This window comes from Silurus aristotelis, assembly GCF_946808225.1.
Source record: "Silurus aristotelis genome assembly, chromosome: 19".
NCBI lineage: Eukaryota > Metazoa > Chordata > Actinopteri > Siluriformes > Siluridae > Silurus > Silurus aristotelis.
This window is the reverse complement of record NC_139592.1, coordinates 5,025,119-5,153,954: the sequence shown is the minus strand read 5'-3', so window position 1 is coordinate 5,153,954 and position 128,836 is coordinate 5,025,119. Positions and strand designations below refer to the sequence as shown.

Genomic DNA, 128,836 nt, shown 5'->3' with positions numbered 1-128,836 from the left:
ACACACACACACACACACACACACACACACACACACACACACACACACAAAATGTCATAGATCACTCCTATACTCTTCTATTATGCAGCTGCTGCTTGTTTAATAGTATATTATTTATTTCTTTTGATTTACAGTTGCAATAAACTCAAATGAACCCACTAACTGTATATCACACTTTTGCTAACACTCACATAAAGAACATAAAGTTTTACACATGCCATGCACACGATTCAAAATCTTATTCTAAGCCTGCAATAATGGTCAATAAAAATCAATAAAAAATCAATTAAATGAATGAAGTTAATGCAAAACGGTGATATGGATTTTTTATATATTACGACTGGGTTATTACCATGTGATCAATCACAGGCTTCTGTGATTTAATACCTTAGTAATATAGAGACTGTCATTTTTTTTTGCATTTTGAATGAAGCTTTTATGTACGTTTTATGACCAAAAGTTTGTGGACAGCTGACCATAACATTTGCATGTGTTTTTTGAACATTGTTTCCCACATTCAGTTCCCATTTGCTGCTATAATAATAATCTCTACTCTTCTGTGAAGATGTTCCACTGGATTTTTAGAGTTTGCTTGTGGAGATTTGTGCCGTTTTAATTCATCCCCAAGGTCTTCAGTAGGTTTCAGGTCAGAGCTCTTTAGCAGGCCACTCAAAATGTTTCACTCCCATGTAAAGCATATCATCATGAAGCTGGTTTTGTGGTTTTGGTGTGTGGGCGAATGAATGTAAACCGCAGTTGCTCTGCACAGGAAACAGAAAGGAATGACTCGAAGCAGAAGACTAGGCAGGTGCAATAATCACTTCCTGTACAGAGCTGTTGTAGTTTTGAGATAAAAATTTTTTACAAATCGTATGCCTCCACATCGAAGTATAGAGAAGGACAGAAGGAATTGCATTGTGTATTTGTGGGTTTAGAGAAAGCGTACGACAGGGTGCCGAGAGAGGAGTTGTGGTATTGTATGAGGAAGTCAGGTGTGTCAGAGAAGTATGTGAGGGTGGTGCAGGACATGTACGAGGACAGTGTGACGGCAGTGAAGTGTGCAGTAGGTACGACAGACTGGTTCAGGGTGAAGGTTGGTCTGCATCAAGGATCGGCCCTGAGCCCTTTCCTGTTTGCAGTGGTGATGGACAGGTTGACGGATGAGGTCAGACAGGAGTCTCCCTGGACTATGATGTTTGCGGATGATATTGTGATTTGTGGTGAGAGTAGGGAGCAGGTTGAGAAGAGCCTGAAAAGGTGGAGATATGTGCTGGAGAAAAGGGGAATGAAAGTCAGTAGGAGTAAGACAGAGTACATGTGTGTAAATGAAAGGGAGGGCAGTGGAGTGGTGCGGTTGCAAGGAAAAGAGGTGGAGAAGGTGGAGGAGTTCAGGTACCTGGGGTCAACAGTGCAAAGTAATGGAGAGTGTGTTAGAGAAGTAAAGAAAAGAGTGCAGGCAGGGTGGAGTGGGTGAAGAGTGACAGGAGTGATTTGTGATAGTAGGGTATCTGCAAGAATGAAAGGGAAAGTTTATAGGACTGTGGTGAGACCTGCGATGTTGTATGGATTAGAAGAATGCTGAGGATGGAGCCACCAGGTAAGAGGAAAAGAGGAAGGCCAAGGAGGAGGTTCATGGATGTGGTGAGGGAAGACATGCAGGTAGTTGGTGTAAAAGAGGCAGATGTAGAGTACAGGGTGGTATGGAGATGGATGATCCGCTGTGGCGACCCCTAATGGGAGCAGCCGAAAGAAGAAGAAGAAGTATGCATCCACATCCAACACAAAATGAACACTCTGATTCGTATTGGTTTCTCATCATTTGTTCTGCATATTAAATGTTTATCCTTCTTTGGACCAACGTGTGTAAATGTGCTGAAAGTGTTGGATTATTTCAAATGGAACACTTGAATTTTATTCTGATCAAATGAACAAAATACCTGGAAGATTTATTCATTTTCAGTGGTGCAAAGTATTTGAGTGAATGTTCTTCTTCCTCAGACAATATATGGTCAAAAGTATTGGGACAGCCGACATTTCCGAGCTATGTGTTTTTCTTCCCCAAACTGTTACCACAAAGTTGGTGGCAGAAGAGGATTAAGGGCCCAGCAGTGGCAGCTTGTTGGTGGTGGGATTCAAACTTGTAAGCTTCTGATCCAAGTCAAATGCCCTAACCACTGAGCTACCACCTCACTTATTCGCACCAAAAACGAGCCTGGTACCAAAATCAGCCCTGGTATGTCGACTGGTCAGGTGAAAATTCTCACCCTAGGGAAAAGATTAAACTAGACATTACCATGTGCCATCTAAAAACTCTTATAAGATTTTTTGGATGTCTTTGAGCTTTGAGTCTGTGAGCAACTGTAGCCTCATTTTCAGTCCAAATAGAGCTCGAATACATTCCAAAAACCTCAAGAACCTGCTTTTGTTCAATTTTAATAATAATATTGCCCCTTTCTGAGACTGAGAGGCGCATCAATCACAGTCAGCTCTGAAAATTTGGTTTTAACTTAATATAAATCATACTTTAATTAGATTTTTCCATTGAATACTAATCCTTCTTCTATTTTGTAACATGATTGTAATTTCTTTATTAATCAAAGAGTCCTTTTTTGAAAGATTGCTTTACTACTTGTCTTTTTTTGACCGACTTGTTTGTTGCCGTTGTATTGATGGTCGTGTTGAGGTGTACAGATCGTTTTGTATTTTAGGAAATAAAACCTAACAAATCAAATGTTATTGGCGTTTCACTAACATGTGTCTTAGTGTTGAGGACTCTTGCGTCTTTGTGCCTACATTCAATATTATTCAAATACTCAAGTACTGTTTAAATCAAATACTCAAGACTTTTACTTGTCATAATCAAATTTGTGAGTTGTAATGGAGTATGGTTTGCAGTAACGTATATATCTATATCTATATCTATATCTATATCTATATCTATATCTAGTATCTATACTGTTACTCAAAGATAATTTTCAGGTACTCTTTTCCCCTCTGTTCATTTTGTTGAACGAGATACAAAGATCGGAGTCGGTAAAAGAATCTGTTCTTCCTGTCGTTATATTGAAGCCACTAGGGGGCAGCAGAGGCATGGATACCACTGCACCATACGGTGGCATGCATGAAACGTTTCCATACTGTCTAGACAGTTATAAAGAGCACAGCCTGAGGGTCAGCCTGATAGGCCTGCAGCACAGCCATGGTTGACCTGCTGAGGCATAAGCGTTTCCCACCAGCACCGAGGTAGTTTGAGGGGACTTGGTGGGGATCTTTAAGGATGAAGCGGCACCCGGGGAGAGATAGCCAGCCAGCGTCTCTACAACCAGGTGGATCGTCCCAAAAACACAGATTTTTTTTCTAAGGGCCGAATAAGGCTTCACCCAAGACCTGGACACCTCAGTGAGGTTCCAAAAAAGAAGAAGGAGCAGATCCCGCCGTGGAGGCAGTGATGCGGTTTGCAGAAATCGCTGACTGGCTGGCTATTTACTTCTTTATTTATTTTTATATTATTACATTGTTTTTATTTTTGTTATCTATCTCAAGCATGGCTCGGCATGGGTCACTACCTCTAATAGCTGCTCGAAGTGGACTGGGTGGGAGGTTGTCCCCATCCCGCCCCCTCCTCAGAGGAAGAGAGGTGGAGCTGAGTGCTCATAGCAAGGGGAAGAATCCGTCAAAAGGCGTGCTTCCGAACCTTGTGACAGAATTCTGGACCGGCTGCGAGCCCCAGGTCTTAACGAAAGCGAGGCCAGAACCACGAAGAGTGGAGCACTCTCCTCAAGGAGTGAAAATTACCATGTGGCATCTAAAAACTCTTAAAAGGCCCTACGTCCATGTAGGCTCACATGCTTTCACAGCCTCTTGGAGGCGCTGTAGGACAAATCATTCTCACTCTCATACATCAAGCACTGTTGGACTTCTAATACTTGGATTTATTGGTATAAAATTACACTATATAATTAAATATAGCCCCAGATTATACAAAATACTGCAAAAAGCTGTATTTACTTACCTTATTTTTTCACGACATAAAAATAAAAATTCTATTTTATTTGTATAGTGCTTTTAACAATGGACATTGTTACCAATAAACATAAATGACAGTGTGGAAGAAAATTAGTTAGTACAGTTTGGTATGAATAAAAAAATATCCAATGTTCTAGAAATAAGCATGCACAGTAGTGATGGATGAGATAAGATTCACCGATTCGCGCCTGTGCATCGGCATAAAAGTTAACGATGTGATGCATCGATTTCAAAACGTGTTGGCATTTGTATCAAGGTGCATCTTTTTAAGATTTGAAGGATTTATTTATACATAACTATTAGTAGACACGCTAGACTTTAATTATTTAGAAAGTGAATTTGTGAGCAATTTTTTTCCATGTAGATGCACGTTCTCTCAGCCCCACTGCTGCTACGTAAATATGACGTATCACAACATGAGACCGAGGCGTGTTCTCAGAATCACATAGAATACAGATTAACATGGCAGAGGTAGAGCTCCATCTTCCTGCAGACACAACTGGAAAAAAAGAACTTCTGGTTTTATTTAATTCTTCTTTTTTTCACTACAAATATCTGAGAGTGTTTACTAGTGATGGGTGAAAGAATTATTCAATTTGAATGAATACCAATTGACTAAGGACAAAAGTTGGTGCACAACTGACTATAAGACTAATATGCAACATCCTGTTCCACATTTAGTTGTTTAGAATAAGTTTCACTCTTTCTGAAGATGTTCCACTTAATTTTGGACTGTGCTTATGGAGATTTGTGAGATTTCATTCAGGAACAAGGGTGTTAGTGAAGTCAGGTACTGATGTAGGTGAGGTGAGGAGGCCTGGGGTGCAGTCAGTGTTCACATTCATCCCAAAGGTGTTTAAAAGGGGTTGAGGTCAGAGCTCTATAGCAGAAGCTCTGACTTTATAGTGGAGCTTTGTGCACAGTGGCATTGTAATGCTAGAACAGGTTAAAGAATGACATCTATACATCTATAGAATGACATCTATATAATTCTGTTTGTCCGGGTTTTGGCAAAAGTGTATTTCCAGGTCAGACAAATATACAGAAAAGACTTATATATATATACAGTAAAGTTTAATTACAGTGGACTAAATAATTAACATAAAAAAAAACTGTTCATGTCTGGGTTTTGCAAATATATGCGTCTTGTTTCCCCAGATGATCCACCCGGAGTGTTTTCATCAGTGAGAGATTAAAGGCGCCAATTTATCACGGTTATTTATTGCTGTGTAAAGCCCTCGTCCTGTTGCAGCTCAGCCTGAGTAATTTAGAGCCGATGGCAAGAGAAAATAGCATCAAACAGAAGCGCTTCTCCTTCGTTTTTCCTTTTTTTCTTTCCCTTACCAGCCCTGCAGGCTCTGGCACGCGCACATGTACGCTCGCATTAATCTGCATTAAAAAATTTTTCTTAGAAAGACACAGTAAACTCAACAAGTCTTACTGAAAATAACTTCACGCACAATCAAAAGCTGAGAATGTTTCTATAATTTAATAAAAACTAATACAAATAAATGGCCTCATTGTCTTGGAAAAAGACTTCTGTTTGTTTGTGTGATGAATATGCATTACATGATAAAAATTAGGTGCTTTAGAGAATAAATTCTGACCAAATCTTGAATTTTACGGCTAATTCCAGCACAGGTGTGATCACATTCATCCTTTCTGTAAGTTCGGAAACTAGCTGAACCGAGTCTCACCGTGACTGGGTTGTACTGCGGTACTGCACTCTGGGACTTTGCACAATTGCTGAACAAACAACCCAATAACTACCAAATGACTATTCCAATGTAGTAAAATGTTTAACAATATAGGATGAATAAAAGTTTTCTGGACACCTGACCATAAGATTTATATGTAGTTTTTTTGAACATCACATTCTAAAATTCTCAACGACTTGAAACTTGAGTGTATGATGAAAAGCAAGAGAACTGAGAACACCAGCACACATGGCTACCAAAGCTTGCAGATGATGAAGGCTGACTACATAGAAGCAGAAAATTTCAACAAAAGTGTAAAAATGTAGTGATAAAAATCTATCTACCTATCTCCCTGATGTGCTACGTTACTACAAAATAGTTAAAATGATTTGATATTTGGCAAATTAAATGAAAATAACAATTACATCATTTAATCAATTGACTAGTTGTCATGAGTCATTGCTTAAAAGACTAGCGGTTGCAGCACGGGGGTGAAGGTAAATGAACTTATGACCTTCTGATCTACAGCATTTAGCAGACGCCCTTAAACAGATTGAGACACTATAAATGAATAAATCAACACTGGTTCACCAGGTTGCAAACTTGGGATACCATCAGCCTAAAATTCTGTTGCGAGCAATTACAGCACACTTTTTTTTTACAGAAAGACAAAAGAAACAGGAAAAAAAAACTGATCAGGCATAACTTTATGACACCTGCCTAATATTGTGTTGGTTCCCCCTTTTGCTGCCAAAACATTCCTGAGCATTAACAGCATTAACTTCTTCAGCAGTTTGAGCTACCAGAGCTCGTCTGTTGGATCAGACCACATGCCAAACACACATCCTACAAGAGCTGCAATTTTGGAGATGCTCGGACCCAGTCGTCCAGCCATTGCAATTCAGCTCTTGTCAAACTCACTCAAATCCTTGTGCTTAAATATACTGTATTTCCTGCTTTTAACACATCAACTTTGAGGACAAAATGTTCACTTGCTACCTAATAAATATATTCAACCACTAACAGGTTGCTGTTTTCATGCTAAAGAGATAATCAGTGTTATTCACTAACCAGTTCTAATGGTATAATGAAATAATGTTGTGCCTGATCGTTGCTAGTTTAAGTGTTTCAGAAAGAGGTACGTCTTTTAAAGATAGGCAGTGTCTCAGTTGTTCGGGGAAGTTAATTCCACTACCACAGTGCCAGAACAGAAAAAAATCTTTTACCCTGAGTGATGGTGTGACCAGTCGAACAGTGCTAAAAGATCTGAGGAAGCATGGTGCAGTGCAAGTAGTGATAATAGCTTTATTTTAATCATATTAATAAGAAACTCAGCATAGAAGTCGGTGCAAATGGTGATGAGACAGTGAGATCATTTTATCAACTCGGACATTTGAATCTCAACATTCAAAATTAAACTTTCTTTTCGGCTTCTCCCGTTAGGGGTCGCCACAGCGGATCCTCCGCACGTTTGATTTGGCACATGTTTTACGCTGGATGCCCTTCCTAACGCAACCCTCCCCAATTTATCCGGGCTTGGGACCGGCACTAAGAGTGGCTGGGGATGGTTCTCAACATTCAAAATTATTTAATTTAATCTAATTGTTTATGAATGAACAGTCATTAGTGCCAGTCCCAGGATGCAGTGGTGAAAAGAATATGAAAATCATTCAGTTTAATAAATAAATCATTTCATATTATTTATAATTTGTCCTCAGCTGTATTATTATTTTTGCCTTCTTTGGAATACAGTAATCCCCCGCTTTACCGCGGTTCGAATCTCGTGCCCCCGTTTATCATGGAATTGCATTTGCCACATAACTAATTTGTTTTGCTTATTTTCCCAGTTTCTCGCGGATAAGCACGATAGACCAAAACACTTCTAAGGAATGTTTTTTTTTCTAGAGTTTTATGTTAAAATAAAGAAATGTATTAATAAAAATATAATTATTAATTATAAAATGAAGTAAAATGTTAATACAGTACAGTACTGTATACATAAAATAGCATTATTAAGGTAGCTTCTGTTTATCGAGGATTTTCCTTTATCGGAGGCGGTTTTGAAACATAACCACCGCCATAAACAGGAGATTACTTTGTAATTAAACGTGCATTTGGCTATCGAAAACAGAACATTTGAATTCGATTCAGCCTAAATTAACAAAATAACTTTTGTAAAAAAAAAAGTTTAACTTTTTTACATTTAAAAAGTTAAAATTCAAAGGTCTGAGCTGGTAAAATGATCCACTGAGATCAACCTCTATGTTACACAGTTTTCTCTTTAATATGATCAAAATAATCACAGCTAATTAACAAAGTAAGCAAAAAGAAGACCTTATGTTTCAAATCATTGAAACAGCATTGCAACTAAGCTAGCGATGTTGTTGTGTGCCCTCAGCACATGACTCAACCTTGATTTTCTGACAGAGAGAATATAAATATAGCACCAATTGACATATTAGTACCACAATCACTTATCATACTGTATACAATATCATAGCATAAACATATTCAGTGTGCTCCATGGTTTTCCTTTGAGACTGAGTAAGGGTCTTATTAGCTTTGACAAGCCCTGTAGCTCCTTGAATTTAGCCTTGTAGGTTCCTCATGTTGATATTTTAGCAAACATGTGAGGCGGATTGTGTTACAAAAGTGAAAATGATCTTAATCATCAAAGTTTATTCAGTTCGCTGCAGTTCTTTCATTGGATTTCCTTCTTTCACTAAACTTCCTGCTCGAGAGAGCGTGAATAGCCCAAGGTGAATGCAGGCAGGTGAGCCACTTCTCTTTTGTGTCTTAAAAGACTCCCAGCGCTTCGAGGGAGCTTGAAGTGTTTGCCTTGTTTATATGTGTGTGTGTATGTGTGTGTGTCTACAGGTTTCTACGTCACCTTCCCCAGCAGGTGGCTGAAGGTATGAACTGTTTGCAGAGCTGTGTTTGTTGACAGCAGACTTTAACTTTCGAGACGCATTGTTCGCAAATCCTCGCTTTTCTGAGCGACGCCGCTTTTTCCTTTTTCCTCGCTTCGCTTTTTTTCAGGCTTCATCTTCAATCGCAAAGCCATGACCTAACACTTGGAAATGTTTACTATGTAGTAATCTCGAAGAACACAATTTTGAACATGTGGGTTCGATCACGAGAAGATTGTTAAATTTTAAACACAAATTGTTTTCACGTTAAAAATGTGTGTGATGTAGAGAATAGTGGCAGACTGCGCTAAGTGCTACCTGATGTTCGGATGCTAGGTTAAGCCTGGTTTTTATGCCGTGCAGTTCAGTCTTTTAGGATTATGACTTGTTTACTGCGTAAGACGTGATCCCAAATAAAAGTTTGGCTCAATTCTATAAAAGCCGATATCATTGGTTCTTTAAATCAGAAGATTCCTGATCGATAGGAAGATAGACCTCTAATTGATAGATTTTGTTCAGATCTTTGTCATGGCTATGATAAATACATCCCATTATGTGTTCCCAGACCACTAAGCTCAACACACAGCTTACCATTTTTTTTTTTTTTTACAGAGTACATTTTTTGTCTCTGTATGCCAAAGTAAAAACGACTAGAAATACTAGAAAACCATTTACTAATGCTAGCTAGCTTGAATTGAAGTGCTGTCACTGAGCTATGCTAGCGAAACATTACATTAATAGCTAGCTAGCTCTACCTACTATTAATATTATTATCATTACTTGGTTGCATACAGAATAAAGAACATTATAGCATAGATTTTATAGCCATGTCCCAGACTGAATTTGATTGACAAATATGTAAGTGCTAATCCACAGCTAGATTAGCATTATATAATTTCAATGCACAGCATGGGGGTGAATAATGGCCCAGTGTGTATTATAATGGTGTAATGCCTTAAATCTATTATACCATGTCTATCATTGATGTTTACACTGCAAAACTGACCAAAGGATAAAAAATAACTTTATTTTATATACACATTTGAAATCTGGTGGCTCATACATAGAGATCAATTAGTTTCATATAGTTACATTTATCTAAATACATTTTAATAACCAGTTCAATTCAAGTGTAACACAGAGAGGGCAATAGGATACAAATAACATAAGTATCTCCACGTTTGTACTCATAATGAGAGTGTTAACTCCTGTTGCTGTTTTTCATTATATTTCTCATTCGAACATTTTTTTTAAGCCCTGACCCAGATATTAAAATCAACATATTTCATGAAAATATCCTGTATTTATCTTCTTAAGATCATAAGGAAATGTTTATATATACTGTATATATTTGTTACTTTAATCAATTCAAAATATTTTATCAATTTATCAACACTTGCTCACTCACACAATTCAGGGATTTTGTAGAATCAGAGCCAGGTGTGTGAATAACCAATTCTAATAATCAATTTCATATGTAGGTTAAAACCCAGTCATTACATGAAACAGAAACAGCTGTGTAGGAGCTTCAGTGGATGAGGAACAGCCAACTCTGCTATAAATGAGGTGGTGGAAGAAGCTTTCATGTCATGGTCATACACTATGGTGAGACTGAGCATAGCACCAAGACACAAGGTAGCTATGCTGTACTGCATCAGCAAGGTCTCTCGCAGACAAACATTTCAAAGACACAGTGGTCGGCCAAGGAAACTAAGTTCAGCAAATGAAAGATGCGTCCTTTTCTTTAATATCTTCCTGCAGTGCCATCAGCAAAGAAACCAGTGGGATCAGGTACATCCATTTACTCTCTGGAGATGTCTGGCCAGTAGTGGTCCTGTGGAAGATTTGCAGTCAAAAAGCCATTGCTCCAACATGAAAACAAGGAAAAGCGACTTAATAATGCATGAAAACATTGGAACTGGGTTGCAGAAAAATGGCAGCAGGTGCTATGCGGAGATATTTGGCTGTAGCAAAAAAAATTATTGTTTGCCAATGGGGTAGAGAGCAGTATAATAATGGACACAGGCTACAGTGAAGCATGGTGGAGTTAGAGATTTGGTTAAACCAAATTTATTCTTTCTATAAAAACGACCACAAACATACAGCCAAAGTCATTAAGAAATATTTTCAACCTAGAAAAAAAAGGAGTCCTGGAATTCATGGTTTTGGTCCCCCTAGAGCTCTGATCTCAACATCATGGAGACTGTCTGTGGTTACATGAAAAGACAGAAGTTTTAAGGCAGCCTGCATCCACAGAAGATCTTTGGTTAGTTCTTCAAGAAGTTTGAAACAACCTATCTGCCAAGGTTTAAAAAAAAAAAAACGTGTGTAAGTGTACCTGGAAGAATTTATGGTGTTTTGGTCACACAAAATATTGATTTGATTCGGGTTTCGCTTCTGTTCATTTACTTTCCTTTTTTTGTTAAGTAATAAAGATAAACTAATAACAAATCTAATTTTTTTTTTGTTTATACACAAATGTATAAAACGTTTGCACAGTATGGTATATATTTCAATATTATTTTATTGTTAGATCTTTTATTTTATAGTTTATATTTATTTTATTATTTTTTATAGCCAAATATTTATAGTGTAATTATCTTATTGCTATAAATTGTATTGTATTGGTAATATTTATTTGATTATTATTAATTTGTCAGTTATTTAGTTTATTATGCCTCTGTTGATTTACTTGGGAGAAAATAATTCTATTAAAATATCTTCATCCACATCAAAACGTTTACACTTCAGACACACGTACAATTACAGAGATGAAATTACACTGCTCTTAACACTGTAATTTAATAGAGAGAAAGTGTGTGTGTGTGTGTGTGTGTGTGTGTGTGTGTGTGTGTGTGGGTGTTATACGGCCTTCCTCAGGCTATGCATTTACGAGGCAGAAAGAGTGTTTGATGTCATGATGAGACTGCAGGTGCTGGCTGGGAATTGTGTGTGTGTGTGTGTGTGTGTGTGTGTGTGTATGTGTGTGTATGTGTGTGTGTGTGTGTGTGTGTGTGTGTGTGTGTGTGTGTGTGTGTGTGTGTGTGTGTGAAAGAGAGAGTGTGTTGGTGCAATGAAGTGAGTGAGTTCAAAATAACAAAATCTAAGCACAAAACATGTTAGGTTGTGGAATGCTAATTACAATTCAAGTCCTTAGTTTGAGAATAAAATAAATGAGATAGATCTCCACTCTGTGTGTGTGTGTGTGTGTGTGTGTGTGTGTGTGTGTGTGTGTGTGTGTTTGTGTATACACTCAAGAGTTCTTTAGAATTATTATTATTTTTTTTTAAAACCAGTTTTCTACAAAACTGTGTTTTGATTCGAGGATTTGACCACTCTGTGCTGTAAAGAAAATGAGTAAACACATTCTGACCAATCAGAATGAAGAATGCAATATAATACACAACTTATGTAATAATTGAAATATTGTCTATATAGTGTGTTATTGTGTGTTGTAGTGGGTTATATTGTATTGGTTATTGTGTTATAGCACATTGAAGTGTGCTGTGTAGTACGTTATAACGTGTTGTAGTGGGTTATAGTGTGTTGTAGTGGGTTTTAATGTGTTCTAAACTGTTATACTGGGTTGTATTGGGTTATAGTGTGTTGTGTAGTGGGTTATAGTTGGTCGTGTAGTGTGTCATTGGTGATAATGATTTTTTTCATTGTTTGTTGTGTTGTAATAAGTGATTGTGGGTTACAGTGTTTTGTCTAGTGTGTTATAGCATGTCGCAGTGGGTTATAGTGTGTTGTAGTGTGTTATAGTGTGTTGTGTGGTGGGTTTATAGCATGTTGTAGTCCAGGGCTTGTCTAAAGAGGGTGCAGGGGAAGGCACTGGTTCCCATGCTGTGCCCTCCATAACAGCGTAGACTGAAGAAAGTATAACATCTGTTGCGGGAGCAATTCAGGTGTCATATGCTAATCGGCAGCATAGCGCCGCTTGAAGTAGAACACAAACCTACTCACTGTCTGGTTCATTGCCAAATATTTCCTGCATATTTAAGACGCCATTGGATTAGAGTGCTGTCAATTTCATGGCTCAAGCAGGAAAAGCGCGATTTCACAGGCTGCAGAACACTTTGTTCAAGTGTTAAAGTTTAATTATAGAAAATAAACATTTCACCTATGAAGGGCTTTTACTAAAGTAAGCTAGTTAAGACTCCAAACCTCTACACTACAACCGCAACTGTGCCCCGTACATCATCTGGAGCTGTTCAGAATCAATATTTGTCTAATAACATGACAAAAACATTAAAATTACTCAACATAGATGCAGACTCATAATTTGCACAGCTCCACAGAGGCTGTAAGACAGTGGTACCGCTCGTATTCACTGATCTGGAAGTGGAGAACAAACCCTTTCTGAGACAAGCTAGCTAGCTTCAGGGTCTTCCTGTTGGTTCAAAGATGAAATGCTCACTTTCCTCGCTAAAATTGGGGTTTTAATATTGTTAGCATTCTGACACTTGGAATTTTAAGATGTAGAAAAGTAAATACCAGTTTGTATTAAATAACATATGTGTGGTAGTAATGCAATGTTGTAGTGGGTTATAGTGTGTTGTGTTGTGTAGTGTGTTATAGAATGTTGTAGTGGGGTATAATGTGTTGTAGTCAGAGGCTGGAAGTAACGAAGTACAAATACTTTGTTACTGTACTTAAGTAGATTTTTCAGGTATCAGTACTTTACTATTTATTTTTCAGACAACTTTTTACTTTCACTTATTAAATATTTACACTGCTTACATTACTTTCTACTGCTAACATTTCCAAACCAGGTTCGTTATTTTAGTTTTAATCTATTTGGTAAAGATTTTTTTGTTCTCATTGAGCGCAATTTTCAGACCATCAGCCAATTTCCTGTCATTGCACAGCTTTTTCAATCTACCACTAGTTTATCGTTTCACACCACAGACATAGGCTAGTTTGCGAAGCTCACAATGAGCAGGACAGAAGGCAACATAAAGTCTGGGGGTAACGTGGATGAGACAGAGGGAGTCAGCAATGAAAACATGATTAAGAACAGAGACATTCCTGATCACCTGAACATACTTTTATTCACGACGTCCGTTCTTTACTCGGATATAAAATAAATAAATAAACTCTACCGAAAAATTATTTTGAATCAGAAAAACATTTGTCTTAAATCTCAAATCTCAAATGATGCTCACAATTAACCCTCTGGGGGTCGACAAACGTACCAGCGCATTTTGTGGGAGTTTTTCCTCATAATGCTGAAACAAACTGAAATTACTGAAATTCTTTTTTGATTTTACAGATAAGAGCAATACATCTTTCGAATCTGTAAAGTGTCTACTTTTATTTGCATAAGAAAAACAAAAACTTTTGTAAAATAAAGAAAACATTTACGGTGCGTCTCTGTCATCTCTCTTCACAAACACAACCTGAATCTCAGTAAATATTTGCCTCACAGACAAAATAAATATATGAATAGAAAACTCGAAAAATATATTTTAAATAAACCTATTCACATCAAAAACAAATATTCTGTCATTATGTAATCCGTATGAAAGTTAGAAGTGATACAGTTTCTCTGGTTTCACCTCATTAACCGTCCGTGTGGAAACATAACAAAAGTTCTGTTTTGGTGTCCTGATAATTTTGCGTAAATTAGAACAACCATTATTACTTTAAAACATTTACAATAATATTTTGTCTTCTTACTCTATTTAATTTGGTTTCACTAATAATAAACATACATTTTGAAAAATTTATTTATGGTACATTTAGAACAGATAATAATGTGCGATTAAGTTGCGAATAAATATTTTAATTGATTATCAGCCCTAATTTGAATATGATGTGAGGTCCAGTTACCAGAGTGACAGTTTTACCAGTCTTTTAAAACATGAGTATCTGTACTTCTACTTGAGTGGAGGATGTGTGTACTTTTGCCACCTCTAGTTGTAATGTGTTATAGTGTGTTGTGTAGTGTTATAACACATCACATTGTAGTGGGTTACGGTGTGTTGTTTAGTGTAAAATAACACATTTTAGTGTGTTATAGTGTGTTGTGTAGTCTTTTATAGCATGTTGTAGTGGATTACAGTATTTAGTGGGTTATAGTGTGTTGCATAGTGTGTTATAGTATTTTGTAGTGTGTCATTGTGTGTTATCGATTTTTGCATTGGTAGTTATGCTGTAATAAGTAAAAGTGTGTTACATTAGGTTGTGCACCGTGTTGTTCTGGGTTGTAGAGAGTGGAGGCAACTTCTCTCCCTTCTTCATCTGCCTGAAAAAGAGAAAGAGAGAGAGAGAAAGAGAGAGAGAGAGAGAGAGAGAGAGACCTGCGCTCCCTAGCAGGGGGGTGTGTGAAGGGCGGCTCCACCCATCCTCAAAGCTCCAGCCAATCAGATGACACATACACACTTCCACTACAATAGGTGAATGTCTTCTAAATGGGATGGGAGGGAGAGAGAGAGAAAAAGAGAGAGGGAGAGAGAGAGAGGCCTGCACACCCTTCTCACTCGTTCACTCGGGATTTGGATTGACAGAATAAATGTGCAGAGACTCAGAGGGGAGGCTCAGAGTTGTTCAGTTACGGCATCTGAACACACACATACACACACATATACACACATACACATACACTCATTCACACACATACACTCATTCACAGCACATATTTACATACAGCCACACACACACACACACACACACACACACACACACACACACACACACACAGTTAGTTCTAAAACCTCAACAAGACAGATAGCTATACAGTCATATAGTATTTCAGATTCACAAACTCATCAACATATATTCACACACATACGCGCACACACACACACACACGCACACACACACACTCATGTTGCGGGAGCTGCTGTTGGTGTGTGTGGTGGGCAGCGTTGGTGCAGCTGTGGGCACGAGTGTGTGTCCCTCTGTGTGCTCATGTCAACAGGAAGGAGCTCTGCTGATCACCGACTGCTCCGAACTTGGACTATCATCCGTCCCTGAGGATCTAAACCCCCTTACTTCTTACCTGTAAGTACACACACACACACACACACACACACACACACGCTTCTATCTATCTATCTATCTATCTATCTATCTATCTATCTATCTATCTATCTATCTATCTATCTATCTATCTATCTATCTATCTATCTATCTATCTATCTATCTATCTTCCCTACATCCCTTCATTCATACTTTACACTCACACAGACACACACACACATACACACACTACACCTGCTCCTTTCGAGTCTCATGTTCTCTCTTTCTCTCTTCTCCATCTCTCACTCCTCTACTCTCTTTCTGTTTCGTTCACTCTCTAAGTCTCTCCCAGCATCCCTCCTCTAGCCTTATTCACTGAACCCCCCACTCTATCTCTCATCCTTCATTTCTCTCCCCCTCTCTTTCTCCTTCTCCATTCCACCTCAATCCTTTTCTCCATCTTGTTCGACATCCACTCTCAATCCTTGTTCTCTATTTCCCTTTCTTTTTTTCCCCTTTCTCCCAATCACTACTCAACTGTTATGTAATCCCTTCATGAGCCTGTCTGATTTTCTTTCTGTCCACTGTCTTTTACTGGCATTTCCAGTACCTCTCTTTCAGTATCTCCATCACTCATCATCTTTGTCCTCACCATCTCTCGGTTTTTCTTTCTGTCTCAAGATCTGCACATTTTTGGTCAACATTTCAAAGGCTTTCAGTCTTTAATTTTTTGTTTTTCTGTGAATTCCTTTCTTTTAGTCTCGATCACTTCTATCTTTCGAAGAATCTGATGCTCCTTTTTCCTTTCTTTCAATCCTTCCTGCAAAATACATCTCAACTTTTTTTCCCCAGTCTATCGCTTTTTCTGTCATCCCACCAATCTCTCGCTCTCTTTCTTACCATCTCAAGCTGATTAATTCAACGAATCCCTATCAAACTTGAACACTCCTCCTTTCAGTCAATCTTAACTCTTTTATTACTTCTCTCTCTCTCTCTCTCTCTCTCTCTCTCTCTCTCTCTCTCTCTCTCTCTCCCTCTCTCTCCCCCCGTGTTGCAACCACGTGCTGTGTGTTGCTGTCATGTTGTAATGCCAAACAGACCTGGATTGCACTAAAGTGTGTAATAAGATTGTTATTAAAGAGTTGTTATGAAGCCTCATGTGCAGATGTGACAGTTGTGAACCGCACGCCATGTTTCATGATCTGGGAACTCACTAGATCGCTTTATGCATAGCGAAAGGAACAGAAAACAGCTGGAGCAGATCGGAGATAATCCGGTCCGCGAAGTGCTGCAGTAAGTGCGTTACGGACAGGACAGACATTCTCCATGCCTATGCATTTCATCCTACAACGCATGTGTACGTGCGTGTTTGTGCGCGAGGCCGCTATCCGATGGGAATGTGTGCGTAGAGTATTGCGGATTGAGTTTCTCCACGTCAGCTGGACATTAGCCCACGCTAAGCGCTAAGCCGCGCCAGATGGCCGGTGATAGTGAAACGATGACGCAGGACGAGTGAAATGTTCCATCATAAAAAAAATAAAATAAAAATAATCTTTCGGCTCACGTGAAAGGATAAACAAAAGGGTGAGCCGGGGTGTAAACATTTCATACCGTCGTTTACTTTCAAAATAGCAAGCCATTTTCACGAGCCAGTCATGTGACCAGCGGCACTGTGGATCAGATTGATTTGAATAGATTTCATTCAAACTTCTCATAATCAACACAATATTAAATGGAATCTTGGAAATGTGCTGATGATCAATTCTGCAATATACCGTGCTATAGCATCAAACTATACTTAAAGAAGAAGAGTTTGTGTTTCAGGGAAATTCTGTCCCAACGAGAACACACAATATGAATTGTTTGTCTTCAAAGATTATTTTTGCCATATTTTGGAAAACATCCTGGAAAATTTGTGGTCAGATTTAAAAAAAAGAAAATGTGTGAGAAATAACAAGTCGCTTCAGGTATAACATGTAGTCAGTTATTAAAGATGCAGCTTGAAATAGTTCAAGTGTATTTTGAAAGGTGCCTTTTGTTATTTTGAAAGGTGTTTTAAAGGTGCAGTTTTATGTGCAAACAATTGATTGAAAGAGGCAGCTTGTAATATTTGAATGTGTTTAAAGGGGCAGTCTGTAATTGTTTAATGTGTTTATTGGGACAGATTATAATATTTTAATGTGTTTATATGTGTAGTTATTGATGTTGAGGGTTTATTTAAAGGGGCAGTTTGTAATATTTTAATGTATTTAAAGGTGAAGTTTGCAATATCATAATGAGTTTAAAGGTGCAGGTTGTAATATTTTAATGTGTTTAAAGGGGCAGTATATATTTTTTTCAGTGTGTTTAAAGGTGGAGTTTGTAATATTTTATTGAGTTTAAAGGTGGAGTTTATAATATTTTATTGAGTTTAAAGGTGGAGTTTGTAATATTTTAATGAGTTTAAAGGTGGAGTTTGTAATATTTTAATGAGTTTAAAGGTGAAGTTTGTAATATTTAAATGTGTTTAAAGGGGCAGTTTATATTTTTTTTCAGTGTGTTTAAAGGTGCATTTGTAATATTTTATTGAGTTTAAAGGTGGAGTTTGTAATATTTTATTGTGTTTAAAGGTGCATTTGTAATATTTTAATGAGTTTAAAGGTGCAGTTTGTAATATTTTAATGTGCTTGTAGGTGCAGTTTGTAATATTAAAAGGTTATTTAAAGTAGTGGTTCAGATTAGATTAGATTAGATTCAACTTTATTGTCATTGTTCAGGGTACATGTACAGAGCCAAAGAAATGTAGTTTATAATATTTTTGTGTGTTTAAAGGTGTAGATTGTAACATTTTAATAAGTTTAAAGATGCAGTTATATCAGTTAATAATATTGAAGGATTATTTTAAGGACTAATTTGTAATATCAAAATGTGTTTAAAGGTGCAGTTAGTAATATTAATATTTGTTTAAAGCTGGAGTTTTAATGTTGAAGGGTTATTTAAAGGCACAGTTTGTAATATTGAAATGTAACTTCAACTTTAGACTTTCAGCCAACAAAGACTTTATTCGGTAACAACCTTTGTTATTTTAAAAGTTTGAATTTTTAAACACTGTCACAGTAACACTAAATGGAGAATGGTATAATTAAGTCATGTCTATTATGGTGGGCGTGGTCTCTAATGGGGAGGTGTTAGCTTAGTGGTTATCGCATTGGATTTTGGATCTGGACTTTGAATCTAAAGGTCTAGCCACACCAAACTGCCACTTCTGAACCTCTATGCAAAGCCCTTAACCACATAGCTTCTCAGATGTATGAATGGCATGGATAAGGGCGTCTGCCAAATGCCATAAATATAATGTAAATGTCTTATGGAATGACTTCACCCCCATGGAGAAGGCATGAAAATGACCTTTGCACTCAGTACATCTCGACACAGTTAACGTTATTGGAGCAATTTTGGAAGTCTTTTAGCATTTCAAGTCTTTTAGCATCACAACACCAGCTGAGGGAAAAGGCAGTGATCGTCAGTCCAGTATGTTTGGAGACTTGTAGATTAAATGCTAAGGCACATAAAGCTGTTCTAGTGGCTTAATATCTAAAACTCTTTTTTTTTATCTGTAACTTGGACGAGGGCTTATTGTAACCATATCTCTCTTCATAGCTAAGCTTAAAGGAACTGAAAGGATGTCATTCAGCAAGCTTGTATTGAAGACTGTTCTAGACAGAGCTTCACAAGATTCCAACTGTTCGTCCTTGGCTGCTGATTAAGTTACAGTCTGGTGTTGATATTGCTGAGCGATTACAGGATCTCATTGACGGGAACAGCAGTCTTTACTGTCTACAAATGTAAACATTGTGATTTGCCACCGAGAGGCAGCAGGAGATCTGAGGGGAAAAAATGGCCTTGAACTCTTGTTGGAGGAAAAATACTCAGGGCCTCTAGCAGAAAAACATACCAAGCTGTGTTATTCACACTCAATGGAAGCTCTATGCAGCTTTTCCCACTCAACATGATGAATTTCTGAGCTTTAAAGTGTCTTTATATTTAGGCTGCAAATTGGCCATTGAGCACCAACATAGAACTGGGACACCAGGGGATACCAATTCTGCCTGTGATGTTTTTGGTTTAGTCATAAAAGTGGCAAAAACAAAGCTGTAAGTTGCACTATCAAGTCTAGAGACCACAGGATAATACTTGTGTTTTTTAATGTTGATCCATTTGAAGAGCTGAATTAAAAAATATATTTTTGCTTGGTTAAAAGATATAACATATGTTATATGGACAATGGGCTTTGGATGTGATTTAATTTTCATTTAAACTAGAAGTCCCAAAAATGTTCCAGCCTGACAGTGCCCCTGTGCACAAAGCCAGCTCCATGAAGATATGCTTTACATGGTCTGGAGTGGGCTCCATTAGTACCTGACTTTACTAACACCCTTGTAGATTAAACTTTTCTCCATATAGTGTTATGCTGGGCTCACACTGTGCAATTTTTATAGTCCTTTGCGATTGTCTCTTGTCAGACTGTACAAACATGAATCCCATGTCACACTGTACTATATCAGTTACCGTACAGTAACAGACTGTACGACGTGCACACAAGAAAAAGACTTGAAGTTTTACGTCATCAATCTGTGACACATTCAGACCTGCGTTCTCTCGCTAACGGTAGCTAGCAAAAAATAAAAACAATTTGTAGCGTTTATTTTGTTCATGACATGCCCTGATAATAAAAACATCATACAAACACCAATTTTTTTCCATAACTCAATACGTTTCTCTTTTTGCTGCTTTGCCCATCTGACTCGTTTCAAAGTTTTCCTGAGGTGTTTTGATTTTGTTACGCTAATTGCTTCATCTGGTTCTGCGCTCCTATTGGTTCTTGGTTTGACGGTTGTTGTAGGAGAATCACACTGCAGAAAAGAGTCAGAAATCTTCTGAAACTGGGAGAATTTCATTGGAGGAAAAAAATCTGTAATTTTTTGTTGCTATCGGTGAACATGTCAAACCAGCTATCACAGAATACAGATTTTAGCTTAGGATTATAGAAATCATTTAGGATTTTTCCAAATTTGTCTCAGGCGACCAAATCGTGTCTACATGAAATCAAATGACGAAACTCTTATACATTTCTTTGTATAAGATGTACATAACTGTATTCAAGGAAAAAAGAGTACATAGAGTTTGTATGTTATTAAGAATAATAACATACAAACTCTATGTACTCTTTTTTCCTTGAATACAGTTATGTACATCGTAGCCACGATATCCCCATACAGTTTGCAGAAAAACAGATCTTGGTGGCTGTGGAGTATTAGACTGATTTTGAGTAAATTTGGCAACCCTATCATCACCCATTCTGTCTGCTGCTTCTCCTCTTGAGAATTGGAGCAGCAGGATTCCTGCCCCAATGAGACCAAAGGCAGCCCTAAACAGACAATGTGTGGGGGTATGTGTGAATATTTTACTGCGACAGTACAGTACATCTAGTAGTAAATGATTCCATCGGTAATATTCCCTACCCCAGCCTAAAACCTGATCTTATATGTACCCATCTGGAGAGACACACACCTGGCCCTAATGGACCTCTGTTTCTAGACCACTACATGCTCTAATACCTCTCAGAGCTAAATACACGAATAAGCATCCTGCCCCATGTAAATCAATGGGATATAGTATATACAGTGGGTACGGAAAGTATTCAGACCCCCTTAAATTTTTCACTCTTTGTTATATTGCAGCCATTTGCTTAAATCATTTAAGTTCATTCTTCTTCCTCATGAATGTACACACAGCTCCCCATATTGACAGAAAAACACAGAATTGTTGACATTGTTGCAGATTTATTAAAAAAGAAAAACTGAAATATCACATGGTCCTAAGTATTCAGACCCTTTGCTGTGACACTCATATATTTAACTCAGGTGCTTTCCATTTCTTCTGATCATCCTTGAGATGGTTCTACACCTTCATTTGAGTCCAGCTGTGTTTGATTATACTGATTGGACTTGATTAGGAAAGCCACACACCTGTCTATATAAGACCTTCCAGATCACAATTCATGTCAGAGCAAATGAGAATCATGAGGTCAAAGGAACTGCCTGAAGAGCTCAGACACAGAATTGTGGCAAGGCACAGATCTGGCCAAGGTTACAAAAAGATTTCTGCTGCACTTAAGGTTCCTAAGAGCACAGTGGCCTCGATAATCCTCAAATGGAAGACGTTTGGGACGACCAGAACCCTTCCTAGAGCTGGCCGTCCGGCCAAACTGAGCTATCGGGGGAGAAGAGCCTTGGTGAGAGAGGTAAAGAAGAACCCAAAGATCACTGTGGCTGAGCTCCAGAGATGCAGTCAGGAGATGGGAGAAAGTTGTAAAAAGTCAACCATCACTGCAGCCCTCCACCAGTCGGGGCTTTATGGCAGAGTGGCCCGACGGAAGCCTCTCCTCAGTGTAAGACACATGAAAGCCTGCATGGAGTTTGCTAAAAAACACCTGAAGGACTCCAAGATGGTGAGAAATAAGATTCTCTGGTCTGATGAGACCAAAATAGAATTTTTTGGCCTTAATTCTAAGCGGTATGTGTGGAGAAAACCAGGCACTGCTCATCACCTGTCCAATACAGTCCCAACAGTGAAGCATGGTGGTGGCAGCATCATGCTGTGGGGGTGTTTTTCAGCTGCAGGGACAGGACGACTGGTTGCAATCGAGGGAAAGATGAATGCGGCCAAGTACAGGGATATCCTTTACAAAAACCTTCTCCAGAGTGCTCTGGACCTCAGACTGGGCCGAAGGTTTACCTTCCAACAAGACAATGACCCTAAGCACACAGCTAAAATAATGAAGGAGTGGCTTCACAACGTGACTGTTCTTGAATGGCCCAGCCAGAGCCCTGACTTAAACCCAATTGAGCATCTCTGGAGAGACCTAAAAATGGCTGTCCACCAACGTTTACCATCCAACCTGACAGAACTGGAGAGGATCTGCAAGGAGGAATGGCAGAGGATCCCCAAATCCAGGTGTGAAAGACTTGTTGCATCTTTCCCAAAAAGACTCCTGGCTGTATTAGATCAAAAGGGGGCTTCTACTAAATACTGAGCAAAGGGTCTGAATACTTAGGACCATGTGATATTTCCGTTTTTCTTTTTTATTAAATCTGCAACAATGTCAACAATTCTGTGTTTTTCTGTCAGTATGGGGTGCTATGTGTACATTCATGAGGAAGAAGAATGAACCTAAATGATTTTAGCAAATGGCTGCAATATAACAAAGAGTGAAAAATGTAAGGGGGTCTGAATACTTTCCGTACCCACTGTATATATATATATATATATATATATATATATATATATATATATATATATATATATATATATATATATATATATATATATATATATATATGTGTGTGTGTGTGCCCCAATAATTTGGCACCACCCTTAACCCTAAATCCCTACACCTTAATCGCTTAGAGCCGAGTTACACAGCAAGTGTTCACAGTCGGAGTTCGGTTTGAAATGGAAATACCGTACATTTTCCGACCTTCTGACGGTAAATGAGGGTAAATATTGACTCCACTTTGATGTGTGTGTGTGTGTGTGTGTGTGTGTGTGTGTGTGTGTGTGTGTATGGGTGTGTGAGGACTTTCTTAGACTGTCTAAATGTTTTGGTGAAATCCTACCTTACCGGTAAAGCTTTTTCACATCACTTTAGATGTTGTGCCAGGACACAGGATTACACACACACACACACACACACACACACACACTCAGGGTATAAGACAGAGAAAGACGGTACTGTTCACAGGTTTACAGTGGAAATGCTATTTCCTTTTACTTCTGAATCAGCACACACTCCCTTTTTGGACAGCTTTTCCTTTAGAGAAACCTGTAGAGAGACAATCATTCATTTCAGAACTTTTGGAATATTTATGAAAATTCATTCACATGTAAACTTGTGAGGATCACAGAAAAGAATGAGGGTTAATGACACAGACAATCTCAATCCTTTAGAGTTAAAGGTTAAGGCCTTGTGTTTGTGGTTTTCACCCACGGTTTTAGAGGTGGAATGATTTGTGGGACATTTTAGGATTAAGTTCAGGGGTTTAGTTTGAGTTTAGAACTAAGATTTATATTAGTGGTTTTCACAATGTCCCTTAATGTTTGTGGGCAAATGACTGTAATATTCCTATGTGCTTCCACATTTAGGCCCTGTTTGCTCTTCTGGGAAGATGATCCATTAGATTTTGGAGTTTGCTTGTGGAGATTTGAACTCTTTCAAGCCACAATTTTGTTTTTAAAGTCAGGTAGTGATGTAGGTGAGGTGAGGTGAGGTAAGGTGAGGTGAGGTGAGGTGAGGTGAGAAGGCCTGGGGTTCCATTAATCCCAAAGGTGTTCAATAAGGTTGAGATCAAAGCTGTATAGCAGGAGATCGTCCACCCCAACCCATATCTTCAAGGAGGTTTGAGTTTTCTGAAAAATTTCATGCTACCGATTCCAAAGACATCCTATACAATTGTGTGCCCCAACTTTGTGGTAACACTTCGAGGGAGAATCACATGTGGCTGGAAAAGTCAGGTGTCCCGATACATTCGGTCTAAAGGTGTTCGATGAAACGTGATACCAGGATTCATGAACTCATGATTTCAGCAGATGAGAAATAACACTCTGTTGAATGATAATTTTTCTATAACAGTATAACAAGTGTTTATTGTACAGTGGAACCTTGGTTTATGAGCATAATTCGTTCCGGAAACGCGCTCGCAGTTTTCCCATGCGAAATAATATCAATTCAGATAATACGTTTCAGAATTTAAATTGTTCATATAAAATGATTCCTATAAAAATAAAAGTGCAGTATACAGTCATACAGTATAATAATACATTTATAAATGATGTTCTATTACTCTATACTGTAACAATAATAATCTTAAATAAAACTAAATAAACATGTTTACTTTACCTTTGAGAAGTGTCAAGGCTGGTATGAGGGAGATGAGGAGGAAAGAGGAGGAGGAGAAGGGTTATTGCTTGGAAGGGTATGATGTCAGGAAGACTTTCACCCAAATCACTGGCTTCACTTAATTTATGCTTTTTAAGTCATTTTATGAGTCACTTGAATCTCTTTCTTTTCTCTCAATATTTACAAATCTTCTCAGCACCTTTCATTTCAGGGTTCTTCTTCATGGGAGACATTGCTTCACCATTCAACTAATCACTACACTTATTAATATACTTCAAGGCTCTTCTCAGTTCTGGCACCGAGCTGGTGGAATGAACTTACCCTAGATGTCTGATAGAGTCCCTGACTATCTTTAAGCGATGGTTGAAGACCTACTTCTTCCTGAAACACTTAAATTAGCTCTTACCAAGTTTGCTTTGTAAAAATCAACAGTTGTAGTCTTAAGTTTGTCTTAAGTTTGTAATCTTGTGTACCAGTGTAGATTTATTCATTGCTAGAGACTCAAAGCACTTTTGTACGTGGCTTTGGACACAGGTGTCTACTACATGCCACAAATGTATGTCGCGTGATTGCTTTCCGTCGAAAACGTATTCGATGCTCGTATATCGGATTTTCGCTCGCAATCCAATGCAAATTTGAACAAACATTTTTTGCCCGTATTACAAAACATTTGCAAACTGAGGTTCTACTGTATACAAATATGTATATATTATACTGTAGTAATTATTATAATTTTTTATTATTACTTTTTTTTTTTAGGCATTCCTATTTCTAACATTTATTTATTGATGTCCAAAATTTTTGTAGTAATACCAACAAATCACTATATTGAATCACTTCCCAGTAGTGCCCTCGGACCTTTGGATTCGAGTGTGTGTTAAACCCTAAGTGCTGTGAAATGAATTCCCAAACAAATAGCAACACGCATTACTGCATATTTGCAGCTCTCTTGATGTCATTTTATTAACCACACACTGCGTGTACAGAGGGGAACGCACATGTTCACCCGCGGAGACGCCGATTCGACTTCAGCCTCAAACAAACACGGCTGTAATTGTTCATTTCCTCCTGTTCCCGTACCGACCAGTAAAATGAGAGCAATTATTGCCTTGTGAAGTCAGCCCAAAAATAGTCGGAGTCCATGAAGGGCAAATAAACAGCGAGACCTACCGCAGACAAGCGCATCATCATCTCTGGGCCATCTTTAAATAAATCCAGAGAGCTGAAGCTCGGCAGCGGGAAAAAAAGCATCGGCGGGTTAAGAGCTTCAGTGGTCACAATTCCACTGGACGTTCTGGTGGTTCGAGTCATAATCCATTTGAGCAAAAGGGAAATCATTTAATTAGCAAAGCTGCATGTCTTTCCGCATCGAAATATCGAATGAAGTGTTAAGCATACACTATTATAAATTTAGGTGGATATGTGGCATAGTTTATCAAAATGCTCAGAAGTTGCTTTTATTTTAAAAAAATTTCAGTGATTTAGAGTGACAGGAAGCAGAGCTAGCATCAGTATTTACTCAGTGTTTATTTGGAACCATATTAGAGCTAATTTAAACAGAAAAAACAATTACTATTGTGTACCATGTGACCCGTTTAAGATTAACACGACTCCGATCGCTTAGAATGAATAAAGACACATCCAAGGACATTGTTTAACAGCTGAGCCATTAGATATAGAGCATCTGCAGCGAGTTTGAGTCGGCGTAAAACCCCATTTAACGCTCGAGCTGCGCTCCGTGTATAAACCAATAACTTCAGCCGTCAACTTTCATCCAAACAACTGTAACACAGTGCAAACAGATCCCTTGTGTGCTATCAAGGATACGGTAAATACATCAAGCCCTAGCGCCTTTGATAGAGCTCTGGGAAGTTCGGATTATGCTGAATGACACATGGTCAGTGTTGTTCAGCTGATTTCAGACTTCACCATATGGCATCAGGACTACTATGTCTCGTCACTTACTGGGGCTCAAAAAATAACGCGGCATGAAATATCACTTCACAGTAGTCATTTCTCTTCAGGAAGGTCTCTATCCTGATCTGGACCATAGTAGATGGTTGATAAGAAGCCTATCCAGGGAAGATGAGCATGAGGCGGGAACAGATCCTTCATACACTCGTACACACCTTGAAGCAATTTAGCACAAATAGTATAAACACTTATTAGTATGGGTTTTTTAGGTCGGGTGAAATCTAAAGAACAGGAAGAACATTGGGAAAACATTTGAAACTTCACAGAGACGTTCATCTTAACAAATGTATAGTAACATACTTTAATGCTCCAGGATTATCATTAAATAATAATCAGCTACATTATATAAGTTCAGCTTTTTTTTATTTGTATTTTAAGTCCTTGGGCAAAAATTTAAAAACATGCTAATATAGTTAATTTTACACCATGAAATACAGAAACAGCAACATTATTTAGCTTGTTCGCAAACATAGACAGACAGATACCCAGACAGACATACATGTAGATAGATAGATAGATAGATAGATAGATAGATAGATAGATAGATAGATAGATAGATAGATAGATAGATAGATAGATAGATAGATAGACGTTCAAATGATACCATTTAAGGAAAAAACCTCACAGAATGTGAATTGGTTTTAATGGATGTAATGGGAATTGTATCGGTTTTGATGTAAATTCCCTCATTTGGGAATGCCTCTTTGTGGTGACATTTTAAATCCAGTGGACAATATTAAAGGCAATAAGAGGATAATAGAACATCTTCATCAAAGTTGCATGTTGGTATCTACTGGACACCAATAAACTTTCTTTCTGCTTCTCCCATTAGGGGTCGCCACAGCGGATCATCTGTATTCATGATCCACATGTTTGATTTGGCACATGTTTTTACGCTGGATGCCCTTCCTAACGCAACCCTCCCTATTTATCCAGGCTTAGGACCGGCACTAAGACTGGCTGGGGTTGGCTCCCTGAACGGGGATCCTAACCACTATACCACCAGGGAACCCATCTACTGGACACCAATAGAGATCATTAAACATTCAAATACCAAAAGGTTTTTACAATGGTGTCTTTGATATATTGATAATGATTATACACAAACACACTTAGTAATGGAAAAGATTTGTTAATGGTTAACCGCTTGTGGTTTGTAATGAAGTGCAATGTTGTTGTAGTGGAAACCATAGTGGAATTTTTCTGTGAATTTGTTTCAGCAGGGAATTGACCAAATGTTAGCTAGTTGGTGAACACCTGGCTAGGTCTAGCTAATCTTATCGAAGTTTAAGTACAGATAGATCATCATCATCATCTTGATCTGTGCATTGCTAATGTGAAATGTACAGCAGGCAAAAGAGGGATGTAGCGAGCAGAGGAAGGGTATAGGAAGTGAGGAGAGTCGTATTTGATCATATTCCATGAGCAGCAAGAACAGACTGCTTTCCTGGGCTGGAGGCAGGATCCTTTATGTTTTTAATGAGGAAAAATTCTGCATGTTCTTACTCGCTATCCTGTTCACAAACATCAAAGTCTTTTGGTGAAAATGCACCAGAGTTATGTATGTGGATCGCTTACGGCATCTCAAGAATAGATCGCCAGAAACTCCTGTTTAAATATCATTAATATTCAATAAAGGAAAAAGAAACTTGAAGAATCAGGGAGAATTTATATTGTATTTTTAAGTTCAGGTGTGACCGGAAGTTATTCAGATAAAACAATTTAATGAAAAAACTTATAATTTGTTTACATTTTCTGAAATATAAAAGATTTAGGGAAAAAAAAATCTGGACATACACCGCGCCCTTGGCGACATGCCAGAATTTATTACAACACTCATCTCTGTAGGCAACACTTTAAACCAGATACTGTACTAAATAGTGCTTTGAAAAAAAACCTGCCTTTTGATAGTTTTGTGAGTGTGGATCAGTCAATTATGGATCAAGTTTTATTTTTTTACCCACAGTAATCTGTACATGTATCATGTGAACAGATGTAGTGATTAGTGGTTGGTCATTTAAAAAGAATAATGAGCAGTAATTGGTCATTAGGAACAATGGTGCTCAGTAATTGGTCATTAGGAACAATGGTGCTCAGTGATTGGTCATTGGGAACAATGGTGCTCAGAGATTAGTCATAAGGACTAATAGTGCTAAGTGATTGGTCATTAATAACAATGGTGCTAAATGATTAGTCATTAGTAACAATGGTGCTCTGTGATTGGACATTGGGAAAAAATGGTGCGCAGCGATTGTTCGAATGCTAACAATGGTGCTCAGTTACTGGTCATTGGGAACAATGGTGCTTAGCAACTATTCCTCAGAAAACAATAGTGATCAGTGATTGGTCATTGTGGACAATTGTGCTCAGGGATTGGTCATTAATAACAATGTGCTAAGTGGTTCGTCATTGGGAGCAATGGTGTTTAGCTCAGTATTTATGACACCTGACTTAAAAATTCCAAGTGTAAAATATAGTCAGCTTCAGAATGATTGGAACCCACAACCTTTCTCATGAATGCTAACCTACAAGTCAGTTTATGAACATAATACAAATAATAGTTTTAAAAATACCATTTAGCAAAGATTTAAGAGCGTGGATCACATACCTTTTGATACCAAGGAATGTAAAGGAGGTGAAGAAAAAAACCCCTAGAGATTCCAGTTTCAAAATTATACTGTCGATGTGAACTTTTTGACCAGCGACATCAGTGTGTTATGCTGCACACAAGCAAAATCCCTCAAATCCAATGTGATATACGGCAGGGGATCAGAAATGCTTTAGGGCTGTTTTAAAGATGGTGGTCCTAGTCGATTTGAGAAGATTGATGGTATCACAAGTTCTGCTAGGATTTTCTGGCTAAAACCTTGTTGGAAGGTTAAGGTCTGTCTTAGAGACTAATATTTAATCAAGATAGAGACTAAAAACATGCATTCAGAATTTGAAAATATTCTGCATGGAGAAATCAGCATTCTCTCTATGTAATAGCTTTTAAAGCTAATATAAAGGTTAGCAGTGCTAATAATTATAAAACATGTGCTCATACAAAAATTCTAAAATATTAAAAGTTAAGCTTATGGTGATTATATCATCCAATGACTGTGCTTGTGGATTATAAAGCTCCTTATACTTTTTAAAGTGTGTTAAGATGTCTATATATATATATATATACAGCTTCATGCAAAGTGCATTTTGTGCACCTCCAGGCATTTAAAGTTTCTTGTGTGTGTTTATGTGTATTCACTTTTCAACAGCCATAGACTAAAGTGTACATTTATCACTGCTGAACAGAGTCAGATAAAACGTCTACAGTGATTTATCGGCAGTTCCAGAAGCAAAGTGTGTAAAACATTTACAATACGGCACAAAAATAAAAAACACATGTCAGATGTGTGTGTTACTCTGCGTGTGTTACTTGTGTGACTCTGTCAGGAAGCATTGAGTGTGTGTGAGTGTGCGTGTGTGTGTGTGTGTGTGTGTGTAAGAGAAAAAGAGAAAGAAAGAGAGAGAGAGAGAGAGAGAGAGAGAGAGAGAGAGAGAGAGACATAAAAAGAGAGACTCTGTCAGGAAGCAATGTGTGTGTGTGTGTGTGTGTGTGTGTGTGTGTGTGTGTGTGTGTGTGTGTGTGTGTGTGTGTGCACATGTGTATGTGTGTGTGTGTGGTAAAACTTACAATGTGCATTTACACAGCATAGACCGAAATCCATCACTGTCTATGTGAGACTGAACACTAGCTGAGGAAGGGCACAGGTGCAGTGTCACATTTAAGAATAAGGCCAGCTGGAGGCTATAAAACCTGGTTTTGTGTGTGTGTGTGTGTGTGTGTGTGTGTGTGTGTGCGTGCGTGCGTGCGTGCGTGCGTGCGTGTGTGTGTGTAGGGTGTAAGAAACACCTGGCTGTCCATCTAAGAAAGATTGCTAAGCTAAATACTAATATGTACCTTTACTTTTAAAATGCTATTGATAGCATACAGAAGCATCAATTCAACAAAATGATTTAACTTTTTTAACAGCCATATTTCCACTCTTTAATATTCCAGATTGAACCAAATGACTACCATTAAAAAAAAGTGTGTGAAACTGGGAGGGAAACTTCTAGCAAGTTCCTGACTAAAACTGCAGTCCAGCTAACTGATTAGCTGATTAAATTATTAGCATCCGTTATTTTTTTGGTGCAGTTTCCACTTAATTTTAAGTTCCGTAAATAAAAGTGATAATAAAATGGCAACATTGAGCAGAATAGGCTACAGACAAAGCAAAGGACAATAGACGAAACTATAGCGTGGAATGAGATGTATTATTACATAATGTTGAAAACTGACTAATCTGAGGCTTATTTATGTGTCACACTCATGTACATTCCTGCTTCCTTTCCTCTCTGGAGTCCCTGTTTCTCTGTTTCTGTCACTATGACCACAAACTGCTGTCGTTAATTGCAATTGAGGCAGTTCAGCGGTGATGGCTAACCAGTCTGGCCTGTGGAGGAAACCGTGACAAGCAAATTAAGAGTTTTGGGGTAATTCAGACTGCCTGTAATGTGTGTATTTGGAGACCACCCACACACTGCCGACCACGGGGCGAGAGACCATAAACAGGAGCTGCTGGAGCTGCTGAGCCTCTGTAAGCCTCCACCTTCCTCCTTAGAATGCTCTTCCTTCATTCTTAACTTCTATTCTGATTTTGAGTTGGATGTCCAACTTAAGCCAGACAGTCTTTTTAAGGCTTTTAATTTGAATAATAACAATAAAAAAATGCATATAAAATATAATATATATACTAATATATACTTTTTCACCCATATGTGGACTATTACCACACAAGTTAGAGGCACACGATTGTGTACAATGTCTGTGGATGCAATTGCATTAAATTCTCCCTTCAAAAAGGAGACCCAAACCTTTTCCAGCATGACTATGCCCCTGCACACAAAACCAGCTCCTAGCAGCTCCAGTGGAAGATCTTGAGTGACCTGCTACAGAGCTCTGACCTTAACCCTATTGATAACATTTTGGATGTATTGGAATGCTGACTGCACCCCAGGCCTCCTCACCCTACATCACTACCTGACTTTGCCAATACCCTTGTAGCTGATGAACACAGATCTCAACAAGCACACTCCAAAATCTAGTGAAACATCTTCCTAGAAGAGTGGAGGGAATTATAAAAGCAAACGGAAACTAAATGTGTAATATGGTGCTCCGAACGCACCTATTATTTTTGAATGGGTTGAAGTGGAAGATCTTGAGTGACCTGCTATAGAGCTCAACCCTCCTGAACACCTTTGCAATGAATTGAAACACTGACTGCAGTCCAAGTCTCCTTACCGTACCTACATCACTACCCAACTTTACTAGCATCCTTGTGGCTGAATGAGCACAAATTTCCACAAGCACACTCCAAAATCTAGAAAAACACATTCCCAGAAGAGTGGAGGTTATTATAACAGCAAATGCAGACTAAAAGTGGAATGGGGTGCTCAAAAACCACATATAAATCTTATGCTTTGGTGTCCACAAACCTTATTTTTTCAAAAGTAGTGTTATGATTGCACCCAAATTGTTTGATTTTCCACAAATCTGGCATGTATTAGCGGAAAAGATTATGAAGTTGTTAGCAGCCTGATGGAATACACAAACATACTGTATTGAAATGCTAATTTCCGGTTTTTTGTTCTGCTACAGACGTCTGAATGAACGCACATTCCTATTTTTCAGTACACACTCACTCAGACCAAATCTCATATATAAAGCGAAATATTAGACACACCTAGTATTCTACAAACAGACTATGTAGACCTTACTGGAAGCCCAGCTACAGAACATACAATATAAGGAGACACGACAGCATACAATAGCAGCTACATACACGTAACAGCAAGTCCAATAACACAATAAAATACGATACGTTAAATCCTGCACATTATGTAAACAAGACGTAGGAGAAATATATCTGCAGGTGCCAGGTGGTTCTACAAGCAACGACAGGCTAGGTGACAGAATGTCTTCCAAGCAAATGTATTGGCAATGTAAAGCCCTATTTAAGGTGGATTAGTTTGACCTGGGCAGCTGCAATAATTACAGACAAGATTCTGTTCAAATCAGAACTAATGAAAAACCCAGTAACAGTTGACAGCCTCTTTTTTTTACAGCCTTAGAACATGAGGTATATTCTGGTCAAACGAAGCACGGCTTGACATGGGCTCTTTATTCCCAACAAAGCCCTTCTGTAGGCCCCTTTATTTTTGTAAAGGCCTAATTAGAAGGAGAAGGAAAATAAAACACCTTCAAAGTACCTCTCATAAAGCAGTTCTACTCAGGCCCTTGTCGAGTCTTGTTGGTTGATGCGGCATTTGGAAAGTTGGGGGCTTTCACCATTTCACTGGTCGAATGTTCTTTTGTCATGAATTAAGCTTGTTATAATTGTATATTTCAGGGTGGAAAGCTTGTCATGATGGTTGAGTAACTGTATATAACTGAAGAACAGTCGGATGTATCTGTTTAACGTTTATTGGACCTGAAGAATTTAGATAATTTTGTAGTAACAAGAAGAAATGTCTTATCTCTTAACATATAGAACTATAGAACTTTACCAATTACTAGGTAAAATGATTGCTTCTGATATGGTAGAATCAAAGAAATTGACTTCGCTACAGTTTAGAAGCTTGCGTGTTTAAGAACCACACCTAACCAAACAGGCTGAAGATTTAATTGACAAAATTTAATTGACCAACTAATAGACTTTTTAGAAAGTATGCACCCATTGACAACTATAAGACTTCTTGATTTTTCCTTGTCATGTTACACTCACAATCACCGTTTGGATCTGAGGTGTCAATCTGAGCTACCTGTGGAAAGTTGGGCATGTTATACCTACACTATATGGACAAAAGTTGGTGGACACCTCATCATAAGATCAGAGGTGTTCAATAGGCTATACAAGATCTTCCACTCCAACCCATGTAAACCATATCTTTATGGAGATCGCTATATGCACAGGGGCATTGTCATGCTGGAGCAGGTTTGGGTCTCTTAGTTTAAGTGTAGAGAAAATGTAATGCTACTGCATCCAAAGACATCCAACACAATTGTGTGCCTCTACCAGTATGATAACAGTTTCGGGAAGAATCTACTTCTCTATCCTTGCATGAAAACTTTTTGGAGTGTATTGTAAGTTGAGTTTTTTATAGAGTCACCATAAGTCTGCATGGGTTTGACAGCACTGGACATGGACATGACAGATATTTTTTATTGTTTGAATTATTCAATTGTGTTCCTTAATAAGTACAAAGCAGGACTTTTGGACATTATTGGAAGTGTACTGTTTACTGCTAATCGATTTAGCTTATTAATCAGTCCTTCTGGAATGATGCCAACTCATTTTAGTTTAAGTTCATGCATGCCCACAAATGTGCAATTAGTCACCAGATAAAATCACATACTAATGCATGAACATTGTGATCACTTGGTGAAAAACCAGGCCAAGGTGATTGTTTTGATTGGTTATTAAGAACAAAGGTGCTCAGTGATTGGTTATTGGACTCAGTGGTGATTGATGACTAGTTGGTTGGAAGAATCATGATCATTCAACCAAGATGATGCTGAGTTGACTGAACTTGCTCTATATATATTCTCTATATACTGTTTATATTTTCATATAAACAGTAAGGAAAAGTTTCTGTTTTCTGCAAAAAAAAAAGAAGAAGAGCAGATTAGAAGAAGAAGAAGAGTTGGAAAGTCAGGTATATGATGGAATATTTTAGGTTGTGCAGCCTTTAAAAAATAGTTCATGCACTGCTGTTCAAATTGGTGTCCCTTGCAGAGAGTGATGTGCATGTGTTTCCTTAGGAATGTCAAAGTGAAAAAAATGTTAATCTCTTCCTGCTACACTTCCACATCACATTCCCCGGCTTGAAAACGTAAAGCTTTTTTCCCTGATCTGTCAGTGGTGCGATAGCTATCAGGCATAACCCGGGTCAGAGAGGGAGGTAAACACGGCCTTGTGAGGAGAGGACCAACGATATTATCAAACCTCTGGCTCCAGACGGTTCCCTCGCTCCCTCTGTTTTCCTCTCCCGGCCCTGAGTCATGCTGCATTCATGTCTAACTGTCTGAAAGCACCGCAATGGACGCTTGATCTCAAATGGATAATTAGAATTGTTATGGTTCTGATACTGACCGGATGAGAGTGTTCTCCATATCAAGCCACACCATTCAGGACACTAGGGAAGGGTGATGGAGTCATTCTATTGAACAAGAATTTGATAAAAAAAAAATACAGTTATAACCCACAGTTCTTATAAAGAAAAATAGGTGTGGCCTAATATTCTAATGAGCACAAGTGATTGATGGGTTAAATGACTTCAAGCCTGCTTTACAACTAAAAAGCAGAAGCAAGAATAATCTGAATTGATTTAAGATGTATACCTTTCATGCAAACTAGCTTTAGCTTGCTAGGTTAGAAATGTCTGTGCACTTTGTCCAGTAGCTTAGCATGCATTTGCAATGTTGATTAGCTTTAGGTAGGTTTTTATTGCTTGGAACTCAGAGTTTTGTTCAGAAATTTTGTCATTTTTTGACTGCATCGTTAAAATTTGAGGTGGTAAGAGCCGATATACCATCAACTCAGAGCTGGAGCTTCTATTTTTTTACACTAAAACGGATGACAAACAATAGAACATTAATTCCACATCATGTTACCCATTAGCTGCTTTCACAATTATTATTAGCAACATTAGCGCTCTGCCGAATGCCTGTATGTGTGTGTATGTGTGCGTGATGTGGAAAAAGTCACAAAGGATGACATCTCAAATGATATTTCATATTAGTGGAGACTCTGAAGTGTGTGTGTGGGCTTTTTGGTAATCAAAGTGATGGTTAATGATTCCCATCTGCAAAAGACTGCGCTGGTTTCGCCTCCTCACGCTTTCCATGCCGTAGACGACAATAAGCAGATGTCACACTGCCGTTTCTCCCCATAATAATCCAGCATAATTCCGAAAACAACAACATCGGATTGGCGCCAGGCCTCGCTCCTGCTCTGTATTTTGTTACTGAGCAGAAAGCGTAAGAGGATAAAGCGTGTAATACCTACACCACTATTTCCATGATTTATACTCTCAGGTTCCTTTAGGCAGATCCGAATTCTAATTACCTGCTTTGATATATATACCTGGATAATTCAAATAATACCTGTACAAGTGTAAAGACATCAAATCCGAACACAGACAATCAAATGTATGTTTGATGAAATATACATTTCACATGCTGTAAGTTTTTTAAAACATATTTTATTACAGTTGTCAATAAGTGCCAATATAAACCAAGTTTTTCACTCTGGCAACAAGTCACTCCTCTTATATATGGCCTAGTAACAGCCACTGTTTAAGTTGCTTGTGGGTGTGTAGTCTACTCTATAGCATTTTACTAAATAAACTATATATACCTGCTAAAGCTATCTAGATACAACAAATGAAATTATTCACAATGCAGCAGCATGGCTTTTTTTCCAACTTACCAATACCACTCTTTCACAGTGTTCCCTCCACTGGTTTTCTGTAGCAGTCTGCATCGGATTTAAAACACTGATGTTTGCCTTTAAAGCCAATAAAAATGGACCAGCACTTCTATTTCTCACGGCACTTACAGTATCTCACCCCACACTGCACTACACTTCCTTAATCCTCAAGCACTGCTCAACTGGTCCCTCAATCTCTCCAGGTACAAGCAAGGGAAACGTCAAAACTCGTCTCTGTTCTGGCACCTCAGCGGTGGAATAGACTTCCACTTGATATCCGAATTGCTGAGTCACTAGCAGTTCAGGACCAGAAATAAAGTTGTTCAACATAATTTACAGTGCCGTAATGAATAAACTATACAGTATATATATATATATATATATATATATATATATATATATATATATATATATATATATATATATATATATATATATATAATACTGATGTGCGACAAAATACGCACACCGAGACAACTGAAATCTGTCGACCGAGTAAGGCATCTCACAAGGTGGGAGATATGTACATCCTGGCAGCATCCCAGTGTATCGCACCGCATATACGCTGCTACGTTTGACTGCCACACAAAAGTTACAATATTTTGTACAATTCTGTCGTACCGCTATCGGCATCGCAAGATCGAGAAGCGAAAGTTGTACCATCGTAACTCGGTGACTACCGTAACTACCTGTAATTTAATGAGCATTTCTCAGTTGCTTTTTGATTAACGTCCCATTCTTAGATTCGTTCTAGCTTCCCTGACAAATCGACCCAATTATACTAGTGACATGCATTCACACAAAATTCCAACAATCTTGTTCCTAAGCGTAATTATTCTGGAGATGGCTTTAATGGCTGGTTAATTATGAGAGGGTAAGATGAAAACCATTAATTTTTTTTTACTTTATTTTTTTTGCATAGCAAACAGTAAATAGGAATGAACTGCAGGAACTTATGTAGAAAGTGAGTACCTGAAGAAACGTCAGACCACATGCTGGCCGGAGCAATTGTTTTAGCCAATCATTTGCATTTCTTGCGTTATATAGACATAAAATTTGCTCAAAAGTCTAATCTTTAGTTCAGTATATCTTATTATTTTTGGAACTTCTGGAAAAATCCTTTTTTCCGATTCAAACACTCTAAAAGTATTGGCACAGCCTTTAAGTTGAGCAAAAGAATTGGAATATACTGAAAAGGAAGACGGAATTATTTTAAAGAAAGAAACTGAGCTGAAAAAAGTGAGTAGCGTTCAAAGAAGAGGTAAGTAAGGCAACGTGGAAGGAGAGAAGTCAATAAATGTGCACTAAGAACACGGCCAGGACAAAAGCAGTAGAGTAAGGTTTCAACTGTAACGACAGCTTACAGACAGCTAGGAGAGAGACAAAGAGGAGGGTGACCTCATTGCTACAGCGATATTCCTGTTCCCGTTAAAGGAACAAAGGTGGCCAAGGTGTGTGTGAGTGTGTGTGTTACTTCATTGTGAGTTGATGTGCACCTCGAGCAAGTGTGATCTCATAGTTCTCATAAATAAATGGATGTTTACGAGCAAAAAATCATTACACACTGGCGTGAAACACAGCAAGAAACATTATTATTATTAGTATCATTATTAGCAGTAGTAGTAATCAGCAGTAGTTGTAATAGTAGTGCTAGTAGAAATGTATACAGTACAGTGCATCAAGAAAGCATTCACAGCACTTCACTTTTTCCACATTTTGTTGTGTCACAGCCCTAATCCAAAATGGATTATGTGAACAATGTGAAAGAATTTAGTTTGAAATCTTTGCAAAATTCATTAAAAATTTAAAATGAAAAAATAACATGTACATAAATACATGAATCCCCTGTTACAATCCAAAACAGCCCATGATAAAAGAAAAGGCTTTTTTTTTGCCTTTGCAATGACACTCAAAATTAAGATGGAAGCCACTCCACATGAAAGGTACATGGCAACTGACCTTGAGTTTGCCAAAAGGCAAAAGGCCTGAGTTTCAGACCATGAAAAACATAGATTTTACTTTTTAGCCTAAATGTCAAGTGTCGTGTCTGGAGGATATAAGGCACCGTTTATCACCTGGCCAAAACCATCCCTACAGTGAAGCATGGTGGTGGCAGCATCATGCTGTGGGGATGTTTTTTGCAGCAGGAACTGCAACTATTCAGGATCGAAGGAAAGATTAATGCAGAAATGTACAGAGACATTTTTGATAAAAAACTGCTATAGAGCGCTCTGTACCTCAGACTGGGGTGACGGTTCATCTTCCAACACAATACCTGTAATTTTAACTCTATTATTTTGTAAATCAGCTTCGAGACAATGTCCGTTGTAAAAAGGCTATAGAAATAAAGTTTAATTGATTATAGAATTTTGAGGAAAATAACGAATCTAATCCATTTTGGAATAAGGCTGTAACATAACAAAATATAGAAAAAGTGAAGAGCTGTGAATTCTTTCCAGATGCACTGTAGTAGTACCTGTTGCAATGGTAGTAGTAGTAGTAGTAGTAGTAGTAGTAATGGAAGTGGCCTCTGCTTGCCTAAACTCTATCAAATTACATACTTACATTTTAATATATTTTTGTCCATAAATATGTATTCAATTATTCTTATTAGTCTATTCTCTTTTATACCCGAGTGTCTGTAGGGCCAGTAGAGTAGGTACTGTGAACTTGTTTAGCATAAACTCATTGTTGCTTGATGCTGTTGATTTAACCATCAGATTTCGATTTGGCCCCTAGAAGGCGTCCAAACATGTTGCCATTTTCACAACCCTTGAATGTATGGTCAGGGAATGCATTAGTCAGAGCCAACAACCCACATCTTGAAGAAACTACACAAACATATATAACGCAAATATATTCGTGTAACTGTTCTTCCACAATGGTTGACCAAGGGGAAGAAACTGATTTGGTCACAGACACACTTACAAGGCCATTTACACAACCATTTAAAAAAAACATTTATACGTTTATACGCATTTTCTTTCCTGTAGAAAAAAAACACAATTTGCCTTCATTTCAAATCCTCAGGATAACTGTAATGCATAGAAAAAGTACACAGAAAACCTGTGGCCATTTTATGAGGAAAGGAAATTTGTTGAATTGTGTTTGTTGCGTTTCTTGCTTTAGTAATGGCATTCAATCTTAGTGCATGAGATACCTGTCTGTGATGCAGCCTGTTATATTGTGTTTCTGTATAATATTGTTGGCTTCTGCAGCAGTGGTGTCATTATGATGGTATTAAAAGGTGGATTGACTCTGGTATTAAACCACTGAAGGTCTGGGTGGGAAATTTACAGCCTGACACTGAATAATGATAGTAGAACTTGTACTAGTAGTAGATGTTCTAATTGCAGTAGTAGTAATAGAAGCAGAAATACTAGTAGTATTAATCAGTCAATTAAGGAAGGACTTAAATAAACTAAACTGCGTAAACTTAGTTTGACTTTGTTTAACTGCTCATTGTGTGTTATTGGGGAACACATATGGGGTTAAGTGAGTTTCTCTCTATCTCTGAATCGTTTGTACACGTGAGCGGCCTGCGACCGAATTCCTAGTCGAGCTTTAGTGCATGTTCGCATTGTACAGATTCCTCCTTGTGCATGGGACTCTGCTGAATCGTCATACCCTATTCTTTCGAAACACAAAGGGGGCTTTTATGGAATCGCTGGACTGTCCTCAAACCAATCGTGTTTGGCAAAGTGAGTCCCATTAGAGCCGAGGGATTTAAAGGAAAAGCACGACGCCACTCGATGACAAGATGATGATGTCAGGAGGAAAGAGTAGGACAGGGACAAGATATTGGGAAGGCTGTAGACCACAAGGCTGCACGATAAAGGCTAAAACAATAATCACAAACAGTCACAATCATTCCACATGTTTACATTTCAATTATTGGAAGGATTAAACAAGTATTTCTAATAAACAATTTTCAGGAAACAACCTAAATTAGCTACAGAATTGAATGGGATATTTGAAACATATTTATGATGCAATCGAGGAATCAAAAAATGGTGTAAGAAGAAATAAGAAAGAGAATTAAGCAAACTGAAAAATAGGAAACAAATTTAAAACAAAGTTTTTTTCTCAACGTGTGTATTAATGAGCAAAGCTACTGACATAAGCTGGTAGTTGGAATAAGATTTCTCAAAAATTGTTCAGGGTGTTTCGGAAATTTGAATGTTTCCTTGAAAATGTGTAGAATTAGTAGAAAAATGCAAAGTAGAAGGAAAAACAAAGGCAAAATATGTACATTTGCTAATTTTAGGCTAGCATGCAGATAATGTGCATCGGGTGTATATTCAATTTACAATTCTCTATGAATAATAACAGTGTGCACTACACAGGGAACATATTATGGTCAATAAAATTTGAACAACGTTCAGACAAACTTCAGAATTATATTAACTGAAGTTCCTCTTCAGGTTACAATGACATTAACTTGCATGATTTAAAATAGACCAGGAGGGAAAGAATTTCAAACCAGAAAACCTGATTTGAAAAAGGTTTTAAGGAGAAGAAAAAGAAGGAAAAAGACATTCCACCTGAATGAAGCCCATTCATTTCTTTTTCAGCCGGGATTTGGCAGGTGAAATAAACGGAGCTGCCGTTAATGACACTTAATGCTTCCTCAAATCCCCACAGTAGCATCAAAGATGAAGAGGGAAAAGGAGAAGCGGATTACACGGTGGTGAAAAAAAAAAACCTTTGCATGGGACATTGCAGTCAATGAGGAGAAAAGGCAGAGCTCGATGTATACACTCGATGACAAGAGAGCAGATGTGGAGGAATGTGTGGTGTATGATTGTGTGTGTGTGTGTGTGTGTGTGTGTGTGTGTGTGTGTGTGTGTGTGTGTGGGGTTAAGACCCTCTGGATGTCTCCATCAAAAAGACTAGGTGCTTCCGTTCCACCTGAAAACAAGGGAAAGAGAGTGTTTGTGAAAGAAAAAGAGAGAGAAATTAGGAGCCACAGAGTAAATATCATTAGTGCCTGAGGAGAATCAGGCTGTAACACAGCTTACCTGTCAGGAGTAATGGATCGCCTTTTAGACATTCCAGACGAAAACCGGCTGCAGCCGGATACTTAAAATGCAGCTCTTATTCTAAAGTTTGAAGTCCCTCGTACGGAGAAACAACAGGATTCCACATTTCCTTCAAATCCTACAATAAACCCTTCATAAATTAAACTGTAACTGATCTGCTCATGATCCGCATATAGTGGAAAACCCTGTTGCTACTGTAGAAACAGCTACAAAGCAGAGACCAATACTTTAGTCTCCAAAATCCCAGTTCATTTTAATATAATATTTAATTAAATATTCTAATATAATATTGACAGGGAAGAAACAGTATTATAATGGCAGCTTTTGCTAAGAATGGCACTGTGCTTTTCGATCCCCTGATGAAAAGCACTTGAATTGATTCTTTTTGGTTACGGTGTCACAAATGTTGAGAGCTGTGGTCTGATTGGTGATGCCTTAGTGGTTAAGACAACCAATGAAAAAGTTGTACACTTTAGAATAATCAAGCTGCCACTGTTGGGTCCTTTGGAAAGACCCTCAAAAAATCATGTGTTCAGTTGTATGAAATAAAAATGTGTTTGGATATCAACTTATAACAAAAAGTAGCATTGGTGAAAGAATCTGTCATTTTATTGTTTACAGAAGCATTATGGTTAATTGGTCACAGGGGATGAGACCTGTGGTCTAAATGGTGGTGGCTCAATAATTAAGACTTGGTCAAGCCTAGTGATCAGAAGGTTTTGAGTTCAAACTATAGAATCTCCAAGTTGGCACAGCTTTTTTGAGAAAGTTCCACCTAAGTTGTATAATATTTTAATTGCAAATTGCTTTGGATAAAATCATTAGCCAAATAAACAAATAAGTGGCACTGGAGGATAGTGTTGGAATTGTGATGGTAGCTGTAGTCATGAGTGGTGGTGGGAGCTGTTGTTTGATTGGTTACGGTGGGGTGGCAGCTGTGGTACACAATATTTCTGAGCATCGCATTCCATATTTAATCCCAGTTTGCGCGTATAATTTGCTCCACTCTTCTGGAAAGATGTTCCACTAGATTTTGAAATGTGTTTGCAGAGATTTGTATTTATCAGCCATAAGGGTGTAAAGTCAGATACTGATGTAGGGTGAGGAGGCCTGGGGAGCAGTCAGTGTTCCAATTTATCCAAAATGTGTTTGGTATAGTTGAGATCACAGCTCTACAACAAGCCATTCAACATATCCCTCCTCAAACCATGTCTTCTTGGAGCTGGCTTTGTGCACAGGGGCATTGCCATGCTGAAACAGGTCAACTGAAAGCTAAATTACCAACATCCAAAGGCATCTGATCCAATTGTGTGCTTCCAGCTTTGTAGTAACATTTTGAAGAACCACATATGGCAGGAAAGGTCAGGTGTCCCAATACTTTTATCCATATAGATAAAATGGTTACAGTTAAGTGGGAAATGTGGCCGAATGGTTACCATGGGGTGGGAGCTGTGGTCTGATTGGTCACAATGGAGGTGGGAGTTGTGATCTGAATTGTTACGAGTGGAAAGGATCTGTGATCTGATTGGCAGTGATTTAATGATCTGAAGCAGAGGTGGCAAAAGTACACACATGCTTCACTTGAATACAAGTACAGATACTTATGTTTTAAAATACTTGGGTAGAAGTTGAAGTACTGACTAAACTTTTTTACGTAAGTTAAAGTAAAGAAGTTTGGGCTCTGACATGTATTTAAGTAAAAAGTAGCCTTTACTACTACCAGTTTTAGTGTCAAGCTGATAACTGGACCTCACATCATATAAATATAAGGGCTGTCAAACAAATAAAATATTTAATCACGATTAATCGCATGATTGTCATGAGTTAACTCACGATTAGGTTAATACTTCTATATTTGTTTCCACACGGACTGTTAACGAGGTGATACCGGAGAAACTATACCTCTTATAACTTTCATATGGACAACATAATCAGAGAATATTTGCATTCGATGTGAATTCATTTATATAAAAATTGACTTTTCGAGTTTTCTATACATATATTTATTATGTCTGTGAGGCAAATATTCACTGAGATTTAGGTTGTTTTATTTATGTGTCTGGCAAAAGTGATGACAGAGACGGCAAAAAGCGCCCCCTGCCTGTTTGCTCTATTTAAAAAAAAAAAGCACAGCATAATGTTGTTATTATGAGTGTATACAAATAAAATTAGACTCTTTACAGATTCGAATGATGTATTGCTCTTATCTGTTCGTTCAAAAAAGACAGGGTAATTTAAGTTTGTTCCGGCGTTTTGAGAAAAAAATTCGGTCCCAGAATGTAAATTGTCAGATCGTGTGCATCATGGTGGATTACAGTGGTGATTTAAGACTTCAAAATGTAAGTTTATTTATAATTTTTTTTTTATATCCGAGTAAATAAAGGATTCCGAGAATAAACGTGTTGCGCTGAAGTCTTTATTTTCGCTTTTTTTATATTTCTTTTTTTATATATTTAATAAAAATGGTGAAACAGAAATAAGCACTGCATTAATCGTGCGTTAATAAAACCAGTGCCGTTCAAATTTATTTGCATTTATTTGACAGCCTTAATTAATTAAGCCTTAAGCGAATTAAACATTTTGTTACCTAATGAATGTTTTAGGGCAGAGAAAAGATGATGATGATCAGGTGATCAGGAATGTCTCTGTTCTCAGTCATGTTTACATCACTGACTTTCTCTGTCTCATCCACGTTACCCCCAGACTTCTTGTTGCCTTCTGCATGGCTTGTTGTTAGTTTTGTAAACTAGCCTACGCCTGTGGTGTGTGAGAGCCAGGAAATGATACACCAGTGGATTGAAATATCTACGCAATGACAGGAAATCGGTTGATGTTCTGAAAACAGAGCTCGGTGAGAAGAAAAAATATTGACATTTCACCAAATAGGTTAAAACTATCTGGTTTGAAAATGTTAGAAGTAGAATGTACAGATATTTGTGTAAAAATGTAATGAGTGAATGAAAAAGTTGTCAGAAAAATAAATAGTAATGTATAGTACTTATACCAGAAAGATATAATAAAAATAAATACAGTAATGAAGTATTTGTACTTTATTTCCCACCCCGGTCTGAAAAAAATGTGCCAATGCCAGTCGATCAGTTCTGACTAGTGCTTACTTGCTAACTACTAACAATTGATAGAGCAGAAGATCTAACAGCTTTACCAACAATCTTTCAGTTCCTCCCAAGGTGTTTTTAAATAAATACTTTTTTCACTTCTGTATTCCTTTAATAAAGAAATGCATGAAATGCAAGCCAAAGACTTTATTTAAAAAATTTTGTCAAAGCATCAAACATTACAGGCTGTACTGAGTCACTTTGAGATGGACACAGTACACATGTTTACCTAATGCACGTGGCATGATGTAAGCATGTGCGGTTAATATGTTCCTATATTTCCTGTACATTTAGCAAACAGGGAGTTCCTGATTTCTTCATGTCGCTTGCAGCAAAAACATTAGGAGCCGCAGTGACACGGAAACAGAGCTCAGAGTTACTCATCCGAGGGATCAGGCTTCACTGAAAATGATGACGAGCAATAATAAAAAGTAATTCTAGCCATGTGTGTGCGAGTGTGCGTTTCAGTTCATCCTTCCAGTGCCCCAAGGGGAGAGTGGAGTGTAAAACGCAGCTCCCATGACGTATACACAGACTAAACATCCCATTTAACCACCCAGACATCTGACTCTCTCTCTCTCTCTCTCTCTCTCTCTCTCTCTCTCTCTCTCTCTCTCTCTCTCTCTCTCTCTCTCTCTCTCTCTCTCTCTCTCTCTCTCATGTGTTCCATCTAAAGAGAAAGACAACACTGCTCTCCTTCCTCCTTCCTTGTTCTCTCCCTTTCCGGCATTTGTATGTGTGCTATGTTATAAACTCAGGTGAAAGGAGAGCAGACAAACCTGAGGAAACTTGACGATGCGTCAAATAAAGGAGAAAAGGAGGACACTACTTAAAAACAAAACAAAAGGAGGGGAAGTGTGTATTGTCTCCTTGTCCTTCCTGTGTCTGTGGAAGCACAATGCTAATGTGCACCACCTTTTCACCAGCACAGGAAGAGCAAACAAAGTCGCTTTTTTCCCCCCCCTTTCACCTACTTTTCTGCTCGTCCTCTTTTTGTCACGGTCGATCCGGTCCGTATCTCCTTTCAGACTCTTAGAGCTCATCTACCTCCGCTCCATTTATGAGGACTAAACTTATGTAACAAGCAACAAATTCTACCCTAAAGCCATTCATTGAGGAGGTATTGCATGGCCATTTATGTAACTTACCATTCAAGGTGCAAAAAGGGTTCTTAATGCTTCCATACTTGATACTTAAATGAATTAGATGACTTTTGGTGTTTTGTCAGGTTCCTTTCTTAGCAAAACAAAATTCATAGTATTTTTTTGTCCTCGAATTGTGTTTTAGCCAAGAGCAATTGCATGAAACGGGAATCCAACCTGAATGGGATCTAGTACATCACAAGGCCAACCTCCAGGGGGGCAATTCATTGTTATCAGCCCACCTCCTGGCATGCTTTTGGGTGATAGGTCAGAACCATATCACTAATACTATAGCTAATTCTAGGTTAGCATATGCCACATAGGTAGCCAGTGGGTCATTCTGGGCAATTTGGGATATAAATGTGTTTATTAAATGTTGAATTTGTTCTTGTTGAACATTTTTTCTAGACCTTTGCTCTTATGATAACCTCCAGTCTCCTGGGAAAGCTTTTCAGATTTTAGAGCATAGCATTCTCCATGGGAAGGTGGAGCAATATATTATTTCCAGATCTCTTAGACTTTAGTCCTGATCTGCTTTTTATGGACTGCTTCTGCATAACCTTCGGAAGATAACATCACATTTGACCTTTTATAAAATTACAAGTTACAATTTCTTCACTGCCAATTACTTCACCACCAATAACCTCATCTCCAATTATTTCATCACAATTACCTCACTACCAGTCACTTCACCAACAATTACTTCACCAACAGTTATTTCTCCAAGAATTAGTTCACTAACAATTACTTCTCCACCAATTACTTTATGGCAATTACCTTACTACCAATTACTTCACCAACAATTACTTCACCAACACTTACCTTACTAACAATTACTTCACTAACAATTACCTCATCAACAATTACTTCACCAACAATTACTTCTTAACCAATTACCTCACCAGCAATTGCTTGTCCACTAATTACTTGTCCACCAATTACTTCACCAACAGTTACTTCCCTACCAATTACCTCACCAACAATTACCTCACTACCAATTAATTATTTAACTATTACTTCACCACCAACTGCTTTTCCACTAATTACCTCTTTACAAAATACTTTACTACCAATTATTTCTCCAACATTTACTTCATTGCCAACTACTTTTCAACAACTTCAACACCACATACTTTTCTACCATTTTCTTTACTACTAATTACCTCTCCAACAATTACCTTACCACTAATTACTTAATTACCAAATACGTCACCACCAATAACTGTACTTCTTCATCATTTACCCTGCCACCAACTACTTTTCCACTAATAACTTCACTACCAATTACTTCAACAATTTGTTCATTACTAATTACTTTACCACCAAATAAATAACCACCAATTACTTAATAGCCATGCAGTGTGTCTGGTAAAAAGACACCATGTGAGGTGTAACAGCTTCAGCGTAGATAAAGAAAGAAAGATGAGCGAGTGATAACTGTGTTCCAGTCTCCCCATAACTATGTACAATCAACAGTCGATTTCATCATGACATCATCTTATTAATACAAACAGATCTATTTGTGGGTAAAAAAAAAAAAGGCATTAGAGTCATAGAAAGGCAGCACCCATCATTTGTGTGCATAGTGACGTTGCTTACTCAGGTGTGGTGTGTTATTAGAACCCTCATCCTGGTGCCTTTTAAAGTGTAGCTATGAATTAGCCATCTATATCTCGAGCTTTGTTCAGTCAATCCTGCCGTTCTCTCCAGGGTGGTCTCATCTAAAGCACAGAACTGTGTCTCCTGACCTGCAGGGAAGTGTGTGTGAGTCAGTATTGTGTGTGTTCATAGAAGAAAGGCGAAAAAACAGAATGCATGCCAACAATGTTCAGATTGTTCCACTAGCTATGATGAATGAAGCTCTGTCATCAGCAGGCTGAGGAAGACGAGGCGTTTCCATACCAAACCTAGTCCAACACTTGGAATGCTCTTATCAGAGACATGAATTCATAAATTTGGGCCGGGCGAGACATGGCCTTGCACTTGACACAGGAATTTATACAGTTTATTGGCTTGTTTGTTTTGGGGTCTACAAATTCCCAGCTTATGATTGATGACTGGCAACATCCTTCACACTTTGATTCACCTGAAAAGGACTCGGGGTTTCTCTTCATGGAGACTTTGGCAGCATCCTTCAAAACAGGATTGTAATCTATACTGCAATTTCCTCTTCTTTATGCATCAAATAATAGTCTTTTTTCCCCCTCATCCCCCAATCCTTTTGAAAATTAAACGTTTTCTTGTATTCTTGTTCATGGTGTGGCGGTTGTGAGTCACAGGAAAGTCACTGAGCACAAAGAAGCTTAGAATACATCGCCAGACGTTTACATGATGTCTAGATTTCCAGAATGAGGGTTTGTTTCAAATAAACATGGCTACTGAGCCCTACAGTTAACAGACATCTCTGATTGGCTCACCTTACTATGATTGACAGACAGACAATGACCATCCCACTTGAAAATAAGACGATTCTTTTTCTCTCTCCAGTATAAAAACAGCGCCACCAGAACCAATGCTTCATCATGCAAATCTGGATTCAAATGGTACATTCTAGAATAAAATGATGACCCAGGAGAAGTGCAGGGAAAGAAAGAAAGAAAGAAAGAAAGAAAGAAAGAAAGAAAGAAAGAAAGAAAGAAAGAAAGAAAGAAAGAAAGAAAGAAATTACACAAAGAAGAAAATGACAAAAAGACAAAGAAAGAAAATGTTGTTGTAATTCTTTAATTACAATTAAAGCTGAAATTGAAGTGTAATACAAATTTATCAGACTTTGAAACTGCTTCTTATGAAAGAGATTTTAATTGTCAAATTTATTTAATTTTTGTGTCAAATAAACTCTGGTCGGAATCATTAAATGTACACTTAAAATAATTGAAAAATGTAAAGAAATTAATTCTAGTCTGATTAATGTGGACTAAAGTGGGCTTAGAGTGGATGAATAATGACTCCATCTCAGGCCGCCTGGCCCAGTAGTAGTCACTCTAGTGGCCCGGTGGAGGCTGAGAAGAACTATCTGTGTATTTTGCACTGCTTGTCCACTACACATTTTTGCCCCAAACATAACTCACATTTATCATTGCACTCCTGTATATTCCACCCATATTTATTCTTTGTATACATTCATACTTGTACATAACTATATCATGTCATTTGAGTATATTATCTTCTGACATGTCTGGCTATGCATAATCTTTGCACAGTATATTGTATATTGCTATATAAAACATTTATTATTACCTACTGCACCTTCTGTACATTAATCACCCCCACCCCTGTATATACTGTATGACCTCATACGCTATTTATATTACTGCTACTTATGCAATTCTGGTTAGATGCCGACTGCATTTCATTGGCTCTATGCACAATGACAATAAAGTTGAATCTAATCTAATCTAATCTAATCTAATATAATCTAATCTAATCTAATCTAACTACACTGCTTATGTGTATCCTGATGTAAATATCTCACACCAGACTGACTCAGCAGTTTACAACACTGATGTGTTTGCAATAGCCCTATTTGGAAAACATCTCATTGGTTTTATTGCAGAGTGTGTGTACACAGAGATGAGTGTGTGATCGGAAGCGAAGATGTACGGCTCTCTAAATCCCCTCCTGCAGCATTACGGAGGCTTTCAGTGGGAGGGCTCGGTGGATTAAAGCATACCTGTGCACTTTGGAGCGAACTCTTCGAAGCTACTTCAAAGACGGCGATTTTCACTTTGTGTGTCTTGACACGATCGGCAGAGCAGTCTGGTCATGTTCTCATGTCTTATACAACACCTCTATAGCTTTCTATAGCATTCCAAAAAATGTTTTTAATGTCTTTCCGGGTGTTCAGTCCTCCGGGACATTTTAAAGCGTCTTCTGAGAACAAATGAAAGCGAAATGTGTGCATTTATGTGTTTTGGAATCCTGAACTTGTCTCTGTGAGGTTCTCCATCACTACTAGGGACGTTTAAGTGTAATAATCACTGTCTGGTTGATCAATAACTGAACGTCCTGAAGTATTTTATTCAGCCAAAGCTACGTTTAAAGGACCAACAACAGAAAGGTGTGATGCGTCAAAATGCACGTGTGCAATATGTGCATTCTTTTTCATAAAACAGCATGGCCTTGAGTCCGTCATTCCACTTATAACACAAAGATTTCAGCCTTAATGATGTCACCATTTTTAAAATGTCAGAAAGAGGAATGAATATACATTTAATATAATCATATAATTTATATTTCATATTTATTATCATTTGAAGTGTATGAGCTTTAACTATAGAAACAACAAAGTTTTGGGAGGATGTAAAGTTAGAGACCCCTGGTGTATTTAAATCTGGCAGATTTTTGTTAATGTTATATGATATGAAAGCTGTGATAGAATTTTGTATTCTCTGCAGTTCACACTGTGAGGTATCGAATATCAGTAACACATCTTCATGTGAGCAGAGTCAGGTGAAGGTCAGAGTTCACCCGACTTACTGAGCTTGCATTTCCAGCATTCACATACATACTATAGGAATGAAAGTTAATAAAATAAAAATGTAATGTGGATAGGAAGAAGAGGAAAAAAGTAAAGGAAAGAAAGGGGAAATGAAATAAATATTAAATAAAAGGATGACGAGTGAAAAGGAAAGAAAAGTAAGAAGGAAAGGAAAGGAAAGAAAAGAAAAGAAAAGGAAAGGAAAGGAAAGGAAAGGAAAGGAAAGGAAAGGAAAAAAGTGATAGGAAGACGAGGAAAATGAAAGGAAAGGAAATGGATGAAATAGAGGGAAAGGAAAGGAAAGGAAAGGAAAGGAAAGGAAAGGAAAGGAAAGGAAAGGAAAGGAAAGGAAAGGAAAAAAGAGAAAAATAGATAGGAAGAAGAGGAAAAGAGGAAGCAAATGAAAAGGAGAAAAAGGGATAAGAAGAAGAGGAAAAAAGGAGGGAAAAAAGGAAAAAGGAAAGGAGAAATTAAATAAATTGAAAGGATGAAGAGTGAAAAGGAAATGAAATGAAAGAAAAAGAATGCAAAAAAGAGAAACAGGAAAAGGAAAGGAAAGAATAAGAAAAGGAAAGAACAAGGAAAGGAAAGGAAAGGAAAGGAAAGGAAAGGAAAGGAAAGGAAAGGAAAGGAAAGGAAAGAAAAGGAAAGAAAAGGAAAAAGAACAATTAAATAAAGGAAAAGGGAAAGAAATGGAAAGGAAGAAGAGAAAAAGAAGAGGAAATGGGAAAGGAAAGCCAAAACTACTTTGCCTATTTTGCTGTTCCAATCAGATTTCCACTCAGAATTAGGAATTTAAGTGTTTACTCCATGTATACTATAGTGTATTAATGGAAAATACATTTGTAGTCTGATGTTTGCTTTTTTTGCTCACACACTCAACTTTATTTTTCGGACTCTTTTTTCTCTTATAACCTGGTTTATTTCAGACTGGTTCCGAACACACAAAACTACAAAACACGGCGGAAGATGTACAGATCGAGCTTCACTCTTATTACGCATCACTCTAGTGGGTCCTTGTCATTCAGATGCTTTGCATTGGGCATTGCTTCGAACTTGGTCCAAATAATTCCCATTTCTGGCCGCAAAAAAACAAATGTGGTTTGCATTAGGTCGTTATTATTTCAATAAAAACAGCAGCAGATGTTATGTAAGGGATAAGAGAAGGGAATATGAATTACCACCCAGTGGAATAGACTCAAATAAAACAAGCTGTCAATTGAATCCTGATGGATACGAATGACTATTTCTATGGAAAAAGGCGGTTTTGTTTTGAATGTTGTGTCAGTGTTGGGGTTTTCGAGGCTATTTTTCACCTCGGACATTTCGATTAATGCGCAGTCATTAAAATCATAAATCTGCTGGAGGATCGTAGCGCCATAATTTGTCGAAAATCTTTGTACATTGACTGCTTGGTTTTGTTGAGTTACTTCATGATTTATTTATTTTTGTAAAGAGGCTTCAGAATCCCGATATTTAGCGCGGCTTGCGGCTTCACGTCATGCTTACAGTAAGCGGACAGCATGGCCTGTGGAAAATGACTGCACCGAAATCAACGAGTAATTGCACAGTGATGTCATTTAACTGATGCAGATTGGATTAAAAACCAATGCTTAAAGAAAAAGGATTGCACTGAGAATCTTGACAAAAGAGAAAATATTAGGTTTATATTGTATTATTAAGCCTGTCATAGAATCCACATTCAGGAACAGTATTGTGGGCATGGCCTTAATGAGTATTTTTGGATGTTTAAAAGGGTTTATCTATACCAGCTGAGAGCATTGAAGGACAGAATTCTCTTTTAGAAAGTTAGAATTATTAATCATTTAAAGCATCCTGTTTACTTTAATGTGTTGAAAAATAGAGAGCATTTGTTGGGGTTCATATAAAAAACTTTATCTTGGCTTCTCCCATTAGGGGTCGCCACAGTGGATCTTCCGTATTCGTGATCCGCATGTTCGATTTGGCACATGTTTTACGCTGGATGCTCTTCCTAACGCAACCCTCGCCATTTATCTGGGTTTGGGACCGGCACTAAGAGTGCACTGACTTGTGCAACCCTAATGGCTGGGGTTCATATACAGATGACAAATACAGACAAAAGGTTTGGCTCTCTAATGCTGCAAAAGGCATATTAAAAAAATTCCAGCTGCAAAAACGAAAAATGAAAAATTTAATGTTCTTCAGAATTATAAAGCTTGTGGCCAGAAAAGTGATACAAATGATATCAGACACTCAGCATGATGGGTCAGGTGGGGCGGCGTGTTGAAGCAAGATCTATAGGTTGATCCTAAAGTCAGTAGTGGCTCAAAGGTTAAGGCTCTGGGGTACTGATCAGACGGTTGTGGGGGTTCAAGTTCTCCCAGTTCTACCACTGTTAGGCCCTTTAGCAAGACACTTAACCTTGTCTGTTCCAGAAGTGCCATATCATGGCTGACCCTGATTTCTGACCCCAACTGACCCCAAGAGGTTGGGATAGCTTTTGATTCTGAAGGTCAAGTTCTTTCTCGAGTTTTGCCTGTTCTACCATGATCTAAATGTGTTTTCAGTTTCTTCCAAAACAAAATATGTTCCTTATACAGACTGTATTCCCATCTAAGCATTCTTGGGTTTGACTCTGGATTCTTAGCAACCCTGACTGGAACAAAATGCTTAGCGACGATCTTCATGATTAAATGTAGCGTGTGGAGAGGGGATGTGAATTGGTATGAATGTAGATTCTATTTTATAGAATGTATCTGGAAACTTTTCCTTTACAAATGATATGAACGTGCTGTTTTTTCCTGTGAAGTAAACAGATTTCAATCAACTCTACACAGATGGAAACACCATCAACGCTGAAAACTATATGTTTTCCTCCAGTAACACTACACGATGTATGTATGCGATATTGTGTTTGCTCAAAAACGTCCAAATCCTCCCCGCCGTTTTACAGGTTTGTGTTGAGTGTACTCCATGCCACCGTGTCAGTATAAAGCGTCGGCGTTCCTCCTCGGCATGTGCTCCCGCGCTCCTGTTTTCCATAAGACGTTTTCCAGACGCCCTGCCGTGCAAATTAGCTTTTCACCTCGCCGTGCCTGACACTCTGACAAAAGAAATAAATAATAGAGTATCAAAGTCTCGGGCGATGAATATTTTTCAGACCACTCCGTTTATCCTCTCTTGCTTGGTGGTCTCGGGTTATGGATTCCCTTTGGGACGTAAATGAAGTAATGTTGCAGTTCGGTTCTGTTCGCAATGGTTTGCAGGCTCGCACAGACGTCTCGCGAGGGAACTGACACTCGCTGAAGGTTTCGATTTAAATCAGACGCGACACTCCGCCTGGCTGCTACATACGATGCGAGAATTTGTAATCCAATCACGGCCAGAGTGACTGCCGTTTTGAAAATAGTCATTTTTTCATAAAGGACTGAGAACGATTGCTAGAAAAATTAAGCATTGTTTCCCTCCAAATGTAGTCGCTCGACCGAACTGTGAAATTCGCTTCTATTTAGTTTTGCTAATCTAATTTATCTTTAGCATGTATCTTTATACCTTGAATAATCATTTCCAGCAGAGTTCCAAAGATTCACCTCAACGATAAGGTCCATTAGAGTTTAGTACAATGTAAAAACAAATAACTCAAACCACATGTCATTTGATGCTAAACTAGTAGATATACGCTTTGCTTATTTATAAAGCTACAAGAGCTCCATAGCGCCAGTCCAAAACTAAAGCAGCACTCTTGTAGCGAGAACATTTCAGAAAGCATGATGGGTAAGGTGTCAATTCTGAGCTGTCTGTCCCTAAAGACAGAGAGGAGTTGCCTTGATTAGACAGAAGGTAAAAAAAACACCTGGAAAACAACCCTGAGAAACCTGACCTTGTCCACACACACATAAAAAAAGAAAAAAAAATTACCAGCTGCAAAACACTGATTCACAATGGAAAGTTTCTTCCTCTCTCTCCATGTTTCTTGTTTTCTCTGATGGATGGTAAATGTGCTAGTGCACAGCATCCGTCTTTGATATCCAAGTCCACATGTTTTGTTCGGATTAGGTTTGGCTAGATTGACCGACTCGTTCTTTCTTTCCGTCCAGATCCTCTCATCGAGATGGTCCGGGTCAAGTCTTACAGGTGCGGCGTGAGTGGCTCGGGCCATTAATCAAGGCGATAAAAGGCTGAAACGCGATACGTCGACTTTCATCAGCGAACGAGCGCGCTCTCTCGAAAGTTTCTCCCCCGTCAGGAAATCCAGACCCGCATCTGCATCATGTTAATTAATAAGATGGGAAATTGGGAAAGACACGAATAATGGAAAGACAGTTCCAGATTTCAGATGCTTTAATTAGGGTCCGGATCCTTCTGGGCAATGAACTTCTCTGGCATGAAATACTAGAACAAGACGGAGCAATTACCACGCAAAAAGTAATAGATGCTCTGCAGTTTTCATCACATCATGAAAATGGATTGAAGGTGTGGAAGATGGGGAAATGAAAAAAAAAAAAAGAGAGAGAGAGAGAGAGAGAGAGAGAGAGAGAGAGAGAGAGAGAGAGAGTTATGTTAATAGTCCAGCAGCAGTTTATCATATGTGTCAGAGGCTCCACATGTAGAGATGGTGATTTGGTAAAATACAAATATTTGATCATTATTCAGTTTCTGATTCAGTTTAAATTCATACCTGTTCAAGCCGTACTCATACATACAGTATTTACTCATAGAGACGTATTTATTCCTACTATCACTTAACAAACTCATATTTGGAGCTTTTAGTTTTTGCTTTAATAGATGCCTTATTATGGATTTTTTTATATAAATCTATCAACTTGACCCCTCATCAAAAATAAAACTATGGTGAAGCAACAGTACTGCATTTATCTCCTGCTGGACTTTGCTCAACATGGTTCCAGGATGCCGTATCTGCTACAACTGGTGCACTGCTCAGAGAGGAAAGAAACAAAGAAGGCCTGGTAGAACCTGGATGACTCTGATGCATCTAGGAAGGGTTCCTCTGCAATGATGATAGTCCTTGTTATTGTTACTGTTATTGGTTTGTTATACTTCATTGCATTTTGTAGTTCCCTTTTGAACATCTAAATATATTTGCACTATTTTTTTAAATACCACTTGATCATTATCTAATATATTTTGTCATACCTTCTCTTATTCTCTTACATTTTCTAATATTTTTCTCTAATTTTAGATTTATAGTTCCTAATGCACACATTTTTAAGTGGCCGATCAGGTTTACATTTTACTGCAAGTTATATTCTGCATACTGTATAATTATGTTTGTGACAAATAAAAATCTTGAATCGTTTTTTTTTTTTACCTTTGTTTCCCAAGGAACATAAAATTATTGAAAACAATTATTATTATTATAAATACAATTTAATTATTTGAAAAAAAAAGTTGTTTTTTTTTCAAAAGATGGGAAAATTCAAAGGAAACAATAAAAAAAAAACCATTTATATTTACTCCCTAAATATGACAAAATTACTATTTTTTTCCTTATTTTTCTGTTCCAACATTTTCTTTTATCCTATAATTTTTTTCTGTTTCCTTCTTTTACTTTACTTTTATTTTCATGTTATTTTTCTATAATCCTCCTGTTGTGCATATTATCCCCACTCCAAATACATATAATTCCTTGCCTAATTTTAAATGTATTTTATAAAAAACTCTTTCAGATTGCGATCTCAATGTGCAAAGTGCTATATGATGATTAAGATGATGTTGAAAGTCCTGTACTTTATATTCATGTTTCTTAATCATCTCAGAATCATGCATTCATTATTTCTGTAAATCTCTTTTATCTATGAGGGTAATTTACTTTGAAATCTTTATAATTAGCATATGTTTACCACAACATACTTTCTGACACTCCTCCACCTCCTCCATGTGTCTTTACAGAGATCTCAGCATGAACAACATCAGCGAAATCCAAGCCAACGCTTTCCACGGCCTGCCCTTCCTCACCGAACTGTAAGTGTATGTGTGTGTGTGTGTGTGTGTGTGTGTGTGTGTGTGTGTGTGAGAGAGAGAGACCCTAATGCACTCGTGTAAACAAGTGAACAGGAAAAAGTTCAATGCTACAGCCTCATGTCAGTCAGGATCGGTTATGTGTGATTGGTTCCAGCAGGATATGATTCAGTGAGGCAGAAGATCTGCTCTCCTACAAACAAAACCATACATGTTCTGCCACGAAGAACCTCTCATTAGTGATTAAGAGTCATTACAGCCTTATTGCATGCTTTATATTTTTACAGCTTAGAAAACAGTGAGTAGGACGTAATAGTAACGATGATCAATTATCCTGATTGCTTTTGTTGTGCGACACTAAAGAGCAAACAGTCTGTCTGCAACATGGGCGTATCCTGCGACAAGATAACAACCCAATTCAGGGCAAATCAAGGCAAGTAAACAGAACCAGTTTTGCCATAAACTTCTCAGGCTCCACAACTGATTTAATAAAGGTATTGTGTTGTAATTGATATGTCAAGAATAAATAGCAAAGGGCTGCCAAGCAATCTGGAAAAATAAAAACAAATATGTCAAGAAGACTCTATGTTAGGATAGGGTTCTGAATGCAGACGTTTTCCAGTGGAGAAAATAAATGAAAAGGTGTTGTACAGATTATCAGAGGATAGGTGCAAGAGATAGGTTATATTACTTTTTAATATCTAAGCCTTCTTTTTTTTTTTTTATCAATTTTTTAGTCAACCTGATCTGACATTTTTGGTAAAATTGCCCAAACTTTCCTCACACAAATCACACACAACAACTCGAAATACCATTGTGCCACTACCACTTATATCTAAAGAACCTTAAACTAAAATCCCATATCTAACCTTTTAATTTATCTACCCCTTACCATATTTGATACCACCCTCCCAAACACCCAATTATACCTGCCCCTTTAACCTTTAACTTCCATTCAAACCACCTCTTAACTATATTTAACCACTCCCCCTCTCCACATTTTTACTTGCACCATTAAACATTGCAACAAACCCTTTAAAAACAAACTACCAATTACCCTTTATAAGTAAGTATACTATTTTACCACATAAGCCTAAAACTACACTACCCTTTAACAGCCCTTTAAGTACCACCAATGACACCACCCAACAACCGCTCAGTTATCTCAATTAAAAGGGTATCTTTTTAATATAGTAACTATCCTTTTTAAATGACCCCCAAACACAAAAAAATACCTAAGAATACTTTCCCACCCTAAGTTACTGCTGCAGATACCTAATTACCATAAACTACCATTCAAGTACGCACCCATACTACCTATCCAGCTAATCACAGCCCTAAAAATAAAAGTGAAAATTAAAGGGTGTTATACGGGTTAATAGTGAATAATAATTCAATGATAGGTGAAGGATGTAATATAACTTGTAATATCTTTGCATACTTGATCAATTTTCCATTAGTGAAATCAATCAAATCTAATGCTATACTGCTATAATTTCTCCTTATTTTTTATTTGTCTTGAGGACTTTTCTTTAGATTTCAAATTCTAGATATTTTTCTGACTCCTAAAAACATTGTTGGTGTACGTCAGCCATGGATGTACATGATTGTGTTCACTTGGAGAAACACAAACAATTGTACCGTAACAAGGATTAAATGGTGGACCGTATGCCAAACAAATGTCTACTCATGCAGTACGAAAATGAACGGGAGAAGTCCATCAAAATATTACATACAAAACAATCATGGATACTGATGAGAGTGTGTTTCTGCTGTATGCCTTCATCTCAGTGGAAAGTCATTAAGTGACAAATTAGACAGAATTGCAAATTTTGTGTGAATTCTGAACCTCATTTGCATATTCAGATATGCTAAATAAAGAGGGAAGATTTTCTGAATCTATTTGAATTGGCGATTGGTCATTGCAAACACTGTTAACCAATGACTTATCACTGGGGAAAAGGGTAATCAGTGATTGGTTGTTGCGAACAACGATAATCAGTAATTGTTTTTTATTTTTAGAACAATTATAATTATTGACTGGTTGTTGAGAACGGTCAGTGGTTGGTCACTGGGAAAAATAGTATTTAATGACTGGCTTTTGTGAACAATATTAATCAATGATTGCTAATTGGTAAAAGGAGTAATCTATGGTTGGATTTTAAAAACATTGGTTATTTGTGACCAGTTGTTGGTAATGAGAGTAATCAGTAAAAAAATGTTGAAGTGATAATTTGTGGTAACAGCAGATGATTTTACCAGCCAGTCCAAGAGCTCAATGTATTTCAGGTAATATTCCCATTGGCATAAAGTCCAAAGCCACCCACAGACCCACACATTTCTATAAAATTGTGCAATTAGCTTGACTGAGACGTATGAGACTCCCCAGAGTTTCTGGAGAAGGTTAGCATGGAGGCTGTTGGCAGTGCTTCTTCGATTCTGTATACTGACACGGACAAACTTGGCCTGAGTGAGAATCCCGGATCTGTTTAGCATTTGCAGAGTGAACGTTCTCTACACAGAACCGGAGAATGCAGCGTACTGAAGGAATCAATAAGTTCTACTTCAGAGTCACCGAAGCAGAGCGACCCCCCACCTAATTCTACCTCACACAGCTATGGAGTCCAGACGAAATCCTGCAGCTTCGAGTGTGTTTAAACAGAAACACTGCCAAATACCTCCATTAATGTGGATCAGCTTGCTTTTGTGTCTCAGCTTAACCTCTTCATTTTTTTCTTATCTTGGTAGCTCTAAATTGCGTCTTTCACACTAAGTCTAAGAGGTAACTTTAGCAGGTATACCATAACACAGGAGTCAAATTCTTTTAAATTTAAGCCCTGCCTAGTGAATGGTAATTGCCCAACTGGGAAAATCATAATTTAATTAGCAGATGACCACATATATTGAGACTATGAGACTATATATAAAATCTTTTCTTTAAGCTTTCCACTTAAAAAAAAAAAAAGTATTATATATATTTATTATATATATATATATATATATATATATATATATATATATATATATATATATATATATATATATATATATATATATATATATATATATACACCACTTTCTCTGCAACTAGAACTGGTCTACATGTGCAAGTGTTTTCAATAATATTAGAGTTCAATGTAGGGTGCAGGCTGCCCATTAATTGTGACAGGATAGCATTTTTATTTAATCTTAAACCTGCTCTGACTTCTCCAGTTACCTTCCACTATCCCTTAACTTAGCACTTTAAAAACCTCACACAAATTAACCCGAAATAACATTGTGTCTCTGCCACTTACCTCTGACCTCTGCTAATCACAAAAGCCTAACCCCTGCTAAACCCTAATCCAAAACCCTAACTCATCTACCCACTACTGATATTTGATACCACTTTTACACCCACCCTTTCACCCTTCAACTGCCATTCCAACATTTCTAACAACCCATTTACCATTTTTTACCCATTCCTCCTTTCTACAACAACTGATTATCATACTACTAATTACCCCTATAGACAAGTATACTATTTTACAACTCAAGCCTAAAACTACATTACATTCCCTTAAACAGCCCTTGAAGTACGCCTAATGACTCCATTAATGCTACTATCCCTCAATATACCGCCACCCAAAGACCCCTCATCTATCTCATTTACAACTTTTTCTTCCTTAAACCGCAACTATGTTTTTTAAATTACCCCCTGACACAAAAAATACCACCTTTTTAAATTTTTTATTAGAGACTAAAAATGCATTTTAGATCCTGGGTGTTAAAATCCGGATTTCATAGTCAAGAAAAAGGGTAGCAATCTGTTCATATCCACCCTCAATGTACGGCATGCGTGAGTGCAACTTCAGGAGAAAGTACTTACTTAATTGTGTGTGTGTGTGTGTGTGTGTGTGTGTGTGTGTGTGTGTGTGTGTGTGTGTGTGTGTGTGTGTGAGTGTGTGTTTGTGTGTGTGTGTGTGTGTGTGTGTGTGTGTGTGTGTGTGTGTGTGTGTGTGTGTGTGTGTGTAGGAATGCATGAACACCAACTCTAAGCTCAAGAGTTGACAAGAACAATATTCAAATATGTGTGTGATCAGATGGCTCAAATCCGAGCGGATCGTTCGTCTTCTGCACTGCTTGAGCTGCACAGCTGCAGATGCCTAAGCAAAAAAAAAAGAGGGATCAAAATTTTATCTCTCTCTTCCTCTCTTGTATATGTATTTTTTTTCCCTTCTGTCATTCCGTCAGTGGAGATGAAAAGCAGCAGATTGAATGAGGGAGAGTAAGACCAGCTGCTTTTTTAAGACCCCATATAGTCCCCACATACCTACCCCATACCCCTAAACTACTTCAGGCAAACCCCCCCACCCCCACCCCGGCCAGCCTGAATACACCCAATTGGTTAGTCAATCTACCTGCCAACTCCTCCAGCTATCAGTAGACTATCATTTAACTCCACAGTATCTCTACCTTCAGCACTCTCCACCTTCCAATGAGCTGTATTACTACCTGTCCAATCCCACCCCTTATTCAACTGCTTTAACTATCTTAGAAACCCCACATAGCAACTTCTTCTTTAATCCTACTCCAATTTCATCTTCCATCTGCCCAACAATCTAACAACTCCCCACTTCTAACTAACCAAACAATACATGTACTTACAATAAGATTGCAGCAATAGCAAATACCCAAAACTAATCCTTGACTTTCCTTGTTTTTTGTCTTACCACCACTACCTACTAGTTCTGACCACCCCTAAAATACCCACTTTCACCACTTACACTACCTCAAACAACCCTTCATATACTTACTACTAATACTTCACCTACCCCTTCTACCATTTATTTACCCCAATACCACAATACTTTACCTACTCCACCTATCCCCTCTCTAATCCACCTACTTCTCCTATCGCCTCTAACATTTATTTACCTCTAATACCTCAATACTCCACCTACCATGTACTCCTCCTATTCCCTCTACTATTTATTTATGCAACACTCCACTTACTTCACCTACCACCTCTCTACTCCACCTACTCCTCCTCAGAGGTTGGAAGTAACAAAGTACAAATACTTTGTTACTGTACTTAAGTAGATTTTTTGATGGTATCAGTACTTTACTTCACTATTTATTTTTTGCAGGCAATTTTTTAGTTCCCCTCATAAATTTTTTTACACAAATATCTGTACTTTCTACTTCTTACATTTTCAATCCAGGCTCTTTACTTTCGTTTTAATCTATTTCTTGACATGATCAATATTTTTTCTTCTCATATTTTTTCAGCCTATCAACCTATTTCTTGTCATTGCACGGCTTTTTCAAACTACCATGGTGTATCATTTCCTGGCACTACAGATATAGGTTAGCCAACGAATGAATCTAACAACGCGCAAGGCAGAAGGCAGCAAGAAGTATGGGGCTAATGTAGATAATCATCTTTGCTCAGTTCAGACGAAATACATTCATTAGATAACAAAAATGTGAAATTCTTTTGTATTAATAAATTAATATGATGTGAGGTCGAGTTACCAGCGTGAAACTAAGACACTTTTCTGCAGTGTGCCTTCTCCTATGACGACCGTCTAACCAAGAACCAATAGGATCGCTGCACCCGATGATGCAATTAGCGCAATTAACCAGTCAGGTGAACAGTACAGCCAGATGAGAAACTTATAGAGATATGGAGGCAAAAGGAGTGTTTGAATAACATTTTTATTATGAAGGCATGTCCTGAACAAAATTAACAATACAGATTGTTTAGGTTTGTTATTAGCGTACCATAAGTAAAGAGAACGTGGGTCTAAACATGTAACAGTTTTTGACTGTCATTGTTGACATTATGACAACTACAGTGTGACATCGGGATCATGTTTGTGTAGTCTGACACAAAACATGCAAAGAACTATTAAAAATTACTCAGTGTATTTACCTTGAAACTAATTCTTCTATTACCTGCCCACCCCAACCACTTATTCAACTGCTGTAACTTCCCTAAAATTGACACATGGCTACTTATACTTTAATCCTAATCCCATTGGATTCTTTAACTACTCATCTACTCCCTGGTCCTAGTGAAGTCTAACTACCATAAACTTCGTTCTATGCACATGTCACTCTGGGCACCCACAAGACAACCCACAAACACAAACAATGAACAGATCTTATATTTAATCAGAGATCTATATTGAAAAATTAAGCAACACACATATAAGTATTATGTCCTTTTTAATTTGCTTTGGTAAACACATTTTGGTCATTTGGAAAAACTGCTGAGGAGGACATGAGCACCATGGAGAGAGAGCGCTGTAACGACGTGTTAATTCTCCTGCGGCTGGCGATGCGGAGATGCGTGACCACAGCGTTTGAAACACAAACCCCATCTGAGCTGTGGGAGGTTTCGAACGAGCAACCAAAATCATTTATATTATTTACAGCCGAAACGATCCAAAGTTTACAAAGTTTCACAACTTTGAAATTGAACAAGCCGAAGAAGGACGGCAATGTTATTAGAAGCTGATGAGGATGGAAAGATTGTGAGCGAGCGTGTCAGCTCATCAGGGAGACGATGGGAGGTAAATGACAGCGTTTCTTAATCAGGCGAGAAACGCACAGCGCCTTCTACCTCCTGGTCCACTAAACACAACGCCGCAGCAAAACACACAAATCACGCTCCGGACGCAGTTTCGGAATTCACATCTGCTGTGCGTGTGTTTACACGTGTAATTTGTGTATTTTCACACAAAAACCGTGTTTACAGTTTCAGGCTGCAGTGAAAAATCGGAGTAACGAGAAGCATTCGGCGGCAGATAAATCATTTTCAAGTCGTCCAAGAATGCATTATTACAGGCCACCCATCGCTATTATTGTCGTTATAACTATTTTTTTGTCTTAATATATTTCACGATTTTGTAAACAGGATCAGGAGGATAATCTGGTCTATAGATGAGCAGACCAACTTGCACCATGTTTACACCAATTGTTGGACTGCTATACAGCGGAGGACATTGTCATAGACATAAGTCATATGTAATGATCTAATAACTGTGGGACAATCAGACACACAGATGTTAAAAAGCTCTAATTGTTTTACCAGTCTGTAAAATATGTAAAAGCTGAAAGGGGAGGATTAGGACTTAGTCACACAAGGGGACCAGGAGAACCCCATACAATACAAAAACTGAATGATTTTGGTATTTAAATTGCTTTTCTGCACAATAATCTGTTAGGAAGCATGCTATAATGAATGCCCCCTTTGTGCCGAGTGCCTGTGCGTATCCGTGTATGTGTGTCCCCTTAAGACGTTTGCGGGATTCAGAAAAGCAGCGCTTCACATACAGCAAAACTCAAGAATGGTGCAGAGAGAATCAGGTGTCAAAACAGAAAAACTGAAAAGCAGAAGTAGAAAAAGAGGAGAGAGCAAGATGGGAAAGACAGCTAGTCAGCCAGTTTTCAAAAAAAGAAAAAGTTATTAATGTTCCCTATTTTGTGTTGCAATTCTAAAGTTAGCCCGTATGAAGCTGTTTTAATAAACATTAATTAAAAATTCTATCAGCTACTCCAAAGATTATCCACTCCACAGTATTTCCAACTATTAATCTTTTTCCAGTTTTTTTAACATGCCAACAGATGGCAGCACAAGGCTGCATGCACATTCATAGGGAGCACCGACCTTCATAAGTCAGTGTGTCAAAAAACATTGTCCTGTGTACATTCTGTGCTATTCTGACCACATGCATAACCACGTCTGCGATTTCATCATGGACAGCAAGTTAGAACAAAGAGCAAATTCAACATGAAACTTGCTACAGAGACGTTTGATATGATTTAGAAAGTTTACAGCAATACTGCAACGAGTCGTTTGAGGTGCTTGTTGTGGCACGAGTGCTGCAAGAGTGGAATAACTTCACTGGAAAATAATGAGAGATCAGAAAAAACTTAAATAAGCTCAACCTCCGAAAAATTTGCACCCGTTCGGCAACTTCCACAATGTTGCTGCCGTTGTCGGTCTGTCAAATGGAACAGTCCAGGCGATCCTTACGTGATTTGAACATGCGCCGTGTTGCTGAAGTGTGTCAAAGTCTGTTAAGAACTCTGAATCGTGTCATAGATGAACCATCCATCATGTCGAGGATTATCATCGGTGACGAAACTTGGGTGTACAGGTATGACCATGAGACTAACCAACAGTCCACAATGGAAGAGCCAATCATCTCCACGAAAAAAAGGGAGGCAGGTCTGCAGCTCGACCAAGTGCATGCACATCATCTTTTTCGATATTGTGCATCGAAAATTCGTTCCCAGGGGCAAGACCGCCAACGGGGTGTTCTAGTACCAGATTTTAAGGCGTACGAGGGAACGATTGTTGTTACATGTAGCACCAAAGATCAGATAATTGGGGGATAGGGCACCTGGGCCCAGAAACCCTAGCGGTGCCCCTGATCGTAAATGCTGGTGCGAAATAAAGGACGCAAACTTCAAACAATACGACTTTGCTGGAACGGAAGATGAGCCGTTCTTAAGTTTAAGCGTTCCAATTAAAATGAGCTTTGATTATTTTGCTAAAAGGTCAAAGGTCACCTTCGTCTCACTGTGCTGTCGGAGGATTTTGATTGACGCATGTCAGGGCAGGTGACGGTGTGTTTGTATCTTCGTGTTTGTGTGTATGGGTGTGTAAACCTACCGCAGTGTTTTGGCTAGTTTCCCACTCTGAGTCCTGCCATAATAAACCATAACCCAGCAGCTCTGCTCATATGGAGTAAATTACACACACACACACATACACACACACACACACACGCACGCACGCCATGATAATTTGTAGCATGTCTTGTTCTGTACAGCGCCACACAGATAAATGCTGTGCATAAATGAACACACATTTATCTTACTAACCTTTTGATTACCTTTAATTGATGTTTATTTCATTAATTTATGCTATGCTAAGCCTAAATCTAACCCCAAAGTAAACCGAATGAACCGTATTTAAAGTTTTTGTTTTGTTTTGCTTAATAAAGGCAGCTTTGTTAAAAAAACAACAAAAAAAACACACTCACACAGATCAACTGAGGTTAAGAACGAGCTCAGCTAGCTCCAACCTCGGCTTTTGCTAGCTAACGTCAGTCACGTTTCAATTGAATTCAGATCAGATTTATTTGTATATTGCTGTGAACTGTATCAGAGCAGCTTAACAGAATGAAATCGATTGCGAATATACATTTTAGCACTATAAAATAATTTGCACTATAATTTAGTCTGTAATAAGCGAGCCAATTGCGACAATATCACAACATCCCTGGGATGGTATGAAGAAGAGACCTTGAGAGGAACCAGACTCTTAGGAGAACCAATCCTTATCTGGGTGACACTAAATGTCTATTCATTACAGTTCTGCTCCTTTGTTCATGATTATCTTAATATTACATCTAAATCTTTACATTTATTGCATTTGTCAGATGACCTTTTTATATTCTACGTTCTGTACACATTTTGTGCCTAACATATATAATATATAATTCTTCTTCTTCTTTCGGCTGCTCCCATTAGGGGTCGCCACAGCGGATCATCCGTCTCCATACCACCCTGTCCTCTATATCTGCCTCTTTTACACCAACTACCTGCATGTCTTCCCTCACCACATCCATGAACCTCCTCCTTGGCCCTCCTCTTTTCCTCCTACCTGGTGGCTCCATCTTCAGCATTTTTCTACCAATATAATTCATGTCCCTTCTCTGCACATGTCCAAACCATCTCAATCTCGCCTCCCTCACCTTGTCACCAAAACATCCTACATGTGCTGTCCCTCTAATAAACTCATTTCTAATCTTGTCCATCCTCGTCACTCCCAACGAAAACCTCAACATCTTTAGCTCTGCTACCTCCAGCTCCACCTCCTGTCTTTTACTCAATGCCACTGTCTCTAATCCATACAACATCGCAGGTCTCACCACAGTCCTATAAACTTTCCCTTTCATTCTTGCAGATACTCTTCTATCACAAATCACTCCTGTCACTCTTCTCCACCCACTCCACCCTGCCTGCACTCTTTTCTTTACTTCCCTAACACACTCTCCATTACTTTGCACTGTTGACCCCAGGTACCTGAACTCCTCCACCTTCTTCCCCTCTTCTCCCTGCAACCGCATCACTCCACTGCCCTCCCTCTCATTCACACACATGTACTCTGTCTTACTCCTACTGACTTTCATTCCCCTTCTCTCCAGCGCATATCTCCACCTCTCCAGGCTCTTCTCAACCTGCTCTCTACTCTCACCACAAATCACAATATCATCTGCAAACATCATAGTCCAGGGAGACTCCTGTCTGACCTCGTCCGTCAACCTGTCCATCACCACTGCAAACAGGAAAGGGCTCAGGGCCGATCCTTGATGCAGTCCAACCTTCACCCTGAACCAGTCTGTCGTACCTACTGCACACTTTACTGCCGTCACACTGTCCTCATACATGTCCTGCACCACCCTCACATACTTTTCTGACACACCTGACTTCCTCATACAATACCACAACTCCTCTCTCGGCACCCTGTCGTACGCTTTCTCTAAATCCACAAATACACAATGCAGCTCCTTCTGTCCTTCTCTATACTTCTCCATCAACATCCTCAAAGCAAATAAGGCATCTGTGGTGCTCTTCCTCGGCATGAAACCATACTGTTGCTCACAGATGGTCACCTCTTCTCTCAGCCTGGCTTCCACTACTCTTTCCCATAACTTCATGGTGTGACTGATCAACTTAATTCCCCTGTAGTTACTGCAGGTCTGCACATCTCCCTTATGCTTAAAGATCGGTACCAGCACACTCCTTAATATATATAATATATAATACAATATATATTCTTAGAGTATGTGCTCACCAGCTGCTGCATATTTTTACACTGCCTAGAGCCTTTATACAGCATTTATTTGTTGCACTTACTCAACAGCTCATGATCATCTTTCAGTGTTATAGCCTTTATATTTATTTGCTGTGCATTTATTTACTTATTTTCTAGTGTACATATATCTGCACATTTATTTGCTCTTCGCAATTTGTACATTTGCTACTATGTGCATTTCTGGTAAATGCTAATCTCCATCCATCCATCAATCCATCCATCCATCCATCCATCCATCCATCCATCCATCCATCCATCCATCCGAGGTGTAGTTTAGGGTTTTGAAGGTGAGGTGCGCAGAGTCGATCAGAGGAATATCGGAATGCTGCGGTGTAAAGTGCTAGCGTGCTAAGCATCTGTTTTGAAAACAAGCGAACATGACATTTTTATAGTTACACATACGACAAACAGCTTTCAGACAAACAGCTTTCAAAAAAACATTTCAAATCGTATTTAACCAAGGCATACAACCGGTTCTCACAGAATGTCAAACTTCACTCCCAAGTGCAGCCTGTGTTTAGATGAACACGTCTCTGATGTGAAGTGTTTTCATGTTGTTCACACTGTGGAGAGAAAACATATCAGGGGTTAGAGAGTAAAATAGAGAACAGAGCACATGGTTAGTCATGCTGAATGGCTCAGTAGTAGCGGTTTGGAGGTGACGATTGATATCATAGAGCATTTACAGTATCTCACAAAAGTGAGTACACCCCTCACATTTCAGCAATCATTCTAGTACGTCTTCCCAAGGGACAATACTATAGAATTGAAACTTGGATATATTTAAGAGTAGTAAATGTGCAGCTTGTATAGCAGTACAGATTTACTGTCTTCTGAAAATACCAACATACAGTACAACCATTACAGTCTAAATAGCTGGCAACAAAAGTGAGTACACCTTAAGTGATAACAGCTGTACGTCGCTTAACCATGCAAAGCCACATGTCCTATTCATCATGTTCATGTTTTTGTCTGCTTGACAGGATCTTACAAATTTCATATTAGAGCACTAAAATTTGGTGCTTTGAGTACAATTCTCTCATACTGACCACTGGATGTTTAACATGCACCTCATGGCAAAGGCTCTCTAAAGATTTAAGAATTAGACTCGTTGCTCTCCACAAAAATGCCGAGGCTATAAGAAGATATGTAACACCCTGGAACTGAGTTACAGCACAGTGGTCAAGGTCATACAGAGGTTTTCCAAGCAAGGTTCCACTTGGAACAGACTTTGCAAAGGTTCATCAAAGAAGTTGGGTCCTCGTGCTGTGCGTCAGGTGCAGAAGCTGCTTCAAAAAACAGACGCTTGAGTGCTGCAGCATTGCTTTAGCAGTTGCAGAGACAGAAGGTCCACTTGTCAGTGCTCAGACCAAATGGCATACATTGCATCAAGTCGGTTTGTATGGTGGTCATCCCAGAAGGAGCCTCTTCTAAAGCTGGCTTACAGTTTGCTAAAGAAAACCTGCCAAAGAGCATGAATTACTGGAACTATGTCTTGTGGTCTGATGACAAATAAAATAAACTTGTTTGGCTCAGATGGTGTCCAGCATGTGTGGTGACACCCTGGTGAGGAGTAGCAAAACATTTTGTCTTGCCTACAGTCAAGCATGGTGGTGGTAGCATCATGGTCTGAGGCTGCATGAGTGCTGCTGGTTCTGAGAAGCTGCGGTTCATTGAGGGCAACATGGATTTCAACATATAATGTGACATTCTAAAGCAGAACATAATGCCATCCCTTCAGAAACCGGGACGGACTGCAGTTTTCCAACATAATAACGACCCCAAACACATAGCCAAGATGACAACTGGGTTGCTTAGCAAGCTAAAGGTGATGGAGTGGCCAAGTATGTCTCCCGACCTAAACCCTATTGAGCACCTGTGGGGCATCCTCAAGTGGAAGGTGGAGATGCACCATGTGTCTAACATTCAGCAGCTCTGTGATGTCAAAATACAAAATATTGACTATTTTGACTATAATTTAACTATTATAGTATTGTCCCTTGAGAAGATATAATAAAATGGTTGCTGAAATGTGAGGGGTGTACTCACTTTTGTGAGATACTGTATGCGTAAACGAAAATCTCAAATTGGTTTTGCAAACACTATGCATAGCATTCTCTAAATCCATTCAGGCTGTGGGTTTTTTAAGAAAAGTAAAAAGAATGGGTTGCTCAGCTTGAGATGATTATTTCAGATGTCACAAGATGTCACACTGCATCTGAACATATTTTGTACACTTTTCTGGCCAGAAGCTTCAGAATCCTTGATGTTACAATCTAGTTGATATTTAATCAGTGTGCTGGTTTCTCAGTGGGAATACAAACACTGCACTTTTCAGAGCAAGAAAGAAGTTTACGGATTTTCATAACTGAATTTAAGTTTTTTTGAGAAAAAATAATCTTGCGTGCTTGATGACAGACTGATGGTTTGGAAAGTGTGTTAGCGGATAATCTGCCAAGTCAAATTGCCATTTTCTGTAAAAGTATTCAGATTTTGATTGCATTTATTTGACAAAACCTTCTACCTCCTTGCAGGACAAGCTCTTCTTTCACCATGAGTTATATTCGGACATAGGTTTGTTCAACTGCTGGCCAAAAGCTTTTCTTTTTGATTATACACATTTCTACTTTTAGCTTTGATTGGCCGTTATAATGACTTCCACTCACTCTTCACTAGATTTTGGAGTGTGCTTGTGGGGATTGTTGTTTATTCAGCCACAAGGGTGTTAGTAAAGTCAGGTACTGATGTAGGTGAGGTGAGGAGGCCTGCGGTGCATTCAGCAGTCCAGTTCATCCCAAAGGTTCAGTCGGATTGAGGTCAGAGCTCTGTAGCAGGCAGCTTAAGATCTTCCACTCTTACCCATGTCTTTATGGAGTGGGCCATTGACCTTCTTGTTCAAGTGAAGAGATATTTTTATGCTAACACATCCAAAGACATACAATTTAATGCCTTCAGGAGCCACATATGGCTGGGAAAGTCAGGTGTCCCAATACTTATTTCCTGTGTAGCTTTCCAGTGTAGCTTGAAATTAATGTAAACACCATTTATTACATTAATAATTTGGTAAGGGCACCAGAAAACAAAAAAGGCAATTACATGAATAAAACCTATAGTTGGAAGTAAAATTTGGGACAAAAGGCTGAAGATGGCGCCACAAATCCCACATCACATAAAGATTAGAGGGAACATGTTCAGGACTCGTTCTCATCCTGATCACTGCTTACTTTCTTTATTTACACTCAAGTCCCTGTCATTAATGGCGTCTCTGCCTCCTTCAGCCCCGATTCATGTTTGTTAACTGTAATTAAATATTATCAGGGGTTTGAGTTGCGCTTTAGGCATTTTTAACCTGCGTATTAAAGCTTCCCTGTAAAACTGTCACTCGAACGTTTTTTTTTTTTTTTTTTTTTTTTTTTTTTGCATTGAAACTCGCATTGTCACCTGTCTAGACTTTATAGCATCAAAGCTGAAACATATATTATAACCCTGTATATGTCTACAATTCCAAGGTTTTTTCACTCTGATGCTAATGAATGTAGTCAATCGACCGGAAAAATCTCCCCTCCATATTTGGGATTCGCATGTCACAGGAAGGCTTTTAGGCTTTTAATACTTTTATCTCATAAGCAAAAAATAAGAGCAAACATACACAATCAGAAGAATGACAAAAATCACTAGAGAGAGCCAGTTCTCTCTGTGCCTCATTTTGATGCAGGTCAAGGCAAATTAAATGCTGCTTATATACAGCAGTATTTCTCTTCTACCAAGAAGGACAAAGTTACTCTCTGACCAGCGATTTAAAAAAATTGAGCTCCTTAAATCAGTGAAAATCACCACCAGCTAGTATAGAGTTCTACCTTCTTTATTCAAATTTCTTGACTTTAAATATTTGGGATCGAAGAAAGCAATCTGACCTCACAGCTTCAATTCTGATTTCAGGTTATAGTCTATGTTCATTTTCACATGTTCTCCCTGGTCCATGTGGGTTTTAGAGTTTCCTCAGACCTCTCAGAAACATATATGTGACTGTATAATGAGCATGTATAATGAGCACCATCCAGGGTGTATTCACACCTCAAGAACTACAAATGTCCTGCTAAACCCTGACCAGGAGGAACCGCATATGAAAGATTAATGAATGAATAATTGAATAACTGTTGCGTTATTTCTTCATAAATAACTTCTAGGATTAGCACTGACCATCTGGAAACCACAGTGTGTGTCTGTGTGTGGTTGTGTCTGTGTGTGGGTGGGTGGGTGTATGAGAAAGACATGTTTTTCTTAGCCACATGGGCGCTAATAAGCTCGGACAGGGAGACAAGTGGAAGCACACCGAACCTGATCCAACACTTTACAAGACAATCCAATGCACCACATGCAGCACACTTCCCCAGAGGCCAAAGGTCAGAGTGACGATAAAGCCATCTTTTGGTTTCAGAGAGAGTATAAGCGGAGTTTTTTCCATTCCCAAGTCAGGTTTAAAATGTTTTTCAGCCCGAGGACAGTGTCTCAAATTTTCCACTCTATGCTGAAATACCAACACGGTGATCTCATCAGATAATTAAGACCATTTGATCGAAGATTTGTAAGCAAAGTACCAGGGATTCAGTCACTCTGAATACACAATCACCACCTAGTGCCATATACAGAGCGAGAGTTAATGTCTTTTGCATCCGGTGTAGTGATGTACGCTGTAAAAAAGCCTAGAAAGGACTTGTTTCATTGGAAATGCAATCAAATAAATTCATCCTCCCTTTTATAGTCTTCAGTTTCGCATTGTAACGCGGGATAGGAAGCCTTTAAAGACAAATGGCTTATTGTCATTTCAAGTGTATACTGCTTAAATCAAATCCAATCCAATTTTATTTGCTACATACACATACATACAGAGTATGACATGCAGTGAAATGCTTTTTATGACGGCCCGGCATTGCGTGGAATATATATATATATATATATATATATATATATATATATATATATATATATATATATATATATATATATATATATATATATAAAGGAATGGAATGGAATGGTATAAATTCATCCTCCCTTTTATAGTCTTCAGTTTCGCATTGTAACGCGGGATAGGAAGCCTTTAAAGACAAATGGCTTATTGTCATTTCAAGTGTATACTGTTTAAATCAAATCCAATCCAATTTTATTTGCTACATACACATACATACAGAGTATGACATGCAGTGAAATGCTTTTTATGACGGCCCGGCATTGCGTGGAATATATATATATATATATATATATATATATATATATATATATATATATATATATATATATATATATATATATATATATATATATAAAGGAATGGAATGGAATGGTATATAAAGGGAATGGAATGAGGAAAAATAAACCAAGACGCTTTAAAAGCAGGAGAACATCACTGGAAAATGATGAGAGATCAGGAAGACCTTCAAGAAGCTCAACCGTCGAAATGATTGTCGGAGAATAATCCACATGCAGATTTGGCTTCTGCGGACTTCGCCCTCTTCCCGAAGATGAAGATCCAGCTCAAATGTCGATGTCTAGACACCACTGCTGATATCCAGCACGAATAGCAAAAGGTCCTTAACAAGCTTCGAGAAGAAGACTTCCAGGACATATTCCAGATATGGCATATTCTATATTATAATAAAATACTGGATATGTAAATGTTTTTTTTTTTACTTCAGCAGCAGGGCTTTATTGGAAAAGCTGCAGAGAAGGTGTTCACTAAGTGTATATGTAGGTATGTGTGTTTGTCCAGTCCAGTCCAGTCTCTTCTTGTTAACAGTCTCATGGCATTTGTCCTTAATCTTATTTGTGTCACTGAAGCCTGCGTTAATGTTATTGAGACGCTACACCCCATTCACACACAACAAAAAAACAATTGTGAAGCGATCTCTTTAATTCTAATGTAGCGACAGGATAAACTATGCTTCAAAAATGCATTTACAATCCAAAGGAATTCTTTACTATTCCAAAAGCTTATTTAACTTTATATTATAGTTTGATATAACAATACCGTCATTTCATCTTATAACAGGTCACTGAAACCAATAGAGGCATAACATCATTCACAGTGTGAGATTCACATTACACTAATTCCTCTGGGTGTTGTGGTTGTGTGCAAAGCAGGGCGTACTTCTCTTTTTCATGTGTACGTCTTTTCAAAGACAAGGTGAAGATTTCTCAGAGGCTGACAGTCTGGTTTTGAGTTGAAGGGGGACGAAATGCAAAACAAATGTGTTTCACGGCAAGGGAGAATTAGTCAACAAATAGTTGTCCAATAAAGTACAATAAATAAAGATCTAAGTTATGATTAAATGACAAGCACAATACACACAGATCACAGCTGGCATGGAAAAAAAAAAAAACATAAAGAAGCGCACACACATCTCTCTACACTGATTCCACTGAGCAGTGGCCAACTGTTGATGGAAACAGAGGCTGCACCAAAAGCAGAGTGCCTGACAATGGTCAAATTTTTCTTCCACCCCATGCACACAATACTCCTTCTCGGTTTTGAGTGCAATTACTTCTCCGAAAACAAACGCAAATTTAGCCCCTACAAAAAAAAAAGAGGGACATAATTAAAGTTTTATGGTATTTTGTCCCCCAATGAAGCGTTTAAGAGAATACAGATGCCTAGCATGGCGGAGGGGGTTAGCTGCTAATGCTAAACATGCAGCCGTAATTCTCAGAATTCTCCAACCAGTTCAGTGGTTAAGGGGTTGGAATTTGAATGAGAAGGTTGTGAGTTTAAATCCCAGTACCACCAAGCTGTCATTGCTGGTACCCTGAGAAAGGCCTTTAACTCTCAACTGCTCAATTGTATAAAAATTTACGTGGATCTGGAAAAAGGTGTCTGCTAAATACCACAAATGACCAAAACTTACTAAGAATAAGTCCTGATTAAAACATTTACAATTTGGCCAATGCTCTCACCCAGAGTGACTTACAGTTATCTCATTTATACACCTGAGCAGGTCAGGGGCCTTTCTCATGGGCCCAACAATGGCAGCTTAATGTCGCTGAGAATTGACCTCATGTCCTTTAGATCAGTAAGTTTAAGACCTTAACCATTGAGCTACCACTCCCACTTTAAAAATTAAGCTCAGTGGTTAAGGCCCTTGTTTACTATTTGGAAGGTCGTGGGGTTTAAGCCCCATTATCCAAAGGAATAATTTTTCTTAACAATAATAATAATAATAATAAGTTGTGTCATTCTGCAGGTTTAGCGCTGAAAATCAGGAAAAGCTAGAACTCACACCTCGAATAATGAGATTTGGACTCACACCGATGTGTTGGGCTCTCACAAAATAAACCAACAAAATAGAAGATAAAAGTTACAACCTAAATCCCAATGAGAAAGAATTGTAACTCTTCCAAATGGTGTGTGAAAAATAAACATTCAGGGTTGAGGTTAGCGGTTGTGGTTACTTAAAATGAAATAGGGGTTGTGTCAGGCTGGAAAGGTTTTCAAACAATGATTGTATCAAACATTGCATTTTATGATTTTTTATGATAGATGGAGTTAGCTAGCTTATGGCATCATAACACCTTAACTCTGGACTGTCACTTCAACTCTGAACTTGCACAGCACAGTGTCACTATACCACACCATACTGCACATGAACACTTTAACATCAATCACACTAAATCACTTTAATTTGTACTGTTGATATCTGCCATATGCATCCATCCCCATCTAGATTCATGTATATACATATATTTTCAATAGTTTATACTTTTTTATTTATCTACTTTATTTTTTATCCTTAAATTATATAATTTTTTTATGCTTAAATGTTGGACAGTTGTACAAAGCATTTCACTGCATGTCGTACTCTGTATGTGTATTTGACAAATAAAATTTGGACTTGGACTTGAACTTGAACTAGCATGTAAATATGTATGTGACAAATAAAATTTGGACTTGGACTTGAACTTGAACTAGCATGTAAATATGTACAGGCTTAAATGAGCTACTCAGCAAAAACAAGATATGCTGACAAGATTTAAGTCATTTCCAAAAATGTTCATGCCAGTTTTTAACTTGACAGCCAACCTTATACTAAAATACATATAAAACACTTTTCCTAACATTAGCCTGGTTAGCGGGCTAAAACAAGCTAACATGACAGGATTGCTGAGAGGGTTTTCCCCTCCAAGTTATCTTTAAATTGTTCATATTTTTGCTGTTAATGCTCGGCAGCTCGCTAACATCAACTCTCCTGACAAGAATTTGAAGTCTCACTCAAATATTGTAAAGATACCCCAATGCTAGCTTGGTTAGCATGGTGGCAGGGTTTTGAATGTTATTGTCAGAAAGGTTTAAAATATTCAGCACTGATGCCAGCAAGTGCTGATCGGCTCATCACTCACACCAATGACTGCACTGCACTGACCTGTCAAATCTTACACCTTGCTTTGTGTGTGTGTGTGTGTGTGTGTGTGTGTGTGTGTGTGTGTGTGTGTGTGTGTGTCTGTGTGTGTGTCTGCGTGTGTGATGGTGCTTTGAGGTTTGGCATGGCCCAGTGTGTCAGCTACTAAAAACTCCAGTCTGTGTTTGTGTTTGTGTTTGTGTGTGTGTGTGTGTGTGTGTGTGTGTGTGTGTGTGTGTGTGTGTGTGTGTATACTTCACTTTGATCTTTATGTAGTCAAATGTGGAGTGACAAAATAATAAATCTTTTTGAGAGGATACTGTCATAAAGGGACACAAATACATAATGGAAGCGAGAAAAAGACAAACAGAATAATGGAGAAAGAGCTAGACCGTAAGACAGGAAGAGAAAGTGACAGAGAGAAGATAAACAGACAAAGAGACACACACAGACCAAAAGAGAGACTAAAAAAAGTATGGAAAATGAAGTGAAGGATAAAAACCATAAGAGGAAGACGAGACAGAGACAGGGACAATGCAAAAGAGAGTGACTGGGATAAAGAGAAAGACTAAAGAAAGAAAGAACGAAAGAAAGAAAGAAAAACATTTGAGAAACCAGATGCAGAAATGGAGACCGTGATGGAAAGATAGAGAAAACCAGACGCAATGCAAAGAGATGAAAGAGTGTGAGAAAGAGTGACATACAGAGACAGAGAGAAAAGAGAGGAGAAAATAAAAATAAAAATTAGCCAGACAAGCAGACAGAGAGGCTGGGATATTCAGGATGTGGGGGAAAAAAGGAGTTTTGTAATATAGAACCCCCCCTCTCTCTTTCTCCCTCTCTCTACCTTTTATTTCCACTCTCTCTATCTTTCACCTCCTTTGAACTATCTCCACGATGTAACAAAGACTGCAGACCATCTATTACTGTCTGTGGGCTCATTGCACATGTTGTTCTACTATTTGATGTTACACACACACACACACACACACACACACACACACATACACACACACACACACACACACACACACACACACATTTCTGGTAAAGGTGTCTCACTGTCACTCTTCTTTCTTTGCAGGCGTCTCTCTGGGAATCAGCTCCGACACATCAGTGGCTCAGCTCTGCGTGGCCTGACTGCTCTCAAAATCCTGTACGTACACGTGGACATACACACTTACACGGATGGAAAGATGGATGGACGTCAGTCTGTCTTTCTTTTTACATTAATTGTCCTTTAATACTATTTTCCCTTTCCATTTCTTTGAACGCATAAAATACCTTTCAATATCACACCATCCCTATTTTTATTTATTTATTTTTTATTATTTCCATACCTCCCTTACTTTTAAAATATTCTTCACCATTACTTTATCCATCTTTCTTTCTTTCTTTCTTTCTTTCTTTCTTTCTTTCTTTCTTTCTTTCTTTCTTTCTTTCTTTCTTTCTTTCTTTCTTTCTTTCTTTCTTTCTTTCTAAATGTCACATTTTATTTAAACACAAAGAAAGCAAGGAATGTGCAAGCAAAATAAATAAATTGTGATCATAATAAGTATGTGTTAGGATTACAATCAGTGCCCCCCTCCCCCACACCTCATTCCAATCCCTTCTTCTTTCTTTCACATCAACAATCAAAATTAAGAGATTTTTTTATACAGGACGTCAATCATCCTCGAGTCTCACATCAACACTCGCCAGTGTAAACTCTTCATCACACCAAACACATACAAATGTGCCCAAACACGCTGCTATTCCCTATCTAGGGAGCCTTTCTGTAAATGGAACGCAGAGCCTGTTTTAGATTTGGATTAGTGATGAGTGATGAAGTGTTGTTGTAGAAATGTGTAATAAACACTTGTGGCTTTCCTTGAACCCATGTTTATTAACTCAGATGGGAATCTTGTGAAAAAATTGACCTTCATAGTCCATGTGAAAGAGAGAATAGGGACAGGGATGGGGTGAGACAGGATAATATGAGATGGGACAGAATGATGAAATGAGATGGGACTGGATGCAATTCCATGTGGTGAGCTAAGACAGAATGGGATGAATGGGGAAGAGACAAGACTGGATTGGATAAAACTGGTTGGGACAAGACAGGGTGGGATTAGATGTGACGGGACAGGATGAGATTGGGTGGGATGAGATGGAATAAGATACAGTTGGGTTAGATGGGATTAGATCAGATAGGATGGGATTAGATTGGGTGGGATCATACAGGGTGGGATGAGACGGAACAGGATCAGATTCTTTCTTACTTTCTTTCTTTCTTTCTTTCTTTCTTTCTTTCTTTCTTTCTTTCTTTCTTTCTTTCTTTCTTTCTTTCTTTCTTTCTTTCTTTCTTTATCTGTTTTCTTTCTTTCTTTCTTTCTTTCTTTCTTTCTTTCTTTCTTTCTTTCTTTCTTTCTTTCTTTCTTTCTTTCTCTCTTTCTTTCTTTCTTTCTTTCATCTCATATCATATAATATTTCTCTCTTTCTCCTTTTCATTTCCTTCTGTTTCCATCTGTTTCTTTCTTTCTTTCTTTCTTTCTTTCTTTCTTTCTTTCTTTCTTTCTTTCTTTCTTTCTTTCTTTCTTTCTTTCTTTCTTTCTTTCATCTCATATTTATCATATAATATTTCTCACTTTCTTCTTTTCATTTTTCTTTTTTCACTCTCTTTTCATTTACATCTGTCTCTCTTTTATTAATTCTTTCTTTCTTTCTTTCTTTCTTTCTTTCTTTCTTTCTTTCTTTCTTTCTTTCTTTCTTTCTTTCTTTCTTTCTTTCATCTCATATTTATCATATAATATTTCTCACTTTCTTCTTTTCATTTTTCTTTTTTCACTCTCTTTTCATTTACATCTGTCTCTCTTTTATTAATTCTTTCTTTCTTTCTTTCTTTCTTTCTTTCTTTCTTTCTTTCTTTCTTTCTTTCTTTCTTTCTTTCTTTCTTTCTTTCTTTCTTTCATATGGGATTAGACAGGGTGGTATGAGACAGAACAGGATCGGATGAGATTACATAAAAGAGGATGCAATAGGATGGGACAGTCCTGGACAACAGGATTAAATTAGACAGGATGGAACGAGAAGGGATGGGCCAGGATGTGATAAAATGGGATCAAATGAGATTATATGAGACTGAATGGGATTTAATTGGACAAGGTGGGATTAGAAAAAAACAGGATGAGATGAGAAGAGATGGGGTGGTATGTCATTAAATGAGATGGGATGGGATGAGGCAAGATGGGCCAGGATAGGATAAAATAAGATGAGACAGAATAAGATGAGAGGGGATGAGATGGGATTAGATTAGACAGGATGGGATAAATTGGGACGGGATGAGACAAGACAACATTGGATGAGACGGGATGGGCCGGGACGGAAGAAAATGGGGTGAGACAGAAAAAAATAAGAGGGGATGAGATGGGATTAGATTAGACAGGATAGGATGAGACTGGATGGGATAAAATAGGGTAAAATGGGATTAGATGAGACAGGATGGGATGGGATGGGATGGGATGGGATGAGATGTGGACGGGCCACAGGGGGGATCAGGGAGTCCAGAGGAAAGAGTGGATGAATAAAAACATTGTTATATTCTAATGAGTGCAGGAGAACAGAGAGGCTTGTTCTTTATGTCGTTTTTTTAACTCTCGTTTCACAATGGCTGTTGTGGCAGGGCCATGTCCTCGATAAAGACGTCTCCTTCACAAAGGCTCGTCTATTCTCCATAAGAAACAGGCGTCTCTCTTTTCTTGAATGTCAGAGGTTTTAGCCGATTAGACGTGATAAAGCTGTCTGCTGTGAAATTTAAAGATCTGTTCCCTCTCTTTCTCCCTCATGTTGGAATAATTTGCTTTGAGCCCCATTGTTCTCTCTGTTTCTCCCTCACTTTTCCTCTCTTTTATTCAGCCGGTTCTACAAGCATGACATCAGCAGCCCACCCAAGCGGTTCCTCCTCCTTCCTATTCACGCTTTAATTCTCTTATTCTGTGCAACTTCTCACTTTCTTTTTTACTGTATGAAAGATATAAAAAAAAAACCGTTTCTTTCTCACTGTATGAAAGCTATAAAATAATCCCTCCTTTAATGAAATATAATGTGTGTGCTAATACATAAGTAGTGATTCTTCTTTTCTCTGGCAACTTCCGTTTCAAGCACTACAGCCTTCAAGCACTAAATATTTTCATCTCTACAATCTTTTCAATTTTTTGTTCTTTCTTCCATTTTTTTATTGTATTAATTAATTTATTTTTATTATTTGTTTTCAAATTTCTTTCATTAACATTTTTATTTTATTTTTTTTTTTATTGATTTGTTGCATTTTAAATCTTTTTTTTTATTTCATTTTAAGTTTCATTTTATTTCTTTCATTTTCTATGCTTTTCCTTTTTTGTTTTTCTCTCTTTTTCATATTTACACATAATTTTCTTGCTTTTATTTATTATACATATACAAAATAATAAAGAAAAGATAAACAGGAACGCGAGTTGAAACAAGGGATGAGTGGAATAGTGATAAGAAAAATAATGTAAAAAAAAGTAGGGAAAGAATATTAGAAAGAGGAGATAGATTCGATAAAATATAAAGAAGTGTGATGGATGGAGTGTTGAAAAAAGAAATAATTCAAGAAGTGATCAGTGGAATGATGCTTAGAAAGAAAGCAGAAAAGAAAGAAAAATAGACTGTGGATGGAGAGTTGACAGAAAGCAAGCTTAGTGATGGGTAGAATGATGAAAAAAAGAAAGAATAAAATAAGAAAAATAAGAAAGAACGAGGAAGAGACGAGAAGAAAGAAATAAGTTGTGTCTTCTTCTTCTTTTGGCTTCTCCAATTATGGGAGCAGATCATCCGTCTCCATACCCCCCTGTGCTCTACATCTACCTCTTTCACCCCAACCACCTGCATGTCCTCCCTCACCACATCCATAAACCTCCTCTTCGGCCTTCCTCTTTTCCTCACTCTTGGTGGCTCCATCCTCAGCATTCTCCTACCGATATGCCCCATGTCCCTCCTCTGCACATGTCCAAACCATCTCAATCACATCTCCCTCACCTTGTCTCCAAAATGTCCTAACGTGCGCTCTTCAAAAATCTTTATTTTTTATTTTTTATAAAACAACCAACCGAAAAACACAAGGAGCACAGTTTCTGTTTTTTCATTTTATTTTATGTTTGATTCACACAAATAATTAAATAATTATTTTTACCTTTCTTAAAACTCGTTTTCGTTTCAGGATGCTGCAGAACAACCAGCTGGAGAGACTGGAGAGTGAAGATCCCTGGGAACTGCCCAACCTGCTGTCACTGTGAGTTTTCATCATCATCATCATCATCATCATCAACAACATCACCACCAGTTCATTTAACTGATCATTTGGTCAGCACATTCCTCTTAATTATTAAAAGAGCTATCATATAAGGAAGTAGAACCTGGCCTGATGGTGATGACATCATGGTCTCTAATAGAGTAAATGCAGTGCATTGAGTCCCTGTTCGTTATTCCCCATTAATGTTATGTTGTTTATTATTTGCCTCAGTGGGGGGTGGGGTGGTATCTCAGTCAGGAATTGGGTTGTGTGCTCCGTCACTGTAGCTAGTTAGCAGGAGTTTTCCTCTCTCTCGCCTTTTCTTACTTTTTGTTTGTACTTCGTGTGCTACTTTCTACTTTTTCCATTTCTTTCTTTTTTATTCCTTCAACAATCTATTCTTTCTCTCTTGAAATTTTAAATGTCTTAATTTAAAATTAGGAAAAAAGGAGAGATTTCGCTGAAGATCCAGCTCTTTTCTGCTTTGCTGATCTCCTCCAAAATCAGGTAGCACACAGTGAAATCAGTGCTGCTAACCGAGTTCCACACCTGCCTGAAGCGTGGAGGAGCGCTGACTCGGCGAGCTGAATCCTACAAAGCCGAACCTGATATTCACCCAACACACCATTAGGTTAATGATAAGATGCAGTTGGGGTTAATTACTGGGCAAGGGCTTCAGGAGCTGACGTCCACTGGTGCCTGGTGAAGACAAGTGCGAACAGGTGGAGCCGAAAAGCTTTATTTTCCATTAAAGGATTACTGCACAGTCTGTATAAAATACCCAACATGCAGAACTCAATGAACGCTCAGTTAAAGCTCAAATCTTTTTATAGTAGCAAATAAACTATAAAAAATAAGTGTCGCATCAACTCTAAGCCCAATAATAAATGTAAAAAATGTTTCAGGAAAAATGCATTCTCTTTTTTCAATAAGATGACATTTACTCCACATTTATGGAAGAAGTCTCCAGTGTCAGCTCTTTGTAATGGTCAGATGTAAAGCTTGCGTTTGTCAGCAAATGTAAAATAATTGCAACAGGAAGTATTACGTCTCATAGAGGTTCCAGAGCAGTGAATAACTAACTAACTAAAGAATCCTTTTTATTTAATTAAAACTCTTATTTTACAAAAACGTTACAGGACATGCTGTTGTTAGAAAAGAATCATCATATGGCCTCAGGTAATCGGAACACACTATGTTTGTGTCAATAAATAGTTCTAGTTCAAGAATATTTCTAAAGCGTTTTTTTGGATTGGATTATATTGGATATTGTCTCAAAGCAGCATTACAGAATGTAAAAATTTTAGAACAAAAAATGTAAATTTAATTGAATTATGTGTATTAATTTCCAAGTCTGGGGCAACGGTGGCAAGGAAAAACTCCCTAAGATGGTATGAGAAAGAAACCTTGAGAGGAGCCAGACTCAAAAGGGGAACCCATTCTCATATGGGTGATATCAGGAGTGTGATTATAAATCCTAAAAACAATACAAAACACAGTGTGTGATTATGAGTAATGTAATGTAATGTCCTCTCTACAGTCTTATACTGTCAGGTGAAGTTGTGGGACCAGTTAATAGGAATAATTTTGTCAGCCAATTAGAAAATGCTATGCTTTACTCAGCCAATCAAAGCTCACTATGCTAGTTTTAGATTTTCAGAGCACACTATGCGTGTGAAGAAGATTAATTCCGGAACGCTACACCATTATGTCGCTCTGAGACTCAAAACAGTGATTTGTCTAACTATATGAAATGATATAAATGTACACATTTTCTGCCTCATATCTTGATGGATGTGGTGAGGGAAGACATGCAGGTAGTTGGTTTGAAAGAGGCAGATGTAGAGGACGGGGGGTATGGAGACGGATGATCCGCTGTGGCGACCCCTAATGGGAGAAGCCGAAAGAAGAAGAAGACTATGCGTGTGTCTACTGATAGGAACTTTTTGCTTGTGTTAACCAATATGAACACATTCCCCTTGTGTGTCAGTAGGAACACACTACGCTTGTGTCAGTCAAAAGGAACAGACTGTGCTTCTGTCAGCCAGTAGAAACACACTATGCTTGTGTCAGTCAATAGGAACAAACTATGCTCGTTTCAACCAATCAGGACACAACAAACGGCACTGTTATTAGTAAAGAATGACTATGGCAGTTCTCCTGAGTGCTCTCAGACTCTGAGCCTAGACTATAATAAAATAACTGAAGCGAGAGTGAGGGATGAGGGGAGGGAGAAGGAGAAGGGGAGATGAGGAACGAACGAGTGTGAAAGGTCAGAGGAGGGGAAGAATGTGGAGGAAGTGCTCGCGGCTGACTTCGCTGTCATACATCACAACTCACCCCGGAATCCGGAGGGCAGAATTCATTAGATCAAAGGCTTAAAGTGTCGACACGGGGAGGACATCCATCTCCACCGGGGACACGGGCGGGCCACAGACGAGCGGCGAGGAAGAGGAGGGAGGGGGAGGAGGAATAAAGAGGAGAAAACAAGAAAAGAGTGGAATATACTTGGAAAAAGTCAAATGTTTGAAGAAAAGAACAAAAGAAGGAAGATAATAACGGAAATATATAAGAAGTACAAACAAAATGGATCTATAAGACTGAAGAAGAAGTGGAGGGAAAAATGCAAAGAGGAAAAAAAAGAAACAAATAGCTGAAAACAGTAGGAGAAGAAAAAGAGGAAGGAGTTAAGAAAGCACAAATTAAGAAAAAGAAAGTCAAGAGAGTGAATGGGTGGAAATTCAGTGCCACCCAGATGGGAATAGACTCACTTTTGAGTCTGGTTCCTTTCAAGGTTTCTTCCTTATACAACTAAAGTTTTTCCCTGCCACAGTCACCACTGACTCGCTCATCAGCTATAAACTATTTAAGGTACTTATAGGCGATATTAAACTTATAGGCGATAAACTTACACATTCTTTTATATAGCTTTATTACTGCTTTATCTGTGTAAAGCAGCTTTGAGACAATGTCCATTGTAAAAAGTGCTATACAAATTAATTAAAAAGAAGGGTAGGGTGTCAGTCTGCATTTGGGTCATATAGTCAAGCTCTTTATGCCTGACATTTTTCCCAGCATTCTCTGTGTGTGTGAGACCTTTAATTACTTTCCTAAAAATAACTTTCACAATTCCACAAAGGTGGAGAAAACTGACAGCTTGTCATAGCTGCTATTAAACAAGTCCAAGCTCGAGCAGCGAATCACGATTTCTCCCCCCAAAAAACAACAAATAAAAACCAACCACACAATTCAACCGGAGCTGTGCATCAAACCAGAAGCTCGGAGACCCAAGAGAAAGTAAGCAGCGAGACAAAACAGTCAGGGTTCGTCGGGTCAAATATGCGATTGACAGAAGTCAGTTATCTGTGACTGAGTGTATGGTGTGGTAGCGTGTGTGTTTTTTCCGTCAGGAGGGAGTGGAGGCTTCAAAAGGAGTTTTATACGTGAACAATAGTAAATTGTTCGCGTGGCTCAAGGCAGCAAGTTTGCTTTCAAAGAGCTTTTATGAGGCAGCAAGTGAAAAAGGGAACGTTTCCTCTGCCCTCAAACCCTAGAGTCATTCAAGTCTGGATCTAACATACATCCAGCAAAGACATGCTCAAGACATTTCTGCTTCATAACCTGCAAATATTAATGTAAACACAAATATTTACTTTACTACATGGAAACCTGAGCAACAGCTGGATGTCATGTATTATAATTATTATTATTACTACTACTATCATCATCATTATTATATTGAGTCTGAGTGCCTGTGTATGTCTTTCCATTTCAGACGTCTAGATGCCAATCTCATCGCAGACATTCCCACTCAGACGTTTTCAGGCATGCGCTCACTGCGCCACCTCTGGTTGGACGACAATGCGCTAACCGACATCCCGGTGAGCGCGCTGAGTGACCTTTCGACCCTGCAGGCCATGACCCTCGCTCTCAACCGCATCACACACATCCCCGACTACGCCTTTAGGAACCTGTCCAACCTGGTCGTGCTGTATGTAAACACTCCCTTTATTACTTCCCGCTTGCGTGGCTTTTTGATGCATTTGTTTTGTATCAGTAAACAGAGACTGAAATCTGAACAAGAACAAAAGAACCGTGCAACCAGTTGAGTAACTTGAGAGCCGAGAACCGAACAACAAGATTTCGATTGGAATGTAGGAATGTCCTGGGTGGAAATGTGTTACTGTTTCTGCAGGTTGAAATACAAATAGAATTGTGATTTGGTCATTTGGTTATATGTAATTTTATGAGCCAGTATATCACCTTCTGATCATTTTGGTCAATTTCAACTCGAGTCATTTGAACCGTGTCAAATTGGTCACTTCTGTTTATTTAGCCTGGGTCATTGTAGTTACATTTCCTTCCTTTGTCATTTGGTCTACTTTACATTTTTCATTTTGCGTCATATATTATTTTGCCTGGGTCATCCTTATTACATCCCCCTCACTTGTCATTTGGTCAAGTTTATATTTTTCACTTTTACCGTATGTCCTTTGTCCTGGGTCATTTAAATCACTTTTGTCTTTCTATATATTGTTTAGCCTTGGTCATTTTTATATCCCTGTCACCTGTCATTTGGTTTAGTTTGAATGTAATTTCTACCTTCATATCATCTGGCCTGGGTCATTCTTGTTATTTTCAGTTCATGTGTCATTTAGCCTGGGTCATTTTGGCCTCTTTCTACTCATGTGTAATTTGACCAGGGTCATTTTGCTCATTTTTAACTCTTGTGTCATTAGGCCTGGGTTATTTTGGTCACTTCTATTTCCATGACTTGTTTTACCTGGGGCATTGTTATTATATCCCTCTAACTTGTCATTTGGTCAAGTCAATATTTTTGCACTTCTGCCATATCTAATTTGGTCTGGGTTATTTTTGTCACTGCTATCTCTAGGTATGTGTCATATTCTCTTCACCTGTCATTTGGTTTAATTTATCATTTCATTTCTGCCTCAAAGATTTGTCACGTTCAGTTCATGTGTCATTGTTTGACGTTTGGAGTCATTTGGGTGACTTCTGCCTTATGCATCATTTGGGCCTGGTTCATTTTGTTCGCTTCTATTACTTTATTGTTTAGCCTGGGTTATTTTTTTATTACATCCTCCTCACTTTTCATTTGGTCCAGTCCTTTTTCTTTCACCCACTTCTTGCACTACTTATTGTTTGGGATGATTTTTGTCCCTTGCAGTTATGTATTATTTAGCCTTGGTCATTTTTTGTTATGTTTATCACATGAACTCTCTGGAGGTATAAATTGTCACCTCTTCCTTGTTTATTGCTTGTCCCAGGTCATTTTTGTCCCTTATCCATTATTATTGTAGTGACATAATCTTCATCGTTTGTTTTGTGCCTCATTTTTCATTTAGCCTGCTTCATTTTTGTTGCTTCCACCTTGTATATTGTTTGGTGTCTAGTCTTTTTTTTTATACATCATCCTCATTAATTGTTCAACCTGGTTCATTTGCATTCTTTCTGCTGAAATGTTCTTCGACTTTCATTTATGTTACCTTCATTTTGTTAATTAATTTCCTGGATAGTACCTGTGAACTTCACCTTGTTTATTGCTTGGCCTGGGTTATTTCTGTTTTATCATCCTGCTTTATTGTTTCTCCTGGTTCATTCTTGTCACTTCCTCCTTTTTTAGTGCTCGGTCCAGGTCATTTGTGTTTCTTTCCCCTCATTTATTATTCAGACATGAGTCATTTGTGACAATTTCTATCTTGTTTATTTTTGCCAGTCCACAGGCTCGAGACTAAAACGTGCTTCACACTTGCACAGGACATTGACACAATGATAGATTTGGGGCCAAATGAGGACTGGAAATAGACATCTTCAGGTCTTCCATCCGATTTCAAGCCAAATGATTCCTTTAAACTTTTGATTATACTCTCTACAGTCAGCAACAAGAAAAAAAAACTAGGATTTTATGGTAAATCCTCATTTATGTAGAGGAATTACATTGTGTTGTAGGGCATTTCCATGGTTTGTGGTGGTAGGCTATGACAATAAAAGACAAAAAATGTTGGTTGTTGATTCAGACTTTTGAACCTGACTTTATCTCAGCCTTCTGCAGCTTTCTGTTTATATAAGACATGATTGCGCTCTAATGATTATAATCTCAGAGGGCTTTTGATGCTTTTCTTCACTTTTAATGACTGTTTTTGTGTTCAGGCATCTTCATAACAACCTAATCCAGACTCTAGGGGAGAACTGCTTCGAGGGCCTGCGCAGTCTCGAGACTCTGTAAGTGCAAATCGCTTTTTTTTTTTTTTTTTGATTAAAGGCAAACATGAAAAGCCATTTCCTGTTTTTTTTTTTTTTTTTTTTTTTAAGTATCAGGCCCTATTATTTTCAGTGACTGAAGGCTCAGCATGGCGCCAGGTTCAAGGAGACGATGGGAAATAAATACAAAAATAACCTGAATTGATTTACTTATGGCGATCCGGTTTCGTATTCGACGCAAAACAATGGCGCTCTTATAAAAGCAAAAATAAGTTCCCTCCTATCATTAAAATAGTTAAAGGAGGTTAAGGTTGAGTAGAATTCTCATTCATGACCCCGACATGGGAAGCTTTGATCGGTCACAGCGAGCAGATCTAAATGGGGGAAGGCAGCCAGGATAGTGAGTCACACCGTGATTAGGACATGACCCCTTAAAGTAACACTTCAGTGGCGGTGAAACGGTTGTTTTCATCAACCCTGTACGAAATTTCATGCTAAGTATTTTATGGCTTTGTCCTTTTCCTACGAGGAATGAATTTCTTCAGGTTCAATATTCGATTATTTTTACTTCAGCTCACACCCAAGGGCCTTTGTTCTTTCCTCTCTTCGTCACTTCAATCGTGACCAGGAAGACTTTAATACTGTAAAGCTTTTGGAAGTATTTGTCAAATGTATCTTATTTCAAAGGTTTCGCTCTATTGAAAGAGCAATGTTTCCTACAGGAAGTGGCGAACGAACTTTCCAAAAAGACCACATGTTCCTCTTCTCAGTGCATCGACTTCAACATCTGAATAAAATGATATTCTTTTTTTTTTATCATTATTCTGAAAAAGGCCCCATGAGAAGCACTATTAAAACTTCATGAGGACTTTTGAAAGGCGCCATGAATTTCAGAGCCAACATATCATTCTCGGACCTACCATAGGATTTAAAGTGTTCAGCACATGTTTAAATCATGGTGGTCTCTAACACACGCACAACTTTCACACCTGCTAGTTTAACGGCCTGCCGAAGTGCTAAAAATGGCGTTTTATGATTTACGAGAAACTATGAACCCCGAGAGTCGCAAACGCACACATCGCTTCATTTGAAATTGATCGCAGCATTTCGGCTTTCGGGCAGCAGGGCCAGGTCTCGGTGACGTCTCCTGCTTCATCTCAAACGTGTGAAAGCCGCCCACAATGTTCCACTGACTGAAAATAAAAAGGAGTTGCGTTTTTTTAGCTAATGTGGCTGCACGAGAAGCATGATCCCTGTTGTGCATGCAGGTTTGATTTGCGTTTATCTCTAGTACACCTGTTTTGTCGAAGACTATTTTTAATAAAACCCACATAAAAATATATATATATTTATATTCGCCTAAAAACTGTGATGCCACATTGATGCTGGTGTGTAAAAAAATAAATAATAATAATAATAATAATAATAATAATAATAATGTCCTAAACTATCACATAAACTTGGGCTATTGTAAACAAGCTATCAAAAATAGCTTGATTATAATCTGCTTAATAAGCAGACTAATATTATAGTAAACAGGGTAACACACAAGCGAACACATGATCAGTATTACAGTGCAAAAGCTAACAAAACAAACTAGCATTATCGTAAACAGGCTAAGAAACAAAAATAGCTTTATAGCAAACAAGCTAAGAAGCAAACTAGTGCTAAAGTAAACAGGCTAACACATGAGGCAGAAACAGTCAAAAAGCTAACACAAAATAACATAGTAAACAGGCTAACAAACTAGCATTTAACAGTGTAAACACAAATTAGCATTATAGTAAAGAGGCAAAGGAATTTGCATTAAACAGTCTAACACACAAACTAGCATTATAGTAAACAGGCTAACAAACAAACTCTGAGTAGTTAAACAATTTAATATAAAAACAGGCTAATCCATAAAGTTTTGAATGCTCAGATTTTCAAATAATTTCCAAATAATCACAAACGTCCATCATAATGGGAACATTAGTCTCACACACACACACACACACACACACACACACACACACACACACACACACACACACACACACAGATTGAAATCGAGCGAGTGTGTTAGCGTGTGTGGCCTTGGGCCAAGGCCGCGCTGCCTCCGCTCTGCACTTCAAACACTCTGGCAGCTTTCCAGCTTCCCCTTTAAAAAAGGAGCTAAAATACATAAACGATTATTCCTGCTTTGAAAGCTTACACTTAGCACTGAGGGATGAGATCGATAATTACGGAGATGATGAGGCCTATTCAGCTCCGAATGCTCTTTAGTTCAGGGATGGAGCTTTATGAGTCAGGAGGAACGTGGCCAAACACACTCCTACTGAACTGATTATACCCTCTGCCACGCCTTTCTAACAGCAAGTGGCAAAGAAGAGCTACTTTTCCAGCCCTTTAAAGAAGTCTTGCAGGAATGTTTCCATAATGGCGTACTGAACACACTGTATCATCACCCACCTTATCGAGTCTTATTGATTTTTAGTCTGTCAGGTGCTCATGTAAGCTGAGGTATAAATTACATTAAGTGCACATATTAACAGTTGCAGTAGTAGACAAAAAGATTCAAGAAATTTCCGGGTTTTCTGAGTCGGGTTACACATCTGTTTAAGTTACACGCAAGAAGTTTATGTAGTTATGTAGAGTGTAATCGATTTAAATGAGTAAATAACACTATTTCACTCCATAACACTTAATTATTAGACTATTTTAACAATACTTTATGTAAATTAACAGCAATTACAATGCTTAATTAAAAAAAATAAAGTACAGGTACAGTAAAGTATGCAGTAGAGAGGTACAGTATAATAATACATAATAAAAATAGTTTTAAAGCAATTTTTAAGACAATTTTAATGAGATAAACCTTGATTAGAAATGTTAAAACTAGCGTTTTGAGCAGCTCGCGGTTGCTCACGAGCCGATCTGAATGAGAGTCGCCGGTCGGAATGAAAGTTGCGAGCATGCGAGGTAGCGAGTGCTGAGGCCACGAGCTTCGAGGTTCCACTGTAGATCACTTCCTTATAACTTGCCTTTAAACTGACTGTATTAAAAGTGCTAGTAAATACAGACTGGGAGGACAGGGAAGGAAAACTGCTACTCCTCCGCTACCCTGCTTATTGAAATGTTGCATTGGTTTTTGTCAAACTCTACATTTGCATAACTTCTGAAAAAATCGGTACAGAGCTTATACAATATAGACAAAAATATTTGGACACACCGGCACGCGGTTCCTCTCCAAACTGTTGCTCACAAAATCATTTATAGAACAAAGCTATGATGACACCCAAACTAGCATTATAGTCAAAATGCTAACAAACAAACTAGTATTCTAATAAAGAAATTAAGAAAATGATCTTTTTAGTGAACAGGCGAACATATACATTAGCTTTATAGCAAAAAGGAAAATAAAAAAAACTGTGCTACAGCAACAAGCATCCAAGTGGCATTAAAGTAAACAGGCTAACAAACATACTTATTATGTTTATGGTAAAAAGGCTAACAAACCAATTAGATTTATAGTAACACATGTAAGAATAAATGATAGCCACAAAGAAATTTGGCCACAAAGGAACTCGAGGGTCCTGCACAGAGGCCTTATTTCTACTAAATACCTTAGGGATGAACTGGAACACTGACTCAAATAAAGAAATAATCCAAAAATGATGCCTTGGTCAACCCAATCTGAACAAGTACTCTACAGGATGGTTAATGAAAGGCATGCAGCAAAAGTAAAGTATGCGTAAGGAGCTCGTGTCATGGTGAGTTAGGCCAAGCGGAACAGCTGGAACACTACATAAACCTCGGCGAGGATCAACTCCACCCCCATCTCCAGCTGTTTGCTTATGTTATGGAACAGCAGGACGACGGATAATGTTACCTAATCAAAACACGACAGCTCATACTGTATAAATGAAGAGCTGCTGGTGTTCAAAACGGCCTAAATTCAAAGCTCTGTAACTTACGAACTCTAGATAGAGCCAGGGTTGCCAGGTCTATACGAGCAAATCAGCTGGATGGCCAAAAGAAATCAGGCCAAAATCAGTCAATCAATCTCAAACTCAGAAATGTAACACCATCACAACACACATACATACATAACATTACATCTATCATTACCGATTCCCGATAACCAATTGATCAACTGATAGTTTTTTAAATGAATGCTGAATAAAAAAACAAGCATAACACTACTGAACTTTATAACAAATAAATTTTATAAATAAAGCAGTACTGAATCATAAAAATGTGCTAAATAAAATAAATATAAATATACTCATTAATAAATATAATTATGTATTTAATAAATTATAAATAATCAATATAATATACCACTCTCCGTGCAGCACGTGTCTCTTTTGAAAACAAACAGCATGCCACGTCATTGATTCGCCACTTGGGGCCGCTCTTGTAATGACACCCAAATAAGCCTAATTAGACTATCATTGTTCAACCTCTGTCCATCATAACCAAATATACCCATATCACCATAAAATTTATTGTTTCAACAATTTCAAACTTCCTAATGTGGTCTTTTACTTATACATGCCAATGTAGAACAAAATATTATTATTATTTTTTTTTTTCATCCAGTTACATTTAATGATGTGTCCCATCTATAACACAGGCTATCACCGCTATAAACAGCTGCTCCTTTACATCCCTTACTATCTATATTTTGAAGTTCACAAAGCCGCTGTGCTTCTGTCGGCCCGTACTAAAGTTGGAAAAAATAAACTACTGACTGATTCAAATAAAGTCAATAAAAGAGCCTCCTTTCAGAAAAGTTATCAGTTGCAATATATCACTTAATATGAAGTATGATGAGTTTATATGGGGAGTTTTCAGGTACAAACTGTTGCAAATTAGTTGTTGATATAGATACAATAGTGATTTAATATAAATATATGAATTTGAGTGGAAGGAAATTGTTATATATATATATATTTGCTTGAACATACTGTACATACAGAGTAGACACCTGTAGATGCCTCACTTTTTTTTTAGCCGTATGTGGTTCTTCCACACACTGTAACCACTAAGTTAGAGGCACATAATTGTATAGGATGTCTTTGGGTGGACTTTTTCCCTTCACTTTAATTAGGAGCACCAGGCCAGATCCATCATGAGTGACCTGCTATAGAGCTCCAACCTAAAAGCTATAGAGATAAATTGGATTGCTGACTGAACCCCAGGCCTCCTGTCCCTACATCAGTACCTGACTTTACTAAGACCCTTGTGGATGAATAAGCAGAAATCTCCACAAGCACACTAAAAATCTAGTGGAACATTTTCACACAAGAGTGGAGGTTTTTATAACAGCAAATGGGGAATAAATTAGAAATGGATGATTAAAATGGACAGACGGGTTTCATGGTCAGGTGTCGACAAACTTCAAATCAAATAAAAATTTTATTTGCCACATAGACATTCATATATAGTACAAAAAGTCAGTGAAATGCTTATTATGACTGTTTAAAAGAGAAATAAAATAATAAATAAAAGTATAATAAAAGTATTACTAAGGATAAATTATATATATATATATATATATATATATATATATATATATATATATATATATATATATATATATATATATATATAGTATCTTACATTTAAGCAACCATTTTAATATATGTTCTCAAAAGACAATACTATAGAAATGAAACTTGGATATATTTTAGAGTAGTTTTATGAAACGTGGATATATTTTAGAGTAGCAGCTTGCAGTACAGATTTGCTCTCCTCTAAAAATAACTCTACATACAGCCATTATTGTCTAAATAACTGCCAACCAATTTGAGTTCAACCTAAGTGAATGTCAAAACTTGTCAATATTTTGTGAGAGCACCATTATTATCTATTCCTGACTTAATCCTTAATTAATTCACAAGAGTTGCACAGGTTGTTGCTGGGATCCTCTTCCATGCCTCCATAATGACATCACAGAGCTGCTGGATGTTAGACACATGGTGCTTGTCCACCTTTCGCTTGAGGATCCCCACAGGTGCTTAATAGGGTTCAGGACTGCTCTAATATAAGATACACAAATTTGTGTATCCTGTCAAGCAGACAAAAACAGGAACATGTGGCTGTTATCACTTAGGGTGTACTCACTTTTGTTGCCAGCTATTTTGACAATAATGGCTGTATGTTGAATTATTTTCAGAGGACAGTAAATCTGTACTGCTCTACAAACTGCACATTGACTATATCCAAGTTTCATTTCCATAGAATTGTTCCTTGAGAAGACATACTACAATTATTGCTGAAATGTGAGGGGTGTACTAACTTTTGTGATCTAAACTCATGCTACTACAGTATGATGACCCTCTTCATTTACCCCTTTCCTTCCCCCAACCCCTCATTTTTTCCCCAGCGAGCTGAACTTCAACAGTCTTCAAGAATTTCCCGCAGCCATCCGGACGCTAAACAAACTCCAGGAGCTGTAAGTAACCCTGAGTAACCCTGTGTAACATTACCCAGCATGCATCTGTTCACAGCACCCCCCCCTTTCCATGAAGGCCATCTGGCGTGTTACCTTTCAGGAAAGGAAAATAAAAACTCACTTAACTTGACGGTAAAAATGCAAGTGAGCCGAGAGCAGATGTGGCGAGGGTGCGAGATGAGTGTGTGTGGAAGGGGGTCCGCCTCGATATGACAGCTGCTTCTACACTCACACACGCTTACACACACACATGGCTTTGTAATACGTGTAACAACATTGATCTACAGGCAGAATACTGGGCTTGTAGACAAATAGATGGATATAGATAAACATTTCCAAAATGTTCGATGAGTCTGTATGATGAGTCTGTATGATCCTGTCGAAGCGGCATCACCAAGCTGACAGGATAGGATACGATAATTGGATGAGATCTGAAGCTATTTCGAGTTCCACTTCAGCTTAACACTAATACTCTTTGCAGGGGTTTCCACAACAATAACATCAAAGTGATTCCTGAGAGAGCTTTTGTGAGGAACCCTCTGCTCCAGACCATGTGAGTCTCATCACACCACCACAGCCTTCCAGCTGCACATTTGAACACTCTTGGGCAGGTTGATTTTTAAAATGATCAGATCCACAACAAAGCTGGTCAATTTCGCTAAATCGTTTTCCTGAAAATCGTTATCCCCCCAGTCACTTCTATGAGAACCCCATCCAGTTTGTTGGAAGATCTGCTTTCCAGTTTTTGCCACAGTTACACACTCTGTGAGTATAACCATTGTTAGATGCAGAAGTGTATCATTATAAAAGATTATGTAAATGCTTGAAATAATTGATACATCATCTGACAATAATCATGAGTGACAAGTGTGGATAATAGATTAGACTGAGAATGAGAATCTGTGGGACTTATATGATGCTATTGTTGGATCTTTTTGGTTTACTAAAGAGTTCTTAAATCTACTCCTAGATCTCTGAATGGTGCCTCTGAGATACAGGAATTCCCCGACTTGACAGGGACCACCAGCCTGCAAGTACTGTGAGTACCATCTTCACCACCACTCACTCAAATTCACCCATTTAGATCTAAATGCTTAATTCCATTCAAATCCTTTCACCCTCTTTTATCTGCTTCAACCTTCTTAAACCTACCTGCGCTCATCTTTCCAGTCAGATTCACCTTTTCAAATCCAGCTACTCAGTACAACCAAGTCAAATTCATCCGCTCAAATATGTGCACAATTTCTCTACTCAAATCAATCCCCCACACTTTTCTACATGTTGCTTTTTACTCACTCTTAATATCCACCTGCTAGCTTCCAACTGGTCAAATCTATTCGCTTACAACTGCACTCCTAAATCCAATTAGGTCAAAATACTGTAACTCAAATCTATCTGCTCTCTACCACACAGTCAAACACTGCTGGTCAAAATCCACCCACTCAAAACATTTACATTTATACATCGCCATTATTCAGAGCGACAGAGCGATTTATCTCATTCATACAGCTGAGCAGCTCTGGGGTTGAGGACCTTCTTCAGGAGCTCAGGAGTGCCAGCTTAGTGTGGCTGGAATTTGAAATCAAAATCAATGCCTTTACCACTAAACTACCACCTTTGCTACTCTACTTAAGCACACAGTCAAACCCACGTTGGCAAATCCACCCATGCAAAAACATCTTCCTTCCACCCCTCAGATCCACTCACTGAATTTCCCCCATTCAGATCTTTTTTGCTTTTTATTTGCTTCTACCCACTGAAATAAAACAGCTTAAATCATTGTACTAAAACCCAACTATTTAAATATAAGTGCCCCCCTCACACACACACACGCACGCACGCACGCACACACACACACACACCACACACACACTTCATCTCCACCCAATTAATTCTTTACCACCTGCTCACTTCCATTATAAAGCTCTAGCCATTTTTAATATGAGGTTTACAATTTGCCTGCAAGTGTTGAGTACCATCCTCACCCTCACCCACTCACTCACATACTCACTCATCTATCTATCTATCTATCTATCTATCTATCTATCTATCTATCTATCTATCTATCTATCTATCTATCTATCTATCTATCTATCTATCTATCTATCTATCTATCTATCTATCTCACACGCACGAACGCACGCACGCACACACACACACACACACACACACACACACACACACACACACACACACACACACACACACACACTCATCCTTTTTTTAATCTCTCTCTCTTTCTCTTTCACTTGTTCTTTGCATTTTAGCACTCTGACCCGAGCTGGTCTCACCAGTCTGCCACCTGATCTCTGTCAACAGCTGCCCAATCTCAGAGTACTGTGAGTATATATACACACACACACACACACACACACACACACACACACACACACACACACACACACACACACACATATTTGCCCTCTCTGATTAAGTTCTCATGAAGATGTTTAATTTCTCTTTAGACACTATACTGTACCTTATATGGCCAAAGGTTTGTGGACACTTGGCCATAAGATTCATATGTGCTTTCTAACCATCCCGTTCCACATGTTTTCCCAATTTGCTCTTATAATTAACCTCCGCTCATTGGAAAAGATGTTCCACTAGCTTTTTGAGTGTGTGCTTGTGGAGATTTGGTTGAGATTCATAAAGCCAAACAGGTGTTAGTAAAGTTAGGTACTGATGAAGGAGAGCTGAGGAGGCCTGGGGTGCAGTCAGGGTTCACATTCTTTTCAGAAGTGTTCAGTAGGGTTGAGTTTAGAGCTCTACCGCAGGTCACTCAAGATCTTCCACTCCAACCCATGTAAAGCATATCTTCATGAAGCTCTGGCATTGTCATGCTGGAACAGGTTTTGGGTCTAGTGATGGGAAAATGTCATGTCACCGCATTCAAAAGACATCCTTTACAAATGTTTGTCTACAACTTTATCAAAAAGGATTGAAACAGAGCCACATATCGTCAAGAGTCAGGTGTCCCAATACTTTTATCTGTATATTGTTTATCAAAGCACACTTTCTTTTGCCTTCATTTAAGAAAATGTCAGCTCCAAAAATGCTGGCACCTTTTCCATATTAAACTTGAACATTGTATAATCATGTCATAAGCAAATAATAATTAATTAATAATATTTGCTTGTGTGTCTTACAGCGAGTTGTCTCATAATGCAGTCGAGGATTTGCCAAGTTTTTACCACTGTACTTCACTGCAGGAGATGTGAGCTATCTTTTGAGCAATCAGACCTCAGACATACTTTTATATCGCAGTGTATTTCCTGAGCTTATGTTTTCGTGTGTGTTTAGTGGTCTGCAGCACAATCAGATCAGGCGGGTCGAGCTGAACACGTTTCAGCAGCTCGTATCACTTCGATCACTGTGAGTTTTCAACCATTTAATACTATAAACTAAATTAATTGCTAAAAAAAATACAGAGAATACATTTTTGTACATTATACATACAATATTAGAGAATACATGTGTATGGCATTTGGTACAATTGCATCCAGACCTACTTAGAAAATAATGTACAAATTCTCAAGGAATACATTCTGCTACTGTTTCATTAAGTATACCATCATTCTGTTGGGAGGGATGATAGTTAAAAAAAAAAAAAAATATATATATATATATATATATATATATATATATATATATATATATATATATATATATATATATATATATATATATATATATATATATATAGTTATTCTGGTCAGTAAAAAGCTTTTTTTTTTTGTATACTCTTTTATATAACATTTTGTGTTTCTATTTCCAAACTATTAATATACGTTACTTTAAAATTGATTATGAACATTCATCAAAAATTCTTTTTTTAGACCTGATAAACAAATAACAGCAGTTTAATCTGTTAATGTAAATATCAAACAAATCTGTCCGTTTACCTTTTACCTTATAAATGTGTAACAACATGCAAGGGTTTACAAATTAATATAATTTAATTAGAGAATTATTCTATTATTGTATTTTTTGTTTTGTATTATAATGTAAAACATTTTAAAATCAGTTAACATCAGTTTAAACACTACAATAACTTTTCATACACAACAATAATTATTTATTGTGCAAATAAAATGAAATATATAAATGAATAAAAAAAATTTAAGAGTGCGCTTGTCGGAAATCTTTAGCGACCACTAGTGACAGGTCGCGTCCCCCGGGTTGAGAACCAGCGCGCTATAATAAATGTAATTTATTAGCAATTCAACTCTGACACCTAGTGGCTACAGGCAAATTGCATTTCTAAGAACTTAGACAGATAAAACAAAGGCATTAATTTGTCACAATGAAGAGAAATTTTATAAAAAAAAACAATTACAATTTTAAAATTATTAATATGAAACGTAATAATCTGTATTTATTTATAGTGATTTGAGTTGGAATCAGATTGCGATGATTCACCCAGACGCCTTCACTTCTCTGCACTCTCTGCTCAAACTGTGAGTGTATTCACACACAAATTTTCTGGTACAGTGTACGAATACACCCATTTGTTACAGTATGCTGAAATAAGTACAATCATATCTTTACAAAATTAAACATTAAATGCAAAACACACACACACACACACACACACACACACACACACACACACACACACACACACACACACTTACATTCACATCTGTTTTACTTATTGTGTTTATATATATATATATATATACTGTATATAAAAACACGATATAACAGAATTATAAAAAAATTCTTACTTGTGCATGTGTAGTTATCTCCACAGATTTAAAGGTAACTAATACATACTTTTATGAGCTGTCTGTCAAATTTATTCTATGTATTGTAAGTGTTTAATATCTCTCTAATATATAATCTCTAATAATATCTCTCTCTCTCTCTCTCTCTCTCTCTCTCTCTCTCTCTCTCTCTCTCTCTGTCTTTCTCTGTCTGTCTCTCTCTCTCCAGTGATCTTAGTGATAATCGTTTATCCAGAGTCCCCCTGACCGGCCTGAGCAGTCTTACTCACCTCAAACTGAGAGGAAACACACATCTGTCTCACTCCTTCAGAGAGGAAGAGCTACCAAACATCAGGTATCTCAGAGTCCCATATTCCTGCCTGGGAAGTGTCCCTTGGATTTGCAGTCACAATATTGATATGTTTAAGATCCTGTCTTAAACAGCATGTGGCCCTGTGTGTACCTGTTATTTAATACAAAATAACAATAAAAACAAATCAAGCTAAATATCAATGATACTCATTTGTTCACTCAGGAAGTAAATATGCTAACAAGTTAGGGAAGCCTTTTGCTACAATTTCAGCATTCTGAACATTTTTCAGTGTATAATGTGTATGTTTATTTTCCCAAGGGTAATTGAGATGCCCTATGCCTATCAGTGCTGCGTGTTTGGAGCGTGCAACGGCTACAGATCTGCCCCTCAGTGGGAGGAGTCAGCAGCCACAGAGGAGGAGGAGCTTCAGAAAAGAGCACTTGGCCTCCAAATTCACTCTGACTGTAAGGGCATCAGATTAGGCGTGTATTGTAATAATGTGTATTAAAATGCAATAATAATTATAACAATTATATACATTTGTAGTTATAATACGTTTTGTTGGGCAAGCACCACTAATATATTTTATCATGTTATTCATTCATTATTTATAATTTTCGATTAACAGCACACCCTTGTGGGTAAAAAAAAATACAAATGAAAAATCTGGCAAAAAACAAGTTCTGATTTTGAAGTAAAGAACACTTGATTTCTCTGGATTTTCTTCTTCACCTGATAAAAAAAAGTGCAGATTGATTGCATTTGTCTATTTTTATCCACGTGTCTGTTCACCTTTAATGAGAACGTTAAAAACAAGTCTATGCCGTACAGCAACCGCAGTAAAGTGTTTCTCGGTGCATTCCTGTGTCAGGCGTCTCATCTCGGCCGACATTAAAGCGGTGCTGTAATTACGCGGTGAAACGATTGACGAGAAAACATCTGAAAGCTCCATTCATCTCTGCGAAAGAGAAGGAAAACAAAGCGTGATTAGCCAGTGAGCTTTTTTGATCCGTGTTGGATTTACAGAACCATCAAGCTGTTGCTGTTTTTTTAAGGAGTTTGAAAGTGTTGAAATATTAAAAATGCAGATCAAAGGCATAATTTCTGATGAAAAGCAGCAGGAGATTAGGCATATTGTTCAACCGATTACTTTTTGTTGCAGATGATCCTGATCTGGAGGAATTCCATGCAGCCATTGAAGAGTCCAAACTCCAAACTAGTGTCCAGTGCACTCCAGTCCCAGGTCATTACCATATTAAATTCATGCACTATTTGCTGCAAAACGAAACAATTATTATTAAAAAAAAAAAAAAAATCATGCAATGCAAACCTACAACTGAAAAACAAAGAAACTAACTTGGATGTGTAGATCAATTGTAAATGAAGAGAAAAGAGGCTTTTACTTGTTACTTCTACATTGATGAACAGAGAAATTCTTTCATTGCAAATCTTGGAGGTCAAAGGCAGCCTCCTCATTGAACATTTACATTATTGGCATTTGGCAGATGCCCTTATCAAGAGCAACATACATTTATCTCTTTCATACAGAGATAAATGCATGTGTCAGTTTGACAGTCCAATCAGTAACCCAGAGCCTTAACCTTTGAGCCACTACCACCCCAATTACTGTATCCATACTGTGGTTATGGAGGTATATGAAGTAGATCGATTCTTACATAAAAAACACTTGGTTTTTGAAACAAGCAAGTTCAATATTTATGTAGCATGAACAAAAACTATTTTACCTTTCTGCTATGCCTCCATTCATTATACAAACAAATCAGTATTCTGTCAGTCATATAGCTTATTCTCCCTAAGTCCTGTGGACATAAAAAAAATCTTTTCAGAAGCAGGTGAGTCAATCAGTCAAGGAAGAAGAAACAAGCTCGAGGTGGAAAAATATCCTCTCATGTTCCTTTACAAAAACCTATAAAGGAAATGAAATGTAGAACCATGTGTGATGTGTGTGTGACAGATTATATTTCTGTTAAAAGTTTGATTTGTTTGATTAATAATGTTTTATATTGAATGATTCACATTTTAATAGATTTTGAAGTCCAGTATTAACTAATTCGACCGATAGTGGATTTTACAGACAGCTGGGTTGGATAGCACTATAGTTTTGAAAATGGATAATGAAAAAAAAACATAACACTCCATGTAAAATAGTACTGAACTTTATTAAAATAATAATAATAAAATACTTTTCATCCAAATTATAAAAAAAGGCACTTCAAACAGAACGTGGCAGTGATTAGCCTCTAGAGGCCGCTCTAGCACGGTATAATGACATTTAACAGACGCAACCTAGAAAAACGATTGTTTTTTTTTTTTGCAGATAGCCGTTCAACTAACGGAGTTCATTACATGGCAAAATAATCGGTCGATCTTTAATATTAATAATGATACTGTTATCTGTATCGATATAGATGCTATGACTCTTAAAAGTCCTTGGTATCAGATAAAAGAAAGAGTAATTTTGGCTATCTTTACATTACAGATCAGCGCTTATCTCTCTATGTCGCCCCCTAGTGAAATAAAAGACTAGCTTATTCACTGTTCGGCATTATAAAGACATTTTTGCAGCTCATGCTTCCACATCATTATTTGTAATTCTCGTGTTCCAATGCATAACCTAGCTGCCGCATTACTCTCCCTGTCCTGCAGGTCCGTTTAAGCCATGTGACGCACTGTTTGACAGCTGGCTGGTTCGCTTGGGGATGTGGATCGTTTCTCTCGTCTCTCTGTTGGCCAACCTGCTTCTTGTGCTGTCAGTCTTCGCCTCGCCCAGCTACCTCTCGCCCGTAAAGTTCATCATCGGCTCCATTGGTGCTGCAAACCTGCTCACAGGGCTCTGCGTGTGCGTCCTGGCCCTGATCGACGCTCTGACCTTTGGCGAGTTCGCTTCGTACGGTGCGCGCTGGGAAACTGGGGTCGGTTGCCGAGCAACAGGGTTCATCTCTGTGGCAGCGTCGGAATCGTCTATACTGTTCCTGGTGCTTGCGGCGGTTCAGTGCAGCGTTTCAGTGTCGTTTGGAAAGTCGCCATCTCACGCCAGCGTCCGGTGCGCAGCTGCGGGATGCATCACGCTTTCGCTGGTCTCCGCAAGTTTGCCGCTGCTGGGCGTTGGGAAGTTTGGAACTACCCCGCTCTGTATCCCTTCGCCTCTCCCAGATGCCCCACCCACCACACTGGGCTTTATGGTAGCTCTAATTATGATGAACTCCCTCTGTTTCCTGCTCATCACCAGCACATATATTAAGCTCTACTGGGATCTGATGAAGGGGAACTTTGATAGCGTGTGGGACTGCGCCATGATCAAGCACGTCGCCTGGCTCATTTTCACCAACTGCCTGCTTTATTGCCCCGTCGCCTTCCTCACGTTTGCCTCCCTGCTCTCTCTTGTCCCAGTCAGCGAGGACGTGATCAAATCCGTCCTGCTGCTTCTCCTCCCACTGCCGGCATGCGTCAACCCACTGCTATACCTCCTCTTCAACCCGCATTTCCGCGAGGACGCGAAGCTCCTGCTGAACCGAGCTCGCCTGGTGCAGGACCGCGTTCTCGACTCCTTCGTCTCCGTAGAGATGGAGAAGAGCTCGTGCGACTCCACCCAAGCACTAGTGCCTTTTTGCTCCGAGGCAGACGCGATGCTCGAGGGCTCGGTGCCACTCGTGCCATGCCAGCTACAGATGACGAATAAAGAAAATGACGCAAAGGAGGAGATCGCGTGGAGCAAACGGATGGACAATCAGAGAGGAAGCGCTCTCATTTCTGGAGTGTATCAGTCTTCACATCCCATGTGCCTTTCGTAAATCTGGGGCGGACATTTTTCCCACATCAGAACCCTTCCGAATAGGAGAGACATTTTTTAGCCTTTTTTTATATTATTGCTTCATAACGAAGTAAACAAATATAGACTCAAACTGTTGGACCCAACAACATTATAACGATATGAGAGGTGTAATAAATTCCTACCATGACATAATGATTTGGTCAAAAATGAAATGCTCACAACGTCCATCCAAATGTCAGGCCAAATGTAATCGATCAACTGAACCCTGTTTGCTGTCTGGTGTTGCCTAAGCTGGCAGCTATCAATTTTTATTAATTCTTATCTGCATAAGACTCCCAGCTTCAGTGAAACATTGCATAGGACTCTAACGATCGCAACATCACAGTCACAAAATGACATAATTTTTTCCTCTTTAGGTGTAGTACACAGACTCCGATCGGACGCTGTGCGCATTTCACTTTTGCCTGTACTGTTCTTTTAATATTACAGTGTGAAAATGGGTGCTTTGGTTGTTTCCAGTTCATTCGGGCTGTTCTCAATAAAACACTTCCTAATAATGATGATTAAAAATTGTGGTTCATTAAACTTGCTATTAAAAATAAATGAACAGAACTGGAATATTAAAGTTTATATAAAGTTTCATCAGTCTGGCGGTTGACTTGGACATGCATTCAGTGGATTTTGTTGTTTGAAATGTGTGTAAATATAATCAGAGAAACAGCCGTGGATTAGACTGTACTACAGCGCGGGGGTTCTGCTTTTCACAGCTGTAAAGTAGCTAGCTATTGTGTATAAAATATACATATAACTACCTCTGAACTAGCATGCTCATTTCCTTATCATGATTATTTTTTTACCCAGAGTGTGTTTTGTTTCTAGTACTTTTCTTCACACACACACACACACACACACACACACACACACACACACACACACACACATATATATATATATATATATATAAATGTACATTAAAAATAAAGAATTTTATATCGACATTTGAAGCCCTTTAGTTCGTGATTCAGACATGCTATTTTGGATGTACATATTTTTCTTTCATATTTCTGTATACATGATGAAAAAATGATTTAATAAAGTTTATTAGTTTCATACATGTCCTGATTTGGGTGCAATCTCTTCTAAACTTTTGTTCGGTTTAGCTTAGTGGTTATTAATGTATATTAACATGTATTTTATGAGTATTTGTTGAATAGATGCTAGCAAATTTCCACATGCTACTCCAGCTTTTTCCTGCAAATGAACAAATAAACAAACAGCTATCAGGGGGGAAAGTACCAAAGAGGTGTGGATTTATAATCATATCGCCATCCTTATCTTCATCTTCATCATAATCGTTGCAGATGTTGGGATCAGTAGCTTAGTACTCAGTATCAGTTAGTTTATACATGTCTTGAATTGGGTGAAATCTGTTCTAATACTGTTTGCTACAAACTTTCTAACCATGATACATTTTACTTTTATTTGTAATTTTTTTTTTCCCTGGAGTTTATAAATATATTCGAGTCAAGTTTTCTTTTTTCTTTCTACACGAATTAAATCTTTACAATTGAAAATACTACCACTAGATGGGAGCAAAGGGCTTTCAGGGGGCCAAGCACCAAAGGGGTCTAGTTTATTATTATTATTATTATTATTATTATTATTATTATTATTATTATTATTATTATTATTATTATTATATTGGTGGTATTGGTAGTTTCATTAGTATCAGTTTCATACATGTCCTGAATCAGGTGAAATCTGCTGCAATGCTACACATTTACAATACACATACAGCCGAAACTTTCCTTTTTCAGTTTTCAGAAAAGTCCTAAATTTCTAAATATATTTGAGTCAGTTTTCCTTCCTGATCAAATCAAATCTGAACATATGAGATTTAAAAATAATAAAAAAACACCACTAGATGGGAGCAAAGAGCTTTCAGCAGGCCAATCACCAGAGTTGTAACTTTTATTATTATTATTATTATTATTATTATTATTATTATTATTATTATTATTATTATTATAATCATCAACATAATCAACATCATCATCCTCATCTTGTCTCTTGGTGGTGTTATCATTTAAAAGATAAATAGAAATTAATAGAAATTAATTTAAGTCTAATTTTATCTCTTGATCTCTCTTTAGTTTTTTTCCAGCACTCAGGAAGATACGCAGCAGTGATTCTGACGTTTTAGGGAGTTTTCGGCATTTCTGGTCGCGTTGTTTCTCCAAATCCCACATGCAGATCCTCTTTCACTTTCATTTCCCGGAAGGTTTCTACACTACAACAGCCTGGACTGTCTTTCAGCACCGACAGCATTCTGGGAAAACATTGCATTTCATTTATCTCGGGATAGACAGGTAGATAAACAGATAGATAGACAGATATTAGCTTTTAAAAGCTCTTGGCACATCTTTAACCTTTCATGAAAATAATGTAATGTGCAGTTTGGAGATAAGAAAATGACCAACAGCTCCACAGCGCCTAAACTCATCACGGTAAGAATGCGCTCTCTCTCTCTCTCTCTCTCTCTCTCTCTCTCTCTCTCTCTCTCTCTCTCTCTTACACACACACACACACACACACACACACACACACACACACACACACACACACACACTCCAAAGATTAATGATTTGAATACTCACACACAAGCCTTTACACCATTTTACAGTCATGCACACACACACACACACACACACACACACACACACACACACACACACACACACACACACACACACACACACACACACATATTTAAATACTCACACACAAAGCTATACACCATTACACACTCACTCACACACACACACACACACACACACACACACACACACACACACACACACACACACACACACACACACACACACACACATAATTATTATAATTGTTATTCATTTGTTTATTTTTACACACTAAGTATTTGTTGAGTACTCATACACAGAGCTACAGTATACACACCTGTTATATCTTTTCACACACTAAAAATGAACTCTTTCAGTAACACAAAGTGATACACAGCATTATATAAGAATGTACAGGAAATCCAGTCTCCATTATACACACCCCGAGGATCCTATTGTGAAGCTGTGTGTGGCTTTTAATTATGCAAGTGGCCAAACCTTTTTTTTTTAACTATTCAAATGTGTTACAGAATTATACCTTTTATAAAACATCAGAAAAATCAAACTGAAAAGAAAAAACCTGCAGCACATAACGCACTTCATTATACAATTTACTTTCACTTTTGTCCTAACCCATACTTTCACTTTACAGCTGAAAAACAGGCAGTTAATCAAAGTAGTTACAGGAAACCTGGTCTCGTTTCTTCACAACAAAATCATACATGTCTTTATATACACTATATAGACAAAATATTAGGACACCTGTCTTTTCCAGCCATATGAGGTTCATTTCTAAACTTTTACCACAAAGCTTGAGGCAAACAATTGTAAAGGACATCTTTGTTTGTGATTGAATTATATTTACCCTTCACTTGAACTAGGAGACCAAAAACAGTTGTAACCCTGTGCACAAAGCCAAATTGGGCGTGCAAAATTATTCAGCCCCTTTACTTTCAGTGCAGCAAACTCTCTCCAGAAGTTCAGTGAGGATCTCTGAATGATCCAATGTTGACCTAAATGACTAATGATGATAAATAGAATCCACGTGTGTAATCAAGTCTCTGTATAAATGCACCTGCACTGTGATAGTGTCAGAGGTCCGTTTAAAGCGCAGAGAGCATCATGAAGAACAAGGAACACACCAGGCAGGTCCGAGATACTGTTGTGAAGAAGTTTAAAGCCAGATTTGGATACAAAAAGATTTCCCAAGCTTTAAACATCCCAAGGAGCACTGTGCAAGCGATAATATTGAAATGGAAGGAGTATCAGACCACTGCAAATCTACCAAGACCTGGCTGTCCCTCTAAACTTTCAGCTCATACAAGGAGAAGACTGATCAGAGATGCAGCCAAGAGGCCCATGATCACTCTGGATGAACTGCAGAGATCTACAGCTGAGGTGGGAGACTCTGTCCATAGGACAACAATCAGTCGTATACTGCACAAATCTGGCCTTTATGGAAGAGTGGCAAGAAGAAAGCCATTTCTTAAAGATATCCATAAAAAGTGTCATTTGAAGTTTGCCACAAGCCACCTGGGAGACACACCAAACATGTGGAAGAAGGTGAGATGAAACCAAAATCGAACTTTTTGGCAACAATGCAAAACGTTATGTTTGGCGTAAAAGCAAAACAGCTCATCACCCTGAACACACCATATCCACTGTCAAACATGGTGGTGGCAGCATCATGGTTTGGGCCTGCTTTTCTTCAGCAGGGACAGGGAAGATGGTTAACATTGATGGGAAGATGGATGGAGCCAAATACAGGACCATTCTGGAAGAAAACCTGATGGAGTCTGCAAAAGACCTGAGACTGGGACGGAGATTTGTCTTCCAACAAGACAATGATCCAAAACATAAAGCAAAATCTACAATGGAATGGTTCACAAATAAACATATCCAGGTGTTAGAATGGCCAAGTCAAAGTCCAGACCTGAATCCAATCAAGAATCTGTGGAAAGAACTGAAAACTGCTGTTCACAAATGCTCTCCATCCAACCTCACTGAGCTCGAGCTGTTTTGCAAGGAGGAATGGGCAAAAATTTCAGTCTTTCGATGTGCAAAACTGATAGAGACATACCCCAAGCGACTTACAGCTGTAATCGCAGCAAAAGGTGGCGCTAGAAAGTATTAACTTAAGGGGGCTGAATAATTTTGCACGCCCAATTTTTCAGTTTTTTATTTGTTAAAAAAGTTTGAAATATACAATAAATTTTGTTCCACTTCATGATTGTGTCCCACTTGTTGTAAAACTGTAAAAAATTTCAGTTTTATATCTTTATGTTTGAAGCCTGAAATGTGGCAAAAGGTCGCAAAGTTCAAGGGGGGCGAATACATTCGCAAGGCACTGTACATATACATACAGGGTACGACATGCAGTAAAATGCTTTTTTACGACAGTGCGGCATGAGGGAATAGGATGGGGAAAAAAAAATAAGCCAAGAAAAAGAATGCAAAAGTATAAAACTATATAAAATATGTAAAGATATATATGAGGAAAAAAAGGTGTGTATATACAAGGTATGCTTATGGCGTGAAATATGCTTTAAATGGGTTGAAGTAGAAGATCTTTAGTGGCCCAGCTTTAGAGCTCTGACCTTATTGGACATATTCGGGGTCAATTGTAATGCTGACTGCACCCCAGGTCACTTTACTAACATCAGACTTTACTAACACCCTTGTGGCTGAACGCGTCTCCACAAATCTCCAAAAGCACACTCCAAATCTGAAGTGAAACATCTTCCCAGAAAAGTGAAGGTTATCATAAGAGCAAATGGGGACTAAATGTTTGATGAGATGTTCAAAAAACACATAGAATCTTGACAGGGTGTCCACAAACTTTTGTACCTACAGTATAGTCTGTATTTTTTGTATCTATCAGACATACACACAGTTATATATGGAGCTATAAAATATATTTTAGAATAGGTTTTATTGACAAGTTTGCTTATTTATACAAAGTACAGTCAGGGTGACAAAAGCAGAATTTACATATCTTATACACAGATATGGACGGGAGTAGTGCCTAGAGATAGAGAAAGTGTATGCAATGTAATAAATAATAAAATGAAAAGAATATGCATATAATGCAAAGCTTGACATATTGCACCTGAGCGCGTTCTTTTGTATATACAGGCAAATATATGGACAAATGTGGACACCTGGCAATAACATTTGTATGGGCTTTTTGAACATCCAATTGCACATGTAATCTGTATTTAAATAAATAAAATAGAATAAATCAGATCCGAGCTAGCCAATTAGACAGGTTCCATCTTTTAAAAAAAATGATAATAATTAATACAAAATAAAACAAATGTAAATAATCCAAACTACATGAACATGAAATTAGTTTTGTTATATATTATAAGTTTAAAAAGATATTTTGTGAATTTTTTAGGATACAGGTGAGGGTGAAACTCAACTTCACACCACAAATCCCTCGACTTCAATGTTTCTTGACACACCAGATGAACTCTGCAAACTTCCTGGAAGACTACGTACGTCCTGCATTTGCACGTATCATTAAACTCAGATTCAAATGAGTTATTCCCTGTTTAAAAGCTGAAATATCTCATGTATTCTGGATTTGCAGGGAGATGATTCCTGTGTACTATCCCGAACTTTATATGAAATATGAAATTCATGAATTCAATGGTTTATGTTTATCTAATTTATCTATTTATTGATGGAATATAAATAAAGTTTTATGTCGTTTTATGTTGTATCTGTATTTGCAATATATAAATGAATAAATCAGCCATTTCTAAAACTGCTAATTCTATAAATAATGATTAAATGTTCTAGAAAAAATAATGTAATTAGAAATGGCAGATTGTGTCAGCTAATATGCATCAAACTTTTTTTTATATTATTATAACATTTATACAAAGAAAAAAATGTTTTATATAAAATGTTATATATATGTGTGTATGTGTGTATATATATATATATATATATATATATATATATACACACACACACACACACACACACACACACACACACACACACACACACACACACACACACACAAAATACTACAGAAGTAAAACCTGCATTAAAGAAGCTGCATTATAACCGAAAAATGCTAATTTGTTTAAAAAAAAAAAAAAGCATTTTTTAAACAGTTAAATAATTGCTCATCGGGTAATTTTTTATGATTTTTAGATGAATCAGTTCAGCAGAAAATCAGTGAAATGCTATGGAATAATACCGTACCAGGACACAAAGGTACAATTTTATCGCTAGGGGTACATAAATATTATTTTAGAAGTACAAACAAGAAGGTACAAACCTGTTCCAATGCTCAGAGGTACATCGCGGTACCCTGCTAGGGTACAGCTGGAGCAACATAGCATTTGTACTCTTTTAGGTACATTCCTGTACTTTGATTTTTCTCTGTGTAGGTATTAATCCATCCCTGTGGGATAAGGACGATGTGAATTTGTGGCTGCGGTGGGCTCAGAGGGAATACGCCCTGCGCCGATCTGATCACGAAAAGTTTGAGATGAACGGCAAAGCGCTGTGTCTCCTCACCAAAGAGGATTTCCGTCTGCGCTGTCCCAGTTCAGGTGAAAAATTAATGTTCTAACACTAATAATGAGCTAATTGCCTGCTACACTACAATAGTGAGCATATATTCACAATATCTGGACACCTACTACATAATACCTGCACAGCTACTTCAATCAGCCAATCATGTTTTAGCAGCACAAGGTGTAATACAAAGCAGATACAGGTCAAGAGCTTCAGTTAATTACACATCAAACACCAGAATGAGAAGCAAATGCAAACCTCTGGGATTTTCACCCATAACAGTGAATAGCGGTAACAAAAACTCCTCAGAGTGGTAGTTCTGCCGGTTTAAGCAGGTCAGCTGACTTGTTCGAGCTGACAGGAAAGATGTGCTAACTCATAAGCAATCAGGGTGGCAAGCATAGAAGAGAAACCTCCAAACACCAAAAACTGTAACCTTGAAATGATTACATCTGCAGGAGATCTTATCAGGGTTTCAGACAATTAACAGTAATCTGATGCTACACAGTAGACACACTCACCCAAACTGGTCAGACGATTGGGAGGGGAAAAAGGTCAAGTTTCAATATTTACCTGAGTGAGCAGGTGCTTATTAGACATTCCTACTAATGTGTTTGGTAAATGTATGTTTCAGTTAAAGAAATTAATTTAAATAAACACATTTTAATTTAATTTAAACTGGGCAAATCAAAAATACTTGATGTAGGCATGTGAAATCTACAGTATGTTTCCCAATCCCAGGGTTTTTTATAGCCTGGAAACAGAATAATTTCCTCATGCAGCACGTGCAAAAAAAAAAAAAGCTCTACCAAGTCTTTTAGATTTAGAAATTATATATTTTAAATCTTGTAGGCTATACATTTTCATTTAAAAGCATGGGGATTCCAACATGCTCTGGTTATAATTCTGACTTTCAGGTGACGTCCTGTATGAACTCCTACAGCATGTGAAGCAGCAGAGACGCTCTCACACCCCTGCAACCCCCATCGCTCTCGGAACTACAGGTGAGAATACACACTTCCTGTCTGGACAAAGGTTTATGGGGTTGATATTTGCTATTTGTAGTCTGTAGCAAGAAGACAGAGGATTATAGCAATAAACTATAGGTTTATTGTTGCAAGTTCAAACAAGGTTGTGGGAAACAAGATGGTTAAGCTGTGAAGAATGGACGGGGCCACCAGACCTGGTGAGAACAGCTATGATATCGTTGTGAGCTGCAAACCATGTTCTTGAGTAAAAGTAGAGATTCAGTATGATACAATACAATTGTTTCCTTTAAACTTTTACTTGAGTAAAAGTAAAAAAGTTCCTTCAATTATACTTATTTCTTCAAATATACTTAAGTATCCAAAGTATTATGATTTATTATGGCTATAATGTTCCTAATATAATTTTTGTCAGAGGAATCTTTGCTGAATCAACTCAGTTTATGCGAAAAGATTTACTCTTAATAGAATGCTATTAATGAGTCAAACACTGATTGATATCTATTACAATTGAGCCCATGAGCCCAAAACCTTCTTTTCAACTACTTCAGAATAATTGCACAAATTAAGCCACGGGGGTAAAGACAGGAGTTTCTCCCAATAATTATTACTCTTCAAATGTTCTGTTTGCTGTTGAACTGATGCTGAACTATATGATGGTGCTGAGTAGATACCACAAAGCACCAATAAAAATGAGTTTAAAACAGAACGTGCGCTCTACCCTTAATGGTGGCACGCTTGACCAGTTAAATTTTTATACACTCATAAATAAAAAAGGAACAACTGATTTCTCAAAATGTAGTAAAAGTAAGAAGTATAGATCAGATACTTGACTTTAAAATGTGGTGAAGTTAAAGTAAAATTCTCCTCAAGTGGTAATGAAAGTAAATTAATGAATTAAAGTAAAGAACAGATATGCCAAAAAAGCTTCTTACAGTAACGATTAACGTACAATTTACTTCAACACCACTATTTTATATTAAATTCATTCATTTTGAATCAGTGCAAAACTCAAACAAAAATGTTTTCATTTGCTTAAACCAAATGAATTAGCACCATATAATTGGAGAATGGGTTGTTCTGTCTACGCAGTGCCTTAAAACATCAACAAATGCTTCAGCTAACATAAGATTATTAAATATTATGACTGGTCCAGACACAAGTCAAAATAAAATCCATTTCTGTTTCTCAACCTTTACCCTGATACTTTATTTCATGCTTTTAGCTCTTTTGTAAGCAATAACTTTTATGGAGTTTTGTGGGCGTTACAAAGTTTGTGCAAATCTGACTATATGGCTGGGCGATTTTCTTTCAAATTTCCGTATTTAGACGATTATAATTTATTTTCAATTAGACGAATCGCGATTTTCCATCAAAATGTTGACGCACGCATCCAATCAGATACATTGTCATCGACCAATGGCAGAATGATGGCGCGTCTAATTAACCGCTTACATATGAGAGCATTCTATGAGGGGTAGTAATGTAGAAATAGCGTCTAACATCATGCTCTTCACATCAGAATTACCTTGTGCCAAAGAAAGATAGTAACGTTTCCTCTGTGGTTTGGAAAGACGTTGAACAAACCTTTGTCGAATGCAAAACATGCCGAAAGTCAGTTGCAACCAGTAGTGGCAGGACCACTAATATATTGCAGCATTTGCGACAGACACCAAGCAGAGATCGTGTTTACATTGGTTAAAATGGGTATTTTCTAGCTATGTGTTCAGAAATATTTAATCTTTAATTCAAATTGCACAATATCTGCTTTCATATTTAATTCAAATCTTCTGCAAAGATATTTAACTAGAGAATTTGTTTTTACATTTATTTACACCATGTTGACCACTTTATTTATAGCATACCCACTAAAAATACAACGTTCCTTAACCAGATGGTTTTTCAAATTATTATTCAAGAGAATGTTACTTCAGTCATGTTGTTATAGTTATGTTTTAAGTAGTTACACATAAAAAAAAAAAAGAAATCGAAATTGTGACTCGTCAACATTTTTTTTTTTTAATTAGCAATTTATTTGTGGGGCAAATGAGCTATTGTGGTGTTGGAACAAGTTTAGGTCTCTTTCAAAGACAATAAAATTGTGTTCCTTCAAATGTGTGGTGCAGTAATGTTAATGAAAGTCTGCAGGTTTTAGTGTTACACAATAGATTTATTTTTTTAAATGTTTATTTTTAGGTGAATGTGCATGTTTAGTCAGTGTGAGTAATATTCCTGAAATGAAGTATTTCTGTAATCGATTTGAGACAAGATGATTACAGAAAAAATATCAGATGCTGAAATCCAGGGCAGTGAGTCATGACTACATCAAGAATCCAGTTACACAAATGAAAACAAATTTTACTCACTGGTGTTACAGAAAGAGCTAAAATCTTCATGGTGAAGAAAATGGCATCAAGTATTTAAAATACACTCCAATTTAAGTGGTAGTAATAAGATACATTATATTACCAAAGGTTTGCGGACACCTGACCTTTCCTGCAACATGTGGTTCTTCTTCAAACTGTTACCACAAAACCGAAGACACACAATTGTATAGGATGTCTTTGGATGCGGTGTATACATCTTTGAGATAAATGGGAATGCTGACTGCACTGCAGGCCTCCACACCTCACCTACATCAGCACCTGTCTTTATTAACACACTCGAGACTGATGAACACAAATGTCGACATCTTCCCAGAAGAGTGGAGAAAATTATAGGAGCAAACTGGGACTGAATGTGATGCTCAAAAAGCACATACCGTACTTATGCCCAGGTGTCTGCAAACGTTTGGCAATATAGTATATAATTATATAATAATATAACGGTTAAAAAGACATAAAATAACTAAACCTACACATTTGCCTAAATCTCTAGACATTTGCGATGATTTAAAGTAATATATAGTAGTATAGCAGTAGTAGTATTTATATATTTAGACAGCTATGTATCAAAAGATTTCGGGACGAAAATGTTTCCACACGGACGGTTTTAAATGCCAGATGTGTGCATCCTGGCGGTTTTTGGTGCTTGATTTAAGACTTGGTGCATCAGTTAAACAAAAGTTTTATGGTCGAAAAATGGTCGAACAGAAATGTGTGCTGCATTAATCGTGTGTTAAAAAATCAGTGCTGTTAAAATGCAAAATACAGGAAAGGAGCTACCTCTGCTGCAGAAGATGAGTTTTTTAAAATTAGCAGTCTCAGAAATGGCTGATTTACATCATTTCTTCTCTGAGTTTAAGTGGCAGACATATTTCAACATCCACTATTCAGAGGAGACTGCATCATGGTCGAATTGTAGCAAAGAAATGATTACATCGGAAGAACAACAAGCAAAAAGCTTTTGCCAAGAAACACTGGACTTTGGACTGATGAGTCCAAATTTCAATTATTTGTGTTCTGACCACCATGTCTTGGGTAGACATACATTACAAAGGGTGAACTGACAGTCCCTGAATGTGTGGTTCTCACAGTGAAGCATTGAGGAGGAGATGTGATGGTGTGGCAGTGCTTTGCTGGACACTGTTGCTAATAGAGTAAAAATTGAGGGCACTCTTAACCAGTATGGCTACCACAGCATTTTGCAGCGACATGCAATTTGCACATAGCGGTAGGATAAATTGTTTTCCTACAGTACAACACAGTTCCCAAACACACATTTAGGAGTGCTGCATCAGAAGACCTGGTGTCCACAATTACAATTCTAGGATGAGTTGGATTGAAGAGTGAAGCACAGGCACTTGGAACTCCACAAGATTGTTGGGAAACCATTCCAGGTGACTATCTCTTTAAAGAATGTAAAATATAAAATATATTCTCTGTTATTTATTACATTCTTGTCTACTACTTAATTCCATACATGTTCTTTCAAAGTTTTGGCTGTCCTCAGTATTAATGTAGGATGTTGAAAATGATCAAAAGAAAGAAAGACCACTGAAGGAGAAGGTGTGTCCAAACTTTTGACTTGTACTATAAACTTTACAGAGAAACACTACTGATTTAAGAGATTTTTTTTCCCTCGAGAATTTGCTCTTATGCAAATATAATGCACTTTGGGGTTAGCAGCACTGCACTTGCAGATCATGCCACATCAAATCCCAGCACTATGCATCAGTTAAGCATAGCATATGGATGTGAACATTTTACCTTTGATTCCTAATCCTTTGCCACAAGACAGTTCTTGTTCTAAGTAATTTAAGAAATTCGATGTATTAAATAAAAAAGAAGAAACAGGAAAGCAATATGATCAATGGTGGCCATTGCACTTTCATCTAGTTTTAAAATGTGTAATTTTCTTACACTTTTGGGTTTTACATTAAAGATAGTGTGCTGTTCTAGCAAAGCAATTAACTATAGAGTATATTTTTCCACCTCGAAGCTGATCAGCATTTTCACACAAAGTAGTTTGTTCTTCATAACCTCTTAGTTTTAACTGCAGTTAAATCTGCAGGTAATTGGTGATATTTATGAAAACCACATCTGCATTTGCTCCTAAGATGCTTCCTTTCATTCGGATGGCAACATATTTGCATATTCTCTTGACACAAAGCTTCACTATCAGAGCCTGCTACTGTTTGTTTTGGTTTGCTATGTTTTTTTTTGTTGTTTTTTTATTTTTTATTTCCTGGTTGTACCAATGCCAGAATAGAGATGAAAACCTGCACCAACCTGCAGCACTCGTTCTACAGAAAAAGGAAATCAAATTCTCTGCCTCTTCCTTCTGTGCAAGTCAACAAAAAACTGTAACCTGATTAAATGGCGGCATTCATTTCCCTGTGCATGTTTCAATACAGGTAGAGTCAGATAGCTTCAGTTAAAAGAAGGTGTGGTTTCCACAGATAAACAAACATAGGTTTGTGCTGAAATATATATATATATATATATATATATATATATATATATATATATATATATATATATATATATATATACAGTGAGGAAAATAAGTATTTGAACACCCTGCTATTTTGCAAGTTCTCCCATTTAGAAATCATGGAGGGGTCTGAAATTGTCATCGTAGGTGCATGTCCACTGTGAGAGACATAATCTAAAAAAAAAACATCCAGAAATCACAATGTATGATTTTTAAACTATTTATTTGTATTATACAGCTGCAAATAAGTATTTGAACATCTGTCTATCAGCTAGAATTCTGACCCTCAAAGACCTGTTAGTCTGCCTTTAAAATGTCCACCTCCACTACATTTATTATCCTAAATTAGCTGCACCTGTTTGAGGTCGTTAGCTACATAAAGACACCTGTCCACCCCATACAATCAGTAAGAATCCAACTACTAACATGGCCAAGACCAAAGAGCTGTCCAAAGACACTAGAGACCAAATTATACACCTCCACAAGGCTGGAAAGGGCTACGGGGAAAATGCCAAGCAGCTTGGTGAAAAAAGGTCCACTGTTGGAGCAATTATTAAAAAATGGAAGAAGCTAAACATGACTGTCAATCTCCCTCGGACTGGGGCTCCATGCAAGATCTCACCTCGTGGGGTCTCAATGATCCTAAGGAAGGTGAGAAATCAGCCCAGAACTACACGGGAGGAGCTGGTCAATGACCTGAAAAGAGCTGGGACCACCGTTTCCAAGGTTACTGTTGGTAATACACTAAGACGTCATGGTTTGAAATCATGCATGGCACGGAAGGTTCCCCTGCTTAAACCAGCACATGTCCAGGCACGTCTTAAGTTTGCTAATGACTATTTGGATGATCCAGAGGAGTCATGGGAGAAAGTCATGTGGTCAGATGAGACCAAAATAGAACTTTTGGGTCATAATTCCACTAAACGTGTTTGGAGGAAGAAGTATGATGAGTACCATCCCAAGAACACCATCCCTACTGTGAAGCATGGGGGTGGTAGCATCATGCTTTGGGGGTGTTTTTCTGCACATGGGACAGGGCGACTGCACTGTATTAAGGAGAGGATGACCGGGGCCATGTATTGCGAGATTTTGGGGAACAACCTCCTTCCCTCAGTTAGAGCATTGAAGATGGGTCGAGGCTGGGTCTTCCAACATGACAATGCACACAGCCAGGATAACCAAGGAGTGGCTCGGTAAGAAGCATATCAAGGTTCTGCCGTGGCCTAGCCAGTCTCCAGACCTAAACCCAATAGAGAATCTTTGGAGGGAGCTCAAACTCTGTTTTTCTCAGCGACAGGCCGGAAACCTGACTGATCTAGAGAAGATCTGTGTGGAGGAGTGGGCCAAAATCCCTCCTGCAGTGTGTGCAAACCTGGTAAAAAACTACAGGAAACGTGTAATTGCAAACAAAGGCTCCTGTACCAAATATTAACATTGACTTTCTCAGGTGTTCAAATACTTATTTGCAGCTGTATCATACAAATAAATAGTTAAAAAATCATACATTGTGATTTCTGGATTTTTTTTTTTAGATTATGTCTCTCACAGTGGACATGCACCTAAGATGATAATTTAAGACCCCTCCATGATTTCTAAGTGGGAGAACTTGCAAAATAGCAGGGTGTTCAAATACTTATTTTCCTCACTGTATATATATATATATATATATATATATATATATATATATATATATATATACATATATATATATATATATATACATATATATACATATATATATATATATATATATATATATATATATATATATATATATATATACACATACATGTATATATATACATGTATATATATATATATATATATATATATATATATATATATATATATATATATATATATATATACATGTATATATATACATGTATGTGTATATATATATATATATATATATATATATATATATAACTTATATTATTATTTCAAGGGAGGAAATTTGAGAAAGAAATAAAGAAAGAAAGAAAGAAAGAAAGAAAGAAAGAAAGAAAGAAAGAAAGAAAGAAAGAAAGAAAGAAAGAAAGTGAATTCAAAGCATTCATTCATTCATTCATTTTCTCCCGCTTATCCGTAATTCGGGTCGCGGGGGCAGCAGTCTAAGCAGGCCCCCGCCTTCAACTGCTGCCCAATCCTCACAGCACCGTCCCTTACGGTCCCTCCTGCAGGTGGTGAGCCCACGGGAAGGCGGCCCCACGTCACTCCGACGTCACGGATCTTGATATTTCCCTCGTGAGGGTAAATTCAAAGCAAATAAACAAAAATATATTGCACAGGTTATGTATACTATTCTAGTAATAACTACAAATAGCTACAAAACATAATACCATTTTTAAGTATTTTGTCAAACACATTACAGATGCAAAACAAAATGTAAGGATGCATTATAATTGAATAAATAAAATGAATAATATATAAACATATGTATCAGTGTATACAAACAATGTATCAGTGTAAGGTAATTTAACTATGGTACACTAAATGTATCAAAAATAAAATTAATATTTATATAAATATTCATTTATATAAATAAATATTAATATATAAAAATGTAAATTTTTATATTTATGTTTTAATAAAAAAAAAAAAAAACAGTTGCTTATACTTCAATACTTTAAACCCTGGGACAGATCTGTCCCGCTGTGACCCATACTTTATATCTTATTCATGCTTTAGCATACATCAGTGTTTCTCTCCTACTCATTAATCCCTAATGTCAACATGATGAACAATGTTTCTGCTTTCAGTCAGTAACATGGTCTAGGACTGAAGAAGGGGATTGAGTTTGTTAATCACTCAGACTTTTAGACCTTTGTGGTTGTGGCTGTGACAGCTACTGATTTTCTCTCTTGCTTCTTAATTGCAGGTCTATGCAGCTCCACTAACAAACCTGTGCCTGTTTGTTCAGTGAATCCACACTCTCGAACCCAAAACCCACCTGGCCAAGAAATAGCACAAAACTCTCAAATGCAGCCATCAAAACTTCCACAAACACACACAGGTCAGAATGCAAAATATTACATACATTTACACATCTACAATTGTGCAAAAATAATTTACAAACAACTAAAGGATTAAGAAATTAGGTACAAAATATAATCAATATACAAAAATAAAAGTTTGTGGACACCTGACCATAAGATTTGTATGTGCTTTTTGAATGGTAGCTCATTGGTTAAGGTTAACCCTCAGTGCTCTAGGGGTGTTGCATCATGGCTGACCCTGCAGTCTGACCCCAGGGTCTGAACAAGCTGGAATATGTGAAGAAAATAAATTCACTCTGCTGTAGAGCACATGTGACAAATAAAGCATTTCCACTAGATTTTGAAGTGTACAGGTAAAGATGTTTGTTCGTTCAGCTAAAAGGGTATAAGTAATGTCAGGTACTGATGTAGGTGAGGTGAGGAGGCCTGGGATGCAGTCAGCGTTCCAATTCATCCCAATAGGGTTGAGGTAAGAGCTCTATAGTGGGCCACTCAAGATCTTTCACTCCAAACCATGTAAAGCATATCTTCATGGAGTTTGCTTTGTGCACATGGAAATGATCATGCTAGAACAAGTTTTGGTCTCCTAGTACAAATGAAGGAAAAAATTAAATGCTACCAAATCCAGACATCCTATACGAACTATATGGTAACAGTATGTAAAAGAACAATATACTGTATGGGTGTCAAAGGTGTCCCAATACTTTTGTCCATGTAGTGCATGTCTAATATTCCAGTCTTTTGTCCCTATGAATATGCGGTATATAAGGTTTTCAGCTTAATCATGTCAGCTTAAGGTTAAAATGTTTTACACAGAAGTGCTCCAGTAAAATGTTCAACGAAGTGGCGATTATGCACAGTAAGTAAAAAATAATTAACACAAAACATTTTTTTTTTCTTTTTTAGAGACTCAATATGTTTCTAAAGAAGGCAAATCAAAGCTGTCTCCAGTCCAGGCTGCTCAACCTCACGTCTTCTGCAGTACAGAGGAACCACTCAACCTTTCCTACAGAACTGAATCATTCAGGATCAAAACGCCGGCCGTTGAAGCCAACGGAAAAATCGCAGGTAGCCGACTTAAAACACTTTCATCCAGCACTCCTCCAGCACCCTGGCCCTGTTTATCCAATGCCTAGGAGTTCAAACAAACAAAAAATGTTCTAGATGTTGCTTAGCGCATGACGGTCAAACTGAATCAACCAATCACAATCTGACTCAGTCATCATATGGCATAAATTTTACTTATCAGTCTTGACATACTGCATACCAAAAAGGTTTATAATCCACAACGAGGAGCTAGACGCTAACCTTAATAACCTTAGCATATCTAATCTCCAATTAGTGGCAAATAGTAGGTAAAAGGGTTTTGCTAATCAGCTTGGTCATGCTAGCTATAATTGCTAAGTGCATGACAGATAAACTGAATCAACCACTAATAATTTAACTCCGTCACCATCATATGACATCAGCACTAACCTTAAATATTTCTGCTCAGCATTACTGCATCGGAAAATACAAGTTAGTAAAGCTAGACGCTTACTTTAGCATATCTAATTTCAAATTAGTAGCAAACAGTAGGTAAAAGCATTTTATTAATCTGCTTGGTCATGCTAGGTAAACTAGTACACTAGGTAATTAAATTCCCACTTCCAAAAATTAACTATGTTTTACATTATTACTGTAATAAAGCTGATGGCTATGTTTATTAAGGTTATTCATGCTAAGCAGTGCATCTGAAAAGCATTAATGTCATTCTGAATTACAGAAATATACCATTTAACCTGTACAAATGACCCTAAACATGAACGATACAATCTAATTGCATATATTTAGAATATCTTATCTCCAAATAGTAGCCACTAGTAGGTAAAAAGGTTTTGCTAACAAGCTTGGACATGCTAGCTAATACACTGTGTAATTCAATCCCAGGGCCAATAAACTATCTACCTACTGTATTGTTATTACTGTAATAAAGATGATACACTAGTGTTTGGTAAACCACATAGCCAGTGGCTATGTTTATTAAAAGCATTTGTTTCATTCTAAATAAGAAAAATAAAAAAAAACATTTAACCCATTACAATGACCCTAAACATGAACTATAAAATCCACCCAAATCACCCAGTCGTGTTGTCTGGAACTAAAGGTCACGTACAAAAGCCTATATTTTGTGGTAGAGAAGACATGGAACATGACAAGAAACACACATCTTCTGCTTTAACATCATGTCAAATCTACTATTACTCAGCCAGAGTTGCATTATAAATATTACTGTTTCTTCATTCTCTACCTCACCAGATTGCAGATTATTATGGGATTACGTGTACCAGCTGCTGCTGGACACAAGATATGAAGCCTACATTAGGTGGGAGGATCGGGACTCCATGATCTTCAGAGTGGTGGACCCGAACGGACTCGCTCGCCTCTGGGGGAACCATAAGGTGAGTGGCACAAGCTACCGAAAAAACTTTGTAGCTTTAAATAAAGAATGGTTTTACATCGTTTGAGCTTGGTTTAGTGACTGTGCAGTGTTTTGAATGGTGTAGTTGTGTCTGTATGAGTTTCCTCTGTTTCGATCTATTATGAAAAATTAGAAATTGTGCCCCTGGGTGAAAGTGTGCATGGTGACAGACCATTCAGGCTGTGTTTCTGTCTGACACCCATTGAGGAAAGTGGTTGATAAAAAGGTTTTAAGTTACTTATTTGAAGGTCAGGGCTTCAAGCCCCAGCATCACCAAGCTGCCACTGGTGGGTTAAAGCCTTTAACCTTAACCTGGCGCAATCATGGTTGTCCTTGCACTCTGACCCCAGCTACCTAACAAGCTGTGGATATGTGACAAGTAAAAAATATAGACACTGACGATGAATGTGTTTTTTCATAAGATGTATTTGTAATTAAACAGCCTATTTACTTGAATGGAAGAACACATAGTATATGATTAAAGAGATCCACTTAGGAAAGAAGTGAAACTGTGAATTCACCTTTCCAAAATTGTTGAATCTGCTGGTTTCGGAAGTTTAGGCCAGTAAATAAAGAAGTAGGCTGATGCGATGTCTTTGTAGAGTAATTAATATGGAGGATCTGTTTATTTGTATACACACACATTTCTACATTTTAAATCTTTTAAATGATATGAAACTGCCATGCTAGGGTCACATTAGATTCATTGTACATATGGATTAGCATATGAACATTTAAGAAGAATTCTAAACGATTAAACAGTGATTTATGAATTTTAATAAATGTAATAAATGTTCCCTCTCTCATTATTCCCAAGAACTAAAAGTAAAAAAAAATAGCACTGATCCCAGAATAAAAAATCAACACATTAAAAACAAAACCAACTTAATTTTAATACTTTCTATTTCTGAATCCATATAATCCAACATGAAAAAGTTCATTTAAACTATCATTTAAACTATCATTATCATTTAAACCTATTTTAATAAAACAAACAATTATTACATTTCTGTATACTGTACTTTTACCAGCTTACTACAATATGCATGTATTACTGGCATAAACACACCATAATAATACATAATATTCTTATAACACAAACCAAAACACAAATATTGTTAGTATAGCACATACTGACCCTGTATGTAAATGAGACAAGTAAATAACAAACAAAAACAGCTGGCTATATGTGACAAGGCCACTGCATTAACTACAACCCTCAGTTATGGTAGACACTCAATGAATGCTGGGAAAAAAACTGCCTCAACCTTATCAATTGCCTTCCTATTCAAAGCACCCCCTAGTGGAGACTTTTCCCTGAAAAACACTGTTTAAAGAAGCAGCCAATCATATACTTTAGGTCTATGTTCTGGGTTTGGATAAGAGTTGGCTAATCAAATTCCAATTTTTAATTGTCAATTACAAACCATATCATCTTCTTCTTCTTCTTCTTCTTCTTCCTTTTCTTTAGGCTACTCCCATTAGGGGTTGCCACAGCGGATCATCTGTCTCTATACCACCCTGTCCTCTACATCTGCCTCTTTCAAACCAATTTCCTCATGTCTTCCCTCACCACATCCATAAACCTCCTCCTTTGCCTTGCTCTTTTCTTCCTTACTGGCAGCTCCATTCGCAGCATTCTCCTAACGATATACCCCATGTCCCTCCTCTGCACATGTCCAAACCATAATTACAAACCATATCATACAATCATATTTTGAAACAAGGCCTATCAAGGACCAATACAGAGTTTGTATTTTAATTACATTTTTAATGTATTTCTTTTCTTATTATTATTGTGAATCCGTACTTAAAGAGAATATTTATTAATTTGGTGGAACTCTTTAATTTTAGGAAAAATAATACGTAAAAATAATGAGATTGATTAACATAAGCGGCTGGCTATTTTGTTTGATTTAAAAAATAATTGACAGATCTCAGATGTATGTTCCCACACACAGTAGTGTAACATTGCCTTACTAGATATAATTAAACTCTCTACTTTTTCATCTTCAAGATCTTTGATTTTTATTGTATTTCAGAACCGGGCCAATATGACGTATGAGAAGATGTCTAGAGCGCTGCGCCATTACTATAAACTCAACATCATCAAAAAGGAGTCAGGGCAGAGGCTCCTATTCAGGTGGGTAAAAACATTTATGACAGGTTTCTTAAAAGAAAATGCTGTATGTACACTACATTAAAGATTTGCACACTGGACAATGATATTATGTGCTTTTTTGAACATCTCATTTCACATTTTGTCCCCATTTGCTGTTATAATATCCTCCACTGTTCTGGTTAGATGTTCCAATAGTTTTTGTAGGGTTCTTGTGAAGACTTGTGCTCATTCAGGTACTAACAAGGGTGTTAGTAAAGTCAGGTGATGTAAACTAAGGGGGCCAATTTAGCTATTTATATATATATATATATATATATATATATATATATATATATATATATATATATATATATATATATATATATATATATATATATATAAATAATACCAAATTCATCCCAAAAGTGTTCAATGGGGTTAAAGGTCAGAGTAGTATAGCAGGCCACTTAAAATCTTGAACCCATGTAAAAGTAGATCTTCAAGGAGCTGTAGGGATTGTATGGAAAATGTTATCCTAATGACTCCAGACAGCCTATACAATTGTGTACCACCAACTTTTGTGCTAACAGTTTGGTGAAGAAACACATGGCTGGAAATGTCAGGTGCTAATATTTTTGTCCTTAGTCTTCTTCAGGTTGACAAGTCTGAATGTTGACTATCTGAAATATTCAGTTATTAGGATTCTGCATTATTTTTCAGACTGAAATTGAAGCACATTTTAAATATCTAACATTTAATTCAGATTTTCTTTGATCTTTCTGTTAAAGCACAACATTAAAGCAGATAAACAGAAAAAATTGTAAAAAGAAAATTCTAAAACTCATTCATATTTCTATTCCTCTCATCTGCTTTGTAGATTTCTAAAAACTCCAGACCAGATTATTCAGAGCAGGTCTGACCGCCCTGAGCTTCCTGAGTCCCCCGATAGCCCTGCCTCTCCCGCTTACAAAGAGGGAACTCTGGAAGTGTCGCCCTCCTCGACCCCAGAACCTTCCAGTCCGGAAGCTCTTCGCATACTCAGCGTGTCCCCACTGCCTTGAGCATTAAACTACCTCAATCTTCATCACAAAAGTAGCTCCAACCTCACTTTTTAAAATTTCTTAATGATTATGAATGTCTTTATGGTGAGCATACTGAACTAATCAATACATTTCTGCATTTATTTTAGCCTGAGAGACCTGAGCTTCACATACCTGCCATAGAAAATATACACCTATAAATATCAGTCTTCATCAATTGCTACAACTCCATCATCTCAACTCATATCATAAACATAATCTTTTTTTTATTCACCATATATATGCATCTTCTTAGTAAAATACAACTTCTGCATTAAAATTTTTTGGTTCTGGTTACATTTAAATTCTGTTTTCTTTGTCTTTGTAATTAATGTAATTATTATCAATTCTTATAAGGAATTCTTATTAACATTAAAGATAAAGAAATGTTTGAAATAAATTATTTTTTAATGTACAGTAAAAAAAATAAAAAAAAGATTTAATGAATAAAAAAAATGAATTTTAAAATACATGGATTGATGTCTGATTTCGAGGGGGAAAAAAACTTACTGTATGTAAGAGATTATAGCAGTCAGAGACATTATAGAGTGACTTCCAAAAGAATGGAAAATTAAAGTAGGAGGAGAGTAGTCTGAATTGGGTTCTGGAAATCAGCTCCAGCTCACACATTGAACTCTGTTGCCAGCCATGAGCATTTCCAAGCCAGTGATGTCATATCCATCAGCAGTTCTACTTTCCACAACTGACTGACTGACTTCTCTTATGAAGACACACCACTCAAGCCCAGGGTTTCTGTGCACTCACTCACCTGGATCAGGTGATGCCCTGCAAGGACAGTGATTGGCTCTTGTCTCAGACCTTCCCCAAGGTTCCAGTGTGTGACCTCTGCAGGGAGCTTCCTCCCACTGATTCTGAAGAAACCCCAACAGGAGCTTAAATACCATGCCAGCAGATCTAGCATACTCAGTCATGGTTACCTTCATCTTTGTCAAACACTGAAAGGACATGAGGGACAAAACTGACCATTTCATAACATTGAGAGTTTTTTTTGAAGCTGAAATGATGGTCAGTGACTTGGTACTTGTAAAGCAAATCCAATGCAATCTTTATAAATTTTCTCTGGTGGGAGTGGCTTATGATAATAAGTTGGTTGCATGTGGATTTACTCCTGGAAATGATTCTGTTTGCATTTATAAGAAGAATGGAAGGACATTGACCCAAAATGATTTAGATTTAATGTCTAGTGAGAATGCACAACAATATCATTGTGTTTTGTGTGTTAATTTAGAACTTTAGAACTCTTATTTAGAACTCCTGACTTTACGTGTGCAGAATCCCCTAGTGGCAGAAAAGTGTAATTGCTGCAAAATGGATTCTTATCAGCTCCTAGTTCACATCATTCACATCAGTAGAACTAGAGAATAATAAAATCGAATAAAAAGCACAAGACTGATTGAGAAATATGATGTCTTACAGGATGACCTGACATGTGCAGATTTGAGCAGGGAGGAACATGTTTTTTAAAGATTGAAATAATTTCTTTACTCAGAGTGATGAATTGATTTCATTTGTTTAAAGAAGGTAGAGCTCAAGTCATGTGAGAGCTCAAGTCATTTTACTTCAAGGTTATTATCCATAGAATGCTTCAAAGAAAACCTGGAGACAGCTCTGGCCTTTCCCACAATCTATAACCCACATAATGCATACATACTGCAGCACTCATGCTGCCAAAAATCCCCCACAATTTCTCTAAAAACAATAGAGTGCACACCAATAGTCATACAGCTACTACATTACATAGACATTTTTCACTATATATCGACATGTAGTGGTGTTTTGTTGTAGAAAATTGTGTAGCTATGAACACACTCAACAATACTAAATGTATAGGATGTACCAATGATTGTAGTTGTCCATACTTAAAAAGAGAAAACTTGTTCATAATAAACTTTGATAATGTCTAACACTACTGTTGTTACAGAAGACCTAACTGTTAAGAAATGTAGTGTTGTTCTGTGCAGTGTTTTTCATGTTTCACTGGAGCTTTACTATGCAGGTCTGGCTCTAATATCTTTGACAAATTTTGGCAGTGGGTTGTAATATGGTTAAGCTGGAGAAAGAGCTTCTCTATTGAGAAACAGAGAGCAGCAAACCTGTGGCATGAACTGAATAGTCCCAAGATCAAGTACAAGCTCTAATAAGTCATGACTCGGTATTTAGTGTCGTACTTAAAATATGAATAAAGATAAAGATGGAGAAAAATTCAAACACTAAACTCATATAGATACTGAAACAGTTAATTGCATTGCTTTCCACCACAGACTATGATCAACCCATAAACATACCTTCCTGGAGTTTGATAAGCTGACTTGAATGTTTACTAAAATCCGGTTCAGCAGAAGGCTGCACTAAAATATACTGTATGATATGTTAAATATCCCATCCAAATGCTTATGGACCCTTTCCAGTGATGTTCAGCATTATTACTATTAGCTAATACCTTGACATGTAGGAGAATAGTCCAATTAGTTTGGCTATCAAGCTACAACAGGGGAGAATTTAAACACAAAGAGAGAAATAACTGATTATTGTAAGAGGTAGAGGGTAAAAAGTAGGAGGAGAGTAGTCTGAATTGGGTTCTGGAAATCAGCTCCAGCTCACACATTGAACTCTGTTGCCAGCCATGAGCATTTCCAAGCCAGTGATGTCATATCCATCAGCAGTTCTACTTTCCACAACTGACTGACTTCTCTTATGAAGACACACCACTCAAGCCCAGGGTTTCTGTGCACCCACTCACCTGGATCAGGTGATGTCCTGCAAGGACAGTGATTGGCTCTTGTCTCAGACCTTCCCCAAGGTTCTAGAGAGAGTGATAAACACTCAGTGTGTGACCTCTGAAGTGAGCTTCCTCCCACTGATTCTGAGGAAACCCCAACAGGATCTTAAATACCATCCCAGCAGATCTAGCATACTCAGTCATGGTTACCTTCATCTTTGTCAAACACTGAAAGGACATGAGGGACAAATCTGACCATTTCATAACATTGAGAGTTTTTTTGAAGCTGATCTGATGGTCAGTGACTTGGTACTTGTAAAGCACATCCAATGCAATCTTTATAACTTTTATCTGGTGGGAGTGGCTTATGATAATGAGTTGGTTGCATGTGGATTTACTCCTGGAAATGATCCTGTTTGCATTTATAAGAAGAATGGAAAGACATTGACCCCAAATGATTTAGATTTAATGTCTAGTGAGAATGCACAACAATATCATTATGTGTTTTGTGTGTTTATTTAGAACTTTAGAACTGTTATTTAGAACTCCTGCCTTTACGTGTGCAGAATCCCCTAGTGGCATAAAAGTGTAATTGCTGCAAAATGGATTCTTATCAGCTCCTAGTTCACATCATTCACATCAGTAGAACTAGAGAATAATAAAATCGAATAAAAAGCACAAGACTGATTGATAAATATGATGTCTTACAGGATGACCTGACATGTGCAGATTTGAGCAGGGAGGAACATGTTTTTTAAAGATTGAAATAATTTCTTTACTCAGAGTGATGAATTGATTTAATTTGTTTAAAGAAGGAAGAGCTCAAGTCATGTGAGAGCTCAAGTCATTTTACTTCCAGGTTATTATCCATAGAATGCTTCAAAGAAAACCTGGAGACAGCTCTGGCCTTTCCCACAATCTATAACCCACATAATGCATACATACTGCAGCACTCATGCTGCCAAAAATCCCCCACAATTTCTCTAAAAACAATAGAGTGCACACCGATAGTCATACAGCTACTACATTACATAGACATTTTTCACTATATAGGGTCCCCTGGTGGTCTAGTGGTTAAGATGCAGCGCTCCCACCGCTGCGACCCGGGTTCGATTCCCGGTCAGGGAACCATCCCCAGCCACTCTTAGTGCCGGTCCCAAGCCCGGATAAATTGGGGAGGGTTGCGTTAGGAAGGGCATCCAGCGTAAAACATGTGCCAAATCAAACGTGCGGAGGATCCGCTGTGGCGACCCCTAACGGGAGAAGCCGAAAAGAAAGTTTATCGACATGTAGTGGTGTTTTGTTGTAGAAAATTGTGTAGCTATGAACACACTCAACAATACTAAATGTATAGGATGTACCAATGATTGTAGTTGTCCATACTTAAAAAGAGAAAACTTGTTCTTAATAAACTTTGATAATGTCTAACACTACTGTTGTTACAGAAGACCTAACTGTTAAGAAATGTAGTGTTGTTCTGTGCAGTGTTTTTCATGTTTCACTGGAGCTTTACTATGCAGGTCTGGCTCTAATATCTTTGACAAATTTTGGCAGTGGGTTGTAATATGGTTAAGCTGGAGAAAGAGCTTCTCTATTGAGAAACAGAGAGCAGCAAACCTGTGGCATGAACTGAATAGTCCCAAGATCAAGTACAAGCTCTAATAAGTCATGACTCGGTATTTAGTGTCGTACTTAAAATATGAATAAAGATAAAGATGGAGAAAAATTCAAACACTAAACTCATATAGATACTGAAACAGTTAATTGCATTGCTTTCCACCACAGACTATGATCAACCCATAAACATACCTTCCTGGAGTTTGATAAGCTGACTTGAATGTTTACTAAAATCCGGTTCAGCAGAAGGCTGCACTAAAATATACTGTATGATATGTTAAATATCCCATCCAAATGCTTATGGACCCTTTCCAGTGATGTTCAGCATTATTACTATTAGCTAATACCTTGACATGTAGGAGAATAGTCCAATTAGTTTGGCTATCAAGCTACAACAGGGGAGAATTTAAACACAAAGAGAGAAATAACTGATTATTGTAAGAGGTAGAGGGTAAAAAGTAGGAGGAGAGTAGTCTGAATTGGGTTCTGGAAATCAGCTCCAGCTCACACATTGAACTCTGTTGCCAGCCATGAGCATTTCCAAGCCAGTGATGTCATATCCATCAGCAGTTCTACTTTCCACAACTGACTGACTTCTCTTATGAAGACACACCACTCAAGCCCAGGGTTTCTGTGCACCCACTCACCTGGATCAGGTGATGTCCTGCAAGGACAGTGATTGGCTCTTGTCTCAGACCTTCCCCAAGGTTCTAGAGAGAGTGATAAACACTCAGTGTGTGACCTCTGAAGTGAGCTTCCTCCCACTGATTCTGAGGAAACCCCAACAGGATCTTAAATACCATCCCAGCAGATCTAGCATACTCAGTCATGGTTACCTTCATCTTTGTCAAACACTGAAAGGACATGAGGGACAAATCTGACCATTTCATAACATTGAGAGTTTTTTTGAAGCTGATATGATGGTCAGTGACTTGGTACTTGTAAAGCACATCCAATGCAATCTTTATAACTTTTATCTGGTGGGAGTGGCTTATGATAATG

General features: G+C 37.7%; 2 protein-coding genes and 1 long non-coding RNA gene across 7 annotated transcripts; all 3 read left to right on the top strand.

Annotated features, from left to right (window-relative positions):
* Positions 1 to 14,557: 14,557 nt before the first annotated feature.
* On the top strand, positions 14,558 to 101,990 carry lgr6 (leucine-rich repeat containing G protein-coupled receptor 6). 3 transcript variants are annotated; one of them, XM_083521110.1, is made up of 18 exons: positions 14,558 to 15,640; positions 55,692 to 55,763; positions 76,114 to 76,185; positions 80,248 to 80,319; positions 84,095 to 84,310; positions 86,491 to 86,562; positions 92,915 to 92,983; positions 93,465 to 93,536; positions 93,677 to 93,748; positions 93,954 to 94,022; positions 95,251 to 95,322; positions 96,135 to 96,200; positions 96,287 to 96,358; positions 97,372 to 97,443; positions 97,922 to 98,047; positions 98,324 to 98,469; positions 99,168 to 99,248; positions 100,673 to 101,990. In XM_083521110.1, the coding sequence occupies exons 1-18, from the start codon at positions 15,465 to 15,467 to the stop codon at positions 101,815 to 101,817; spliced, it is 2,742 nt and encodes a 913-aa protein (XP_083377236.1). In that variant the 5' UTR covers positions 14,558 to 15,464; the 3' UTR covers positions 101,818 to 101,990. The 3 variants fall into 3 exon arrangements, with proteins under 3 accessions (XP_083377236.1, XP_083377238.1, XP_083377237.1); XM_083521112.1 differs by lacking the exons at positions 14,558 to 15,640; positions 55,692 to 55,763; positions 76,114 to 76,185; positions 80,248 to 80,319 and adding an exon at positions 82,787 to 83,113; XM_083521111.1 differs by lacking the exons at positions 14,558 to 15,640; positions 55,692 to 55,763; positions 76,114 to 76,185; positions 80,248 to 80,319 and adding an exon at positions 83,376 to 83,616.
* On the top strand, positions 49,349 to 50,142 carry LOC310715005. Its single transcript, XR_014530211.1, has 2 exons — positions 49,349 to 49,957; positions 50,088 to 50,142. It is a non-coding gene; the product is annotated as an uncharacterized lncRNA (long non-coding RNA).
* A 1,930-nt stretch (positions 101,991 to 103,920) lies between the features above and the next one.
* etv7 (ETS variant transcription factor 7) lies at positions 103,921 to 123,945 on the top strand. Of its 3 annotated transcripts, XM_083521140.1 has the most exons (10): positions 103,926 to 104,305; positions 107,838 to 107,937; positions 108,847 to 109,011; positions 109,894 to 109,980; positions 117,719 to 117,853; positions 118,743 to 118,904; positions 120,135 to 120,277; positions 122,340 to 122,440; positions 123,276 to 123,490; positions 123,588 to 123,945. In XM_083521140.1, the coding sequence occupies exons 1-9, from the start codon at positions 104,270 to 104,272 to the stop codon at positions 123,457 to 123,459; spliced, it is 1,113 nt and encodes a 370-aa protein (XP_083377266.1). In that variant the 5' UTR covers positions 103,926 to 104,269; the 3' UTR covers positions 123,460 to 123,490; positions 123,588 to 123,945. The 3 variants fall into 3 exon arrangements, with proteins under 3 accessions (XP_083377268.1, XP_083377267.1, XP_083377266.1); XM_083521142.1 differs by lacking the exon at positions 117,719 to 117,853 and having other exon boundaries at positions 103,921 to 104,305; XM_083521141.1 differs by having other exon boundaries at positions 103,925 to 104,305; positions 123,276 to 123,945.
* The last annotated feature ends 4,891 nt before the right edge of the window (positions 123,946 to 128,836 follow it).

Bases quoted from the DNA above. Each gene is read 5' to 3' on its own strand.
- lgr6 (XM_083521110.1), top strand. From the start codon at position 15,465: ATGTTGCGGGAGCTGCTGTTGGTGTGTGTGGTGGGCAGCGTTGGTGCA. The intron at 92,984-93,464 runs GTAAGTAACCCT...TACTCTTTGCAG, and splicing joins CTAAACAAACTCCAGGAGCT to GGGTTTCCACAACAATAACA. The intron at 98,048-98,323 runs GTATCTCAGAGT...TATTTTCCCAAG, and splicing joins GAAGAGCTACCAAACATCAG to GGTAATTGAGATGCCCTATG.
- etv7 (XM_083521141.1), top strand. From the start codon at position 104,270: ATGACCAACAGCTCCACAGCGCCTAAACTCATCACG. The intron at 109,012-109,893 runs GTGAAAAATTAA...TCTGACTTTCAG, and splicing joins TCTGCGCTGTCCCAGTTCAG to GTGACGTCCTGTATGAACTC. The intron at 122,441-123,275 runs GTGGGTAAAAAC...TCTGCTTTGTAG, and splicing joins GGGCAGAGGCTCCTATTCAG to ATTTCTAAAAACTCCAGACC.